Source organism: Halictus rubicundus, chromosome 14 (assembly GCF_050948215.1).
Source record: "Halictus rubicundus isolate RS-2024b chromosome 14, iyHalRubi1_principal, whole genome shotgun sequence".
Classification (NCBI taxonomy): Eukaryota; Metazoa; Arthropoda; class Insecta; order Hymenoptera; family Halictidae; genus Halictus; species Halictus rubicundus.
In genome coordinates this window covers 350,812-494,990 of record NC_135162.1, presented here as the reverse complement: position 1 = coordinate 494,990, position 144,179 = coordinate 350,812, and the positions used below count along the sequence as shown (strand labels likewise).

The 144,179-nt window shown below is 42.8% G+C and overlaps 7 protein-coding genes and 1 long non-coding RNA gene across 11 annotated transcripts in view; 6 read left to right on the top strand and 2 right to left on the bottom strand.

Annotated features, from left to right (window-relative positions):
• Positions 1-1,836, top strand: part of LOC143361013 (uncharacterized) — a 5,836-nt gene extending 4,000 nt beyond the window's left edge. The window contains exons 2-3 of the mRNA XM_076800253.1: positions 1,028-1,250; positions 1,563-1,836. Coding sequence (XP_076656368.1) covers positions 1,028-1,250; positions 1,563-1,809 — 470 coding nt within the window. The 3' untranslated portion in view covers positions 1,810-1,836. The remainder of the gene's footprint in view (positions 1-1,027; positions 1,251-1,562) is intronic.
• Positions 1,837-1,991: 155 nt separating this feature from the next.
• On the top strand, positions 1,992-8,590 carry LOC143361012 (uncharacterized). Its single transcript, XM_076800252.1, has 7 exons — positions 1,992-2,000; positions 2,605-2,675; positions 2,871-3,170; positions 4,878-6,041; positions 6,621-6,834; positions 7,546-8,274; positions 8,558-8,590. Exons 1-7 carry the CDS (start codon positions 1,992-1,994, stop codon positions 8,588-8,590), a joined length of 2,520 nt encoding a protein of 839 aa, XP_076656367.1.
• A 35,598-nt stretch (positions 8,591-44,188) lies between these two features.
• Positions 44,189-99,705, top strand: LOC143360816 (uncharacterized; the record flags this gene model as incomplete). Its single annotated transcript, XM_076799972.1, is given in 44 exon segments — positions 44,189-50,699; positions 52,053-52,825; positions 53,512-53,971; positions 54,126-54,226; positions 54,389-54,483; positions 54,730-54,950; positions 55,985-56,059; positions 58,046-58,150; positions 58,565-58,753; positions 58,862-59,072; positions 59,155-59,224; positions 59,527-59,850; positions 59,853-59,990; positions 60,628-60,694; positions 61,176-61,229; positions 65,027-73,987; positions 74,514-77,741; positions 78,051-78,076; positions 78,166-84,217; positions 84,892-84,939; positions 85,028-85,120; positions 88,943-88,963; positions 89,043-89,195; positions 89,468-89,831; positions 90,335-90,650; positions 90,732-91,020; positions 91,440-91,508; positions 91,617-91,749; positions 92,016-92,452; positions 92,622-92,891; positions 93,118-93,496; positions 93,797-93,951; positions 94,044-94,334; positions 94,425-94,566; positions 94,895-95,164; positions 95,486-95,862; positions 96,303-96,602; positions 97,101-97,255; positions 97,334-97,484; positions 97,748-97,825; positions 97,905-97,997; positions 98,206-98,403; positions 98,487-98,792; positions 98,895-99,705. Coding segments are annotated over 44 exon segments (32,952 nt in total), but the record flags the coding sequence as incomplete, so codon positions are not given.
• On the top strand, positions 85,280-88,925 carry LOC143361001 (52 kDa repressor of the inhibitor of the protein kinase-like). Its single transcript, XM_076800241.1, has 3 exons — positions 85,280-85,322; positions 85,718-87,535; positions 87,727-88,925. The coding sequence occupies exons 1-3, from the start codon at positions 85,280-85,282 to the stop codon at positions 88,521-88,523; spliced, it is 2,658 nt and encodes an 885-aa protein (XP_076656356.1). The 3' UTR covers positions 88,524-88,925.
• A 1,914-nt stretch (positions 99,706-101,619) lies between the features above and the next one.
• On the top strand, positions 101,620-113,631 carry LOC143360805 (uncharacterized). 2 transcript variants are annotated; one of them, XM_076799938.1, is made up of 11 exons: positions 101,620-101,737; positions 108,981-109,151; positions 109,223-109,463; positions 109,558-110,042; positions 110,106-110,781; positions 111,162-111,506; positions 111,572-111,657; positions 111,736-111,882; positions 111,952-112,105; positions 112,191-112,443; positions 113,310-113,631. In XM_076799938.1, the coding sequence occupies exons 1-11, from the start codon at positions 101,733-101,735 to the stop codon at positions 113,627-113,629; spliced, it is 2,883 nt and encodes a 960-aa protein (XP_076656053.1). In that variant the 5' UTR covers positions 101,620-101,732; the 3' UTR covers positions 113,630-113,631. The 2 variants fall into 2 exon arrangements, with proteins under 2 accessions (XP_076656053.1, XP_076656052.1); XM_076799937.1 differs by having other exon boundaries at positions 109,217-109,463.
• A 444-nt stretch (positions 113,632-114,075) lies between these two features.
• On the top strand, positions 114,076-116,875 carry LOC143360819 (uncharacterized). 2 transcript variants are annotated; one of them, XR_013083353.1, is made up of 4 exons: positions 114,076-114,405; positions 114,480-114,635; positions 115,694-115,767; positions 116,220-116,875. It is a non-coding gene; the product is annotated as an uncharacterized LOC143360819 (long non-coding RNA). The 2 variants fall into 2 exon arrangements; XR_013083352.1 differs by having other exon boundaries at positions 114,076-114,635.
• On the bottom strand, positions 116,705-121,080 carry LOC143360813 (inositol monophosphatase 1-like). 2 transcript variants are annotated; one of them, XR_013083350.1, is made up of 7 exons: positions 120,891-121,080; positions 119,148-119,281; positions 118,047-118,306; positions 117,684-117,789; positions 117,348-117,499; positions 117,058-117,249; positions 116,705-116,972 (listed from the first exon to the last, which is right to left on the bottom strand). XR_013083350.1 is itself a non-coding variant. In XM_076799969.1 (6 exons), the coding sequence occupies exons 1-6, from the start codon at positions 120,948-120,950 to the stop codon at positions 117,143-117,145; spliced, it is 819 nt and encodes a 272-aa protein (XP_076656084.1). In that variant the 5' UTR covers positions 120,951-121,080; the 3' UTR covers positions 116,705-117,142. The 2 variants fall into 2 exon arrangements, 1 of the variants encoding a protein (XP_076656084.1); XM_076799969.1 differs by having other exon boundaries at positions 116,705-117,249.
• Positions 121,081-122,163: 1,083 nt separating this feature from the next.
• LOC143360786 (acetyl-coenzyme A synthetase-like) lies at positions 122,164-125,757 on the bottom strand. Its single transcript, XM_076799915.1, has 2 exons — positions 125,484-125,757; positions 122,164-125,213 (listed from the first exon to the last, which is right to left on the bottom strand). Exons 1-2 carry the CDS (start codon positions 125,674-125,676, stop codon positions 125,017-125,019), a joined length of 390 nt encoding a protein of 129 aa, XP_076656030.1. The 5' UTR covers positions 125,677-125,757; the 3' UTR covers positions 122,164-125,016.
• Between the last annotated feature and the right edge of the window lie 18,422 nt (positions 125,758-144,179).

Below are 144,179 nucleotides of genomic sequence, written 5' to 3'. Positions count from 1 at the left end.
ATGGTCTTTGATACAAATGTCGGTTGAATGAACCTCGCGAATGCATTCGCAACGGGCTACTACTTGAAAACTACTTTTCATTTTTCGTTTGTAAACTGTCCCAAAGGTAAAGTCGTTTGGCACGTTTCCTATTGGAAGGACGTTGACACTCGATGAAGCTTGAAAAATCTTTTCGATTTTTCCATGGAAGCTAGGCTTAATTTCAACTAACTCTTTTTTTTATCGAACCTCGGTACTCGGAAGATACGAGACATTGCTACCTGTAGAAAAAAAGAAAATATAAACGAATTTTGGGAAACCATTTGTGTATGTTCAGTTAAGGAACCTGAAATCCAGATCAACAAGCTGTAGTTACTATCCCGAGCAAAGCTTGAGTTTTAGGTTAGGTTTTCGGGGGGGGGGGGGGGGGTAGGTTTGACAAAGACTGCCCCTTTCGTCACACTATACATCATATAATTGTTATACATAATCGATGAACTTAGAATCATATTTTCAAAGTGAGTTTATCTATCTTGTCTTGTACAACCCCTTCCAATTAAATAATATGTTTAGAAAAGTCAAACAAGGCCAATGAGTGGACAAGGTTGCTGAATATTACGATTCTGCAACCTGCGGACGCCATATAACTGCGGAAATGGCGCATTTTTGCTGTTTTGCAATTTAGACGAAATATTTAATGTTCTTCCATTTGCTTTGATGTCAGCGATTTAATAATTACGATTCAAAGTGAAAATATGAATTGTTTGTATTAATTGCAAGATACAGGAGCTACATAGACATTTGTTTCTTTCCTTAATAATCTTACTGACTTAAAAACAATACAACCTTGTTTTTCCTATTCCTCGAATATCTTCACTTCTTTTGTATTTGAGTTGTTACTTGTTATTATAAATAAAAAAATATTACATAGAAGTTTCATTTTATAAGAAATTTTACGATAAACGCATAAAGGTCTGCGCTCTAATTAGGTTTGTGAGTCAGCGAATGTTTGAAGTATTTCTGGATAATTGAATGAAAATATTGACAGATTCTCACGTCAGGCTAATATTAATTTTAGGAGTACCTTCGCCATTTTACGGTACCTACCGCGACCAAAATGTTGGCGAAAGGACGATCGAGAGTCCCCCAAAATACGTGGCACTGAGGGACCTCTTTCTACCTCAAGAGAACGATATGAAGCACCTGACTACCATAAATCGTCAGCAACAGTATGATTCGTCCATGGAAATTAGCATGTCCTCGGATCGCAGGTAATTAACCCGCTCAAAACGAGCGTTTCATACGACTCGACGAATACTGAATCGCAGATCTATTTATTGAGTTGGTGCTGAGGGTAATTAAACAACGTTTTCCTACATCTCTTTTCGGAGACACGCGTCGAGCAATACAAAGCTGAACTCGAAGGTTGCAGAACATTTGAATAATTTGGTATTCGCGTAATTAATTGATAAATAGCGGCAACAATAAACAGCTGTAATCGTAAAATCTGTAACAACTTGAGTTGTATTAATTGAGTCGCAGGAGAGTCACCGGTGAGTGATCGAGGCTGTTGTTTCTTTTAGTTACGCAGGTGGCAGCTATTTGGAGAGACAAAATGTGACGGAAGAATGCGACGAGATAACAAGTCGAAATCCGATATCACGTCGGCTCGAGTATTCCGATTTCGAGGCGAACGGTTTATTTCACGATGCCGGTGATTTTTGCTACGCAAACGAATATTCCGCGTGCACTCCATCGAAAGTGAAGCGACGAGACAACAGCGGTGAGTGGTTTTCTATCATATATTTGCCCAGATTTAGAGAAATTTAGATAACAAACGTTTATCAAGCTGTCCGTAAAGCGACTGTTCGGTCACCAACATCGACACCGTCTGCCAAAACATTGAAATTACTCATTCTCAATAGAATTTTATCGCATTGTGTACCACTACCGCGCAGAAATATTTGTTCAGTACACTCTGGATGTTTATACGAATTTGTATTTTTGTAGACATGTTTCAAGCAAGAGATGTTTAATAAAAGTTACATTCTCAACAGTGAAAATAAGTAGAAGATTTTGCGAGTGAAATGTAACTGAAATTGTGTCGGAATCTACTGGAGTTTGTACCTCAACGATTTTTAAATGTTTATAAGCTATAAATGGACCTATAAAAATCCAGTGTGTTTATTAGTTACTTACAAGAATTTACAAATTTTAGATATACATTGAAAATTTGTTATCTATTGTTCCGTCGTAAAAACCCTCTGCAAAGGGACATCTGCACGACCGTGAAGGTCAACTAGACCAACCACCCGCGGCATAATGACCATGACCGCCATAAAAAACCTACCGTAGTTTGGCGTAGTCAAAAATCCGAACAACCTCAGCTGACGAGCACATGTTGGCCTGCGAACCGTTAGCGTACCAAAATTTATAGTTTTATAACCGTAGCCGCCTGTAACCAAATGTATCTTCCACTCCCACTCTTCCTAATTTTCCACCACTTCCAAACACATCCTTCAACCAATCATAGACAACTTCCTAAGACCACACCCACATCCGAACCTACCTTATTCCAAAATATTGTAACAACAACAGAACTGTCTGATACACCGAACTGACTAGTACACCGAGCTGTCTAGAACTATCGAGAGCCGAATTCCTTCAAGCACCGAGCTGTTTAGAAGTTACCGAAGGCAAGCCGAGTCTTGCATTTTAGAAATAAAGACTAGTTCTCCGGAGTTTGAATTTACACTCATTCGCCGTTAAACCATTACCCAGTCGCGAGCCGATTCTCCCCAATTCCGGGATCGACGCGACACCACATTTTTTGGTCCTTCGTGCCGGATCGCGATCTTTATCGCGAGTTACGATATCGCTTGTGCCTTGAGCATTGTCGCGACTATTATCGCGAGTTACCGAAACAACGAAGAAGAAGTAGCTGAGTGTTCCAAAGGACATCAGCAGCCCGAGGGAGCACCTACATTTGACTGGATCAGCCTGGACAACCCAGCATCCAGAACAACCAGCCTAGCAGAAGGATACATCGCGAGCGACGCAGCTTCTACTTCTGGACCATCGACGTCATCAGAAGGGAACATCGCACCTACCAATTCCTCTTCGGGACCATTGGACGTCCTGAGAAGACAAGGCCGTGAAAGGGGTAGCGGTACTGCACAGTCTCCATACGAGTAAGTTTTTCGACTTACCTAACTTCCTAAATTTCCCTCATTCCCAAAAATTGCTTCAATCCCTCGAACAATGGCGGATGAATTAAAATCGTTTATAAGACAGCGTGCCGCCGTGAAGGCACAACTGACGCGATTAAGCAATCAGGTTCGGGAATCGATTCTCACTTTCGAGGTGACGGACATAGAGATGCGACAAAAGAAATTAGAAGAATACTTCCAAAAGTTTTTTATAATACAAGATCAGGTTGAATCGATAGAAGATAAATCAGACGAGGAGGCAATCAAAGATTTTGAAGCAACATATTTTGAATGCTCCGATTTATTGGCTAGACGATTAAGGGAGCTAACCCACAGGACTCAAATCCAAGCTGTTCCGACTGTTAGTAATGCCTCAACTCCGACTATTACAACGTCACAAGATATATTACCCAAAATTCGCATTAAACAATTCAGCGGAAACTTCTTAGAGTGGCAAGGGTTTTATGATACTTTTCGATCACTAGTTCACGAGGTTGATACAATTCCTACTATCCATAAATTTCACTTGTTAAAATCATATCTAATAGGTAACGCGGCCAACGTTACTAGCGCTCTATCTGCTTCCGAAGAAAATTATTTTGTTGCATGGAACCTACTACGGAAAAGATTCGATCAACCGCGTAAGATCATTCAATGCCACATCCGTGCTTTATTTGAACTACCCGAGGTATCTCGAGACAAACCATCCTCATTGCGCGCTTTAGCAGAAGACGCAGAAATGCATATAAATGCGTTAAAATCATTAGGCCAACCGGTGGAATGGGATGAAATGATTATTTATATCATTTCATCAAAGCTCGACAAATCGACACGTACTTCTTGGGAGCGCACAATCGAGGATGGGGTCCTGCCGACCTATCACGAATTATTAGCCTTTTTGAACAAATATTCACGGGACGAGGAACCCGTAAAATTAGTAGCGCATACACGGGACAATAATTACCCAAAACGCTGGTCTGACAGGAGTGTTAAACCGGTACATAGAACCAATACCTTTGTCGGTACCAAGCCCGCGATTTCGTGCCCGGTATGCAAGCAATCTCATTATATTAACCAATGCACAGAATTCTTAAAACAATCTCCTCGCGACAGAATAACCACAGTAAAAACTCTTAAAGGCTGTCTCAATTGCCTAAATTCCACGCATTTCATTTCACAATGTCGCTCATCTACATGTAGAAAATGTGGCGGAAAACACCACACATTATTGCACATTGACCAGTCAAACGTATCGAATGTTGCGAAAGTTAATACCCTAAACGAAGCTGCATCGCCTACCATAGCGTTAACGGCCTACAGTAAATTAGATCAAGAAGTATTGCTATCCACGGCGCGAGTTAAAATTCTTGACCAAAAGAATCGAGAGCATGAATGCCGCGTTCTTTTAGACCCGGGTTCGCAGCGCAATTTTATGACCGAGAGATTAGCGACTTACCTGCGTTTACCGAAGAAACGTCTCAACGTAACGACGTCAGGTATAGGGCGTCAGGAGAGCCATGTAAAATTTGCCGTAGAGGCTCAAATCGGCTCAAATCATTCCGATTTTAAGTGTAGTGCACTATTTTTAACACTGCCAGAAATTACTGGGCCTTTACCATCGCGCACATTTGAACGAACGATATTACAAATCCCGAATAACGTAGCTTTAGCCGATCGTTCCTTTAACAGGTCTTCGAAGGTCGATCTTTTGCTTGGGGAATATTTATATTACAAGCTTTTAGGAAAGGACAGAATTAGATTACAAAACGAAACGGTCGTTCTTCAAGATACCGAGTTGGGCTGGGTGCTGTCAGGAGAAATAAATGATTCTGTATCGACAAATATAAACTGCCATTTAAATACCCAAGATCTAGACGCGCAGTTAGAAAGATTCTGGCAAGTAGAGCAGTGTTCAGTCACAAATTCATGCTCACCGCAAGAACAATTGTGTGAGGAATTGTTTAAACAAAGCACCTATCGCGATAAAGGGGGTCGCTACATAGTCAGACTTCCATTCAATGACAACAAGCAACAACTCGGCAATTCTTACGATATCGCGCTAAAAAGATTTTATAGTCTAGAAAGAAGGCTACAGTCCAACACCGAATTACGCGATCAATATACCAAATTCCTAACGGAATATGAAGCCTTAGATCACATGACCGAAGTAGAAGACAAGGATTTTAAAGATGCGGGTTGTTATTTACCGCATCATCCCATAATAAAAGCTAGCAGCCTTACAACCAAGGTTAGGGTCGTTTTCGACGCGTCCGCGAAGACCGACACCGGTCTGTCCCTAAATCACGCGCTAATGGTAGGTCCGACAATTCAGGACGACGTCTTTTCATTGATTGCTCGCTTCCGCAAATACCAATACGTGATTACTGCCGATATTGAGAAGATGTTCAGGCAAATATTAGTTCACCCAGAGGACGCGAACTATCAAAAAATCCTATGGCGCAAAGGTCCAAACGAGGCGGTTAAATCATACCGCTTAAACACCGTAACCTACGGTACGGCTTGCGCTCCGTTTCTTGCGGCACGCTGCTTACAACAGCTTGCCGAGGACGAAGCACGGTCGTATCCTTTAGCAGTTGAAGTAATTAAAAATGATTTTTACATGGACGATTTGTTAACTGGCACGAATTCGTCAGATGAAGCCGCGAAGTTAATAGAACAATTGACTGACATTTTTCAAAGAGGAGGGATGAATCTAAGACAATGGTCATCTAACAAACCACAACTGCTAAAGGGATTACAAGAGCGAACTACCGACGACTGCCTGTGTTTAGATCCGCAGGCAGTCAAAAAGACGTTAGGCATCTACTGGCATCCTCGCGAAGATACAATTGGGTATAAGGTTACAATAGATAATTCCACGCAAAACACCAAAAGATTAATTCTTTCCAAGATTGCCCAACTCTTTGACCCATTAGGATTACTGGGTCCGGTCATAGTAAAGGCAAAAATAATAATGCAAGCATTGTGGAAGGCTAAATTAGGATGGGACGATCTAGTACCGTCAGATATACGTGACCTGTGGAAAACCTACAAAGAACAACTAGCTCTTCTAAATGAATTTTCAGTCCCGCGGGAAACACTAATAAAGGAGTATACAGATGTACAATTACACGGGTTCTGCGATGCCAGTGAGACAGCCTACGGCGCATGTATTTATATAAGATCAAGCGACGCCAAAAACCGCGTCAAAATCAATTTAATTGCGGCGAAATCAAGAGTCGCTCCGCTAAAAACTATATCCATACCTAGACTGGAATTATGTGCTGCCTTAGTGCTTGCGGAGTTATACAATATGATTTCTAAATCACTAAAAATTCAATTCAATTCGGTGCAGTTCTGGTCTGATTCAACAATAACGTTGCACTGGATCAGAACAGCCCCACACACCTTGAAAACCTTTGTGGCAAACAGGGTATCGAAAATTCAAGAAGTCACTAATGAATACAATTGGCGGCATATAATCTCCAGTGACAACCCTGCGGATTGTCTCTCGCGTGGCCAACTACCCAGCGAGTTCTTAGCGAACCGTTTATGGCAGAAGGGTCCTACCTGGCTTTCTGAACTACCGACGAATTGGCCTAAGACTACAATTCCCAATATCGACGTGCCTGAACAACGGTCTATTGTGAGTCTAGCAACAAGGATAAGCAATTCAGATTTTTTAAACCGTTTCTCGTCGTGGATAGTTTTACAACGAGCAATAGCCTACTGTGTCCGTTTTTGCAAAAACGCTTCACGTTGTGAAAGGAATACAGGGCCACTTTCGATTTTCGAATTAAAAAGAGCACACAATTGTGTTATTAAAAACGTGCAAGGTCGACATTTTGCAAAGGAATATACCAACCTAACACACAGAACGGCAATCCATAAAGACAGTAAAATCTTGGCCTTAACGCCTTTTATTGATGATGAGGGAATTATACGCGTAGGAGGTCGTTTACAGAATTCCGATCTTCGTTATAGCCAAAGGCACCCCATACTCCTACCGCGATCAGACCACATTACGCGATTAATAATTGAATACGAGCATCAAAGACAATTGCATACCGGTATTTTAGGCACTCTAAACGCAGTGAGACAAAGGTATTGGCCTATTGACGGAAAGAACTTAACGCGTCATATAGTTCGAAAATGTATGCGTTGCTTTAAGGTTAATCCATTGACCGCACCAGATTACCCAATGGGAAATTAACCTCGAGATAGGGTTATGGCCACAAGACCATTCCAAACAACGGGAGTAGATTTTTGCGGGCCATTCTTTATTAAAGAAAAGAAGCATCGTAACACAAAAAAGATTAAGGTCTATGTAGCCGTATTTGTTTGTTTCGTAACCAAGGCAATTCATCTAGAACTAGTCAGCGAATTATCCACTGAGGCCTTTATTGCCACACTGAGAAGATTCTTCTCGAGACGCGGGTATGCTAGTACAATTTATTCGGATAATGGAACAAATTTCGTCGGAGCAAAGAACAAACTAGACGAAATACAAGCATTTCTAAGGTCAGAGCAGCACAAAAAACCAATAAATAGTTATCTAAATAGTAATGGTATTTCATGTCACTTCTCACCGCCAAGAACTCCTCATTTTGGAGGCCTATGGGAGGCAGCTGTAAAAACCTTCAAGCATCATATGTATCGCACGATCGGAGACACGCTGTTTTCATTCGAGGTATTCAATACGTACATAATCGAAATTGAAGCAATTTTAAACTCTCGACCCCTAACACCATTATCCTCGGACCCCAATGACCTCTCAGCCCTCACTCCGGCCCACTTCCTAATAGGTGAGTCGCTAACTAATATTCCGGAACGAGATGTGTCTGATATCGCTACCAATCGACTATCGGTGTGGGAGCATATCCAAAAAATGAAGCAACATTTTTGGACACGATGGTACAAGGAGTACCTAAACGAATTAAACATTCGGAGCAAATGGCGCAACAACCCCACCGCCCATCTTCACATTGGGACATTGATTCTACTGAAGGAGGACAACCTACCACCTCTACAGTGGAAGCTAGGACGCATAACTGAAATTCACCCTGGAGAAGACAATGTCATTCGCGTAGTTACAGTGAAAACCGCGAGTGGTTGTTATAAGCGAGGCGTCCGTTCTATTTTTCCATTGCCATTGGAACAATCCATTTAAGGGACTTTAAAATTACTGTGTCACAAACAAAGAACACCCATATCAACTGTATATAGATATTATCCAAGTCAGCTACCTTGTATATATAGTAAATAATTACGTAATCATAGTAACGTATTCTAACCGTATTGTTAATGTAAGTTAGACTTGTACAAATTGTCATTTAGCCACTAAGTCTAGAGTGTACATATTGTTTTAGCCTTTAGATTTAGATAATCCGAACCGACTTTAGGTTATCACCATCCGACCAGTTTTAGTGAGAATCATTGAACGCGACCGTTCAAGGGGGGCGGCATGTTCCGTCGTAAAAACCCTCTGCAAAGGGACATCTGCACGACCGTGAAGGTCAACTAGACCAACCACCCGCGGCATAATGACCATGACCGCCATAAAAAACCTACCGTAGTTTGGCGTAATCAAAAATCCGAACAACCTCAGCTGACGAGCACATGTTGGCCTGCGAACCGTTAGCGTACCAAAATTTATAGTTTTATAACCGTAGCCGCCTGTAACCAAATGTATCTTCCACTCCCACTCTTCCTAATTTTCCACCACTTCCAAACACATCCTTCAACCAATCATAGACAACTTCCTAAGACCACACCCACATCCGAGCCTACCTTATTCCAAAATATTGTAACAACAACAGAACTGTCTGATACACCGAACTGACTAGTACACCGAGCTGTCTAGAACTATCGAGAACCGAATTCCTTCAAGCACCGAGCTGTTTAGAAGTTACCGAAGGCAAGCCGAGTCTTGCATTTTAGAAATAAAGACTAGTTCTCCGGAGTTTGAATTTACACTCATTCGCCGTTAAACCATTACCCAGTCGCGAGCCGATTCTCCCCAATTCCGGGATCGACGCGACACCACATCTATTTTTCCGTGACTACTGCTTTAGAGTTAAACATCAGCGACTCGGTGAACCAGTGACTGAAAAAATCAGAATATATTTCAGCTATTAGAATGCACACTTGTAGAAGTGTGGGGTCACGGATCCTTCGGATCCTACGCGTGCTAAATCTTTTCGAATTCTGCAGCCCAATTAACCATTCCGCTTCGAAGGACGTACGCAGGGTGTATTCACCAACTGAACCGAATTATAACTCGGTTGTTACTGATCATTAGTATTGGTATTATTAATTAGTAATTAGTAATTAGTAATTAGTAAGAAATTGTATTGGCAGTCTTGAGTTGTTGTAATCCTTTATTGTTTGAAACGACGCCCACCCATTTTTGCTATAAATGCATAAAATCCGCAGTCTATGAATTTGAATATTTCCTGAAAATTGAGAAGATTACATTCGAAATGTTTGTTTCAACCGGACGGTCGAGATTGATCGTTTACGTCATGAAAAACGCGAAGCGTAAAATATGTGTATGTGTCATGATATTTTTATAAATTTTTTATTTTGTTACTGTGGTAACGATGCACACGTACCTCGATGTTTCACGCCGAATGTGCAAGATCTATGATTAAGTGTCAATGATTCACCAAACGTGCTGTAGAAACTCCTCTAAAAATAATAGGGCCCCGGACATTGTTTTGTAGGAGTTTGTTACACAAGCTGTAAAAAATGGGGTTTGGACCACCACTTCGGATATTTCTGCTGATAGAGTAACGTTTTAAAATAATCTTGTTTCCAACAATCGAGCAACAAGAACGAGCGATTTAATCGCAACACCGTTTACATGAGTCACTTTGGCACTTCAAATTTTCAAGAGTTATTTGCAAGTGAAACTTCGCGAGTTTTCTTCCGCCAGTGCAAACATATATGTATTTTCTAGTAGTTTCTCTTGTTTATATGCTAAACAGATTACATCAAAATCTGAAAACGTAACAGACTGTCAGATCCAAATTTAGAATAGCGAACTATATTGAATTGTTTAAATTTGGTTCTATTGTTAGGGCTTCTGTATTGACTTTGAAAACATTAAAACCTGCAGATAAAATAACAAATCTATAAGAATCCTATATCAGAGAATGAAATAAGTGATATTTATTGAGTGTGATTGAAATATTTGTATAAAGAAATACACATTTAGTTTCAGTTATAAAAGTTCAATTATGTAAAAGTCAATACTCCTATCTTATCTATGCATGTCAAAATGACTAAAATATTTTTAAGACTCAACAAACTCCCGTATAAATATATTCCATATGGCAGTAAATTTACAGTGAATGTAAGGAAACATTGTTTGACAAGACTGACCGCTTCCTGCCATAGAAAATGAATGTATCCACACGGGAATCTATCGTGTGACTGTTGTAGTGGTAGAAACTTCCCTTTTCCGCATGAAAGCATACGAGAAGAATAAAAGTTTGTTTTTAATGTAGCTAATAAATTTGAATAACATGTGCTCCGCGGCACCTGTCTGTGACAATGTGGTTAAGTTTTTGGCATGCCATCAGACGCGGTTCGCTTGAACGCAAAGTATACGAATCTGCATGTTCTGAAACTAAAAATAATCCTGGATGGAATGCAGCGGGTCGGGTCGTCCTCGGTTTAGGACCGTGAAGGTTTAAAGGGAACTTGCGGAGAATTCTTTCCTCGGGTCGTTGTAAACTTGGTCTCGCGCAGAAAACGCGATGCGCGCGTAACAAACGAACAGAAGCGGATTCTGGCGTTGCTATTGCGAAAGATCGCGAGCAAACGGCAATCTTTCCGCGCGCGGCCGTATACGCGTGTGCCTCTCTCACCTCGTAACGTGAAACCGAAGCCATTGTACACTGTGTGTATACGATTCACGCCGGGCGTAATGTCTGAATTACACGCTCGCGCACGGCTGGATCTGACCCATAACTTGCGCCTTCTTCCTCTCGGATTCAAACGGAGGCCGCGCACTGGTTCGAACATGGAGACGATCAATTTGTCGAATATTCTAACATATTTCGATTGACCACGCCTAACATCTTTTATTAAATGTATACAAAATTTAATACGAGGTGTTGCACCTACAAATTAAACCCGACTGTTATTGTAATCTATACTTTAGGAAAATGTAGATTTCTATGACTTTTGCAGATATACCTTTAACATCTTATAATGTATCCTAACGTATAACGCGTATAACCGCATACTCCGGTACTGGCCGAGAGAAGGTAATTTTTTCCCCTCGATTCGTGCTCCCTCCCCTCATCTGGCGACACTAATTGAGACGGTTGCAGCTCGATGAAATTTGACAAACTAGGGTAGAGAGAAGTGATCAACAAAGCCATCAATTCTTTCTGATACCATAATTATAACGATAACTATAACTGTATAGGGTTGATCTAATAACTGAATCGGATTATAACTTTGTTCACTGCACCGGTCTACTCCTGTAAAAACTCGTACTACTTGGTGATGAAGGTTATTAAACAATGGAAAATGTTCCTCCACAATTATTATCTATCTGCAAAAGGAACATTGTCTTTCACAGAAAAAAGAAAGTCAATTATTCTTCTACTAAAGCGGTTCAAGCATTATAATATTTTGTCCGTTAGTTTACTTTGTTCAATTGGAAAACCAATGTTCAAGACCATCTATCTTTTTTATCGAAAAAATTTGCATAGATAGCTTACTTATTTCAAGCTTTCAAAGTTCGACGACCCTATACGATAATAGTTGCTAGTTAATATTTATCTGTGGTACATTCTCAAACTTAAGGAGGTTTATTACTATCTATTATTTGTTCGATATTGCTTTTTAAGGTTATGCAATTTTCAGCGGATGATTTTAGAATCTCGCTACGTTTCTATTCACCATTTCGATAGAGATGGATGTTAAATATAATTTGAATTGAATCATTGCATTTTCGAAGTACATTGGGGGTTGAATATCGGTAATTTTTCAACGCAAGCCGAGTTTCGTTTTAATTTTGCTCGGCAGTACCGGGCGATCCAGTGCCACGAAAATGACTCGGTTCTCGGTGAACAAGGTCCAAGCAGATCTTGAAGGTGAAAGTGATCGAAGTTTCTGACAATCGGCACGATCTTTGTTCGGCCACAAATTAGAACGCGACAATGAAACCATTTATCGTCAAACGAGCCACGTACGTGCCAGACACGCCATTAGCTTCTGAACGTTTACAGTCCTACAGAAGCAGAAAATTGACAGCAATAAATCCCGGTCCCATTAAAAGCTCAACCTCTTTCTGTAGCGCCAGAGGTACCAATTTAATCGTAATCGTTGCGTCCAACGTTTTGCGCGGGTTGCGATGGGCGCAAAAATCATGTCCAACCGTTAGCGTTTCGTGTCTCGACGAATCGGAGCGAAACAGCCGGGAGTCGCGCGCTGCGACGTGCGAGCCTCGTTGCACCAAATGCGCGTGAGGTTCCTGCACAATGGCTGTAACACGATGCAATATTAATAACAGTTCACCTATTCGTCATTTTATACCGGCGTCGGAATCGTATCCGATGATCCAAACGTCAGATTACACGGACTGCTTCGTTCGTAGACTGCCGATATCTCTGTGTAAAATGAAAATTGTTTGCGTCGATTGCAAGATACCGGAGCCAAATCAAAATTTAATTACTCCTGTAGTAACTTTAATAAAGCAAATCCGTTTTATTTTTCGACTGTTTCATGTTTTACCTACTAATTTTTATCATAAATGCATAAATCCCGCAGTCTATTCATTCGTGTCGTCAATTATCGTACTGGGTTATGAAAAGCATATACAGTGGTTCCATTATAAAAAGTGTTTGTAGTATAGTAGTAAGTAATTAATATGTAGTAAGTATAGACACGTCTTTTTTTTGAAAAATCGAAAAACACGGATCGAAACGTTTTTAAAAATGTCAGAAAAGCTTTGTCATGACTAAATCTGCAATGGATTTGAAGATCGAAGCTTCCTCTTTACAATGACCTCCTGAAACTCGATTTTGATTTGCTCATTTGCTTAAGTTTTGAATGTAAGGTGCACCATCAGTTTACCAATTTACCAGTTGATATGCGATTTTTTTTTATGAAATTATAAAAGTTTAAATATCGGCAATTGGTTGAAAATCGAAAGTGCTGAAATACTTTATGGAGCCACTGTGTGTTACGATGACCTGTCCGCAGTTGCCTGCCTTGTGCTACTTCCTAAACTGATAACGAATATTCACGATACGTGCTCCGTTGTAGTGTGGCTTGTATGGAAATTTGTATGCGATACTGTAAAGAACTAACGAATCGTATCAACTTTTTATTTTCAGTGAAGTAGTACGTTATCTTTAAAAGTATCGTTGTATTTCTATTTGGAACATCTTGCATTCTTTCAATCTGTCCACTACTTTAAATTGCCCCCACTCATTTTCGTCGTAAGTGCATAAATTCGTGTAACCAAAGTGTAATGTTAATGCAAGTCGATTTCTAATATTGCTAATGTATAAATGACTCGGAATAAAAAAAGAATACTACATTTTTTTCATTTACTTAAGAGAAACCTCAAGTTTCCTGCACCGAAGCTGTTCGAATCGGACAATGTCCCCTGTCAGGAAAAAAAGGAAGAGAAATAGATTTGTATACATTGTAACGTGGACCTCCACTCGCCGCGTAGGAAGGCGGGGGCGGGGTCCACTCCGGGAATTTATGGGCTCAGAGGCCGGGCCGCGTACGGCCGTGAATACGCGGTCCTCCCGGTACTAACCGATTCTCGAAGGTTCTCGGAAATCGGGAAGAGCCTACTGCTCGGGCGCCAGGCACCGGAAGGGTGCCACGCGAAACGAGAACGAAGTCCGCCCTTAGCCGAAGCTGAGGGCGGGAGGTGAACCTTCGGGAACCGCGAGAAGGTCGGGAGGCGCGAGAAGGGTCGGGGGTTCGGGCACGGAAGGGAACGAGGACAGCCCTCACGGCAGGGCGGATCGCGCAGGTGAAAATATCGGTAGTCAGACTGGGCTCTACAATTTTATTGGCGTCGGTTGTTTTACAAAGCCGCGGCCACGTGGCCGCACCCGAGAGCCCGCGCTCTTCGTACAAAGTTTGCGGTAAGGTGGAGGGTTCGCAACGCGCTGTTGTCGATCGGTAAAATACGCCGCGGGGGTACGGTAGATCGGCACGAGAATAGCCCCTCGCCGAAACGAGGGTTTCGCGGCACGCAGGTGGTCGGCGCGATCACGGTATGACTGTCGCGGCGCGGTTCCGGTTCCGACGGACGGCGAACGCTCGGCGAAAACTTCGCGATAGACTATGCGACGGCTCGATAGGAATAACGCGAAATGTAACGTGACAAACAGATGGTTGCAAACGATAACGGCAGCAGCTCCTCCGAGGAAGACTTCCGCGCGATATCTTTCCGGGAACTCGCAGCCGAGACTCAAGATACCGGTGAATTCGGTACTAGCGGAATGTCCGAGGCGAGAAGCGCCTCGGCGCGCGAAAACTCGGGGAACGAGACGCGATATTACGCGTCCGACGGGCGATCCGCGAGCTCGCGTTGCCGCGAGGGCACGGGATCGTCGTCGGCCGACCTCGTCTGTTCCCCGACTTAGCCTGGCGAACCAACTTCGCGAAAAATACACGAAAAGGGTCACTTAGGGGACTCACCGTTCCTGTCGGTACTACTTCCGCTTCTGTCGCGGTTCGGCCCGCCTTGCTCGGGATGGTCTACCGGGTGTTCGGCTCTGGCTTCCTATCGGTATCGAGATCGTGGTCCCGCGGTAGCTCGATATTGGAATTACACGCACTTCGCGTGGACGGTAATCGGGACGAGTTTCGATAGAGCCGGCTACACGGCGGTCCGGGCTGGTTCGGTAATTTTCGAGACACGATTCCGTACGGAAGTCACCGCGACAGTAGTTCGGCCTAGTCCGTTCGCGTTACGGCAGGGTCCTCGCATCCCCACTCTTGGCCGTAGCTCGGCTTTTCCTCTAATAGGGCGCGCGTCTGGCGCGAGATTCGGAACTCGCAGGATCGTGCCTACGTCGGGTCCTTGGGCCCCAGACCTTACGCGAAAATCATTCCGAAATTGAAACGCGGGGCAGATCGGTGACCTACCCCGGTATGGAGAGGGGGGGGCGCCTACACCACCCTCGCCGAGGCCCCTTGCAATTGGCTAGGTGAGGCGACGGCAGGACCGCGAAATAGGTTGTCGGATGGTCGACAGGGGCCTTCGTCCCGCTTCGTCACCTCCGGGTTGTCTGGCCCGTGTGTGGCGTCGCCCATTCCTCGTTATTACCGGTGCACCGGATTTGCGTAATGGCCATGGTTTGGCGTAGGTGGTCCCGCGAAGCGCTGTGCCCTTTCTTCAGGTCGGCTGGATGCCGTTCGCGTACCTGAAACTTGCCGGGCTCGGCGTGCGCGAAAGGGTGAAAGTACGAGTTTCCTGTCGATTCGGGAGTTCCTCGGGGAGCGCTTCCCAACTTATCGAGCCGTGGTTCTATTCGCGACAACTTGTTTTACGGCAGTCCGGTCCCTTCGTTCGGTTGTTAGGGACCCTTAAGGGCGGCGGGGTTTGTGCAACGTCACAACATAAACAGCATGAAAAATAGTGTACGTAATTTCATGCCCGCGGAGCGAGCAGGCAGTTCCGTTAGCGACTGCATTCAGCTGTAAACAGTGGCTGCACCGAGATCGTCAACAGATGCGTACTGTTTTGTCTACTCGCGTGGTGGTTCCATTGCACCTTGGTGCAGCGTTCTGAAGGATCGTGGAACATGCGTACGATTTTAGAAGGCCGCCGAGTGTCGGGGTTCGACGATGCGTGCCTCGAAAGACTGACTGAAAACCGTGGGTCTGCCCGACGCGAGGCGAGGCGAGGCGAGGCGACGACTAAACTTGGCCGAGCCCACGCACGTAGGTGTCGGCTAGGTGATTTGTACGGGCAAACTCGAAAAAACGGGGCGAGAGGGAGGGGGCGAATGAGAATGAGCGCCGGAAAGAGGGAGCCGATTTCCAAGCTGTCGCGAGCTGGAAACAGCCGGACGAAAATTCTCGGAGAGATCGCTCGAGCGAAACAGATGATGTGAGAGTGTACGTGTAGGACGCCGACCGACTGAGATACTCGATGGCGAAGACAGAGAGAGCGCAGAAATATTTAAATGGAGTCTCTCCCATAACTAGACTGAGGAGCTGCCTGCACTTTCCGTGTATTTTTAGGTCACAAAGAAGATACAGCTTTGCCTGATTATCTGTAAATTCTCTTACCATCATCGGGTCATCCTCGGGTCAATACGAGTTTTGTTTCATATTTTCGATAGGTGAAACGCATTAACCCTTTGCACTCGAAGATATTTTTACTCCAAAACGAAACATTTCTTTCGACCTAGAATATTTCCCTTCTATGTATTCTAAACTCAATGCAAAAGGTCCAATAGTTGTTCCAAAAAAATTCTTCAATACTCGTGCAAAGGCGGCCTCCAAAACCAGAATCTTGATCCACTCCAAAGCTACAGAAAAGAGTATGACCGTTCATACTCGAATTGCACCGACATAAATAATACCAATTAAAAACCTTCAAGTAACCAAAAACATAACCGTGCTTATGAAAATGCAATACATGCTGAGAGAAGGAGAAAAAAAAGATGTTCAACGGTTTATGAAATCAAGATTGCCCCAGTTTCGTCGACGAAATTCTCGAGCGACGCGTGTCGCGCTAAAAACTCCTCTCGGCGACGCGAAAGAAGAAGAACGCATTGCTGGAGGGAGACACAAGACGAAAATTAAGCAATCCGGAGAAATGAAACGAAGAAAGAAGGTTGCACCTTTAAGTGCATTGCAAGTGGATTCGAATCTGACTGCATGGTTCCGGACATTTCACGAGCATCTCAGAAAATGAGAACAATACTTACAAGTACAGTGAATTCTCGATGTTTGTCAACAACACGGGTCTTGTCAGCGTTGTGTACCGTCCAGGAGACATACCCGAGTTATGTTTACACTCCTCGGCGTCCGAGGCCCCTCGTGGGGTATACCCAGCGGTAGTGGGGATAATTCCGCGACGTTTATTATCCAGGCCTTGGCGACAAATATAGAGAAGTCATTGTACGTACAGGGTTGCCGAGATAAATCCGGGATTATTTCGAACAGTCCCACAAATAAGATGTAGGCAAGGAAAATATAAGCAAAGCAATTGTTGACAAGATAACTCGCTATATCAATCCATAAACCAAATTTTGTTTACGTCTTATTTTGTTACGATTAGAACTTCTTCGTCGTTGATAACTTCCTTGATGCAAAAGTGTAAGGAGGCTTGACGCGTCAATGTCCTTTGCTCACTCAGAGGAAACTATTTGTTTAACTAAAACTCATGGTAACATCAATTTAACAAAATGCTAACGCAACGCATAAATCAATAAAATTATATATAACAGTATAAATCAATAACAGGTAAACATATGAGTAATACAAACATTCTTACGAAAGGAAATTTATATTTATTACTTAATTATATTTATTAAATTATTTTTGGTCCCTGGTTGCGGGAGACACTACTACATCGAACTTGATCCCATCGTTAGCCACGAGAGAGCAACTCTTCTCGGTAGTGGTCGCTCGGGAGAATGAGCAACGAAGAAGGAGAAAAAGGTGGAGAAAGGGGATGCGAGGGGCGGGAGGCAGGGTGCGAGAAGTGCGTAGATGCGTGGGTGGGTGTCAGTGAGCGCGAGAACACTGCGTGAGCCGCGCGCCGACTTGCGGCTCCGCTCGGGCCACGAGTTCTCCTCCTTTCGCGTAATTCATCGGTCGATTCGAGTAGTCGTTCAGTGGTTCACTTGCCGGACAATAAGAAAACATTTAGTCTTCGGTCGGATGCGAAATTCCCTGGTGACTATAGCCTTCACTATCTAGAATTTGTTAATCACGATTTTATCATGCGACGCGAGTCTAACAAGGGTGTAACCGTATCGATTACATATCGATATGTATCGATCGGGCGGCGTGTCGCATGAGCAACGCGGACCCCCACCACGACGTCCCTGGTCGTCCTGCCATCCTTCTCTTAATGAAGGATCGCAGGATCCCCCACTAATTAGCGTGCGCGCGCATCGATCCCCACGCGATACGGATCGAATGAGGTCGATGCGCGACAGAATTAGGCCACTCTACGTCTGGGCGCGAGCTTGTTCGGGTGGGGAATTTCGGGCTGTCCGGTACGCAGCGAGCGAGTCAAACCGACTCAGGTGCGATACAGTCAAACCGACTGCGTTCCTTCATCTCGTGATAACCTCAAACTGAGGAAGTGTCGTACAAACCGCACGACACGGGTCCATAAAGTCCTACGGGCGGCAATCAACGGCCGTAGCGATTAATCAAATAATAACTACAACGAGACGAAGGAAACTGTATCGGTCTCGAGTCGTATTCTCCAAAAGGGAAGTTAATTTTCTTGCTCGTTTCGGGATATCTCCGTGCGGAGCTTCGCGGTATATTTCGTACCGAGTCAGTGCGGTTAACGTCATTCCACCGACACCGGAACGCCTCCGAATCCACTGACTAGTGACGACGGAGGCGATCCTCAGGGTCGGCTGTCGGACCGACGCCTCGTACGTGTCGTCATTCGGGCACTTTTCCTGCGTGAGCAGCGAGTGCTCGTATGCTACGACGACTCACGTTCGTTCGGGAAATTCGCGATAGGGTAATCAGAGTCAGTACGGTTAACGTCTTTCCACCGACACCGGATAGTCTCCGAACCCACTGACTAGTGACGACGGAGGCGATCCTCAGGGTCGGCTGTCGGACCGACGCCTCGTACGTGTCGTCATTCGGGCACTTTTCCTGCGTGAGCAGCGAGTGCTCGTGTGCTACGACGACTCACGTCCAAACGGGTATTCGCGACGCGATGTTCAGAGTAGTACGGTTAAAGTCTTTCCACCGATACCGGAACGCCTCCGAATCCACTGACTAGTGACGACGGAGGCGATCCTCAGGGTCGGCTGTCGGACCGACGCCTCGTACGTGTCGTCATTCGGGCACTTTTCCTGCGTGAGCAGCGAGTGCTCGTATGCTACGACGACTCACGTTCGTTCGGGAAATTCGCGATAGGGTAATCAGAGTCAGTACGGTTAACGTCTTTCCACCGACACCGGATAGTCTCCGAACCCACTGACTAGTGACGACGGAGGCGATCCTCAGGGTCGGCTGTCGGACCGACGCCTCGTACGTGTCGTCATTCGGGCACTTTTCCTGCGTGAGCAGCGAGTGCTCGTGTGCTACGACGACTCACGTCCAAACGGGTATTCGCGACGCGATGTTCAGAGTAGTACGGTTAAAGTCTTTCCACCGATACCGGAACGCCTCCGAATCCACTGACTAGTGACGACGGAGGCGATCCTCAAGGTCGGCTGTCGGACCGACGCCTCGTACGTGTCGTCATTCGGGCACTTTTCCTGCGTGAGCAGCGAGTGCTCGTGTGCTACGACGACTCACGTCCAAACGGGTATTCGCGACGCGATGTTCAGAGTAGTACGGTTAAAGTCTTTCCACCGATACCGGAACGCCTCCGAATCCACTGACTAGTGACGACGGAGGCGATCCTCAGGGTCGGCTGTCGGACCGACGCCTCGTACGTGTCGTCATTCGGGCACTTTTCCTGCGTGAGCAGCGAGTGCTCGTATGCTACGACGACTCACGTTCGTTCGGGAAATTCGCGATAGGGTAATCAGAGTCAGTACGGTTAACGTCTTTCCACCGACACCGGATAGTCTCCGAACCCACTGACTAGTGACGACGGAGGCGATCCTCAGGGTCGGCTGTCGGACCGACGCCTCGTACGTGTCGTCATTCGGGCACTTTTCCTGCGTGAGCAGCGAGTGCTCGTGTGCTACGACGACTCACGTCCAAACGGGTATTCGCGACGCGATGTTCAGAGTAGTACGGTTAAAGTCTTTCCACCGATACCGGAACGCCTCCGAATCCACTGACTAGTGACGACGGAGGCGATCCTCAGGGTCGGCTGTCGGACCGACGCCTCGTACGTGTCGTCATTCGGGCACTTTTCCTGCGTGAGCAGCGAGTGCTCGTGTGCTACGACGACTCACGTCCAAACGGGTATTCGCGACGCGATGTTCAGAGTAGTACGGTTAAAGTCTTTCCACCGATACCGGAACGCCTCCGAATCCACTGACTAGTGACGACGGAGGCGATCCTCAGGGTCGGCTGTCGGACCGACGCCTCGTACGTGTCGTCATTCGGGCACTTTTCCTGCGTGAGCAGCGAGTGCTCGTATGCTACGACGACTCACGTTCGTTCGGGAAATTCGCGATAGGGTAATCAGAGTCAGTACGGTTAACGTCTTTCCACCGACACCGGATAGTCTCCGAACCCACTGACTAGTGACGACGGAGGCGATCCTCAGGGTCGGCTGTCGGACCGACGCCTCGTACGTGTCGTCATTCGGGCACTTTTCCTGCGTGAGCAGCGAGTGCTCGTGTGCTACGACGACTCACGTCCAAACGGGTATTCGCGACGCGATGTTCAGAGTAGTACGGTTAAAGTCTTTCCACCGATACCGGAACGCCTCCGAATCCACTGACTAGTGACGACGGAGGCGATCCTCAGGGTCGGCTGTCGGACCGACGCCTCGTACGTGTCGTCATTCGGGCACTTTTCCTGCGTGAGCAGCGAGTGCTCGTATGCTACGACGACTCACGTTCGTTCGGGAAATTCGCGATAGGGTAATCAGAGTCAGTACGGTTAACGTCTTTCCACCGACACCGGATAGTCTCCGAACCCACTGACTAGTGACGACGGAGGCGATCCTCAGGGTCGGCTGTCGGACCGACGCCTCGTACGTGTCGTCATTCGGGCACTTTTCCTGCGTGAGCAGCGAGTGCTCGTGTGCTACGACGACTCACGTCCAAACGGGTATTCGCGACGCGATGTTCAGAGTAGTACGGTTAAAGTCTTTCCACCGATACCGGAACGCCTCCGAATCCACTGACTAGTGACGACGGAGGCGATCCTCAGGGTCGGCTGTCGGACCGACGCCTCGTACGTGTCGTCATTCGGGCACTTTTCCTGCGTGAGCAGCGAGTGCTCGTGTGCTACGACGACTCACGTCCAAACGGGTATTCGCGACGCGATGTTCAGAGTAGTACGGTTAAAGTCTTTCCACCGATACCGGAACGCCTCCGAATCCACTGACTAGTGACGACGGAGGCGATCCTCAGGGTCGGCTGTCGGACCGACGCCTCGTACGTGTCGTCATTCGGGCACTTTTCCTGCGTGAGCAGCGAGTGCTCGTATGCTACGACGACTCACGTTCGTTCGGGAAATTCGCGATAGGGTAATCAGAGTCAGTACGGTTAACGTCTTTCCACCGACACCGGATAGTCTCCGAACCCACTGACTAGTGACGACGGAGGCGATCCTCAGGGTCGGCTGTCTGACCGACGCCTCGTACGTGTCGTCATTCGGGCACTTTTCCTGCGTGAGCAGCGAGTGCTCGTGTGCTACGACGACTCACGTCCAAACGGGTATTCGCGACGCGATGTTCAGAGTAGTACGGTTAAAGTCTTTCCACCGATACCGGAACGCCTCCGAATCCACTGACTAGTGACGACGGAGGCGATCCTCAGGGTCGGCTGTCGGACCGACGCCTCGTACGTGTCGTCATTCGGGCACTTTTCCTGCGTGAGCAGCGAGTGCTCGTATGCTACGACGACTCACGTTCGTTCGGGAAATTCGCGATACGGTAATCAGAGTCAGTACGGTTAACGTCTTTCCACCGACACCGGATAGTCTCCGAACCCACTGACTAGTGACGACGGAGGCGATCCTCAGGGTCGGCTGTCTGACCGACGCCTCGTACGTGTCGTCATTCGGGCACTTTTCCTGAGTAATCAGCTAGTGCTCGTATGCTACGACGACTCACGTTCGTTCGGGAGAATCACGACGAGAACGCGTAACCTCCGGTACAGCGTGACGTGAGTAGCGTACGATTAAAGTATAAGAAAGGGACCCAGACGTGGAGCCAGGATAGGGCTCGGGTAACTGCCTACGCGAAGGCACGATTCTACGAAGTCGCGATCGATTAGGCGCGAATTGCGAACAGCATTGATCTAGCAACCGTCGTATTGCGGTTACTGTACATATAAAGAAAACCAGAATATATCTTATTTCTACCTCCAACATCGTCTCCGAATGATTCAAAGTTAGTTTGAACCTCTCCGTCTTCCAGTGCCTGGAGGCACGAACCTTATCTTACTAGGGTTGTAACCGTCCCTATTTCTCTATCGGAAACTCAACATTGATACGTTTTCTCTCACGCGCCTTCTTCGTGTGGAGGCGACAGCGTGCGCGTGGTCTGCGTGCGTCCACGACGTCGCATGGAGGCGCGGCCGGTCGGGGACGGGTTCCGTATTGCCTAGTTCATTCCACCAACACCGGAGTGCACCCGAACCCACTGAATAGTGACGACGGGGCAGTCCTCAGGGTTGGCCGGGTGAGTTAAGGTCTTCTACGAGTCGTCATCCGTGCATACTCCCCGAAACCTCGGCTTGGTGTACGGGTGTTGCGACGGACCTCGATACAGCGGGCAAGATCGCTGGGACGCGTCGGGACGATCGCGTAGAAAGACACGGCAGTAACACAAAGAAGGAGAATAAAACGGTTACAAGGGTAATCGTTGACAGTCGTCACTGGTTTTACAATAAGTTTGAACCTACTCTGTGGTTCTTCCGAAATCATTTTAATCGTACTCACGATTTCTTAAACTATTTAAATGATAAATTTAATACAAAAGAGTTTATATACTGGTTTATAAATACTAATTTCCAGTTTGCAAAATTTGCATCGAAACAGAATTTGATCATATTTAATAACATCAACGTTATTGTTTTGATCAGTAGAATTCATTCGAAATGTTGGAAAATATGTCTATTGAAATATCAATATTTCATATGCACTTTCTTTCCATTTCGTAATCGTTAAATGACGGTGGTTTACCCGATGTCGGTTTGGTTACAAAAGTATCTAAACTTTAGGTATTATTTAACAAGTTTAGCATGTTCAAAATTTTGGACAAAGAGACATTGAGTGTTTTATATTATGTGATAAGTATTGTAAAACTATTGCCAGAATACAAAACAATCGATGTCCCCATACATTCGTATGACCTTGTTCTCGAGCTGCAGCTGTTTTTGTGTTACACCAGTTTCTCACCTGTCTTCACAGAAATTGCGCGATGCGACCACTTCTTGATTACGGTCAGAAATATGTCACCATAAATTGTCCGACTCGTTCACTTTTTCTATCGCGTTTGTTTACCATTGCTTGCAAACTAGTTTGACCTCGTGACCCTGAGTTCTACTAGAAAAACGGCAAACTGATCTACAACTTTCTAAAAATTCCAGATAAACTTCGAACTAATTCAAATTTATAGCATTACATGTCCTCTTTTAATAATTGATGGACTCTGAATTTTCTGCATTTTTTACCAGAACGAGTTGGTATAATTTAAAACAGTAGAAACATAAAAACGATAGAAAGTTCTGTATGGTTAGTATTTCTTTCAATTGATGTCAACAATTTTCATTTTGCATAAAGATCCGCTGCCTAATAATAATAATAATTACTTTTAGATGATGAAAATAAATCCTATTCTATTTATTTTGAAGAATTATTTTTAAAAAATCGAAAATGAAATAAAACAATTCTACAAACTATTTTAATTTATAATTTGTCTATCATTTTTACACGAAATAGATGCAGTTATTAGACTATAAAATAGAGTCATTAGACTATAAAATAAATTGTACGTCATGGAACAATAATTTGCGATCTTGTTGCGACGTAACCTCTTCAAGAATTTCATTCATAACGCGGCAAGTCAACAAGGTAGAAAACTACCTTAGATTTTGTAATATGCACGTGTTGCTTGTTGCCCATGAGAAAGTGTAACTTGACAATTCAATGGACAATTGAAGTAATAAGCGGAGGATTCTCTTGTCGAGTAACAACTACAAATATACCTTGCGTTGTGGAACCAGTTCGTCGTGATTCTCTTGACCTTCCCGAGAGAAAAGGTAGAGAATTTTCGAATCCTGTTCCACTGTGCAAAGTAAATTTCTTAATTCGGATCGGTCACGAGGACAATGTCTCATTGCGTGTCAACACTCTGTATACAGGTTTTGTGATTGAGAGACCGAACAGCATGAAAGTTGTCGCGGCCGGTGAATAAATTTGAAACAGGATTCATTGTACACGCAGATTGTGTATCAATGATCAGGACAGAGACATTTTACGCGTGGGTAGTCGCCTAATTTCGTTTCAGCGGTAATTTTGATGAATCAATTTTCCTTTGTGCGTTCAGCAGGAAATTATCTTGTAGTTATTATCAATTTATAATATAACGTGCTCCTCAGATTTTGTTGAAAACACAAAATAAGTATGTTTCATACGATTATAAAATATATCTAAAAACTTCATAGAAGTCAAAAAGGACAAAAGAAGAAAAAAAATTAATTTCCATCTCACTCCGGTTTGTTGCACTTCAGGTAGAAAAATCGATAATAAACAATGTAAGAATACGTAATCAAAGTATGAGTCGATCACAATGAGATCACTCGAAATTCTCCACGCACGTAACAACCTTGCAATTTCACTTGTTCCAATTTTCAACGTACCACTAATTTTCGTAAAAAGAACTCCATAGCCATTACTCTTCCTTTACTTGCAAGAATGTAAACGAGGATATTAATCATCTCCGATTAAACCCGTCTTTACCTGGTTCATTCCAAATTGGGCCTGTACCACTTTCTAGAAGAACGGAATGAATCGAAAGAGCACGAGGCGCGTAGCAATCATAATACCGGATTAAATAAGTGAACCGCGTCAATTTCACTTCATTAGGTCGCTGAACTAGGTAAACACCAAATTTCTCAGTTGACCACCGAAATTCCAAGAAAACTTTCCAATACCCTTCTTTTCGTTCCTTTCTGTCGACTTTGTGATCGCTTCATCAGCAATCGCACACCGCACAACTCAACAGGGTAATTTTATAATAGTGTGTGCCAGAGGTTTCCAAAGTTTTATCCTAGGTGGGTCAAATTGCAAATTCCAAAATATTTTCCGGATCAAGAAAACAAGGTAAACGGTTAGACATGAAGAAAAGATTTAATTTTATAACACAATCGTTCTTTACTTATGAGAATAATTTTATTACAAATTGTTTATTAGCACATTTCAAAAATATAATTCGCGGGCCGCACTTTGGGAACCTCTGCTCTACACCCTTACACTCGTGGACGTTCGTAAGAAAATATTTTGCAAAATTGTTTATGATATTTTATTTATTGTCACAAAGTCGAACGGTAGTTAATCGCTTTATCCTATAAACAGTTGAGTTATCAATCGTTATTAATCTATTCTTTTCAATAAGAAGAGAAAAGTATAGATTTTTGAAATTTACGTTGATAAGGTCTTCAGGAACGATAGAGATAAAACATTTCACAGTAATCATTAATTTAGAAAATTTCTGTTATAACATCTACGGAAATAGAAATGCGTAGATTCATTTTTGGAACGAGCGACCGTCGCTTAAGTTGCAGCCTGTAGGCGCCGGAAAAAATACACACCGTGGAAAAATATATACACCGCGAGCATTCAGTACCCGAAATAAACGCAGAAAGCGATAGAAAATCCGGGAACCGTAATCCAAACGGCGGCGTGAGTAACAATTCTTGTGGGTGACGCGTTCGAGAAATCTTAATGGTGCTTCTAAATAGGAGGGTGAATAATAAATTGCACCGAGCTGTGATATTTGACATTTCGTTTGAAGATTTCCATTTAGATACTTTTTTAATCCTATGTATCGCCACCAGGATAAATGATACTGTTACGAATCAAACTGATCTTCGCTGAAGCCGGACACTAGAGAAACTCTTTATGCACTGAAAGTATGCAGGAAATTATTAATTCGCAATCGTGCATCGAACCTAATATTCGTCTATATTTTTATGAATAAAATCAGCTTTTATATCAATGAGGAATTAAGTGAAAGTTCTATAAAACACTATAATATCGAAGGATGTTACGTTTGCCTTATGCAAGCCACGTTAAAATTACGTTACAATTATTTTATTTAATGACGATTAAACTCTTGAGATGCGGTGTTAGCCTCTCGCGATCCAGGTGAATAAAAGTCATAGGTACCCGGAACTATGTTAGCTTTACCCCGATCATTATTCGTCTACACATTTACCCGATATATGTCCCAGATATCTAGCCGATAAAAGTCCCAGAACTATCCCCACCGCGCGAGGGCCAAATAGCTAATAGCCGCAACTAGATATCTATTGCCTACTTAAGAAGTTACAAATATTGCGTTGGAACGAAAGTTCGTAGCGTTTTTAAATTAAAATTCAAAGATAAAATTAAGATATTTATTCATAGGTTTATTCAATAACAAATGATCCATTCTCTTCTATTACTTTTTGCCATTTTCGAGACAACCTATCATGTTACTAGATAAACCTATGAATAAATATCTTAATTTTATCTTTGAATTTTAATTTAAAAGTGCTACGAACTTTCGTTCCAACCCAATATATAACATAATTTCTAATATTTTGTAACAGTAAATACGAAATGTTTCATTTTGGAGTTAAAATAGTTTCCAGTGCAAAGGGTTAAACGAAGTTGGAAATTTGATTTTTCTCTACGTTCCGACGATCTTGGATCACCGTGTTGCGGCGTCGAGTGTGTGAAAAATCACAGAACAGCCCCTTGTCTCTGACTCGGTTCGCTCGGCGTCGGCGTCGAGACGCTCGGCGTCCCCACCCTCGATCGAGAACCCCCACCGTTCAGCCAGCACGTCCTCGTGGAAGGCCGTGTTCGTTTTCCGAGGCGGCATCGGCCGGCAATTCGCATTCGACCGACGTCTTGGTTTAAAGAGTCTCGGGGACAAGACTTTTGATGATGACTTGACTTCTGCCGACTGGAGTGAGCCGCGGCCATAAGGCAGCACAGACGAAACTTGAAGAGGATATTAAATAACGAGAAAAAAGAAAAAGAAATATAAAAGCTCGCTACGATCAGCGACCTACGAGAGCAATAGAAATCGAGGAGGATTATACAGTTACAATATTTTTTTTTTGTTTTCTTCATTCTCTTTCGAAACCGGGTAGAGAATCGCGAGTGACGCAAGAGGATACCGATTATATCGTTCGTTTCCTCGGTTTCTCCTTTTGATTTTTGTTGTTGTTGAGTGCCCAGTGAGTGCACCGCATGGGAAGTTTGTACGCCTCAGCAGAAAGAAACAGACGGAAGAAAACGCATTCGAGGGGGCCGGTTCGTGTTCCCCGGAAGAACGTCGACGACGAACATTTTAATCGAGCCAGACGACTTGGATTACTGATCCAAGATGAAGCGACAAATGTCTCAGCCGCAGCAACAACAGCAGCAGCAGCAGCAGCAAACGATCACACAGCAGCAGCAGCAGCAGCAAACGATCACACAACAGCAACAGCAGCAGTACATTCAACAGAGAACCGAACGACAGGTCACTCGGCAGCAAATCACCAGTCAGCAGAGAGGTCAGTTCGGCTTGTTGATGATGACAAATCGGTTTCACGCTTCCCCTAACCGTACCCGAACGTTTCGATCCAAGTTCCATTTTCAGCTCGAACAAATCAGACGCTTCAATTCAAATTCAGAGGCTAGAGACAAAAAAAGCTTCGGACTTGTCCTAAAGGCGATTTCTAAAGCTCCGTAACGCAGTGGTCTATGATTCGGCCGATCGATAGAATTGCTTATCGTGCGATTTCTTGTTTCCGATTTGGTTGAATCGATCGCGGAGCGAAACCCGAAGGCAGAAAATAAACGGTAGAAAATCCCTCCGGATTTCTTAGCGGAGAATATCCCCTTGACGAATATTCTATTTTCGAGCGAGAGCACCGCCCCTGCGTGAGCTCTAAAGATAGAGTTCTCCACGATGTGCGACGCCAACGTTTCGAAAATTCCTGCACGCGCCGTAAACGTTCTCGTAAGGGTCGCCCTCCCCGAAGAGGGCAACTGATGTGTCCTTAATGCCTGAAGACGTCACGGACACGTTATGGCATTCATGTTATGATTGCAAATTCTTGGCACTTGTACCAAAAATTTTTTGATAGCGTTGATACTATCTCCCGGAATCCAAAAAACGTTTAAATATTTGCACCTTTAATTGCTGATACGGAGAGAAGAGAACGCGTAGGTGTCATCAATGACTACTTCTTGATTCGGTTGATACAAACGATGACAAGTGATTACGCAAATTTATTCTTTGATGAATAGTATTCGATGAGTATTTTCCTTCTTGATTTATTAAAATTCTTAACAAGACAAATACGTTTCGTTTTGGGACAATTGACTTAGGAAATCTTTAATTTATAAGAGTTTAATTTAAAATGACTGCAGCCGGATAAAAGTTTCTTTAGAAAATTGAAGAGTTTCGGAGGTTCTGATGTGTCAGTCAGGGGTTATTATAAGTTCGTGTATCAGTTATTTTTCGGCCATCTTTTATCGTGACATTATCTCTTTGGTCACTGTTTCTAGCCGACTCGAAGTTTAACGCGTCCATTGCCAGAGCTCTTAAATGTCAGTGAAAATCAGAGTATCGGCCAGAGAGTAAATGCGGAATACAAATGATGCGTAGGATACAAGAAACAACTGACAACGCAGCTTTCGTCAGCTGTGACAAGCGTCTGCTATTTCACGCGAGGCGACGATGCGGCACGCTACTAAATATCATCATTATTAATAAAGGAAAACCGGCAAGGCGTCTTGCGTTTCGTGGAATTAAAAATATTGCTGGACGTCATCGCCCTGATCATTAATTATACGAGCCCGAGAATGTGTTGACAAATTGGAGAAAGGAGGATGTACCATGGAAAGTGGAATGTATATCTTTCAACTGAGGAATAATTATTTCGATGATTATTTTTATTATTTAGTAGTGCTATTAACATAATAGTTTAATCAAACGCGATCATTGTTATGTGCCTATATGCATTATACTTATTTCTAAAGCATAATGGATGCTAAAAAAGAGATATTCGATTTTTGTCATCAGAATTAGTAAAATCAGTAAAAAGAGATGTATGTTAATTATATGTCAAGGATAATTGATATGGGCACAGTAATTGGGACCTTTACCCTACTCCCGATTTTACTTATATTTCCATTGGCATATTTCGTTTTGAACGAAAAATGAATTTACATTATCTGTAGAATAAATGTAATGTTCAGTTGCTTGCAAAAAATGGCTTCATATTTGCTACCGGTCTGTTTGTGTAATTAATGATAGAATGATTTCCATTCTATCGTTCGGACTGCGCATTGTCATTCTAAATTTAGCAGGTATAACTGTGCTTAATCACCTCCGAAAAACTTATAAATAGAACAAACCTTGAAAGTAATAGCCTATTACCTCACATCCGCAGACGTGCTGTAATCAAAAGAGAGATTCGAACTGCTTCACGAATACTTTTACGTTATCATACGAGTGCCTAAACGCGGAAGTATGTATTTCGATCTCTCAATGAAACTGGTCGATCAGAATGGTCGTGAGTCAGGTTCCCTGAAAAGAAATGGGAGAAACTACTAGATGAATGAACATTTGCGAATAACAAGCCGAGAAGTAAGAACATATAGTGTCGTTGATTGGACCAGCTTTTTGATCATGAAAATCAAATGAATAATACGCAACAATTTTGGGTTTTATGCATTTATATGAAAAATAAAGAGACATATCATTTTCAATATATTCAAATTATAAATGAAAGAAGAAAATGTCTATTTAATATATATGTCTTTCAGTCAAAGCTCCAAATATCTATTTTGTTATTTAAAATTCCAACATACAATATTCGAAGAGTTTCTAATCTTTTTCGTCGTTTACGAAAGGATACCCACTATTTAATAGAATGCTATAGCTACGAAGATTGTTACCGAAATAAACGCGACGGCGACCATGTTGTAAACAAAGGTAACCAAATAATTCTCTACAGAAGCGCACGTTATGAATAAAATCGCAGTTTTGCCTATCTCAGACTGCAAGCACCATGTAATTTCTGAACAAGGGGACCAAAAAATAAGCAATCGAGTTTCCGAACTTTTTCGAAAAGGATAGACTTGTTATGTCTCACGGGCAGGTCCCGTTGACACCTTCGGTCCAACCTATTCTAAGGTAAGCAACGCCGAAGAGGAAAGTGCCCTGTGGTCAAGCTAGTTTTCAAGAACCGTAGCCGAACGAGCCGATTAAAACGCAACGGTGCAATTTATCCGATTTCGCCCACCTTTGGCAGTGGTTTCGGCCTACTTATTTCTTCTGTCGTAGGTACACAGCGATCGGTTAAACGGTCAACGGGTGGCTTTTAATCGCTGTAGATTACGCTTCGACTTCCTAAGTCTGAAAACAGCTGATTGCGACAGAAGCAACCTGTCTGGTCGGCCTGTAAACAATAACCGACGACGGTCTATCGGTCGTGAGACGCAGAAAGAGAGAGAGGCGAACGGGGTGACAGCTAACCACAGCTGGATACATTTCAAATCAAAAGTATCGGAAATAGTAATCGATGTACAGTTATTTCAATAAGAGAATATTCCGAGATTTAGTTTCGTTCTCAGTCTTGCATACAAGAATATTTGAAAATTAATTATACATTAACTTAATGTAAATAATATTTTTAATCCTTCAAGCAACATTCCTCCTTTGAACCATTCCGCCTTGAAACCATTGATATTGTGCCATTAAAATGTTTTATGTCATAAAAAATGAGGGAGATATGTAGATTGGCCTACTTCAGATGGGACACCCTGTACAAAGGCCTCCAGACCTTCTGTGCTGTGACGTTGCAATTTTGGCGACGTCACTTCTTCGTATTTCCGCGAACGGCGAAGGGACCGGGCTGCCGTTGGCGCCAATTACGACTGTTCGAAAGGGCAGGAGGTGCTCCCCGAGGAAGTACAAAATCACCCCGGGATACAAAATAACGAATTTCCGCGCGCCGAGTATGGCACATTCGCAGGAATACTCGACGATGGCGACCCAGGAGGACCAGGAAACCCGGTACCGGTAACTTCTTCGGATGGGACGAGACACCGAGAGGCGAGCTGCAGGACGAGGACCCCCCTCACCGAACATCCAGACATTTTGTCGCGGTCCTGCCGCCGCCTCACCTCAGCCACTTGAAAGGGGTCCCGGCGGGGGTGGTGTAAGCGGACCCATCGGGGCAGATCGCGAATCTGCCTCCTTTCGCGATTCGGGAAAGAATTTCCCAAGAGGGTTCGGGGCCCGCGTATTCCTCGAGTATACGATCCTGTGCTCCCGGAAACTCGCGAGAGGCGCGCCCCATTAGGGAAAAATCGGCACTAGGGCGAGGAGTGGGGATACCTAGTCCTCGCGACCGAACTACGAATTCCGAAGGATCACTGTCGTGGTACCTCCCGCTTGAATACGTCACGTTACGAAGTTCCGAGTCTCGCGTTCCGACGATAAACGCTCGCGCCCCGCGTGTTCCGTGTTCCCAAAACGCCCGTGTTTCCGGCCATCCGATCACGAGATTTCGCCAACGTTCCGGACTAGGAGCTTTTGGACGAGGGGCAATAATCCGGAGAATTAGAGACTTCTGAATTGACCGTCCCAATCCCGAACTACGGAAACGGTAAGTCCGCGCAGTGGTCCTTCTGTCCGACCCTTCTTGGGGCGTTTTATTCTCGCGAGTTGGTTCGAAGATTTCGCGGGGGAGCGAGGCGGGTGTTCCCCGTCGCGTTCTCCAGGTTTCGCGCGCCGAGACGGACCACCGTCTCGAGCGATATCCCTCACGCCGAACCGTCGGCGTTTTGAGACAACCGGTAAAAGGCCCTTCGCGACGTCTTCCTCGGGGGAATCCGTCCCAGTCGTAATTGGAAAAGGGATCGATCGTACCGCGTAATTACATCTGCGCCGTTCAGAACATCGTGTATGCGTTCCGTATGTCCGTGCGAGAAAACCGCGACAGTCCCCTTGTTATCGCGCCGACCACCAGCGTGCCGCGAGATTCCGTTCCGACGGACGGAATACGGTACCGTATTACCGTACTCGTGCGGAGAATCACGTTTTAACGAATGACCACGCGCGGCGAGTCTTCCACCTTCTCGCAATAATTGTACAAAGAGCGCGGGCTCTCGGGTGCGGCCACGTGGCCGGGTGCTTGTAAACGACCCGATTTTATAATAAAAGACCTAATAGAGCCGACGTCATCTCTCGTTATTACAACCTGCGCGATCCGCCCTGCCGTGAGGGCTGCCCCCGTTATCCCGTGTCCGAACCATTGGCCCCTTTCGCGTTTTCCGTCGTTCCGCGCATCTCGGAGATTCCCTCCGCGAATTTCGCGTGGCACCCTTCCGGTGCCTGGCGCCCGAGCAGAAGGCTCATGTAACGTAATTTCGTCGTGCGTTATTTTCCGGGGAAATTTCCGAGATCGCTTTGTACCGGGAGGACCGTGCATCGCCACGGCCGAGCGCGGCCCGGCCTACGAGCCTATAAATTCCCGGAGTCGTCCCCGATTCCCGTCCTAACACGCGGCGAAAAAGGGACGACGTTACAATTTGGCGCCCGAACAGGGACCTCTCTCTCGAAAGGGCTCTTCCCGAGAAAGGAGAGAGGCACGGTAATAGCGACGGACTCGCGCAGGAGATTCCGTGATTCGCGAATTCGGGGAAACTGTCGCGGGACGCTTAGGCTACGGTCGATCCAAATTCCGACGACGAACCAACTCGACAGAACGAAAATTGTGTAAAATCTTAGTGGGTGGCATTTGTGTTAATTTATTATATATCATTTGGTGTACGTGGAGTGTACGTGAGGTGGCTGGGCTAAGAAAGTGCCCCGTGTTTCCCGCTAGCGATTTACGTGTAGTTCCAGTAGGTTGTTTTTTTGTTTTTTTTTTTGTTTTGTTGTTTTTTTTCTTTCATATCGCGTAGCGACCGGAACGCGTAAATAGGGATAATAGGTTCCCCGTTAGGGTCGGTTGGAGCGATACGAAAGCGAGAAGTAAATATCGCGAACAATAATTGTTTACGCGACGCGATTCCGACACCGATTATTGTTGAAAGATAATCGCTTGGGTTTGAATGGCAGGTCGGTTGGGATAGCGAGTTCGGACGGGGTTCAATAGTAACCGTCGTAAACGCGTAAACATTCCGAACGACCGCGCGCCCCTGCCGTCGCGTGTTTACGACTTCGAACGCGGGCATACCACAGAGTTGGGCAGTATCCGATGAAAAATTTATTTGAAGCGCCTTCGGATACAAATTCTCTGTTCTTTTGTTTCTATTCGAAGTCGGATGAATCGCGAGCAGTTATTTGTATCTTTATTCGACGAGCGTCTGGTTTCGAGATTTGTATTCGATGTGCCTCCGGATGATTTTCTGGCTACGTCAGAATTTATTCGGATGGTCGATTGCAACGCCCCCATTTATTCGACGGATTTATTTGTAGATACTCGGCGTCCGCCGACCATCCGAACGATTTTAGGCGTCGAATAAAAATTAATTTCAGAATGTATTCGAAGGCAGATGTCGCGGCGAAATTTATTCGTAACTTTTATTCGATATCCGAAGCTCGATGTGGCCAGACGATTTATTTGAGGATTTATTCGGGACGAGTATTTGGCAGAGATGAAAATGAAATGTATCTTTTATTCGAAATTGTATTCGATGGTCGGATGGACGACTTTTTTATCCGACGTTGCCAAGCCATAATACGTAAATACGTACCACGGTACAGTGACTACCATTAATAATCGAACACTTTTTATCGTTTAAACTTTTAACGCTTGTTTACATAAATAAATTTTGATTATTTAAACAATTGTTTAAACAAATAAATTTTTGTTATTGAAACAAATGTTTACACCAGTACATTTTTACTAGTTAAACGCTAGTTTTCACAATTAAATTTTTATTATTTAAACGATTGTTTAAACAAATAAATTTTTATTATTAAAACAAATGTTTGAACCAGTACATTTGTATTATTGAAACAAATGATTAAACCAGTACATTTTTATTACTTAAAATATTGTTGAAACAAACACATTTTTATTACTTAAACAATTTACGTCACGTTTTGCAGTGAGTAAAACTCTTTATAAGAAAAGGAAATGTCATTGGGTTTCACCATTGGTACTCTGCTGGATGTTAAGTTATTAAGACAATTTTATAAAGAACTCTTTAGATTATGTATTATGTACAGGTACACGTACATATGTAGGCATTGCATGCTATGGCATTTTTCTTTCTACGGTTCTGAATTACCGACTCTGTAGAACATGCTCTGGTACGGCAGCGGACTCTATCGAAATGGAACGGTCAGCTAGTGAAATAAAATTCGTTGATAAACTTCGAAGGAAACGTTTCGATACTGGCACCGTCTAACTTATCAGATTTGTGACGTGTTTAGACTTGTTTTCATCAGCAAACTATTTGCAATCGATTAATAATGTTCCCATGGCAGAATTATGAATTGTAACACACATTTTATTGTTATTAATAAGTGATGGTGAAACGCTTACATTGTTGTCTCCAGGCGGCACATGACGCGACGCTCCATATGGTCGTGATTCAGTATCAGAGGCAACATTGTAACCAGTAGCGTATTGGCGTTTACCAACTATACCTAATATTATTTCTTATTAACGTTACCATAATGATATCATTACCTACCGATTGAAAATGTTTTCCTGAACAAAATAAGCCCAAACACGGTACAAATCGAATAATAATATCATCGGGTTGTGCTGCCTTTTTCTAGCGCCTTCGGCCACGCGGCCGTGTTTGCATGCTGTCCTTTTCTATCTACGTTCGCCGCAGTCGAAGCGGCTACAAATATATGCATATATATGTGCAATCGCAGGCGACGATATACATATGTATATGTGTGCAACGACAGACGTCGATCCCTGCCGAATGATTCCGAGAGTAGAAGAACGAAACATGTGTTACTTTCTTTTTGGCCGAAGGTGTGCGTTGTTTTCAACAAATGCAATCTTTTCATAGAAGGGAACTTTTTAAAAATTTGCAAAAAAATGAGGATATAGCCCCAAGTGTCCTCTTTACAGACCTATTTTTTAAAAAGATGAACATTTTAAAATTAACGAAATTAAAATTATCTGAAGCGAATGCTGCATCGCGATACACAGCCTTGGACGGCCGGACACTGTGCTGGGTCGAGAAATTTCGTGACATTTTACAATAAATGTTGAACCGTAAGAGATATCAGCATGAAATTTGCAGTAAACTTCGTTAAAAAATTATGCCTATCCACTGATAATTGGTTTAAACATTTGTTTCAATAATAAAAATTTATTTGTTTAAACAATTGTTTAAATAATAAAAATGTATTGGTTTAAACATTTGTTTAAATAATAAAATTTTATTTGTTTAAACAATTGTTTAAATAATAAAAATGTATTGGTTTAAACATTTGTTTCAATAATAAAAATTTATTTGTTTAAACAATCGTTTAAGTAATAAAAATGTATCGGTTGAAAGATCTGATTAAATAATAAAAATTCATTTATTAAACAGTCATTTAAATAATAAACATTTACCTATGTAAACATCTGTTTAAATAATACAAATCTATTTGCTTAAACAATCGTTTAAATAATGAACATGTATGTGTTTAAACATTCGTTTAAATAATACAAATTCATTGGTTTAAACAATCGTTTAATTAATAAATAGTGTTTGAATATTAATGGGAGTCACTATACCATAGGACGTACTTGCATATTACAACGTAAGTATTATGATTTGGCAACGTCGCTCGGTCTTTTATCCGAACTTCGAATACAATTTCGAATAAAAGATACATTTGATTTTCATTTATTCCTCATGCTCGTCTCGAATAAAAAATCGAATAAATCATCTTCCCTACATCGACCATCCGAATAAATCTCTGGGTCACGCAAAAATCGTACGTCGAAAATCTAAGATACATTCTGAGTTGCGAGTATCTGACGAAATTGACCGTCGAATACATGGGGGCGCTGCTAAAAACTATCGAATAAAAATCAAAGATACTTTCCAACTCATCAGCTGTATCTTCGGATACATTCTCTCAAATAAAAAATCTCGCCGCTAGAGGCGTCGGATACGCATAGCCGTTGCTCCGCAATTCGGATGACCCACGGACGACAAATGAAAATCGTGAAAAGTATCCGACGGATAGACTGCGGTGAATATGTATCCGAGAGAAACGAGTTCGAATAAAAAATAGATTTCATTTATTTGTATTCGAAATTTTAAAATAAATTTTTGCCCAACTCTGCGGCGCAGTGCCGTGTGCAGACTCGGCTAGGCCCTCTTCTTAGGCTATTTCTGACCACGTGACGTGTATTACATTACCCGGCTATATTTGGTCGCCGCTTCGGAACTCCCCGAAGTCTCGGTAAATTCACGTGGGGTCTCTCCTGTTGGCCACTCCGCGGCGCGCTCCTACGAGAGACCACTTTCACGTTTTATAAGCCGAGCATAAATAAGATACCCGTAAATACGATCCGCGAAAACCGCGGCGTAACCCTGCGAAAACCTTCGCGAAATTCGATGATGAAATATTTATGCCGCGACAAGCTGATGATCGGCTTCATTTCGCACGCTCGCTCTCCGGTTTCTAGAAGACACGGAATTCTTTGTCGAAATTTAACCGCTTGCCGCTCTATCATTTATTTTACGGTTACAGTGATTCGAACTGCTTCCTGTTGTTCATCATTTCTTAGAACAAGAAGAAGAACCGTGGAAATTTTACGTACCATCCTTTCGCGACTATTGGCCGATTAACAACCCGGTTAAATTCGCATTTGGCCAGACACACTTGACGGCAAACAGTATTTTCATGTTGAAAAATTACTCGCCGTTATTCCGTCCAAATATTTCATTTTCGTTTCTTTAGTAACTTAACCCCTGGCACTGCGATTTATTTTACGGTTACAGCGATTGGAACTTCTTTCGGCTTCATAATCTCTTAGAAGAGGAAAAAAATTAATGTCAAAGTTGAAATTTATCGTATGCCTACGTATTGTCCAACGGTAATACAATTTTATTCCGGTTTAAAGCAAAATAATAACTGTGGACCTTCGTGCAAACTAAAAATTGTCCGTGGCAACTGTAAAAGGCTCTTTTACTCTTTTAATTATTTTAACGAGTCGCAAACAACATAACATCGTCATTCGATTCTTTTAATGTCTTTACGGTTTTGTATTTGACCGATCCCATTTTTCTCAGAAATTAATAAAATCCGCATTCTATTAATAACATACATATTTCATAGCTTCTGTTCGAAATCCTCATCGCGAGTTTGGCTGATTATTCAATTATAATATAATATTAAGTATATTATATCGTCAGCTGACTCGATTTTTATTTTACAATTATTGAAATTACAAGGACGTTTCCACGGGAACATGATTGAATTTATTTCATTATTCGTTCATATATTAGAATGGAAACCGTATAAAGTATAAATAAGTTCAAACTTCTCACTTTTCTAACAAAAATTAAGTGAGATTTGTAACAGGAGAAAGATTGAAAGAATTGGAGAATATCGAGGGATTATTATCAATTTGTTAAAATTATTAAAGACGGATAGACATTTCTGTTCTGCTCCTATCTCTTGCAATTGATTTTGTATCAAGAGGAATAGTCGTTAAAAACAAATTTTTATGCTGATATGGTCAAGAAATCAAATTAGAATCTGCAAATATAAGAGGATCGAAAGATTATGTGCAAATGTTTGTGAATTTTTAAGATAAAAATTGCCGAGTCCATTTTTTTAATTTTTTTAAGTATAATACATAACTATGATATGGTATCAATAATGTCATTGGTAGGTCGCATCAATTTCTCGAATATTTGTCAGAATTTTGCAATTTGGAACGCTCTTCACAAGTTGCCTTAGAAGATGCATTATGCAAAATTATGTTAGAGCAGATTTACGTTAAAGGGACACTAAATCATTTATAATTACCAATCTACGGATTTCTATGCAAAATAACAATTTTCTACCTGAATTGCACCAAGATAGATTAAAATAGAAATTTATTTTCTTTCTGAATAGGTTTCATAATATAAAAATATTTTTAAATTCTTCCAACATTTTTGTTCCCTCTGTTCAATTTTGTCAGAAATACATAAAATCCACAGTTAGTGGTTATACTAGCTTCTCTTCGCGAAAGCAAAACTTTCACACGAGCCGTGGTCGTTTTCAGAAAATTTTGAAACGGTCTGTTCTAAAAGAGGATGATTCTTTATAATTAGTCTGCCTACTTCTAGAAATTGGGGTAAAATATTACCTTACCAAAGGTTGTTCTAAAGTTAGACTGCAATTCATTGCTACCCGGACCCCTGATTTCCAACGTTACGGTAAACGATTACTTTATGGCACCCATGCTCTAAACGTTCCGCTTTTAAAAAATAGAATGGAAGTTTACTTTGCAGGTATCTCCGTTATAGATTATTTTTCTCTGTTGCTGCATTGCTTATTTTTCAAATGAAGGATAAACGATGATTTTAGGTTAGATCACTTTGAGGATAAAACTGCTTTTTTAAATTATTAGAGCATTTCACGATCTAGACATTTAATGAAGACATTTTCTGTTCCGATAAAACTAGTTCGCTAATATTTTAGTAGCATCCGGTTACTACGACAAAAAATTCTAAAATTTCAAACGCCAAAAAATCAACGAGTAGAAATTTATCTTTTGATACAGAAAGAAATTTCATGCAGAGACGTCTTAAGTCTACACTACTATATAATTATCCATTCTTCGCCGAGCAACAAGTACGTAGACCTAAAAGTTCATCGTCGCGGAAAGGCTGGCGTGACCGGCACAGAAATTACTATTCTGCGGATATTCATACAAGTATCCTTATAAACCAGAACGCAAACTTTCAAATGAAGATTCGTTCGAATATGTTGCAACAAAAATTAATTTTTAAACCTGGCATTAAGCAGACGAAATTTTTACAGCATCTACGAAGAATAAAAGGGTTACTAAATATATTCGGAGTTCGTGTGACTTTTATGTGAATTCAATCGTATCGTGGAAAACGTTTTTAAAATGACAATAATTGTGAAATAAATATCCGATCGTTGGCCGTGGTAGGTTCATTGCTAAAATGTGAAGTAACGATTCAAATTCGATTCAGAGAATTAATCCTGAAATGGCAGATGTCGGGATCATTTTGGCCTAGAATTATAAAAGTTCTACTGAAACATTATGATATTTTAGAGGACAATCTAAATTATTAGTTGTTTATATTAAATTTAACGAAAGGGTCAATTTTGTGAAAAGGGGGGGAATAAATAAACGGATTTAGCTATGGCTGCCACGACTGCAGATCTGCAGTTCAGTGCCCGGAACGGCGTTTTCTCCAGTTTTTCTGCGTTCTTCGGCAACGTTGTTCATCAACTAGGAGAACCAGAGCGTCTTGTCGGCGACTCGACGCAAAATTAGACCATGAATCCGGCCCGTTAATCTCGGCCATCTGTCTAATTAATTGCGAAGGGGGTAGACGAGTCGGGTCGCCGCGATTTGGAGCGCAGTTTCACGGGCCAACGGGTACGATCAATCCGCGAGGCCTTTCTCACAGTCACCGGTCGCCATAACCGCGAGAGATCATTCTAATTGGATTCTGGCCGATCGCGGGCTCAATTGCGATAGCTCCACGAAAAGCAGCAGCGCCGAAAAAATCCACGAAAACACCTGGCACGCGAGACCCTGCCATAAATAAGGCTTGTCTCTAAGCTGGGCAAAGACCAACGGAATTAATCACCGGTTCCGTTCATCTTCTTACAGGCTTATGAATTTATTTCAAGCATACAATCCCCTGTAGCATCATGAGATCAGAGCTGTTCAACTAAAACTTATGAGCAGGATGTTTGCGCATGACTCACAAGTTCCCGAAAGAACGGCACCAGTTTTGATAGAACAATTTTAGGTTAGGTAGAAACAGTTCTACCCTAAATCAAGTGCCTCTGAACGCGTCGCTTTCTTGAAATTTGTCCATTAAAATGGGAATTTGCACAATCCGTAGTCTGGCTAGGAGACTGAGATCCTGTGCGTAATGAATTCGAGAGATGCCAAAATGATTAAGAAAGATTATGATTGCCAGATGGCCCGGTATTATTTTAACCCCCTGCGTTATGATTTATTTCGACACCGCTTCATTGTTATTTACCAGCGACGAAAGAGATGCCTATGGTTTTATTGTGTGCTTATTATAAAACTGTCACAGTTACTCGTGCAAAATAGGTTGATGCAAACCAGGGAATACGATTTTTATTACTGTTGAATATGCATCGAATTCTTTTTTAATAATCATCTGAAATTCAAAGACGCTCAAAGTCAATCAAAATTTTACATTTCATTTCAAATATATTTTCTAAATGAAACGAGATTATATAGCGAATAGTTAAATCGAATGGTATCAAGGACAATATGGAAGGATAATATTCTTCACCGTCAACAAGAATTCCGTTGCCATTTATTCGAATGAATTTACTAGAACGTAAGTCGTCATTATCCCAAATAAACTCCTTCGAAAATTTGCAAAAATATTAGACTTTGGATATTTATGCGAAATAAAGTAAAAGTCACGAACACGTTCTTTCCTACTTCAATCATTTTAGTAAATCAGGAATATTGACATCCTTAACCTTCTAACTGGGTGACTTCTTGCTGAGGAACTGTCACGAAGACGCAATAAAAAGCGAGTAAAATTAAGATGACAAACCAAGATGACCAACGTGGATGTTATGATACGTTAAAATGAAAGAATTCTTCGTTGTATTGTAAATAAACAGTTTCCGAAGAGTAATAGCGAATTCAAATGACGACTTCGCCATTCCCGATTAAAAGGTGTAATTTCTTGAATGTTCCTGTAAATTTCATAAATGCCTAAATATCCGCAGTCTAATTATAAGGCGCCTGGGGGGGGGGGGGTTAAGTCGTGAAGAAAGCGTCCGAGAAAGAAAGTCCCTGGTCCCGGAGCGGTGCGGTACAGCGACGACCTTGAAGAGCGACCACCTGAAGCATCGAAGACATCTGCCAAGGCGTCGCAGCTTCTGTCCGTCGTTGAAAAAGAACGCGGGTGAATCATTGGGACCTTCTTCTTTCCGTGGTTCACCTTCAGTCTTACGGTCCTCGACCACCCCCACTGTTCGTCGACACCGGTGTTCAGAAGGAGGCAGGCCCAACGAAGCCCGACTATTTCTGCCGTCCCAGCTGCCAGTGATTCAACCGTGCTCGAAATAATACCGTGGAGCGCGTGTCAGCGCACTCTGGAAGGCGGGAAGGAATTATTTCTGGCTTTCGACTAGATGCAGCAAGTGAAATCCCGATCGGCGGATTCTAGGAACGTTCCTCCTGCGAGGACAACACTCGTCGGTTCTCGAGCTTGCGATAAATAAACAGCCTTACGTAACCTTCTGGTCTTTCGATCGCCTCTCACCCGAACCCACGGAAATTAGGATTTTCAATTTAATTCGGATTTACAGGGTTTACAGTATAACCTCGATTGTATAATTTCGAATGTACTTTATTTGAGACCGGAACGTTACAATTTTTGTGGTACGACGACAGTTGACTCCCTGTTGATCGCTGGAAAAGAAAATCACTGGCAGCCGAAGAGGGACCGCGAGGAAAGAAAGGAAGGATCAACGCAGCAAAGGGAAGAAGAAGAAGGTCAGGGACAGCCTCGGCGCGCTAAACGTTCCGATTTTATTTTTATTTCTGTACATGACCACTCCAATCGTCCGTGAATCATCGAATAAAATCTCTGTGTCACCCTCTACAAGCGTGTCTCTGTCTCACTTCCCCATCGAGCGACGAGAATACGGTAAACAAAGCTTCGTCTCGCTCGTGAAATGACTCACTGCCCGCGAAGGAAAAAGAAATCTACTCATCCCGGCCTACGAGGTTGAGTCAATTGTGTCATTCTCGTCGCTCGACGGCGATTAGGGTTATGTTAAAGGAAAAATGATTTTGTTTACGTGAAAACCAGAGAGACCGTGCCACAGTTTATTTTTGATAGAAATCGTATCATCGTCATATTTGTTTGAGGTTATCATTTGCCATCGTTTCCGAAGGCCAATCCTCTGGCGATTTGCCTTGATTTCTCTTTTGCGAGGTTGATTTGGCCCCGCTCCACAAACCTTCTATCCAAAATTGAGCAACAGACATTTTCAAGTGCATTTACACATGCTCCGAAGTGAGAAAGAGAAATTTATAGGGTACCCAGATATTGTTCTGCTCTTGACAAGTTGTATGATGCATCACGTGCTGAGTTTCTCTGCACATTCTCAGTTATCATCTTAACAGTGATATATTGGCTTACCGCACACGTGCACGTTCGAAATCATATTCCAGACAGTGTTTAATATTTGCTCATTTACTTCCTGACTTACTTATTATTAGAACACGAATTTCATATATTTATAGAACTTATTCTCATAGATCTCTATGCTTGAATGTTTGATCAATTTCAATGAAAAATGCTGTTCCATTCGGAGCTCTTATAAAGCATAATTGATTTTTATTGATATTACCAAACACAAATTTACATAATGATCTACAGTTTCTTTGATATTTATATTCTAGAACGGTGAACTTTGCTTTTGTATGACAGTATAAATGTAAACAGGACCGATAACACAACATTGTGTTACAATGGATCAATTTAATCAATTTATTGTTTGCTACTGTGCAAATTAATAGTGGTAATAAAAGATCCTTGGAAGCGTTCGCAGCTGGCATGTCACTCGGACGTCTCATACAATAAACCGTTGTTCTTGAAATTTGGAAACTATCAAAGATCACGTAGTTTCAGCAAATTATTTGTCACTATTTAAACATGTGACTCGTCTTACAATGTCCACTTTATGTATAATTGAAGACCACATCCGAAAATATTGAATATCTACCCACATGTCAAATACTGAATTCATAAGCAATATGTGCTTTTAATCTCTTGGATAATGCTGCTACATAATTTTATTTCCTTCGATACTATTATTATTACAATATATAATTTCAAGTTAAAATAAAAATGTTCCCATAATGGAACATGTAACAGTCATTTGTATTAAATGCTTGTATCAAATATTACAAAATTATAAACTTTGTGTTTCGAACTTTCCTCGTCAAACTTTACTTAACTTATAAGTGGTTCAATTATACAATTCTCTTAATATTGAACTCGCATTAATTTTCCAGAATTTAATGAAGTAATATAAAACCATTACAGTGAATTCTCGATATTTGTCAACAACACGGGTCTTGCCAGCGTCTTGTATCGTGCAGGAGATATACCCGAGCCGTCTTATGTTTACACTCCTCGGCGTCTGATTATTGAAACTACTATTTCAAATAACTGAAACTATTATTCTATACATTTTTATGCATATAAGAAACTTTTATGTTGTTGAGAGTACAAGACAGTTTTAATGAAACGGGAGCATTTATTTTGCTCTGTATTTTCTCTTCTATATTTATCCTGCTTGGAATTCCCGAAATGATACTAACTAAACAAATACTCCTCGCTATTATATTTTACCTTTAAATATTTCATCAAAAGTATATGATGCTCCAGAACTTTTATTAATCGAATAAAATGTAACTGTTAAAACTAAACGAACAAATAAGAAATTTTTGTCATAAACGTATAAAATCCACAGTCTAGTCATGACTAATATTAATCATTTGGTTCGATACGTGTTAAAGCAGAAAAGAAAACATTCCAAATAACTTTTATTTATGAAGATTAACAGTTTCGTTTTATTCTCAATTATAGTTATAACATACCTGTGTACGTATGTCGCATTGTACAGCATGGTTTGAAGCTTTTTCTCCCAGAGTGTCGTTTCAGCGAATAGCTTAAACGAAATAAAACAATAAAATTACTTGGACTCTCGGAATATTGCAGAAAGGAAAGGTGGTTATTACGAAGTTCCTGTGGAAGCAGGGCCCGGAGCGAAAACCGGGGAAAAGCCATACACAGGTTTAGGAACAGGCGAGGGCGTGGTCCTGGAACCATTGCCCTTGGATGAGAACGGATTGCCATTAGAAATACCATTAGCACCCGGCGATGAATCTCTCCCTTGGCGAAAAGGGCGGGTGCATCGTCGACCTCGACCCGCCGGCGTAACGCCATGGCGGAAAGCAAAGCCAAAATCCCATGACACTTCCTTGGACAAGCTGCAAGCAGCTGAGAGCCAAGTGAAACCATGGACGGAGCAGGCAGTAACCCTGAAGAAGACTCCTCACGTGCCTCGAGAACTACCGAAGGAAAAGTTAGAGGAAGTCGAACTGAAACCGGCTAAAATTGAGAAGAAGGAGATCAGGAGACCCAGCTTAGAGCCTGTCGACTTGAAACCCGTCTTGAAAGACGTGACGAAGGAGATCAGGACCGAAGAGAAGGTAACACGTCTCGAAGAGACTACGGACGAAGTTTACACCGAAGAAGAGGACACGAGGTTTCTGAAAACCACTCGAGAAGTGGACGAAGACGTTCAGCGAAAGAAGGACGAACCAAAACCATGGACAGAGGAGAAGGTAACGCTGAAGAGGGCGAAGCTTGATAGGAAAGAGATCCCTAAGGAGACCGTGGAGTCCGTCGAGCTGAAGCCTTCGAAGATCGTGAAGAAGGAGATCAGGAAGTCGAGCTTGGAAAGAGTGGACTTGAAACCGGTTCCGACCACAGCGACAGAAAAGGTCACCGAAGAGATCACTAAAACATCTGAGTACGTTGAAGAGGAGGACACTTCCCTGTTGGATCTATCGAGAACCGAAGAAATAAAGAAGGTGAAGAAAGAGAAGATCGAGGAGAAGCAAGTCGAGCAAGCTAAGCCTTGGACTGAGGAGAAGGTCACGCTGAAGAAAGCAAAGCCTTTGAGAAAGGAAGTCGAGAAGGAAACTCTGGAGACGGTTGAGTTGAAACCATCCAAGATTAGCAAAACACCGGTTCGTAAGCCTAGTCTGGAGCAGGTAGACTTGAAGCCAGTTCCGAAGACAGTGACTGAACAAGTGACTAAAGAGTCAGAGGTGACAACGTCTGAGTACGCTGAAGAGGAGGACACTTCTCTGTTGGATGTATCTCGAACCGAAGAGGTGAAGAAGTTGAGGAAAGAGAAGATCGAAGCGAAGCCTGAGCAGCCTAAGCCTTGGACAGAGGAGAAGGTCACGTTGAAGAGAGCGGCGCATGTGAAGAAAGAAGTTGAAAAGGAGACCATCGAAGCCGTTGAGTTGAAACCGTCGAAAATTACCAAAGCGCCTATCCGGAAGCCGAGTCTTGAAACAGTGGATCTGAAATCAGTGACGAAGAAGACCACAGCAGAGACGATAGAAGAGGTCACCAAGAAGGTGGACTACGTCGAGCAGGAAGACACAACGTTGCTTGACGTCACCAAAGACACGCAGATCAAGAAAACGAGGAAGGAGTCGATACCGACCGAGAAGGTAGAACAGCCTAAGCCCTGGACGGAAGAGATGGTAACCCTGAAGAAGACCAAACCTCAAAAGAAAGAAACTCCTAAAGAGACGATCGAGACGGTGGAGTTGAAACCATCGCGACCGGAGAAACCAGAAATCGAGAAACCGAGTCTCGATCGCGTGGACTTGAAGCCGGTGCCTAAAGAAACCCCGAAGGAAGCGCCGCAGAAACCCGAAGAGAAAGGTGTGTACGTCGAAAAGGACGACACCACTCTTCTCGAAGTAACATCGGAGGAGGTTCTTCAAGTTGACAAGAAGGTGAAGAAGAAACCCGAGGTTGTTGAGAAGAAGCCGGAATCGAAGCCTTGGACCGAGGAGAGGGTTACCTTGAAGAAGACCAAGGTCGAGCAAAAGGAAGTCCAGAAGGAAGTAGTGGAAGAGGTTACTCTGAAACCGACGAGAACGCAGAAGAAAGAAATCACGAAGGAGACTTTGGAGAAGGTGGACCTGCAAAAGGTGGTCGATAAGACTCAATTTGTTGAAGAAGAAGACACGCGGCTGTTAAAGATCGATAAAGACGAGAGGATTGAGGAAGAGAAGGTGGAGAAGGCTGTCAGTTGGAGGAAAGAGAGAAAGCCGAAAGAGAAGGCGCCGTATCACGAGGAGGAGGATCAGACGTTGCTCGACGTGAAGAGAGACGTTGAAGAGAAACAGGAGCAGAAAGAAGTACCGGTACCGTGGGCGAGAGGCAAGAAGAAACCAACGGAGAAGGCGCCGTATCACGAGGAGGAGGATCAAACGTTGCTCGACGTGAAGAGAGACGTTGAAGAGAAGCAAGAGCAGAAAGAAGTACCGGTACCGTGGGCGAGAGGCAAGAAGAAACCAACGGAGAAAGCACCTTACCGAGAGGAGGATGACACGTCTCTTCTCGACATCAAAAAGACTGAAACGACGACTGAGAAACAGGCAACAGAGGAAGTGCCTGTTCCATGGGTACGAGGGAAGAAGAAGAAACCCGAAGTGCCGGAAGAGAAGCCTGAAGAGGAGGAGAAGCCGACGGAAACGACGGTTCCTTGGCTTCGAGGCAAGAAAGTGCCGCAAAAGATACCCGAGAAGAAGGAGGAACCGGTTGAAGACATTAAATCGGTGTCGCTGAAACCAGTCAGACGCGAACGGGCACCTGAAGAGAAAGAGAAGCCAGAGGAGATAGTCCTGAAGCCTGTAAAACGCATTCCACGGGAAGAAGAGGAGAAAGAGGAGGTACAACTGAAACCCATTCCGAAACGCAAACCCGACGAGAAACCACAGGAAGAAATTCAATTGAAACCATTCCAGAAACCGAAACCCGAAGAAGTGGAGAAAGAGAGACCGGAAGAGGAACAGCCGACAGAGGTATCGGAAGTGTCCTGGCGCCGGAAACCGAAACCGAAGAAACCGGAAGAGAAACCTGTCGAAAAGGAGAAACCGGTTGAGAAAGTACCGGAAGAAGTTAAAACTGTCGAAGACAAAGTAGTGAGGAAGAGAGAGGAGGAAACAGTCGAGGACTTCAAATCTCTGGCTTTGAAGCCTGTGAAACGCGGCAAGAGGCCTGAAGAGAAGGAAGAGAAAGAGGAAGTCACCTTGAAACCGGTGAAACATCTCCCGAAAGAAGAGGAATCGAGGGAGGAGATCAAGTTGAAACCGGTGGAGAAACCATTGAAACCGGAAGTGGAGGAAGAAAAGCCAACGGAGGTGTCGGAGTTGCCATGGCGACGAGGCAAGAAGAAGTACGTAGACGTTACGCCAGAGGTTACCGAAGAGAAGAAAGTTGAAGAGGAGCAACAAGAGGTATCTGCAGTCAGTTGGCGTAAACCGAAGAAAGAGAAGGTCGTGAAGGAAATTGAAAAGCAACCTGAGACTGAAGACTTCTCTGCTGTTGTATTGAAGCCTACCAAACGAGGGAAGAAGCCTGATGAAAAGATTGAACAGGAGGAAGTTGTTCTGAAGCCGGTTAAGCAATTACCGAAAGAGGGAGAAACGGCAGAAGAAGTGACTCTTAAACCCGCAAAATTAGAGAAACCAGAAACTGTAGAAAATGGGGAAGCCCCAGAAGAGAAAACTGAACTACCATGGCGCCGTGGTAAGAAAGCAAAGAAAGTACCAGAAGCAGTTCAGATCGAAGAGGTACCAAAACCTGAGGAAGAAGTGCCGACGGTACAAAAATCTGAAGAGGAAATTACGTTGAAACCGGTAAGAAAAGAAAAACCGGAAGAGGAGAAAGCTGATATCAGATTGAAACCTGCGAAACGGTTACCGAAACCAGAAGAAGAGAAACCCGAAGAAGTTACTTTGAAATCTGCTAAACGACTTCCTAAGGCAGAAGAGGAAAAGGAAGAGGTTACTTTGAAACCCATTAAAAAAGAAAAGCCGGAAGAAGAAAAACCGGAAGTGAAATTGAAACCATTCAAACGATTACCAAAACCAGAAGAAGAGAAACCTGAAGAAGTTACTCTGAAACCTATTAAACGACTTCCTAAGGAGGAGGAGGAGAAGGAAGAGGTTACTTTGAAACCCATTAAGAAAGAAAAGCCGGAAGAGGAAAAACCGGAAGTGAAATTGAAACCGTTCAAACGATTACCAAAACCAGAAGAAGAAAAACCTGAAGAGGTTACTTTGAAACCAGCTAAACGACTTCCTAAGGAAGAGGAGGAAAAGCAAGAGGTTACTTTGAAACCCATTAAGAAAGAAAAGCCGGAAGAAGAAAAGCCAGAAATAAAATTGAAACCATTCAAACGGCTTCCGAAGGAAAAGGAAGAGAAACCTGAGGAAGTTGTTTTGAAACCAGCCAAACGGCTTCCAAAGGAGGAAGAAGAGAAAGAAGAGATTACATTGAAACCAATTAAGAAAGAAAAGCCGGAAGAAGAGAAACCAGAAATAAAATTGAAACCTTTCAAACGTCTTCCTAAGGAAGAGGAAGAGAAACCTGAAGAAGTAATCTTGAAGCCGGCGAAACGACTCCCTAAGGAAGAGGAGGAGAAGGAAGAGGTTACATTGAAACCAATTAAGAAAGAAAAACCGGAAGAAGAGAAACCAGAAATAAAATTGAAACCTTTCAAACGTCTACCTAAGGAAGAGGAAGAGAAACCTGAGGAAGTAATCTTGAAGCCAGCGAAACGACTTCCTAAGGAAGAAGAGGAGAAGGAAGAGGTTACATTGAAACCGATTAAGAAAGAAAAGCCAGAAGAAGAAAAACCGGAAATAAAATTGAAACCATTCAAACGGCTTCCAAAGGAAGAGGAAGAGAAACCTGAGGAAGTTGTTTTGAAACCAGCCAAACGGCTTCCTAAGGAGAAAGAAGAGAAAGAAGAGATTACATTGAAACCAATTAAGAAAGAAAAGCCGGAAGAAGAAAAACCGGAAATAAAATTGAAACCATTCAAACGGCTTCCCAAGGAAGAGGAAGAGAAACCTGAGGAAGTTGTTTTGAAACCAGCCAAACGGCTTCCAAAAGAAGAAGAAGAGAAGGAAGAGGTTACTCTAAAACCGATTAAGAAAGAAAAAGCAGAAGAGGAAAAGCCGGAGGTGAAACTCAAACCTGTAAAACGATTGGAGAAACCTGAAGAAGAGAAACCTGAAGAAGTAACCTTGAAACCAGTGAAACTTCTTCCTAAGGAAGAAGAAAAGCCTGAGGAAATAAAACTGAAGCCGGTAAAGAGAGAAAAGCCAGAAGTAGAGAAACCTGAAGAAGTAAAATTGAAGCCTGTGAAACGTTTACCAAAACCGGAGGAAGAAAAACCAGAAGAGGTAGCCTTGAAACCGGTAAAACGAGTACCTAAGGAAGAAGAGAAACCTGAAGAAGTGAAACTGAAACCGATTCCAAAACCAGAGAAGCCAGAAGAAGTTAAGAGAGAGGAGATAGTACCACAGCCAATTGTGCCTGTAGAAGTCGAAGAGAAGCCTGAGGAGGAGGAAGCACCGAAACTCCCATGGCGCCGTGGCAAGAAGGCGAAGAAGGTCGTCGACTTCCGCGAAGAAGTTACCGTTGTGCCAATCGATCAAGAGAAAGTTGTCACTGAAGTTCAGGAAGAGGTAACAGTCGTAGAACAGAGGGCTGAAGAAGTCGTTCGAATGAAGACCGAAGAAATTATTGTAAAGAAACCAGAAGAGGCTCCGACAATGCCTTGGCGAAGACCGAAAGAACCGGTACCCGAGAAGGTTCAAGTGGAAGAAGTAAAGGCTGAAGAGGTCAAGGAAGAAGAGAAAGTGGTCGAAGAGGTCACAGAGGTCTCTTGGCGAACGAAACGAAAGCCGAAGAAGCCGGAAGAAGTCGAGAAACCTGAGGAAGTGGTCCTGAAACCTGTCAAGAAAGAGAAGCCTGAAGAGAAACCCAAAGAGAAAGAGGTGCCAGAACTAGCACCTGTCAAGGTAGAAGAGGTACCTGAGGAGACAGTAGAAAAAGTAGAATCGGTTATCGAGATAACCAGGAGGAGACCAAAGAAACCTGAAGAGTTACCTGCGCCGGTAGAGAAAGTAGAAGAGACCGTGGTCACTGCTGAAAAGACCCAGGTGACCAAGAAGGTTGTCAAGGTCGAAGATGTTGCGCAACAGGTGGTCGAGGTCGAGCAAAGGGTAAAGGAAGAAGTGCAAGCTGAAGATCGCAGAAGAAAACGCAAACAGCGTACCCAGGTCGAGATATCGATCACGGACAAAGACAAAAAGATCGCACCGAGATTCATCCAAAAACTTCAGCCGGTTATTGCTGAACCGGAGACCACCGCAAGGTTCACTTGCACGGTATTTGGCAATCCGTTCCCAGAAATCTCCTGGTACAGAAACGAGCAGGAGCTTCACGACAGCGAGAAGTATATCATGACCATTTTCGAAACAACCGCCGCCTTGGAGATCACGAAGGTGAAGGAGGAGGACGCCGGCATGTATTCTTGCAGGGCGTCGAATCCTGCGGGGGTGGCCACGTCCACCGTCAATCTCGTGATATTCGGTATTCAAACTGTTCATGATGATGTCCGTGTGATTGTTCTGGTTTTAATTACCACTGTACAGCCGCTCTGAATTTTTGCTGTTTTGACATTTAATTTACTTGTAGACTGTCGTGCACTAAATGCGAATTTGACAGCCATGTTTCTGCGTTGCCTTCAATTTTCTTTTTTTAATCTTAAGCAGTCAGTCAAATGATTTAGAAATCATCGATTTAATGTCGAAACACAAAATGTGCGTTGAATAGTGTATTTCAGCAATTTTAGAAACCGCTTCAGTTTTGTTGTACTCTGAATGTATTATTGCCGGCCAAAAGCATAAGACCAGTTTTATGATTTATGAAAGAGTGAAAGATTATTTTACGATTGATTGATGAATATAAAAATTATTTTTATTCACAGGCTTCGTTCTTTTGGCTGGTTGAATTTTGTGTGTTTATGTCATTTGTACAATTTGTTCAACAGGCACTTGCGCTTACTTGAGAAATAATTGGTGAAATACGAATCTTTCAGATGGTTGAAACAGTTTAAACATTTACCGCCTTTTTGTTATACTAATTGAAAAAACATTCCGTTTATTAGCAATTTTTAACATAATCTAGAATGACCTTGACATAATGACCATTTCAATTTACAGAAATAAACGATAAAACAGTAAAACAATTATGTGAGTGCCAGAAAAGCTGTTTATTGTCATACACAATTCGTTTACGAGTCCTTACAATAAATAATTTTTTGCAGTGTTATAATGATCAGTAATTCAACAATACATTTATCTATTTGAAAAATATTAGATATAAGATAATTGCATAATTAAATTTCAGCTTTCAATCATCTTACTGATTCGCTTACAATTTTTCGTACAGCCACTTTTCACAGACTAGTAATTTCAAGTGTTTTCTTGTCTACCGCAATGGCCGCTCTGCATAGTTACACAATAAGCTTGAATATTACTAGATCATTAATCTAGGACAACTGCAACACATCGTTAAATAGAGACAAGCTTCCGCTCTTGAAACGAATACATTAAATCGAAAAAGTATTGGCACACTAAGTTTTTTTTTGTGATAATCTGTATTAGAAAGATAGCATATTGATGCAATTTAATTTTCATAGTAGTTTATTGTACACAGGAATATTATACAAATTTAATGATTTACTATTGAAGAATTTTATAGAAAATCATGTAATCAAGAACTATATCCTACAAAAAATTTCCTAAAAATGTTACACTTAAATAATGCTGTGCCAATACCTTTTTGCCTCACTGTGTGCCGGAAAACGTTTGTGCATGAAGTCTGGCGGTGTTCAGAGAAATTCGTAATGACTATGACGTTAATACCAAATTCTATCGTCAGAAAAAGAAGAGGAGGGCGTGGCACCACACTTTGCGATACCCATAAAACCACTGATGGTCGAGGAGCACAAACCGGCAGTACTCGAGTGCGTTGTCACCGGAACCCCGATGCCGGAAGTAAAATGGTACCGCGGGGAGCGGGAGCTGAAGCCGAAGAGCGGCAGGGAGATCAGTTTCAATCCTGAAACCGGAGAGGCTAAACTGGAGATACTGGAGCCGACGCCAGAGGACGAAACGATTTATCGCGTCCGCGCAGTGAACAAATTCGGTCGCGCCGAATGCAGAGCGAATTTGGTGATCAGCAGCGTGGTTAGGGTCAGCAAACCGGAAGTTCTAAGGGCGCCGAAGATCACCAGACCTCTGCCAGCTTTGGTGGCAGAGCGAGGACAGCCTCTGACCTTGTCAGCCGATTTCGAGAGCAAACCGACTCCCGAGGTGAAATGGTTCAGAAACGGAACGGAGATCGTTCCGTCCGACAAACGTGTGATCAACATCTACGAGAATACGGCTGAACTGTTCATTCCCGATGTCGAGAAGAAAGATGGCGGCAAGTACGAGATTAGGGTACAGAACCCTGTAGGCGAGGCGAGAAGCTCTGGATCTGTCACGGTGAAAGAACGACAGGACAAGACCGACGAGGTGAAAGCTCCGAGATTCATCGAGCCTATACAACCGCAAATCGTTGCTGAAGGAGAGGTGGTCATCATGGAGGCCAAGGTCGAGTCCTATCCCACTGCGTCCTTCCAATGGTTCCACGAAACCCGTCCGTTGGAGGTATTTCAACTTTATCTTTACTTTCTGCGAAAATTATGCCGCGTTTTACGGCATTATCTGATTGTTGATATCAGGAAAACTGCATCCCCCATTGTGCATATACATTTCGTTTATATAATGTAAATATAAAATATTTATTATTTTGTTTTGTACACAATATATTTTCGTAGTTCCATAAATATTGTGTGCCTACCTATACCGAAAAGTTTTTAAACGATTATAAATATCTTTTTATCATTCTTAATGATATCTTGTCCTGTTTTAAATTCAAAAACTGGTATCCCAAAAGTTGTTTCCATTTATAAATTCTATACTGCAACAATGTACTGTGCGCTGATAGTCAAAAAATAGTTTTCGAGAATCGACGTAATTATAATAAAATCTAAGTGATAAGGGGTCGTATGCAGAGAAATAAGTAAATACTCGTGAGTATAATAAAACCTATACATTTTGTGCTAGCAAATACTAGATTTCTTATGTTTAACGTTCCACTAGCTGTAATGTTAGGTAATGAAATTCAGTGAGTACTATTTCGAATAAATACTTCATCATTTAGTTACTTATTTAATCACGAGTAAAACCTTTTACTTGACTGTGTACGCGTAAGGCTCGTAGAAACTAAAAATGCTGAATATATAAACTGGAAACGGGGATTTTTCAACTCGATCTGAAAATTGTGTTTGCAGTCGACATCTCAGGTGAGGATCGTAACGCAAGAGAACCGTTCGATCCTGATGATAAACGAGATAAAAACGGAGTACGCCGGCACTTATACCTGTCGCGCGGAGAACGTTGGCGGGTCGGTCACCTGTACAACCACCATAAATCTATTGGAAGTCCCGTGGGAAGAGACGGTGGAGCTGGTTTCGCCGACATTCGTCAAAAGATTATCCCCGGTCAGGGTCATGGACGGTGAAAGCGCGAATCTGACGTGCGTCGTGCAAGGCAAGCCCACGCCAAGAATCGAATGGTACCACGACAACAAACCGATCAAGGAGGGCAAGGAGATTACCATTTTACAAGATACCGAGGGTGTCTGTAGTCTGGCCATTACCGAGGTATTCCCTGAAGACGCCGGCGAATACACTTGTCGTGCCGTGAATCCTGTCGGCGAAGCTGTTTGCACGTCGTCGCTTGTCGTGGAAGGTAATTGCCCAACTTTCTCAATTATGCTAACCCCTTCATGTGCAAACTCGTCTCAGATACGTCATCACGTAACTGAACTGTGGATACTTGTACACAAATAAAATATTATACATCGATTCTAGGATTTTCATAAATGTGATTCTTAAATTTTCAGCATACGAGTACGTACCAGACTCGGAAATTGCATCCTCGATCGTTGCGACGTCACTTACTACAGGGCAAAGTGGTTCGGAAGAAGACCTCTTATCTCCCAAGGTCCGTTTACGTAAATATAATTGTACAACATTGTCGATTAAATACTTAATAGATTACTCAGACAGATTGTCTATTAGATAATTTCCTCTATTTCACATTCCCTACTGGCATCCCTAATAACTGAATTGTTCTCAACTATTGTTATATGGAAATTGCTTTCAGGAAACTCCCCTGTTCGATACGGATGAAGAATCCGCACCGGAGATAATTAAGAAACTTCCTCAGTTAGTTCCTACAAAAGATGGAGAGCTAACCAGGTACGAACCTATTCGATTGTCTATAACTGTAACGACAAATATTCATTTAAAACGAGATATAATTCAAAATAATAAAATTATTATTTTGAAGAAATATTGAGAAAATATATTTTCAATTTTGAGTACATAAATCAGTTCAGAGAAAGTAAAATTTCGTTCGTGTCTTCGTTTTCTGAAGCCTCGAAAAACCGATGTTTTCATAAAAATATGTATTCCTCCGACTAAAATTTGGAGTGTTCGTTGCAGACTGGAAGTGAAGGTCAAAGGAAAACCGAAGCCAGAAGGAAAATGGTACAAGCAGGGTGCAGAAATCGTGCCGTCTCAAGAATTCCAGATCGAAGAACTCGAGGACGGCACATCGGTGTTGACGATCGCCGAAACGTATCCAGACGACACGGGCGAGATTGTGTTCGAAGCGCACAATCCGCTCGGCGTATCGACCACGACGACATACCTGTCGGTAGAAGGTAACTATGCCTTCGAATTAGCCGTAGACGAATCTTCTAAAAAATGTGGTGGATGCTTCGCTAATTTGCTTGATACGAGTTCTTTTCAGCTGCGCTCTTCGATCGGGAATCATCATCGATGAATCTCCTAATTTATCCCGCCACCTCCCCTTGACGATCATATCAGACTCACACTGAACACTCACATCCTTCACCTACACTTTTTTTATATTCTTTTATCCAGCGTTCTGCTAACTCGTCGGGCCGTTTCAGCTCCATCTACTTCGCCGCTGAATAATCACGCGAAACAACAATTTCCTATCGAACGAAACACAATTTTAGTTCTCGTTCTACTCTTTTTACTTATTTTTTCTTCTTTTAGCTAGAAACTATTGAATTCTACTAAACTTATTGGTTCTGTAAAAATTCATTAATAATTGTAGATCATTATTTATTTTCTACTGAATACTGAAAGACTAGCATTTTATGACCTGTGTTAACAATGTTACTTTTATTCGCAATATAAGTAATGAAGTCGTTACAACAATTCTTTTTATGTACAGTTTTCGAATTTTTACATCATTTTATGATATTTCCCTTTAAAAACAAGATGCTAGTTCGTGTACGGGGTGAACAATTGAAATGGGAACGACTAAATATCTCCGTTATTCGAATGATTTTATGGAGAACATTGTCAGGTTATGTTGTACGATTTTAAAGAGTGCATGCAGCGATAAGGTTATCTTCTTCCAAAGTTATTTTTAAATAGTACAACTTCGCTCGGAGGATTTTTTCCATAAATTCATTGGTAACAGAGATATTTAAGTGTCCTCGTTTAAATGGCCCACTCTGTACAATAAATAGACTTGAACAGTTTTTATTAATCTCGGTCAGGTTTCGAGGGTTTCGCGGAATGATTCATAGGCCGAAGACGAATCGCTCTAATCCGACATAAACGCTTAAGTATACGCCCGCGAGATAGCCTTGAAGATGGAGCTGAAAGGGTCGAAGGTCCACGCGGGTGTCTAATCGTTCTGTCGTGTTCTCGAACGCAGGAATCCTCGGGACGAAGGAATACAGGAAACCGTCATGGGTAGCCGAGATGGAGGAGATGCAGGAAGCTCTCAGAGGTAAGAGTCAGTCCGAGGGACTGGATTGCATGCTGAGTGAACCGGAATGCAGTTTCTCGACCGACAGTCTGGACGATCGTGCGATCCGCGACGAGAGTTCGCATCGGAACAGTTCGACGATGATCAGCGAGTTCTCGTCGACGAGGACGTTGATGAACATCGACGACGAAGGTAAGAGATGCTTCGAGGAAGACGAAGAGACGTCTTCGATGGGTTTCTACCAGTGGCCAGAAGACACTCGGACTCGATGGGAGTCGAACAGGAGATCAACGTTGACGAGTATTCTTGGGAGATGAGCGAATCTAGCGAGCAACGAGTTGAAGACGTTGAATACCAATTGGAGATCAGGGAGGATAAATTGGCGACCGATGCCGAGGAGGTGAACACAGCGACGAGGAGGAAAATTTTCGAGAATCTGGAGAAATCTGGTACGAAGAGGAGTTCGGAAACGAAGCTAGTTTCGTCTACTGCGTCGTTCAAGGTGAAACGAGAGGTGCAGACGAGTGGATCGGGAAAATTGATCGCGCAAAAATCGAAACTGCGAACACCGAAGAGTCCGGTGGAAAAATTCGCTTCGTCTGCTAAGATGACGATGAGTGATCTTGATACGGAGATCGGTGCGAAGGTCAGGTCTCCGTCGCCGGTCAGAGCTAAGTGCGCTAAGCTTTCGGACAATAGAAATACAACAACCAGAAAATCGAGTTCGCCTTCTCCGACGAGGATGGAAAGGTCAAAGCAGCTATCGGCAACTGACAAAGTAGCTGCTAGCAGAGTGACAAGAGGGAGCAAATTGATAGAGGAGTTTGGCAACAACGCTATCGCCTGCAAAATAATAGACGACAGCGTAACAGCTGAAAGCGAATCGATGATGGAGGCATTAAGGGATGAGAAAAGAAAGAGGATCGTTTTGGACTTCGACGAATTTCCGCCGCCGAGGTCAGAGAAAAGGAGTCACGTGCGAATGCATCCCGATTTTCTGAATGTTCCCGAGCCTGGATTTTATCTGTCACCGATCGAAGAAAATAGCGAGGCGTCCATCGGTAGCGAACAGAGCAAGGTAGTCGCGAGGAATTATGCGCAAAAGATCGAGACAACGATAGAGTACGACCATGCGAGGAAGTATCATACTTATCCGAAATCTAGAATCCCGGTAGCCAGATGGTCCAAGGAGCGTCGCATTGGGAATCTGATGATGGACCCGAAAATGTATCCGCTCGAGCCTAGAGAAGTTGATTTGGAAGCGTTCCAGCAATTGCATACGGCGGACAGCCAAGAGGAATTGCAGGAGTTCTTGTTGCTGGAGAGTCAATGCAGCGGGAATCTCGGATTGGCGGGAAATATGTCAACGTCCGAGGTATCTTGTAGCGATCATCACAGCGAGGATGAGAGAGGCACCATGTCAGGTAGATTTTGCGAGTTATTTCGATACTAATCTTCTTAATCGCCTCTTTTTCTTTGGATTGTAGTCTGTGCTCCTGTTTTTATGGATTTAATTTGTCAAAAAGTACGAATCATGGTAGAAAATGATGGAAATTTGAACACTGTCTGGTTTTGCGTTCCAGCATTTAATATCTGATTCTTATACGTATATGTTGAAATGATTATAATTTTATGTTTACTTAAGTATAAATAAGTACGTACAAGTATAAATTAAACATATCAAAGATCAGGAGATGAAATATGCAGCAGTAGAATGATTAAAATGAAAAGAATTCGAAAAACAGTAAAAGTGCATACGACTCAAAAAAAAAAAATCAATTGTTTCGCGTTGTTGGTTTATTTGATTGTAGAGATGTTATTATTTTGGCATGGATTTGTTTGTGTACGTGTGTATATTTGTTTTTCTTGGCTAATCAGATTACTGACATCGGAGTCACGCGAGTCGCATAATCACCAAGCAAGACATCAGGTAACTGATCTATCCGCGTGTTTCCTTTATCGATGATAACATTTGATTGAATATTTGCTGTGCATTGTCTTTTCCAGCCACGCAAACTGTACCACGATTCATTCAAGAAATTACGGATGTTTACGCGAGGGAAGGTGAAACCGCGGTGTTCGAGTGCAGTTATTCCGGCCATCCTACTCCAGGTATAGCAAACTTGCAATTTCTTGTAATATTATCATTTTATTAACATTATCAATTATATTCTTGTAATCGTACTTTGCGAGATAATGCTGGTCATTTGGTTGTGAAAAGCTTGCATGCAAAATGCCATGCCAAATCGAGAGCAAATTGAGACCAAACCTTGGCCCCTTTATAGAGTAAATATTGTGCAAAATTGTGCCAAATTTTCATGGCAAATTCAAAGCAAATCAAGAGCACATTGTTTACTGGGTAATCACTTCTGTAAAAATCGTGTAGTCTTGAAACAGAAGATTATGAATCAACGATCTAAAAAGAGCGATTGGAATTTCCGTTCAAATCAGGAACAAACAGTCTCTACCGTACACTGTCGCCATTTTTCGAAGCAGGATAATATCTGTGCGTTTGTAAATTTTCAGATGTGGTATGGTACAAGAACGACAAGATGGTGATGAACACGCAGAACATAAAGGTGCGTCTCAACGAGGAGGAAAAGAAAACCTCGCTTACAATCAAACACGCGACCGAAGAGGACGACGCCACTTATGTTTGCAAAGCCACCAGCGAAATTGGACTGGCCACCACAAAAGCCAGATTGCACGTTACAGGTAAACAATCTCGCGATTTAACGACATCGCGAAATGAGTCTGCTATTGTACTTTATATCAATCACGAAAAAATATATATTTCTACTTGTAAACGTACATTGTCAACAGAAATAACGGGTGAAAGAAGGGTCTACGAGGATGAAGAAGTCGTCGAGGAGGAAATTAAGGAAGTTAAACCGAAAGAGAAACCGAAGAAGAAGAGAACCGAGCTGAGGAAGGCTAAGGAAACGAAAGAAAAGATCAAAGCCGAACGTGTAAAGATAGAAAAGAAAGAAGTGCGCAAGGAGAAGCTGAGTCCTAAAGAACAACCGGAAGAAAAGTTCGTAGATTTGTTATTATTTGCACACTTGAACGTCATGAATTCTGTTCATAATTCACTCATTTATAAATTACACTTTCAGGAAAATCGCCGACATCGAGGAGACGCAGGTGCTCGAGTCGACAGAGGTCATAGAAGAGAAGCCCGCAGAGGTAAATACCAAAATCTAAACAACCTTAACATAAGTAGAAAGCATAAAAAAAAATCTGACTAGGCGAATCCTATTACTAACTTTCCGTTCCAATAGAGGATGGTCCAAAAGACGCGAAGGTGTTCCAATATTTAATGACTACATCATCTTTTATTCTAAATTTACAGAAAAAGTTCTTAAAACTTCAACCCCTTCGGGCTTTTAGTCCACTCTGTATTACGTCTAGACTTTATTATCTGGAAAATGGGACAGATGTGGTAGTAACGCAACCGTTAATTCAACAATTAATCCTAAAATAAATAGGTATCCCGGGCAAAGAAGGTGGTACCAGTGCAAGAGCCGGTGATGACGGAAGCGACGGCGTCCCTGAAAAAGATCGACGATCAGAAGCCTCGAGATCTGGTCCCGAAACCCGAAGAGCGTGCGAAACGGGTGGTCGAAGAGCGCGAAAGTGTGGTCGTCGTCTCGGAGGTAACCACCGAGGACTTGGCGCCGGACTTCGTGGTCGAATCGGTTGTGGACCGAGCGCAGGTAACATCGGAGACCTTGCAGACAGTCTCGGTGTCCGAGGTGCACACGGAGAGCAGCGTGCAGGAGATCAGGCGAATGGAGGCGAAGCAGAGGAAAGCGTCGTCGCTGCCACCGTTGGCTTCCGTGCTTTCATGAGAATGATCGAGCTGCAACATGTCACCGTCGAGGAGGTCATCACGCACTTCGCGCCGGAGGACTTCCGGCCGCGCGCTTGGGAGGTTACAGAAGCCACGGAAGTAAGATTTTCTTGTCACTTTCAACTCTATAATACAGGGCTGAATGTAAATCAGTTTACCACTCAGGCGTATGCACTCTCCGTTAATTAATTAAACATTAAACAAATTTTCTCGTCACTGAATCTACAGTAGAGACATTTGAACGTCGAAGCTATCTCTTTAAAACTCGATGTACGATTTATTATGTACTACGGTTAAAATATAGACAATTTCTCGAAATTTAATATTAAAACAATTTTTAATTCACTATAGTTTCTTTAGCGGCAATATTTGATAAATGCTTCAGTTTCGAATAGTTTCTAAATCCTGTTACTAACTTTCCCTCATGCTTTCCACAAGTTAAATCTTTTTGCTACATTTCAATTATTTAATAAAACGCTAGTGTCTGGCTTCACACAAGCCGATTTCGATGAAAACAACTTAAAAGGGTGTATGACAATCAATTTTCTTTTATTAAATTGAGGGTTTTCGAATGGGGAGTTTAGTCACACCAGGAACTTTCTATAGATCACAGATTGAAGTTTGCATACAAATGGCTTGAGCAAGGAAAGGAAGACCAACAATTTTTGGACATTATTTGAACGAATGTCTTTTTCGGAAATGTTTCGCATTGTTCTCCAACACGCATTTGTTTTAGGTGGAGACGGAGGAACATGTCGCGGAACGGGTGGATATCGTCCGCAAGACCGAGGTCCATTTCATGGGTAAGTCGAGACTGCGTGACGCGAGGTTTGAAACGAAAAGAAACATTAAAAGAATTAACGAACTTCGGACTTGCAGCATCACAAATCCGTTGCAGTTTTTGTTTCTAGACTATTAAAAACCATAGATTTTGGTGTGTGCTTGCGTGGCTGCCTCATGAATACAATGTTGTACATGATCCTAATTTTTTCTTTTTCTTTTTTTTTTGTAAATATTTCGCCGCTTTACAGCTAGACATAAGCTCCGACTAAGCATGCGTCCTTTTTTTTCTTGTACCTACACATATAACAAAATACACAAAGATAGTTTCGACATCTTTGTACGTTTACACACTGTACATTTGATTTATCGAATAAAATGAATATATTTTTACAACGTGCCATAATCGTTGCGTGTGTGTTGTTGTTTTTTTCTCACTTCTGTGTTCGTTTGATGATCCTAATCCCGAGTCTCCCACGAAATCGAACGATCTTTTGATTGCAAAGAGGAGGGACGAAAGAAAAGCCGTCCGCACGCAGGATATTCGAGACATTAAAGGTTTGAAGCAACGAGTTTCAGTGCATGGGTTATACGTTCGAATAATCGGTCATTCCATTAGTGAATGGAGAGCAGCATTAATCGTTTTTCTTATCATACCTTCGAGAAACGCATCAGTGTCCGGACTGTCGACACCACATCAAGATCTTTTCTCATCTGCATTTACTAGTTCTACTTTGTATTCGCTTTAATCCACTTGCATTTATAGATTCAACATTCCGTGACTTAAGTATCTCATTTCATATTTTCATTATACAGAGCGTACCGTGATAGAAGATACTTAAATTGAATGTGGGATAAAGTTCATTCACGTTTAATTTGATTGAAAAAACACTTTTTCTCAATACAGATTCGAAAATTCGTTATACACACGTCGCATACAATGTGGCTGACAAAAGTGCCTGTGTATCACTTACTCATTCCACTTGAACGAATAACATTAACGATACATTATTTATATTTCAATGATTCCGCATAGGATTTATTTTGAAATTTTGAATTAACGGTACTATCTAGTAATTTTTTAAATTTATAAATCATAATTTATTGAATATTCTATAAAATTTAAATCAGTGTATTTCATTTTCAAGAAACCGAGAACTTTAGTTATTTTCAATTTTAATAGTTTCAGTTATTTTGTTTTAAATTTTCTTCATTTTACTCCATCGTCAGATGTCATAGTTAAATTATTAAAAAAATAGTGATCACTCTTCAGTATAACTAACGTATCAAATTGTAGGGGACATCTAATAATATCGTATCACTGTATCATCACTTAAGAACAGCAGAAGTAGTAACAGTCAGTAATGGTCAGACACAAATGAAGTAATACTCAAACGCGCGCTCGACAAACCAATTTTCAATCTCGACTTTTCCAAAAGAGTTAGTAAATATTGTTTGTAGTAAAAATTTGTATTACATTTACTTTATTCATTCATCAACATTCCAATTTGCAATTATACTCCCGTCCCGACGCGCTTTGTATAATTTTCAGATATATTTAAAAAAGATGTAGAATAGGGTGATCTACAAAAAACGTTTTAGAATTCGTGGATACACATTTAGCAGTTAATAAAATGGATAAAATATTTCAAATTAATGCAAAAACGAATTTCTTCAATCGTTTCTTCTAGATCACACCCCCACAATGTAAAAACCTGGTAATTTTGAACGGATACGAAATTTGTCTATTTTATAAAATTGAGCTTAAAGATCATTCTAATTACTTCATGAAGATTCATCTCATCTCATGCTGATTTATACTGATTTATAGTTCTGGTATAACGTAGAAAAAAGTAATCTAGTCATGAAGTATGTACGTGGTGATCGCACGATACGGTCTCTACGTAATGTTTTTATTTTATTATTCTTTCAGATGCATGAAGCTTAACTTGATCGAATAATAAGCAGTAAAATATGTCTGCCTAAGCCGCTATGCTTTTCCACGCGCCGTATTCCTCCATAGTAACGTTCTCTTACCCTAACGTAATTGTCCTCTTAATCACTATCCGATCCAACACCAAAACTCGACGCTTCGCGATATGAGCTTCGCGCTGCTAATACAGTTTTTAATGTAAGTAAAATACAATCTGTGTCTCTGTTCGTGTATTCCATGGGTTTCATTCTGAATCATAATCAGTTTGGTGTTATTATTATCATCACCGTGCCGTTAGTTGTGTAGTTTTCTAGTGTTTTACAAGTGTAGAGTTTTCGAAGAAACTGTGAAATAATACGCGTGAAAATACACTGTAATTAATCATCATTTTCACGTCTCAATTACTAGATTATGAACTAAATTCTTCTGTTCACAACTAATTTCTGAGAGCGTTCAATTTGATTTTACAACAACATTTGTAGAAACGATCGAAGCTATATATAATTGTCTGGAAGGTATTTTCAGTTTTCGGAAAGATTTAGTTCACGACCTAATGTAATTTTAATTATAATTTGGATAGTTCATATTATTAAAGGCCCGCGTATGTACTATGTTTCATAAGTTACGTATTTTTACAAACACGATATTTCATGGTTTCCAATATTTTCTGGTGATGCGTAGACAGCAACTATTTGACATTTTGTATTACTTGTTACTGTTACACATTCAAATTACACACTCACATGAATTTCTGCATAACAATGTTGTCCTACATACAAAACAATTGAATGAGAGATTGTTATGTTAGTTTTCTTTTTAATTTGTTTCTGTTCGTAGTTAGCACGATGTGTAACAGACAAGCATCTCTTATTTTTGTGTTCATGTTGGTTTGACTTCTGGCCGGCCTCTACTATTTTCTTTCTATTACCACACGAAACTCACACACGCACCACCTGTTAATAAACAAAACGAATGCCCTAGTGCTCTGCTACACTGCTACACTGCTACACTGCACACAACCCTATAACATTCCAGAGACATCGTAATTATACTATGTAAACACTGTTAGACTTTCTTTTACATTCCGAAACTCACAGGGACACTTTTAAACGAATTATTTACAATCGATATTGACCCAGCTCAGACATTTTATGAAAACATCATTCAAACACTATAAACTTACAGTATTTTCACCATTCATTAATCGAGAGTAAATTATCCATTGATAATTATACATTAATATAACCTAGGGAAATTTTTTTAGTAGACTCAGAACGCTTGTACAGGTTTATACATTTGCAGATTGATTATAGTCAACTTAAAACAATTAAATTACTCAGACAGTTTTATTGTAGTCAAATTACAAGTTATTCAACATTTTCGTTACGTTTTAGTTGTTCGTTGCGTCGACTATGTGAATTCATTAATGTCTGGACTGCTGCATTCAATTGTTGAAAACAATGAAACAGTATTTGATCCACTAGTCTTTGTTATATATGCATAAAATCAGTCTAAACATTTACATATCATTAACCATTTACATTTACGAGACTTGTATAAAAATATAAAAACTCGAAAATGGAAATAGGTAATTTTTCCAAAAATTTAATTCCTCTAGCTGACGATTTTTAAGTGTCTTGAAGGGGTTAATTTTTATTATTACCAACAATAAAAACTGATTGTTGAATAAGTTCCATGTAATATCTATTTAATTTCTTGCTCATTTAATATTTCAATATTGATAAACCTACTTAAATAATAATTTATACGATAGCAGTAAACTGAATATTTTGTATACCTTCATTGTACATACAGTGAATTCTCTTCATGGCTTCGTGGCCCCTAACGAGCTATACCCCGCGGTAGTGGGGACAATTCCGCGACGTTTATCATCCAGGCCTTTGCGACATATATAAAGAATCACTGTACTGTAAACAGCTAGCGGTTAAAACGACTGATTCAAGTGAAATTATCGCTTAATTATTTGTCACGAAAAGTAAAGCCGTTACTGGAACAGATTCAACAATGAAAACCATACGATACCTTTGGAAGTCGTGTAGAATAAAACTGGAAACACGCTGTTCGCACTCTGTCTGCTGTACATTTTCCCCACAACCTTTTTCTTTCTATTTTATTTTCCGTTTAATCTTCACACTGGCTCGTTCGGCGTGCACTGTCCGTAGGATTTTGGTTGACTCTTGTTTCGTTGAAAGCACGATTCTTGTCCTTAGCAAGCAGCATCCGCTCGAGAATGGTTCGTCGCATGGAGTCTTTTTCAAAACAGAGAATGGTTTTTTTTTCTTTTGTCAATCTTAAGAGCGAAGTGCGAGCGAGAGAGCGATTGAGAGAGCAAAGAGAGAGAACAATGATTACCGTACACTCGCGATTGATTGACACGAAAATTCTCACATACTTTCCACAGAATACGAGGACACACGGCAGGCACACACAACACTGCGCAAACGCAAAGATACAATACCAACGGAACAGATCGAAGAGAGAAAGGAAGATAGGGAAGAGGGGGTTCAGATTGTAGAGATCGAGAAGATCGAGGAAACGGAACGGGAGAAGAGGAAGCGAAAGGACGTGGAGGAAGTCGAGGAAGAGATAGAAACTGTAATCGTAGAGACAGACACGAAGGGTAGACTGACTCAGAAAGAAAAGAAACTCGATGAGATAGAGAAAAAGATAGAGATAGAAGAAGAAAAAGAAGAAGAAGAAGAAGAAGAAGAAGAAGAAGAGGTAATAGAGAAACGAAAGATACAATTGAAGCCGAAACGGTCACAGATCGGTCGAGATGAGGTCGAATTGGAGGAGATCGAAGAGTTCGAGGTGAAGGGAGACAAGGTGGTGTCCTCCATCATGTTGAACGTTCCTAGCCAACGTCATCAAGTGGTGCCCCTGGATCGAACGATCGATCAGGCACCTGGCAAACCAGAATTAGAGAAAGCAAAGCTAACGATGGACACCATCACACCCCTAACAGAGCAACTGGTCCCCGTTCAGGAGAAAGAGATCGATGACATCAGCCAGATCAAACCAATCGAACGCAAAGCATCCTTATCGATCTCACCGGTGGAACCCTACTCTACCACAGAGACTACCGTACAGGCATCCACCGGTGAGTTTTCGGACACTTTCAAACCAACATCCTACGAAGCTACGCCAGCGATAGTCCCGTCAGAGGGTCTAATCGTCAGCGAGACCCTGGCGAGCGATGCGGGTGTCTCGAGCCTAGCCATCGCCAAACAAGAGCTCACCAGAACAGCTGACGTCAGCATGACTGTTCAAGAGGCTACCACCGTTTACGAGACGATGGTCAGTCAGCAAGAGGTGCCCACGGAGGATTTCGTGACACCGATGACTGCAGAGGCTGAGGACACTATCCTGTCGCAGATAGGACTGTCCGTGTACGAAATCCAAGAAGGTCTGGTCGAGGACAAGTTGGAACCATTGAAAACGGTACCCGCCAAGCCCAGAGTGAACGTTACCGCGGTCGAGCCGCTGATTGTCGAACAGGTTCGTCCGGAGGACAAGCCAGGAAAGTACTATCCAGAGCTGATAGTCCCCACCGAGATTGCTACGCAGACCATCATTTCCCAGCGACAGCGGGTCACCGAAGAGATGCATGCGCCCGAGAAAGAAGGTGAATACGTGCCTGGAAGACTGCCTCCCAGCCAAAAAGCTCAGGTCGGCATTTCCTACGGGAACGAGACAGCCATAATCGAACAGAACGTGATCCAAGAGAGCGAGGGAGTTTACGTGACAGAGAGAAAACTCGACACTTTCGAGGCTGTGCCCAATGTCACCCTGTTGGAAGGAGTCTCGGTGTCCACTGTACAAACGCAAGACAAAGAGACCACTTTGACGATAGAAGAGACGAAGAGGGCCGAGGCTGATCTGAACGTGGTCGAGATACCATCAGCCGTGACACTGGAGACGGTGCCATCCGAGAAAGAGACGGACTATCAACCAGGTGACAAACCAGCTACCAAGACAGCCGAGACTTCTATATCCTCGTTGGAAATCGGCTCCATCTCGAGCACCCTTGTCCAGGAGTCCGAAGGAGTGTACCATCCGGAGCAGAAGACCACTCAGGTGTTGGCTGAGACGTCGATCAGACCGGAAGAACACGTTACGATATCCGAGATCCAAACAGCGGATTATCCCTCGGACTTCAAGGACGAGCTGAAGTACGTACAAGAGAGCGGAACCGTCACGGTGGAGTTAACCGAGGCCAAGATGGTTCAGGAGACCCTGGCTCACGACAGGGAGTCCAAGATGGAGGAAATGGTGAAACCGGAGGAAAGGGTGGTGGAGACAAGCTACGACGCTGTCAGAGGCGTTGAAGTGTTCCAGACCACGTCGATCGAGAAGGAAGCTGACCTTAAGATCTTCGAGATGCCAGAGTCCCACCGTGGTAAAACAGTGCCGACGCATCCGGTCGTGTCGCTGGAGGTCGAGATGACTCAACCGGAGGACAATTTAGGCGAGATCTCGAAAGAGGCTCCGTCTTCTGGGGTAGCGAAGATAGTACCCATCGGTTTGCAGGAGACCGTGGTAGACGAAACCGTAGTGGCCGAGGACCTGGCTTCGGTTCAGAGAGACAAGGTCCCAGACTCCAGGGTCGCGGAGGTGATGATGAACGAGATCGAGAGTCTGCACACGACTATGGTGATCGCCAGCGAGAAGGAGTCCGAGTACACAGAGATATCGGAGGTGAAAGGCGCTTACGCCAGCACAGAGTTTACCACCCAAGTAGCCCCGATGTTCGAAGAGGTGAGAACGCATTCGCCAACCGGAGAATACGTGCCGGAAGAGAAGCCTGCTTCCGGTGTAGCTCAGCCATCTCACGTGCCTCTGGAAAGCGTCACTGTAGCGATGCAGGAGGTAGCCGAGAAAGAGGACCTGTACCGAACGGACGTCAAACCGGATGGAAAGACAGCAGTGGTGGAGCTGACGGAGCCTAGGCCAGGTGCCACGGTACTCGAAGTAATTCCACACGATCGAGAGAACGTGTACAGCCCGGACGCGAAGCCGCAGGACTACAAGGCTCAGCCGTTGATATCCGGCCACTCTGTGGCGTTGAAGTCGGAGACCTTGGTAGCACAAAGCACCACCGACATCACCACGGAACAACCGAAACCAGGAATGGCTACGCTCCAACGCGACACCATGGAGGAGCTGATCGTGACGGAGACCAACATCGCCGAGACGGAGAAGGTCAGAGAAGAAGACGTTCGCCCGGTGACGCAGAGCGCTGACGTGGAGATCTGCTCGAAGACGGAGAAGCTGACGGTGACGGAAGTGATGACGGTCCTCAGCGAGGAGAAACTGCAAGTCGAAGACCTGCCAAAGGAGAGGAGAGTCACAATGGGGATCACGAGCGGTCACGAAGTTGCCGAGATGCAGGAGACTGTGATCGCGAGCAACATCGATGTCCTGAAGGAGGAGAGAGCGAAGGAGGAGCACGCGAGTCAACAGCAGACCGGATTGGAGGTGGTCGAACAGATCGAAGTGTCCGTATCCGAGAAAGAATCTTCCCTGCAGGAGGATGTCAAGCCTGAGACGAAGAACGTGGAAGTAGTGTTCCAAGAAGGAGAGAGTATCGTCGTCGGAATGACCTACCCCGAAGATAAAGAGGGCATATTCACCGGAAAAGAGAAGCCTAAAGGCGTGGAAGCGACTGTGGACATTGTGACTCAAGGAGTGGCGTCTACGTTCGAGGTGATGAGCGACACTGGCCTAACCGAACTTCCCAGTGAATCGATACTCGAGACGAAACCGAAGACTACGATACTGCCGATCGAGGCAGCGATCTCTGAAGAAGTTCAGACCAGAGAAACCGAGGCGCCATTCACCGAGGTCAAACCATCCGACAGGACAGCGAATCTGGAGTTCGTCACCGGTGAGGGCTTGATCGTCTCCGCGGTGACAACCGAGGACAAAGAGAGCTCTCTGCCCGAAGCTGAGAAGCCCGAGACCAAGTCCGCCACGTTCGATATTCCGACTCACATCGTGGCTGAAGTCAGCGAGACGACTACTACCGACAACGTGGACGAGTTCAAGCGCCAGGAGACGACCACCGCGACAGCTACCACCGATCATGTCACCTTCCACAGTATGATCACGACGGAGACCGCCGCTGGTGATCTGGAGAAGCCGATGGAGGACTTTGTGCAGCCTGATCAGAAGGTCGTCGACGTGTCCTTCGAGGAGGGCATAGGAGTCACGGTGATCGAGACGATCGCGTCGGACAAGGAAAAGGAGTACTTCAAGAAGCTGGAGCTTCGAGGCGAGCAGGCTACTCCCACGTTTGACGCGCACAAAGTTGCCCAGTTGATGGAGATCACCCCAGCCGCGACATCCGGAGACCTAACTGTGCCAACGCCAGCCACGTTCGCTGCCACGGAAGAGAGGCTACCGTTCGAGAGTATCGTGCAGACCGAGACCATTGTGTCGGAGACTGAGAAAGAGTTTACAGACAAAGCTGTGGTATCCAATAAGGCTGAAGTGTCGATCAACGAGATCATCAGCGCCACAACCACCACTGAAATCACAGCAGACAAGGAAGATGTCCTTCGTATTCCTGAGAAACCGTCGGAGAAGCAGGCCAGCGTTCAGTTTGCTGGCCACGTGATCGCAGAGAAGACTGAGATCACGGTCGACACTAGCGCTGGAAAGTTAGAAGATCTGAAGCCTGTCTCAGCCTCGGCTGTACCGTCGAACATCCCACTGGAAGCAGTGATCAGCTCGGAAACACAGCCCACGGAGGCAGAAGGTGTCCTAGACAAAGATAGAGCACCGACGCAGGCTCTGGCAGACCTGTCTGTGGTCGAAGATCAAGGAATACAGGTGTCTACGGTAGTGGTGGAGGACAAGGAAGAAGAATACAAGACGAAGGATCTGCCAGAGATGAAGACCGCTGATAAGAGCTTGGTCGGTGGACACGTGGTAGCGCAGACAACGATGCAAGTGGTCGACTTCAGCACTGGCGACTTCGTTGAGGACAAACCGTCCGAAGCCACGGCTCTGCAGGAACACATTCCGTATAATCCGTTGATCGAGTCGCAACCAGACGTTCAGGAAAGCGAAGACAAATTCGTACCAGGTTTGATGCCGGAGAACAAGAGAGCTGTAGTGGACCTTGAAGAGGGTAGGAGTATCGTGACGGTGTCCCAAGTGACGCCAACCGACAAGGAATCTTTGTACGTTTCCGAAGAAGCACCATCGAAACACGCCGCAACAATTGGATTGGACACTACCCGTGCGATCGCTGAAACAACGGCGATCTCTGTTGAAGACTCCGTTGCGGAAGTCACCATGGAGAAACCGGATGCGAAGAAAGCACAGCTCTCGCAAGAAATGTACCAAAGCCTTCTGGTCACTCAGGACATCGTTCAAGACCAGGAGGATACTTTCGAAGGTAAATTCAAGCCAGCGGTACAAAAGGTGGAGATCTCTGTCGAGGAAGGTAAACGCGTGACCACGGTCACGGAGGTCAGCGCAGCTGATCGAGAAGAAGTCCTGAAGACCATCCAGGAGGAGAAGACGCGATCGGCTGTACCGGCCATCGTTTCAGGCCACGAGGTCGCCGAGAGCTCCGAGATCATTCCTCAGCAGAGCACGGGAGAGGTGGACATCGTGAAACCAACGACCGCGATGGCTCAGATAGGTCAGAAGCCTTTCGAAACGGTCGAGACGACGGAACAAGTGCTCGCTGAGAAGGAAGTGGACAAAATCGAGGAGTTCACGTTGCAGAAGACCAGTGCCAGGGTGACGGTTGACGAGAACCGGTTCATCGCCGTCACGGAAGCCACCACGACGCAGGACGTCGAGGCTGATCTGTCGGAGATGAAGAAACCTCGGGAGGAGGTAGCGAAACCAGCGATGGAGGGCAAAGAGGTGGCCGAGCAGATGGAGGTTAACCTTAGAGAGGGTCTGGGAGAAGTGCCTCAACTACCAAAACCAGCCTCCGCGGAAGCACATCCTACACAGACGACGTTGGAAAGCGTCGACATCAGCGAGACGGTTCCTCAGGAACACGGTACCATGTTCGTGGAGAAGATGAAGCTCGACGAGCGCAGCGCTACCGTTACTTTTGTCGAAGGCAAGAGTATCACGGTTGCTCATGTGATCACGCAGGATAAAGAGGACACCATGACGATCGCGAAGCACGAGGAGAACAAGGCGGAAGTGACGCTGACGAAGGTTGGCATGGACGTCGCTCAGAAGGCTCAGGTGTTCGTCGAACAGAGCACAGGCTCGGTTCAGCCGCTGGAGAAGCACGAGGTCAAGGCTCAGCCGACGCAGGACACTCTGCAACCGATCATCGTTGAAGAGACTCCTAGCGCGGAGAGCGAGGGAACGTTTGACAAGTATCCCAAGGCTGTTACATCCACCGCGGTACCAACCTTCGAAGAAGGTCACGGGGTTTCTGTGACCGAGGTAACATCCGCCGAAATGGAGTCGGTGTTGAAGGAGAAGAAAATGGACGTTTCTCAGACAGCTACCAGTACGATCATCGCTGAACGTGGTATCATCGAGACAACCACGATTGAGTCTCAAGTGAATGTTCCCGATAAGGCCGAAGAACTGACTGTGACACCGCAAGTGGCTGTTCCAGGGCAGGACACCTTCGAGAGTATCATCATCGATGAAAATATCGTCGAGGAAAGCGAACAAACGTTCGAGGGCGTGTTCAAGCCCCAGACTCAGAAAGCGGACGTCGATATCGAGAAGGTGAAGTCTCTGCAAGTCTCCGAGACCATCACGGAAGACAAGGAGACCGTGTTCGACGTCGCTCCGAAACGCGAAGGTGTCAAGGCTACTCAGGACATCAGTCTACACGAGACGGTGGTAGGGTCGATGGTAGAGAGCGTTCAATCGATCCAAGAAATTCACGAAGAGAAACAGGCGTCCACTCAAGCGACCATGACTCAAACGGTGATCGAGACCGCGGTGAAGACTGAGACTACCGTTGGCGAACGGGAGGAGACCTTCGAAGGGAAGTTCAAGCCCGAAGAACAAAAAGGCAAGCCTCAGTTCGAGGGCCTAAGCACGGTTACCGTCACCGAGGTGGTCTCGAACGAGGTCGAAGACGTTCTACCAACGGACGTTGCTCCGAAAATGCGGCAAGCACAGCCTAGCCTCACCGGAAGAGAGGCTCCCGAAGTGCTACAGGTGATTACTGCAGCTACGACCGAGACTCTGGAGAAGATGACACGACTGAAGGAGCAGCAAGGTACCGTGGAAGTGGAGGAACTGTCGTCCGTAGCGGTCAGCGAGGTGATCTCGAACGAGGCCGAAGATGTACTCACTCTGAAGGCCACGCCTAAAGATCAGAAAGCGGACTTCAACATACTCGGTAGAGAGGCTGCCGAGACTACTCAAATCACCGCTATGGCTGAAACGGAAGATCTCGCGCTGAAGAGGCCGGAAGAACAGAAAGGAAAGCCAAAGCTGGATGAACTGACACCGTTGACAGTGTCCCACGTTGTGTCTGGTGAACTGGAGGAAGCTATGCCAACTCCCGAGGTCCCCAAGGAGAAGACAGCACAGCCTAGTCTGCTTGGCAGAGACGTTGCCGAGACGATGCAGGTATTGACAGTGGCCAGCGCGGAAGAACTTGTGGCGGCACTAGCCCCGGAAGAACAGAAGGGCAAACCCCAAGTCGAAGAGTTGGCACCTTTGACCGTCTCGCAAGTAGTTTCTCAGGAAGCGGAAGACACTTTGGCTACTCCCGAGGTGCCCGTCGAAAGAGCAGCTCAACCGAATCTGATCGGCAGGGACGTGGCCCAGACAATGGAGGTGCTCACCATGAGTAATGTGGACATTTTGTCCGAGGCGAAGAAACCTGGAGAGCAAAGAGGTGTTCCTGGTTTGGAGGAGTACGTGCCTCTGTCAGTGTCGCAGACAGTGTCCACCGAAATGGAGGACGTGTTGCTAACTCCGGAAGTGCCTACAGAAAAAATGGCGCGACCTAGTCTGACTGGTCGTGACGTGGCAGAGACAATGCAAGTGTTGACCATGATCAGCGCGCAGGAGCTAACGACATCCAAAGCTCCTGAAGAACAGAAAGGAAAACCGAACGTCGAAGAACTAACGTCGCTAACGATCTCCCAGACAGTGTCTCATGAAACTGAAGAGGTACTAGAGAGCAAAGTGACACCGAGCACGGTGACAGCCAAGTCAACGTTCACCGGCAGAGAAGTGGCAGAGACAAGCCAGGTGCTCACGGTAACGAACGTAGAAGAGCTGGAGAAACCTGTCCTACCTGAAGAACAGATAGGAAAACCAAGGTTGGACGAGCTAACGTCGCTCACAGTTTCGCAGGTTGTCTCCAGTGAGCTTGAAGAGACTTTACCGTCACCCGAGAAACCCAGCGAGAAGATCGCACAGCCTCAGATGACTGGCAGAGAGGTAGCCGAGAAGACTGAGGTTCTCACGGTGACGAATGTCGAGGAACTGGAAAAATTGGAGAAACCGGAGGGCCAGAAGGGCAAACCTGACGTAGAGGAGATGAGTTTTATCACCGTTTCCGAAGTGGTTTCCACAGAAAAGGAGAAAGAAATGCCGCAGCCAGAGGCTCCCAAGGAGCGCAAAGCTCTCACGAAATTGGACAGCATAGAGGTAGCAGAAACGTCAGAAGTTCTGACGATGGCTAGCGCCGAGGAACTTCCCAAGCCCAAAGCTCCCGAAGGGCAGAAGGGCAAACCGCAATTGGAAGAACTGCTCTCGCTTTCAGTCTCGGAAGTCTCCTTCGGCGAGGCAGAGACTGGCCTGCCAACTCCGGACGAGCCAACGGCTCAGACTGCCAAACCGAGTCTGCTGGGTATCCAGGTGGCGCAGAAGTCGCAGGTGATACCGTCATCAGCTACGGAAGAACTGGGCGAATCCGAGAAACCGGAAACTAGGAAAATAGTACCGGAACAGATTCCGTTCGAAAGCATTGAACAGACGCAGGCGATGACGCAGGAGAGTGAAGGGACGCTTGTCGTCGAGAAGACGACTAAGTCAGCGACAGCTGAAGTGTCGTTCCGCGTGTCCGAAAGCCTTGAGGTTACTCAAGTGACGGCGACGGAACAGGAAGCCAAAGAGGTAATCAAGGGCGTGGCGAAGGAGGCCTCTGCTCAGCCTAATGTCATCAGACGGGAGGTTGCTCTGAAAACTGAGGTTCAACCTGAGGACGCTGCGTCCGAGTTCGAAGTGACCAAGCCGGAAAGTAAGACGGCTAAGGGAGTGACAGACGTTCAGCAAGGTGTGATAGTCACCGAACACCTAACGACCGACGAGTTAGAGTCAGATCTACCCGAGTCTGTAATTCCTTTCGCGAAGTTAGTGAACGTTTCGATCGTAGCCGAGCATCTGGAAGAAGTTGTGGGTGAGTATTCTTGCTATCAAGGTATGCGATTACCGCGGACGAGACGGACGGTGACGGTAACGGTTAGGGGACAAGACCCGAGGACAAGGTGACGATAGTGATCGAGGTCGGAAGACCTGATGTGAGAGAGTCAAAATGATGTTCGCGCAGCAAGCATAGATTGTGATCCAGGGTCGCGTTGGATGTAGGATCGTGGAGTTGTAGGGTAGGTGTGAAGGTAAACGGTTGCGAAGGTAGGTATGTGAAACACAGGTGTCAAACACGATCGCAGAATATATATACATCACAGGATCATACACACAGGACACACCAACAGAACATACATTACAAACGATACCCAAAAACTGTACCTATTTGATGATTGATGAAAAGGAATTTTCTTAGAGAAAAGGTCCAAGGTTAAGATGATCAAGCGTGATCAGTCCCAGTTAAATCGAGAAGTCAAACCAAGTAAAACGAAAGCAACATACGGACATTACGCACAACACTTGTTAATAATGTCACACTTGTTCTGTATACATTTCAGAAACCACAGAAGTACCAGCGCAACAACATCACATCACAATCACACAACACCCAACAAAACACGATACACCACAGCAACAGACGATTGAATCTGATACAGAGGTGACCGAAGAGTACACGACTAAATTCAGGCGCGGGAGTAGGGACGATGAAACCGCGGCTATTAAGACAAAGAAAACGATCATCAGAAAGAAAAAGACGGGCAAACTGCCGGACGAAGACAATGTCGTCGTCATTGAAGAAGAATTGGAGGATGTCAAACCGCAATTACCAGAGATACCGAAGAAACAATTTATGCCGATAGAGGAAGTTACAACGTCTATAGACATTGAAGAGATTGTGCCTACAATTATCGAAGAGGTCGAAGAACTGACACCAAAGATACAGGAAGAAGAAGTTCAATTAAAAGAATTACGGGTCGAGGATGAAACCAAAAAAGTAACCAAGAAGAAGGTCATTCGAAAGCGGGGAAAAGCAGAAGTGACTGAAGAAACGACTGAGGAAGAGATGGAAGAAATTCCTAAAGTAGAACGAGGGGAGTATAAAGAAGAAGAAATTCCGGACGAATCCACTAAACCAATTGCACCAATTGAGAATGTTACGCCTACTGTGGAACAAGTAGAAGAACAAGTAACCGTTACTGAAGAGGTGACGAGAGAAGGTAAGCCGAAGAAGATCACGAAGAAGAAGGTCATCAAACGCAGAGGTAAAGAGCAGCAGGTGACTGAAGTAGTAACAGTTGAAGAGAAAGGCAAAGCTCCTGTGACTACTGTAACAGAAGGCCCAATTGAAGAAGTTGTAGAAGAATTAATCAAGCAGTTGCCTGCTCCTGAACACGTTAAACCATCAGAGGTTGAAGAAGTGCGCGAGCAAGTAACTGTGACCGAGGAGGTAACCAAAGAAGGTAAGCCGAAGAGAATCACGAAGAAGAAAGTTATCAAACGCAAAGGAAAAGTGCAACAAGTTACTGAAGTTGTCACTGTCGAAGAACAAGGTAAGGCTCCGGAAACTACTGTAACTGAGGGTCCTGTTGAAGAAGTGATTGAAGATGTCGTGAAACCTCTCGAGGCACCTGAACAGGTTGAATCAGTTGAAGTGGAAGAGATACCCGAAGAAGCAGTTGTTCCCGAAGAAATTACAAAGAAGGATAGACCCAAGAAAGTTGTCAAGAAGAAGGTAATTAAGGGTGTTCAAGAGGTCGTGTCTGATGTTGTCACAGTAACTGAAGAAACTCCCGAAGCTCCTGTCGGCGATGCTAAGAAACCTTTGAGACTTCAACGTCTGAAAGTAACTACAGTAGAAACCACGAAACTCGAAGCACAGGAGGTATCTTTGAATAAGCCTCAATTCGCGCAAATTACATTACGCAAGACTCCGAAACCTAAGAAACCGGAAGCAAAGAAAGAAAAGCTCCCCCGCATTTTGCTTCGAAGTCGAATCGTCGCCATTGAATTTCCTCCCAAACCACGCCACTTGAGGGTCACTGAACTCGAACCAAACGAAGTTCAAAATGGTATCTTGTCTCGCAACGTCGAAGAAGCAGAGACCTTGCCAAAGCCGAAGAAGAAGAAGGTAAAACAATTGAAGAAGGAAATCGCTAAATTAGAACAACTAGACAAGGTGTTTGAAGAGCTGAAGAAGGAGTTACCCTTGGAGAAACTCGAAGAACCTCTCCCGGTAGAAAAACCAGAGAAAAAGGTGAAAAAGAAGAAGAAGAAGCCTGATGAGGAAGTGAAGGAGGAGTTGAGACCTCAATTGAGGAGGCTCAGCATCAGAGAACAGAAGCCAATCAAACCCAAAATCGACGAACCGGCAGCTCCTTTGTTTGCTCAAATTAAATTGAAGAAACCCAGGGTAACACCTAAGAAGATCGACAAGGGCGAAGGTAAATTCCCAAAGATACTCTTACGCAGTCGAATAACCCCACAAGAATGGCCGCCGTCTATCCAATATCCAACCATAACCGAATTAGAACCTATCTACGTACAAAGTGGAATACTATCTCGTACAATGGAAGAGGCGTTGAAGATCAAGAAGATAAAGCAGAAGAAAGTGAAGCTCCCTAAAAAGGAGATAACAGAATTAGAGAAACTAGACCAAGAGTTCGAAGAGTTGAAGAAAGTTCCCCTAGAGAAAGCTGAAGAACTAGCTCCGTATGAACGCAAACCGAAACCGAAAGAAGTCGAAGTAGAAAAACCGAAGAAGTTAGTAATCGGCAAAGGAAAGCCTCGACCCGAAGAAGCAGAAGAACAAGAAACCGTAAAACTGAAGAAAATACCAGAAAAGAAACCGGAAGTTCTAGAAGAGCTGGCTCCTGTTCCAAAGAAGAAGGATGAAGTAGATAAACCCGAGAAGAAGAAAGAAGAAGGCGAATACCCAGAGTTGAAGCCATTCGAACCTTACGATATCGACAGGAGCGAAGTCGACCTTGAAGAAAGGGAAGAGCCAGAGTATCCTGAACCAGAGAAACCGAAGGCTAAGAAAACTCCGACGAAAAAGCCAAAGAAAGAACGCAAGGTGCCGGAACAGGAAACCGAAGCTGTTCCTATAGTGCCTGGTGTTCCGAAACCTAAAGAGCCTGAAGAAGAAGAAGAAATTAAACGCAGAATCCCTGAACGACCAGCTCCAGCAGAGGAACCTGAAGAAATCAAACTGAAACCATGGAAGAAACCGGACGAACCGAAAGAAGAAGAAAAGAAGCCGGAAGATTACATAAAGTTCGTTCCCAAGGACGACGACATTGTCGAGACTGTTGAAGTGGTCACAACGGTGGAGGTCGAAGAGACCCCTGAGAAAAAGAAAAGGCAAATTAAAAAGAAAAAGACCACTACGAAACGTGGAGATGAGAAACCGAAGGTCGTCGAAGAGACGACGATAGAAGGAGAAGATGTTGAACCTATCGTTACCGTCAGAGAATTCGAGGTAGAGAAACTCGAAGAGAAACCCGTCGAGATGATCGAAAAGCCCGCGCCTGTTGAAGAGATCAAAGAAGAAATCGTGACGAGCGAGATCGTCGAAGAAGGAATAAAGAAAACGGTCCGCAAAAAGCGCGTAACGAAGAAACACGAAGGTAAAGAGAAGGTCACCGAAGAGGTGATCGTCGAAGAGGAAGGTAAAGCACCATTAACAGCAACAATAGAACTCCCCGAAGACACTACACCAGAAATACACGAAAAACCCAAACACAAAAGACCGATTAAACCAAAAGCCGATGAGAAAGTGCCCGAAGGTAAGCGCATTTCTTACGTATTACTATCACCATTACGTACAATTAGACGATACAACGTACATCTGCCATTCTACCAAATCCTATTATGCTTAACAAGAACAGGACACAAAGACAATACTCGACAAACATACTATACTATATCTTATACCGTCTATACAACTGTTGATGCCAATTATTGACCAGCTAATTGATCCGCTTTAGAGCGATTATCTCTATAAGCTATTTAAGAAGTGCCTAGGAAAGCTGAGTATCCATTTCAATTAGTCTCTGGTTTATATATAGATTTAAAGCATTCTCTTGTTATTCCAGATGTCGCGGAGAAGACGATTCAACAGGTGAGCTGGTTAACCGTTTATTTTATAATGCTGACGTTTGTGAAATGTCATTGTATTTACGCTTATAACTCGTTAATTGATGCAATTAGGAGGAAGTCATCGAGGAAGTCAAGGAAGTTACCAAGAAGGTCCCGAAGAAGAAGAAGCCAGTCACAGGAAAGGATGAGGTGACGGAGGAGATCGTTGAAGAAATAACGATCGAAGAACCGGAGAAGCAAAAGGCTAAGCCAATTGTGGAAGAAGAGGAGACTGTAACGATAACAGAGCTCGATAATAAGAAGAAGAAAGAGGTCGTTATCAAAGAAGAGGAAGAGATCTTCGAAACGATCGAGACGCCCACGCAGAAGATCATAAGGAAGAAGAGGAGACCGATGAAGAAAGGCGAAGAGGAAGTCGTGGTCGAAGAGATCATACTGAAACCAAGAGAAGAGACCATTGAAATGGAAGAGCAACAGATCGTCGAAGTCGTTGAGACACCGACGACGAAGATTGTCAAGAAGAAGAAGGCCGTAACGAAAGAGGACGGTGTTCCTGAAGAGGTCATAGAAGAAATTCACATCAAGAAGCCACAGAAAGAGAAGGCGAAGCCTCTCGTTGAAGAAGAAAAGGAATCGGTCACGGTAACGAAGGTAGAATTGAGGAAAGCTCCAGAGAAGCCGGAAGAAGTGATCGAGGAAGAAGAAATAATTGAAACCATAGAAACACCGACGAAGAAGATTATTCGAAAGAAACCCAAGGAGAAGAAGGACAAAGTGGTGGAAGAAGTAATCGAGAAAACAATAGAGGAAGCCAAGGCTATGGAAGAACAAGAAATCGTGGAGGTAATTGAAACACCCACAAAGAAAATCATTAAAAAGAAGAGGGCCACAGTGAAGGAAGGTAAAGTTACCGAAGAAGTCGAAGAACTTGTCATCGAGAAGCCAGTCAAAGAGAAGCCTAAGGCAGAGATCATTCCTAAAGAAGGTGTGGAAATTACGGAGATCATTACGGAAACACCTGTCGAAGAGCTTAAGGAAGAGAAGCCCAAACCGAAAGAAGCCAAGCCCTCGGAAGTAGAAGAAGAGAAGGCAAAGGTGTCGGAAGTAGTAGTGAAGAAAGCACCTAAGAAGAAGAAGACAGTGACCGCGGTTGAAGCGGAAGAAACGGAAGAAGTCGTGGAAGAAATAAAACCCGAGAAACCTAAAGAAGAAAAGGTGAAGCCAACTGTTACAGAAAAGGAGGGTGTTGAAATCACGGAAGTGGTTTCCGAGGTGACCACGGAGGAGATTCCTGAGAAAGTGAAACCGAAGAAGAAGAAAGCAACAGAAGTTGAAGAGAAGGAAGAGAAAGTGGTTACCAAGAAAGTGCCGGTAAAGAAAGCACACAAGGAGGCTGTTCCGGAAACAGAAGAACAGCCAGAGGAAGAGGTGCAAGAGCTCGTTCCGGAGAAGCCGAAGAAGACCAAAGCGAAGAAGGAAGTGACTCCATCGGAGGGTATCATAACAACAGAAGTGATCACCACAACTGCGGAAGAAGAGTTAGAAGTTGAAAAGCCGGAAAAAGATAAAGCTATAGTTACCGAAGAAGAGCAAGAAATTTCAAAGGTGGAAGAGAAGAAGGTCACTGTTAAGAAAGCCCCGAAGAAGAAGTTGAAACCGACGACGGCTGAAGAGGAACAAGCGGAAGAGGTTGTTGAAGAAATAACACCGGAAGAGCCGAAGAAGAGAAAAGCGAAAAAGACAGTTATACCGAAAGAAGAGATAGTAACAACTGAAGTGGTCACTGAGGTTAAGACAGAAGAAATAGAAGAGGAGAAACCGGAGGAAGAGAAAGCTGTTCCTAAAGAGGAAGAGAAGGTACAAGATGAAGCTAAGGTCACTGAGGTCACTGTCAAAAAAGTGCCGAAGAAGAAAAAGAAGGAGGAAGCAATCACGAACGGCGAGGTAGTCGAAGAAAAACCGAAGGAAAAGGAAATCCCTGTGGAAAAACCAGAGGAGAAAGAAGTTCCAGAAGAGAAGCTGGAAGTGAAAGAGAAGCCGAAGGAAGAAATTCCAGAGGAGAAACCAAAAGTGAAGAAGAAGCCGAAGGAAAAGATTCCAGAAGCGCCAAAAGAGGAAGAGGTTCCTAAGGAGAAGCCGAAGGAAGAAATTCCAGAGGAGAAACCAGAAGTGAAGAAGAAGCCGAAGGAAGAGATTCCAGAAGTGCCGAAAGAGGAAGAGGTTCCTATGGAAAAGCCGAAGGAAGAAAAACCGAAGAAGAAGAAAATACCAGAAAAGAAACCTACTGTGACAGAAGAGGAGAAAGTTGAAGAGAAAGTGGAGGAAATAGTTGAAGAGAAGCCGAAGAAGGTGAAGGCCAAAAAAGAGATTGTCCCGAAGGACGCCGTGGAAACCACTGAAGTCGTCCCTGAAGCGATACCGGAAGAACTGCCAACAAAGAAACCCGAGGAGCGCAAAGCTGTGCCCGTTGAAGAAGTAGAAGAAAAGGTAGAGGTAAAGGAAGTACCGGTCGAGAAGGTTCCAGAACAGGAGGAAAAGAAACCCGAAGAGAAACCTGTTGAAGCTGAGAAACCGAAGAAGAAGAAGAAGAAGAAGCCCGCCAAGAAAGATGAGATCGAGGAGTGGGTGGAGCCTGAGTACGAACGACCTGTACTAGAACCGATGCCTGAGAAGATCCAATGGGAGCCAACAAAGAAGAAGAAGGAGAAGAAAGAATTACCAGCGGCTCTTCAGAAACTGGTTCCTCAGAAGATCGAGAGGACAGAGATCAAGCCTACGAAGCTCAAGTACTCGGAGCCTTCAGAGACCGTTCAATTCGCTGCTATCAAATTAAAGAAAGTGACCCCCACGAAGAAGAAGGAAGTCAGTGAGCCGAAGTTCCCGAAGATCATGTTACGTAGTAGAATTACATTCGTCGGCGATTACCTGCCAGAAATGCAAAAACCGAAAATAACAGAGTTGGAAGAAAATCCAGTACAGACCGGAATTCTTTCTAGAAACACGGAAGAAGCCCTGAAGTTACTCAAGAGGAAGGTGAAGAGGGTCAAACTTTCGGAGAAGGAAGTTGCAGAATTGGAAAAACTAGATCTCGAGTTCGAAGAGTTCAAGAAGGTTCCTCCGGAAAGGATCGAGTATAAATCGATCTATGAAAGAGCACCGAAGAAACCAGCAGAAAAACCGGAAGAACCTCAGAAACTGGTTGTTGGAAAGGGCAAAGTGCCAGAGGAAGAGAAGGTCGAACCTGAGAAAGTCAAACTGAAGAAAATACCAGAAACAAAACCGGAAGAAGTTCCAGAACCTCTCAAGAAACCAGTCAAACCGGAACCAGAGGAGGAGGTCAAACCGGAGAAGAAGAAGAAACCGAAGGTAAAATTGGAACATGATGAACTGAAACCTTTGGACTTTGACAGGCCAGAACTCGAGAAGTATGAACCTGAAGAGTACGAGAAGCCAGAGGAACCAGCACCTGAACCAGTACCAAAACCGTACGAAAGGGAACCCAGGAAGAAGCCAGATCAAGAAGTTGAACAGATACCTCTGATCAAAGGTGAACCGAAACCACCTGAGCCGACTGAAGAACCAGAAGTCAAGTTTAGAATTCCGCAGAAAGATAAACCAGAGGAGGACGTGGAAAAGATAACGCTGAAGGGCTGGAAGAAAGACAAACCTGAAGATGTTGGCGAGAAAGAATTCCCAGCAAAGGACGAAGAAGAAGCTCCGAAGGTTCCAAAAGAAGAGACCGAAGATGTTACGGTCAAACGTAAACCGAAACCAAAGAAACCTAAGGAGAAGGCTCCTAAAGAAGAAGAAGTAACGTTGAAGAAACCAGAACCCGAGGAACCTGAGAAGGTGCCGGAGGTAACGGAAGAAATCACGTTGAAGAAAGAACCTGAGAAGCCGATCGAGGAAGCTCCAGCTGAAGTAACGATCAAGAAGCCAGTTGTAGAAGAAAAGGTGGTAGAGGAGGAAGAAACAATAACTGAAGTGACTATGAAAAAGAAGCCAAAGAAACCAGAAGAAGTTGTAGAAGAAGCCGTCGTAAAGAAACCAAAGAAGAAGCCTGTCAAGGAGGAAGAAGTTGCAGAAGTTACGGTTACGAAACCAGTTGTTGAAGAAAAGGTAGTCGAAGAAGAAGAAGTTAAGGAAGAAGTCGTGATAAAGAAGAAACCGAAAGAGAAGCCTGTTCCCGAAGAAGTGGTGGAAGAAGTAGTGGTAAGGAAACCGGAAGAAAAGGTACCGGAGGAAGTAACCGAGGAAATAAAGAAACCGAAGAAAAAGAAACCTGTAAAAGAAGAAGCTGCTGATGAAGTTACTATTAAGAAGCCCGTTGTGGAAGAGAAGAAAGAAGAAGAAGCTCCGGAACAGGTCACCTTGAAAAAGAAGAAACCAAAGGAGAAACCGGTTCCCGAAGAAGTGACGGAAGAAATTACGTTGAAGAAACCAGAACCGGAAGAGGAGGTGAAGCTGCCAGAAGAAGTGAGCGAACAGGTTGAGTTGAAGAAACCGAAGAAGAAGAAGCCGGTAGTGGAGGAAGCTGCCGAAGAGGTCACAATCAAAAAGGTCGTGGTAGAAGAGAAGAAAGAGGAGGAAGTTCCAGAGGAGATTACTCTGAAGAAGAAGCAACCAAAGGAGAAACCGGTTCCCGAAGAAGTGTCGGAAGAAGTTACACTGAAGAAACCAGTGCCGAAGAAGGAAGAGGAGGCTCCAGAGGAAGTCTCCGAAAAAGTGGAGCTGAAGAAGCCAAAGAAGAAGAAGTCGATAGTGGAGGAAGCTGCCGACGAAGTTACGATTAAGAAGGTCGTGGTAGAAGAAAAGGAGGAGGAGGAAGTTCCAGCTGAGGTTACCTTGAAGAAAAAGAAACCGAAGGAGAAGCCAGCTCCAGAAGAAGTAGAAGAAGAGGTTACTCTGAAAAAACCAGTGAAGAAGGAAGAGGAGAAGGCACCGGAAGAAGTTTCTGAGAAGGTGGAGCTGAAGAAACCAAAGAAGAAGAAGCCGGTGGTTGAAGAAGCTGCTGACGAAGTTACGATTAAGAAGGTGGTGGTAGAAGAAAAGGAGGAGGAAGAAGCTCCAGCTGAGGTTACCTTGAAGAAGAAGAAACCGAAGGAGAAGCCGGCTCCAGAGGAAGTAGAAGAAGAGGTTACTCTGAAGAAACCGGTGAAGAAGGAAGAGGAGAAGGCACCGGAAGAAGTTTCTGAGAAGGTGGAGCTGAAGAAACCAAAGAAGAAGAAGCCGGTGGTGGAGGAAGCTGCGGACGAAGTAACCATAAAGAAGCTGGTGCCCACAGAAGCTGAGGAAGCTCCTGAAGAGATCACCATTAAAAAGAAGAAGAAACCAGAGAAACGACCATCCGTCACAGAGGAGATTGAGGAAACGGCGGTGACCCTGAAGAAAACTCGCGCTCCGGAAAAGCCCGTCGAGGAAGAAGAAGTGTCAACCGATGTGCAAATAAAGAAAAAGAAAGCGCCGAAGAAGGTTGAAGAAGCGGCTGCCGACGAGCTTACCATCAAAAAGATCGAGGAGGTCGAGCAACCCGAGGAAGAAGAGGAAGAAGAAGAGGTACATGAATTCACCTTCAAGCGTAAACCACCGAAGCTTCCTCCGAAGCCGATCGAGGAGATTTACGAAGATGTTACTCTTCGCAAGCTGCGGCCGAAGAAGAAGCCCAGACCAGACATCAAAGAGGTGACTGATGTAGAAAATGTGACGTTCCGGCCACGCAGCACGAAGACGAAGGAGGATGTGGAGCAGGAGTTCAAGATCTCTTTGAACACTTATGAAGAGGAAGACATTTCGATGTCCGGAAAGGTCCGATTGAAGCCGAAGAAACGGCCAATGACGTACTCGGAGGAAACCGGCGAGGAGACGATCAGGATCATGCAAGAGATAGAGGACGATTCCGGTCCGATCATCGAAGAGATCATAGACGAATCGGACGAGGAAGCCAAGGACGAGTACAGCATCGAGGAATTGGAGACCGACGAAATGAACTTGCCACTCAGACGAAAGAAGAAGAAGGTGCCCAGGCCGTACAAGGTCGAGGACGTCGAAGAAGGCGATGTCAAGCTCAAGTTGAAACGCGAAAGGAAGTACTCGGTTGAAGAGACTGACGAGTCCCTGGCGCTGAAGCTGAAGAGCAAGAGACGCGTGTCCACGTTCGACGAAGGTTCGACGGAATTTTACGATTCACGCTTTCGCAGATTACGATTTAATCCGATTGTAACATGCTTTCAGCTAAAGTAGACATTAACGTTATGCATCAGCGATATCGAGCTTTAGTGAGTATACTCGCCCCTAATCTTCCCGTACCTCTAGACGAGAAATTTCACCTTCTCCCATGCTTCATAATCCGCTGCGAACGAAAGCATATCGGTACTCCGTATACTTTAATCAAATAGCTCCGTTACTTTAATCAAATAGCAACGAAACGCTTAATTGATTCGCTTTCATCTTACGCGAACAAGATGTTCTCCTGCGATTGTAGTAGGATTCGGAAAGAGGTCATTCATCACAGAAAAATAAGTTGAAAGTCTGAAATAGAATTTTTGCATGTAAAATTATATTTTCGACGATAACGAGTTTGAAAATATTCTCGAATTCAAACTCGTTTTTGCGAAGCAAATGCAAAAATTTGATTTTGGTCTTTCTATTTATGTTTTCACGAGAAATCGTTCTTTTTACGGATATACCACGGTTGCAGAGACATCCTGTATAATAAATGCAAAATTGGTCGCTGAAAAATATCAATTTATAATTGTACAGTGTTTTGTGATTTGTACTATATATTTTAACTAATTCGTTGATACTAAATTATTCACTTAAATGTCTATAACATTGTAGAAGAGGCAACGCTAAGTATCACCAGAGAGGAGGAGATTTCGGAGGAAGGTATGTTTAGATTATTTTGTTATATTTTCGATTGTGTTTCGATATTGAATATTTTGTAAATTCTATAATCTTTTGCGGAATTTTCCAGATGAAATCGAGTACGTTGTCCGCGATGGCGATACAATGTTCTCGATATGCTCGTACGTGGCAGAAACTGACGAAGCCATCAACCTCGTGGAAGGCAACGGCGGATCCAGGGGGGTGGTCATGGGGGTCATGACCACCCCCTGAGCTGGTTCCAGGACTTTGGTGGACCACTAATTGAACATAATGATTTTATTTATATATTTTGTCACCATACAGATTTTATGTAATTACATAAAAAAAAAAAAAAAAAAATATGAAACCCGGTCGCCTAGGACCGCACCACGGCCGGCGGACCGGTGAGATAAAAAGACGATCGGAGTTTGTAATAAACAAAAGAAGGTGGCCCTGTGCCGGCGACCCGCGACGGTCAACGGGCGACAGTCAGTCTTTATAGCGTGGCTGAAAGCGAAAGACGTGTTCGGTTAATTTTTAGTTATTCCTACACCTTTATAAGTATTCTTAAAAATTGTAGCTGCAAATTCATTAATTTCAAGAAATGGTAAGTAATCAGTTTCTGTAAAACTACCTATATTATTATGTTTTTATGTACTTATAACTCATATGTTTACAAAAGTTTGTTGTCTGATGTGGGGTGTGAAATTTGCATGGTTTTGCTTTGTTTGTGAGGTAATGCGCCTGCGCCACCAGCCTGTACTATAGCGAATATATATTTAATATGTATTTGCAACAGTCTGTTGTCTGTTGTGGGGTGTGAAATTTGCATGGATTTGCTTGCAGGGTGATTCTAAGGGAAAAGGAGATGGTAGTGGTGGATTGAAACATTCATTAAAAAAAATAGATTCATTTTTCCCAAAGAAACCAAGGCTTGAGATTGCTTACTCGAAAAATTCACCTACAACAACTACAGATGAAAATAATTGTATTGCCGATGCTTCTGCTTCTACAGCTACATTGCCTACATTAACCATAGATGAAGAAAAAACATGCTCTCCTGTTACTAACGATATTCAGCCTACAATATGTACATCGACTTCTGATTCTGATCAGATAAAGACTTCACTTTCTCAACCAAAGTTTGCTTCAGATATTGCTTGTTATATAGGGGAAAATATAAATGATTCAACTAAAGCTATGTTGCTTGAAAAGCATTGGCAGCCTCCCCCTAATTATACTTTTCCGCATTGTGTTGTTAATAAAAAAGGAAAACAAACAAAAAAATATGCTCAGAAGTCTCACCTTGACAAGTTTCACTGGCTTGTTTTGTCGCATAAAGACCAGGGTCTTTACTGCAAGTACTGTGCTTTGTTTGTCGTAGCTCCTGGAGGTGGTGTACAGACAAAAACACCTTTATGTCGACTCGTAAAAGAACCATTAAAAGCTTTCGGTAATTTGCTAGGTGAAAATGGTCTTCTGCTAACACACCAGCGAAACAAATACCACGAATTAGCTGTCCAAGCAGGGAAGAACTTTTTATTGAGTTTTCATAAACCGGAAATTAACATAATGAACCAAGTAAATAGTCAAAGACTGAAACAAATAAATGAAAATAGAGAACGTTTGCGACCAATCGTAAAAACTATAATATTTTGTGGCCATCAAAATATATCGTTACGTGGCCATCGCGACGATGGTAAATTGCTGAACTATGACAGCGTAGTAGCCGATGAAGGGAATTTTAGAGCCCTTTTAAAATTCCGTATTGATTCTGGCGATATTGCATTGCAGCAACATTTAGAATCTTCAAAATCCAACGCCACGTACATCAGCAAGACTGTACAAAATGAGTTGATAGATGTTTGCGCAGAAATCATCCAGGAAAACATTTTACAGAATGTGCGGGAAGCTAAATATTTTTCAATTTTGTTCGATGAAACAACAGATATATCACATATCTCACAGCTGAGCCTATCATTCCGATATTTGCATGATGGCGTTATTAAGGAACATTTTGTGACTTTTTGTGATACCTACGATGTTCTTAGACGTGAAGACAACAATTCAGGTGACATAGAGCCTCGATTGACAGGTGTAGCTTTGGCGAAAATCGTTGAAAATCTGTGTACCAAATTTAACTTAGATTTATCTTGGTGTGTGGGTATTGGAACTGACAGCTGCTCGGTTATGGCATCAGATACAAAAGGTGCAGTGCAAGAATTGATGAAAATAGCCATTCATGCTAAACGTTGCCCGTGCAACAACCATGTGCTCAATAACTCATTGGCAAGATCATCCAAAGTAGTTTCCTGTCGCAATACATCTGGCACAATGAGAAAAGTTGTGGCATTTGCCAATGCATCCGCTAAGAGGCATGAAATTTTTAAAATAGAACTCGGAGCTGCCATGCAAGGTATTTGTGAGACACGTTGGGTAGAGAGGCATGATGGGCATCTTCAATTTCAAGGAGACAACTTAGTCAAAATTTGTAGCGCTTTGGAGAAGATTTCTGCTTGGCAAGACAATAAAACTGCCAATGATGCGCATTGCTTGCTGCAAACATTGCGCAGTTCTGACTTTATTATATCCTCCATCTGTTTAAGTGATGTATTAGGTGGGTACTTCCCTAAATTATTTTATTTCTTATTGTTTGGCAAATGAACTTATACGAGTATACTAAACCTACTTTAAAATTATGTTGTTGTTTTGTTAATATTTTATGCTACGAGTACATACCGTTTATATTAAGTTATAAATTCTTAGTTTATGCACTACAGTCACAGTCACTTACTTTTTATTTTTCAGGTACTACTGTATCTTTAAGCAGAATACTGCAATCGAACTCAATTGATTTAAAAAAAGCTACGGACGCTATTAATGATACTTTAAGTGTTTTACAAAATAAAAGAGAAAATGTGGACGTAATCTACCGACAGCTTTTTGAAGAGGCTAAAGAAGTAGCTGAGCAGCTAGATGTAGAAATTAAATGCCCCAGAATAGTATCAAAACAAATACATAGGGCCAATAACCAACCTGCTCAATCTGCTGAAGAGTATTTCCGCAGAGCTATATACATCCCTCTTCTAGATTCAATAATAAGTGATCTCCAGGACCGCCTGTCTCCTGATGTACTTAATTTGTTTCAGCTAAGCGTTTTCATGCCAAAAAGCGAATGTAGTAATGAAGACATTGAAACTGTGAAACAACTAGCTACCGACTATACATTATTACTAGATAACACTCCATTTTCTGTCATTGTAAATGAATATCGGCTGTGGATGGTGAAGTGGCAGGCGTGGCAGCGGAGCCAGGACATACCGCAGTCGATTTCTGATCTTATTTTAAATTGTGACATCGATATGTATCCTAATATAAGAAAATTTTTATGTATTATGGCTACACTACCTGTCAGTGTAGCGACAGCAGAAAGGTCTTTCTCTACGTTGCGCAGAATTAAATCGTGGCTAAGATCTTCAATGGTTGAAGATCGCCTAACCGGACTGGCACTTCTCCACATTCATAAAAACGTACCCATTGACGTAAATGACGTAATAACGCGTTTCGGGAGAAGACGTAAAAGAAAAATTGATTTTGTTATTTAAATATATGTATTTTGTCTGTTTCTATTTTGTTTGTTGGAAACCCTTGTCGTACCACCTCTTCACTTTTGCGGAGTTTTGCGTCATACCCCTCGACATACCTCTAGCTGTTATGACAAATCATTCACCACGGTTATGGAATATAAATAGGCTGCCTCATTCCGTGCGTGATAGTGCTTCTCTGAATGTCTTCAAGAGAAGATGGCAATATGTACGTGTATATGTACAAGTTATTATGTGTTAAGTTTTTCAAGTGTACAATAAAGAATAAATATTTTTAAGTACAGTACTTACGTACATTAATAAAATACCTACTTTTTACTTGTATCTATTGTTATCAAAATTAAATTATAAGTTCTTGACTTGACCACGACTATGTGACCCCCCCCTGGCGCCAAAGCTGGATCCGCCCTTGGTGGAAGGTGAAAGGGTTTACGTTATTGGTACGTTTATGACTTTTTCGTCTTTCGATAAATTACGCAATGATCTGCGAAAATAATTGCTTGTCTTCTGTTTCCACAGATCATACCAACCAGGACTGGTGGTTCGTGAAGAAACATCTCACAGAAGAGAAAGGATGGGTCCCAGCGCAGTATCTTCTCAACGAAGCGCATTATACTCTCTATTTACAACGCAAATTACACGAGAAGATCGACAAATTACCAGTATTTGAAAGTAAGTTAATGTTTATCTATACATAGCCCTTAGACTTTCAAGAAGGACTAAAAAAGTGCAACAAATCAATTGATCTATCTAACAGTAATTTTTACCGAATTCGTAAATAGAAATCAATGTTGCTTTGCATTATAAGTACAGCATGCTCAGAGTACTCGGTATGCTCGGAATACTTATTTTTATTAGTTTTCATTCTCAGAAACTTACATTGATTGGTTGTTGAATAACTTGTCGCGTGCTCGTCACGAATAAATATTTTTTTTTATTAACAGAGCCTGCGCCTGGCGAAAAGGCGTCAGCGCCAAGGTTCATTGAGAAACTGCAACCAATTCACACACCGGACGGCTATACCGTTCAATTCGAGTGTCAAGTGGAAGGTGTACCGAGACCGCAGATCACTTGGTTCCGACAGACTGCAATCATCAAACCGTCTCCCGATTTCCAAATGTATTACGACGATGACAATGTGGCCACTCTGATCATCCGAGAAGTGTTCCCTGAAGATGCCGGTACCTTCACCTGCGTTGCCAAAAACGCTGCTGGATTTGCGTCTAGTACCACAGAGTTGACCGTGGAAGCACCTCTTTCAGATCATGGATCGGATCTGACTGGACCATCCAGAAAGAGTCTATCGAGGTACGTTTCTTTATCATTCAAAAATATAATATAATATTTCCATTATTAACCCTTTGCCCTCAGCGCTATTTTAATTCTGAAACTAAACTTTTCTTCCGTCTTAGAATATTCCTAATATTCTATTGAAATAAAAATTTACGAAGTAAACTAAACTAAAATCAATGAAGGAATGCTCATCAATAGACTGCGGATGTTCACTTTTCAAGTTTTGTAAATTTTCAAAAAGTGGAATCAAATAGCACCCCATTTTCAATGGAAGTCTTTGTAAATGAAACAATTCTGTCGAACTTCATATTTTAATATTTTTTTTGAAAATTATCGTAAATGCATAAATATCCACAGTCCACTCACCAGGAATAGACTTTAATTTACGTTTCATTTGCAAATCCGCACAGTTCAGCGCGAAATTCATTTAGTGCCTACGGTAGTCGAATACTTTTGGGGCTGTTTGAAACTGTGCGTCAACATAAATAAATAAAATTTGTATAAATGCGTGTCCACAGAGAATCATCCCTGGCCGACATCTTGGAGGGAATACCACCCACGTTCTCCCGAAAACCAAAGGCGAAGTATGTGAACGAAGGCGATGATGTGATCCTGGAATGCCGCCTGGTCGCCGTACCTGAACCCGAAATAACGTGGTACTATAAGGACAAGCAAATCACGACTAAGCATAACATCATAGTCGCGACAGAAAGCGACATGCACATGTACTGCAGTGTAATTAAGATCGTCAAGGTGCAAAAGAAGCAAGAAGGAAAGTACACTATCGTTGCTAAGAACAGGGAAGGTGAAGCTACCATTGAGATTCCTATGAAGGTTTGTAGATCTTCAACATTATTCTCCTTTATTATTAATATATATATATAATTTATATTGCTAATATAATAATTTCCGTAGGTGAAGACCGGCAAGCCAGAACCACCGGAGATTCTTGAACCCCTGCAATCATTTGTAGTCAGAGAAGGCGAGACTGTAGTATTGTCGACTCAAATAGTCGGAAATCCGGCGCCCACGGTCAGTTGGTACAAGAATGGCAAACCACTGAAGGGCCTAACACCGAAACAAGATGGCCATGTGAACACACTGACACTGATTCAACCCCAAGTGTCGGACACTGGAGATTATTCGGTGGTGGCTACCAATGATCTAGGCACGGTAGAGACGAAAGCAACATTAACAGTTGAAAGTAAGAATTTTATGAAATTCGGTTTACAAACAGTTTCAACTATTTGCTACAAACGCTAATCGCGCATTCACAATATCTATTAATTATTCGCTGTCGCAAAACGAGAGACTCTGGACCTATAATTAAACTGTGGACATTTATACAAATTTTTACATTTAGGGATATCAGTCTTTAGATGGAGCTATATTAATGTTTAACAAAAGCTTTTAATACTTTGCTTATTTACTATAAATGGTTCATGGTCTCTCGCGGGGCCGTGGGGATAGTTCTGGGACTTTTATCGGGTAATTGCTAACTAAAAATTTGTGTATGATATTACACGGTAATATTAAATCTCCACATTTTTGTAGTGTATTAATTAATTTTACATTACCGCTTATATTAATGCCGCAATATGCTTCGCTAATATTTTTTTCCAGTATACACGAAGCCTTCTCTGATCATTAACATGCAACAGCACTTGTACGAACACTACACTGTCATCAAGGGTAGGATATGCTTTTGCTTTTGCTTGCTGCAATTTATATTCCATTTTGAACATATCGATGACCGAAACGGATGAGTTGTAAGTAAAATGTGGAATTATTTTTTTTTAGAAATACCAAGCGGTGCTCCAGAACCTCCACTCTTCACGGAACGGTTCCAAGAACTTACCGTTCCAGAAAAGGGTACCTTCAAACTTGTGGCCAAGGTCACCGGAAATCCTGTGCCGGAAGTCACGTGGTTGAGGTACAGTGTTATGTAGAATACGTTTACTATACTGTAAATCTTTATACAAATTTTCAATTTCCAAGAGAAGCAAGGTCCAAGATGAAAAATTATTTTACCGATTAAAAAAGTCTTTTATGATAAATTTAAAGTACGAACGCTCGTAATGTTCGTCAAGCTAAACTTCTTCTCGTATTTTACAAAATTTCATGATACATTTCGTGATACAAACGGAAAAATCATAAAGTAATAATAAGCAATAATATCTTCAAATGTGTTATCTTCAGGAATAACCAGCCTCTGGAGAAATCTCCGAACATCACAGAGACATACGACGGCGAGAACATTATCCTCGAGATTCGAAACGCTAATTCGGAGATAGACGCCGGAGATTACAAATGCATCGCTAGCAATCCCGTTGGAAAAACTTCGCACGGTGCAAAGGTCGCGGTAGACGTCGACACAGTAACATTCACGAAGATGCTGGAGGAAGAAGTCATCGTCGATGAGTACAAGACGCTAGAATTAACCTGCGAGACATCTCACACAGTCTCCACGAAATGGTGGCACAATAACAAAGAAGTCAGTGGCATGGATCATCGCGAGATCATTCAAGAAGGACATGTACACAAATTGGTGATTAAGAAGGTCAGTCCTACGGACGAGGGTGTTTACGAGTGCACCGTTAAGAATCAATCTACGTCCAGCAATGTCACTGTTAAAGGTAAACATTTATTAATTATTTCCTATAAACTCATCCTATCAATCTTGATTTATATATTCAACACTTTGCATTCCTCAGTCCAGTGTCATTCGACATTTTCAAATTTAGTGAAAATTTATTGTATAGGTTATTACCGAACTATAATGTAAATTTCAACTCATTTTTACAGCCACTATACCAGAATTCGTGAAGAAGTTGGAAGACTTCGAAGTGAAGGAACGTGAGATCGCCATTTTGGAAGTTGAAATTACATCGCAGACCGCCGATGTCAAATGGTTCAAGGACGGAGAACCGTTAGGACCCAGCAAAGAAAAATTAGAGTTTGTCAAAGATGGCAATGTAAGAAAGTTGCTAATTAGGAGTGCATCGGTACACGATGAGGGAGAATATACTTGTACCCTGTTGGACCAAGAATGCTCAGCGGAAGTCACTGTTGTCGGTGAGTACTGTCCTTTATCGTAAACATAACTCATAGAATAGAATAATCCTCTCAAATAATACAGATTTTGTCAATACAACGTTCGAAAATACAATCTCTCATTCTCTTAATGTTTATAACGTTTTGACAATTTTTGGATCCACCGTATTTTTAGAAGAATTCGGAAACGAGTAACTTTGAGTAGTCATTACATTTACGTTACATTGTATTTCTCCTATAATTCCAGAATTACCACCAGAGATTATTACAAAGATGCAAGACGTGACCATAGCAAGAGGCGAAAGAGCAACTTTCGAGATCGAATTAACCAAAGGAGACGCGCTGGTACGATGGTTCAAGGACGGCCAGGAACTACAGTTCTCTGAACACGTGCAATTATCCATCGACGGCAAGAGACAGAGGCTGAAGATTTACGATACAGAACCGGAAGACGCGGCTGTGTATTCTTGCGAAGTTGGTAAACAGTCTTCGTCGGCGAGACTGACTGTCGAGGAACCTGGAGTCGACTTCATCACGAAATTACCGGATGTGACTTTGGTACCGTTGAACGCTGACGCAGTCTTCACGATAGAACTATCTCAGAATGTACCAGTCACTTGGCTCAGGTAAGAAAGTAAAACTATACAACGCAGACTAAACGTAACACAACATTACTGCAATCTGTTTTTCATAATAACGACGAATATCAAGAATAATTCTATTATTTCTTATGTTCCTAATGTACTCGCGTGTACAGTGTATGGCCAAATTATTAGAACCACTTATATAAACTAAGGAGTTTACATTAGTACGATTAACATCAGAACGATTAGTATGTTTAACAGCACTAGAGGCAACATTACCTATCGCACCTGTAATAAATATATCTTTCGTACTATGGCTCTAATAATTATACCATTTCACAGAAAAACGGAAGTCATCAAGGAGTCACCGAAATACACCATCATCGACGAAGGCACTGTCAAAAAATTGATCGTCAGGAAATGCACGGTGGAAGACGTCTCGGAATACATAGCAATAGTCACGAACGTGAAGACGTCGTCGAAATTAAGAGTCGAAGGTATTTGAATTAAGCGCATATCACTTCTGTTCTCGCGCCGAGGAAACTTTTGTTAACGAACGCTTAATAATCATAATTCGACATATTTTCAGTGGTTGAAACGCCACCGAAGATTCATCCAGACACGCCGAAGAAATACAAAGTGAAAAAGGGCGAGGATGTCGATATTGTCGTGAATTATACCGGCACTCCGAAACCGAGCGACGAATGGACAGTAAATGGCACCGTGGTCACAAAATCGAAACGAGTGGTGCCGTCACTTGACGAAGAATGCGCAAGCTTGACCATCAAGAAAATCCAAGAGGAAGACGTCGGTGACTACACTTTGAAACTGGTGAATCACCTTGGCGAGACCAGTATCGATATTAACGTCGTCATAGTGCGTGAGTATCCTACTTAAACAAATTGAATTTTCTTGATACTTGAATGCGCAGTAAGACTCTTGTATCACGCAACCGTATTAACGTTTCTAGATGTACCGAGTGCACCGGGAGCACCAGAACCATTGGAAATCGCCCAAGACAGCGTCACACTTCACTGGAAGAAACCAGATTCCGATGGAAACTCACCTATTGTCGAATACATCCTTGAACACCAAGAGAAGACTGAAACTTCGTGAGTATTTCGTCTTTTTATTTCGTAAGGGCCCGGTCTTCGTAGATAAGGTAGAGTGACTACATTACCGACAAAAAATTCTCTGCGAAATAAAGCCGAAAAACTTGAAGCACATTTCTGGCGTCGGAATTCATAATATCGATAATCTTAAGTCTGTATCCGAAGGCTGTGAATGGAAATTATTAATTAAAAAGTCACGTGACTATCCTGGGCCCTTAAAAGCATTTCTTTCTAGTTCTCTGTAGACCCTTTTTTCAATTTTATATTCTAATGCTAACCGTTCAGATAGAGTGGAGCTCACGCAATTGCAATCAATTTTAACTTGTAGGTGGACCAAGATTACGGAAACGATAACAGAGACGACGCATAAAGTCAGAAAATTAACCACCAATAAAGAGTACACCTTCCGCGTGATAGCCGTAAACGAAGAAGGTCCAGGTGACACATCGCCGACATCTCCTTACATAAAGATATCGAAACCATCGGCAGAAGAACCACCAGCTGTCCTGGAACCTCTGAAGAGTGTCATCGCAGGCTTAGGAGAAACTGTTACCCTTTCGTGCATCATTGGTGGAACACCGACACCGGACATTACTTGGTACATACTTTTCTTAAAAACTATATTGAACGTGTACGTGAACAAAAGAAAACTTATTACACTGTCCTCTGTAAAAGTTAAACTAGCAGGCTGACTGCCGCGAACATTTTGTGTGTTTCCTACAAGTCTTGCCTATTTCATTTGTATAAACGGACAGAGTTATTAATAATGATTAATTTAGTTAATTTCAAAACGAATAAATTGATACTCGATGCCACTAGTTTTCACCAAATTAATAGTGGCGGTCACCGATGACCACTCTACAGATCAACGCGTTAACAGCAAGAAACTGTTGTGGCATCAAAAAATAATTGTTTTCAGGTTGAGGAATGGTGAAACGTTCGCAGACAGCAGCATCACGTATGAGAATCGTCGTGTCGGAACGGCGGAAACAACTTGCGAGCTGAAGATACAGGAAGCACCGAAGATCAGTTACGATGAAACCTTGGCAAGCCAAAATCTCCCTGTGAACAACCAATGGACGGTCGAGATTCGAACCAGCGGTTTCCCGAAACCGGAAGTGACATGGTCGAAGAACAGCAAGAAGATCGTCGACAAACGAGTCTCCATTCAGTCCGAGGAAAAATCTTCTACTATCTCGATCTCTTCTCTTGTCAGGGAGGACACTGCTACTTACACAGCGAAGGCGAGCAATCAGGCCGGCAGTTCCTCGGTTGATCTGCGTCTAAGAGTGATCGGTAAGTGTGTCAGAAATCTGATAATGTTCCAACTGGTTCAGTGGGTGTCTCTTGGGCTCCATGAATTTTTTTTTATTAACCCTCTAATCGACGGACCATTTTTGACGGACCAAATTGAAGAAGAATTTAACACTCTGTCTACTGGAAACTTGTTAATAGTACTTTAATTAATTTTGCTGTACCAGAGAAATAGTGCATAAAAATATTATTTTGCACAGTAATCCGAAACGAAATTATTAGATTGCGTTACTGGGACCGACTTACTGGTCCACGCTTGAAATTGCTGTTGCTGTGGGAAGATCTGTTGAAAAAACCCTTAGCCGTAAGACTTGTCATTGGGCTTTCAGAAATTGTGAAACAATCGCCGGTAGATCGTATATATGTTAATTTTTGAATTTGTATTTCTCATAATTCTCAAGTTTGTTCCCCGAACTGTTCAGACAAACCAAGCAAACCGCAAGGGCCGGTTATCTTCAAAGAAGTCAGACAAGATCGAGTTACTCTTGAATGGCGACCACCGGCTGACGATGGTGGTATTGAGCTTGAGAAATACACCATTGAGAAGTGTGAACCTGGAAAGGCCTGGGTGAAAGTAGTCGACATCGACAAGGAGGTGGAAAGCTTCTGCGTGCATAAACTGCAGCAGAACGCAGAGTACAAATTCAGGATCATAGCCACGAACATTGCTGGAGCATCGGAACCATTGGAATCGGACACGGTCAAGATGAGGACTTCCTTCGGTACGACAAAAATGACATTTTTTTTTTGTTTATTTCATTAGTGGACTGCGGATCTTTATGATTTAAGAGTTTCTTCCTTTCTTCTAAATTTTTGAATTTATGCTATATTTAAAATTACATCCACCTATTTCTGTCATAAACGCATAAAATCCACTATCCATTGTTAGATATTTTCTTTGTTTCCATTCGAGCTGCATTAATCTCGTTGCAGAATGTTTTTATTTCTTATCTTCTCTTATCCTCGCATCTGACATTCTCTAATCTACACACTGATCTTTTATTAGATATTTTCTTTATTTTCATTAACTGCCTAGATGTAGTACTTTTTTTAATCCTTATCTTCTCTCACCTTCGCACTCGCCATTCTCTAATCGGCGCAAAAATGACTCCGCTCGCCATTTCTTGAGCCTCTTTCATTTCGTTTGTGTAATTTAATCTTTAAATTTGTATTCTTATCAAATACAACTTTATTTAACAACTTCATCAACGTATTCACAGAACCACCAGGAACACCAAGAGGACCGCTAGAAGTATCAGGAATGACGAAGACATCCTTCACGATAAAATGGCAGCCCCCTGAGAACGATGGCGGAACGCCAATCACGGAATACATCATTGAAACGAAAGAGGAATCGAAGAAGACCTGGCAGAAGGTTATTAAATTAGATAGAAATTATTCGAACGAAAAAATTCGAAGCATATAGGTACTTACGTCGACCTATTGTTTATAGATCGGCACCACCAAATACGAAGTGACTCACTTCGCCGTAGCAGATTTGAAAACAGATGTACCATACAACTTCAGGATAACAGCGAAGAACAGTGTCGGAACTGGACCTCCTTATGTAGCTGAAGAAGCAATCGCACCGGGCAAACGACTCAGTAAGAATTATATCGTATTATTCATATTATTAAACAATGTTAGTGAATCTTTAAAGCTAATCGCATATGGTAAGTGGTGTCATTCGTGAAATTAAAAAGAATTAATTTCATATGTGTCAGGGATCATTAATAAAATTGAACTTTTGCAATCATCTAATAACACTTTTATCAGCTTAACCGTTTGTAATTTAGCCTTCTCATAAGCTTCTAATCAACATCGCGAGCGACGCTTATTTAATGCTTATGCTTGAACTATCGCTTAGAAATAACAGCACTCACCGAGAGCAACATGTACGCTTTGCTAGGCATATTCCCGCCATCGAAAATAGTTATCAGCAGAAGTAAGTTGAAATTGTGACGTACGTTTTTCTTTTGGTAGCATGTATTTTGACTCTGGTTACACAATTGGATAATTTTCAGCACCACCATCGAGCCCGAAGAATGTACAAGTGACAAATGTTACGAGCAAGAGTGTAACTTATGTAACTAAAAATTATGAAACGCGTATATACAGTGGGTGCAAAAAGTATTTAAACAGTAATTGTCGATATTTAAATTGTGATAATTTCTTACAAACAAAGAATAAAACCAAAAACCTGGACTCATTTTAAAGCTTGAAGCAAACCAGTATACATTTTTGTTTGATATATTTTAAGATTTTTCTGTATGAATATGAATTGTTACAATCGAAACACGATGCTAATATCTATCCTCTAAATAGGATACGTTATCGAGAAGAGGCCGCTAATTGGTAAAGGCGCGAGATGGACGAAGATTGTTACTTTGGACGCCACGACACTTCAATATTGCGTTGAGAATTTGAAGGAAAGCGAATTCCTCTTCAGAATCTTTGCAGAGAATAACCAAGGGCTCAGCTTACCAACGAATTCGGAACCGGTTACCTTGAAGACACATGCGAGTAAGTATTTTCACTCAACAGAGAAATTGAAGGATTTTTTGGATGTTTGATAACCAAAAATCGAAATTAAATCATTTTCATAGCTGTGCCATCACCACCAACGGCGCCATTGGAGATCAGGCAGATTGCAGCGAACACAGTGGTGATTTCGTGGGGCAGACCGGAAACCGATGGCGGTGCGCCATTGGAGGGTTACAAAATCGCTATCAGGGACGCAAAGAAGACAATGTGGATGGAGGTCGCCAGGGTGAACGCAGATGTGCAGAAGCTGAACATTAGGGACCTCCAGGAGAATCACATGTACCTGATCAGGATCTACGCGAGGAACGAGATCGGCCTCAGCGAAGCTTTGGAATCTGACGAACCTTTCAACATTGTACCTGTTTCCGGTATGATATCTCAGTACAATTTTTTCCTTACCTAAACAAACCATTTGCTCGACGAAATACTTTTCTAAAGATGGTTAATCGTTATCTTTTTGATTTTCTCAGAATTGGCAGTGGTCGAGCCAATCGCAGAAGCCACTGAGAAGGGTGAAACCGCATCGATGAGCTTCAGCACAGAGAACACAAGTTCTTGGCTTCGAGAACACAACATGGACGCCGACATTCATTCTTACGCGAGGGCGAGGCTTCTCCGAAAAGATGAATACTTCTTCCGCATTTGGCATTACGCTAAAAAGCTCTTCGAATAAAAGCATTTCTATGGATTAACGGCGAAGACAGTGGGAAATGATCCCGATTGTTCTTCTTCTTAACGAGGACCACGAAAATTTAAAGCATAAGCGATTACAACGAAAAAGAAACAGGCAACAAAACTCGGCTTCGTTATCAGAAATCTATCAAGAAGTTTCTTCCGATAATCGACGATCATTACCTTTCTTCTTTTACAAATTTTTTACGGCTTCTAACACTTTTGATTTTTGATCTCTCACGTGAACACCGTCATAGAATAATAACCGCGAAAACGTAATGATAAACGATATCGAACCGTTTCTCTTTAGAGTCGAACGTGTAGCGACTAGATTTAATCTAAGAGTCGATACTGGATGGGTGTAGAATCTAGTCAGCGTAGATTATACTTTTTTTCTTCTTCTTCTTTTTTTTTTCTTTTTTGTTTCTCTCAACGGACCAAGACTTCCTCGTGCACAAACATACACGGAATCGAAACGAAGAAATCGAAGTACATAGTACTTTTGCTTCTCCAGATAATCAATCACTATTCTTACTTACTAAAATCGTACTTTTGGAAACTCAAATGCGAATCGAAAGAACACTTCGAAACGATTGTCCCCAGGAGAAACCAAGAAACCGTATCCGATTTTTTTTCACGGTGGTTTCTTTCAGAGTATGCAAATCTCTACTTAACCAATGAAAATCTAAAATAACTGGTAAACAACATTTCTTTGTAGAAAATATTACGCCATCGTGAAACTTCGGTATACTGTTTCTTCGTTTCTGTAGTCTTTCTTTTTTCGATGAAGCTATCGTTATTAAGCAAATTATTAAGCTCAATTATTAAGTAACGATGAACCCAAGTGTTCTGTCGATCGCACGAATTTCCAAAATGTTAGAAGGAAACGTCCTAACTTCCTCGAGATTCCTTCGTATAGAGAAAATGCAAACCAAGAATCGTCGACTGCGAGTCTATTAAATCCCCGAGACACCAATGATCGAATAATGTGATAATCGATCACTCGTGAAAGAGTATCTTTGTGTAAAGTAATTTAGGAATGATTAAGAATACTTGAACCACCTACCCGTATCGTCCAACACACCCACGTATCCCGAATCCTTTGTATATGAATTTATATATCGCGAGCGGAAAGCGGCGAGCGTTTATGTAACGTCCTAAAAATCCCCGAGCTATACCAGATCATATTCCATTCGACACCACAGCATTTCCCGAGTCATTTGCACAAGTCAGCATTCCCCGAGCATTCACCTCGACACCACAGCATTTCTCGATACACGCGTACGCAACAGCATTAGTCAAATCACATCCGCCTGATTTCGAAAGCCCCCAAAAAAATGCATTACTAATCAATAAGGTCAAGCTATAAGTATGGGAACATTCCCAGGGCAGTCAATCTTGGCTGAACCTCCGTTTTGTAACTTTGTCTTAAATAAACTTATACTTTTTGTCAGTAAAGAACGGGATAAAGAGCTGGGTAACTCCCACTCTCCTTCTTTCAAGTATTTTCACCCAGTTTACGTCACAAAAGCATCGTTCAGTTATTCACCCGAGTTTGCGAGGATTACTTTTAGTATTTATTCGTAATGTATAATGTATATTTAATTGTTACTCGTTACCATTACCGTTGTAATAATTATTTATTAAGCGTCGCTGGTGTTTAATGCCGGCGGCTACGCGACTGGTCAATAAGACTAGATATTATACAAACGAAGCAATGCCACGCGTGGTTGGTGTCGCGAGACGTAACAAAATATAGGTGCATGAACAACAGCAACAATTCACCAACGACGTGTCGCATACTTCGCGTTATATATTGTAAGACATTTTTGCGAATTAAATTATTGCAAATTCAAAGCTCCAGTGATTATTCGTTTAATACCAACGACCTCTCGACTACATCCTTCCTTTTTCAATCCCCTATGGTCCGAATTGTTGTGAATGTAACAAAATTTATGTTACTTGAAAACAGCAAATAATATATTCATCAGATGCAAATTAACAATGAATATACAGTTTTAGAAAATTGAATTCACTCTGATGTGGAATAGATGGATGTGGAATTCATAATCATAAATGAAATAAATTAATTCGAGAATACATAACATTTATCGGATAGATGAGCCATGATTTGTGAAAAAAATGTCGTATTATAAGACAGTTAGATTTCATTAACTAAAATAAAAACGGCGTAGATACGCCATTAAAAATTGAATTGAATTTGAAGTTTTACATTTTTGTGAATTATGTATAAAAATATAGATTGTTTTTAAGTTTTTGCATTTACAACTCAAGCACTATGTAAATTAATAAGATAATAATATTTAAAGGTTAAATTTTGTTTATTTTAAATTAGTAATAAATCTATTTATAATTTAAATAGACAATTAAGAAGTAACATTTACCAGAAATCTACATTTCGTAAAAAGGATTCAAATTGAAATATGAGAAGATACAGCCGGAAGTAACCCTTTCGTATCGATATATATCGCGTGCGATACCACATCGAGATATCTCGAAATAACACGATCGAACATACAAGATGGCAGCCCATTAAAGAGTTCATATATGCGTGTAGTTGTTTTGTGCAGTGCTTGTGTAGTTTTATTCTTAACAATAATTTAACAACTTTAATCATGGGGTAAGTCGTACATTTCGATAAACATTATTGCATTGATTTAAAGATTCTTATTTCTGGCGAGCAAAAAAATGTGCGAGATAGTATGTTTACATCGCATATACTTACGTGATCCTCTGTTTATTTTCGGAGTAAATCTCGTACGTTATTAGAAAAAGTCTTCTTTTTCAGCATTATTGTTCGCGAGAGGAAATGGGTTTTAATAATTGGAATGGTTTCTTTATCACACACTGTTTTATTCTGTACATCCGATCTCTACAAGAACTCACGCAAGACTGACGCAGGAGACTGTGTGCCTCGCGTGGCTGCGAGGCAAACCTCGCGTCGATCGGCAAACCTCGATCGCGACCCTTTTTTTTTGCCTGATTACCGACTTATTTGTCCCCAGGTCGTAGCGGCTTTTCACGCCGACCGGCAAACCTCGGTCCCGACCATGGGGCACAATGCTTCGGTGTTTTATTTTATAATCCGTCCCCGAGCACAATGGGGGACCCGGAATCCAAGAACCAATGTATAACCATAACAGAATGATAGAACGATAACTAACTATAGAACGATATAATTACATCACTAAAATGAGGCTACGGTCTAGCCGCGGCGGGAACATCCTCCCCCCCCCCCGTACAAGGTGGAAACGCCTTGTACTTCGCTTGTACTTGTTAATTTTATTAACCGTATTGCCGGTCTTAGCATACTGCCACCTGCCGTCTGGATCCTGACCACGCGCACTTGGTTATCGGACCCAGGCAGTAATTCTTTTATCACTCCTTTTATCCATTGATTCCTTGGAGATTGATAGTCCGCAATTAAGACGACATCGCCGACTTTCAGGCCGTCCGTTTTCTTAAGCCACTTCTTCCGTGGCAGCAAGGTGGGCAAATATTCCCGTAGCCAACGTTTCCAGAAACAGTCGGCTAAATGTTGGGCAATTTGCCATTGTTTTCTTGGGCAAGTACTTTGCTCATGGAACCTTTCGAAGGCTATGCGACCAGAAGAGCAGCCTATTAAAAAATGGTTTGGGGTTAACGCTTCCTGATCGCGAGGGTCGAGTGACACGTGGGTGAGTGGTCGTGAGTTGATGGTGTGCTCGACCTCTGCAAGAAGCGTCAACAACGTTTCTTCTTTAGGCGCCTGTTCTCTCAAAACTACGTTCAACGCCGTTTTCACAGATCGCACTAAGCGTTCCCAGGCTCCGCCCATATGGGGAGCCGCTGGCGGGTTGAAACGCCACTCGGTTCCATTCTGACGGACGTACTCTTGTTGCGCTTTGACATCCAGCTTTCGTATCGCCTCTCGCATTTCGTTACAAGCTCCTCGAAAATTTGTGCCATTGTCTGAGTATATGACTCGCGGTTGGCCCCTTCGCGCTGCTAGTCGGCGCAACGCCATTATAGCCGAGCTCGTGTCTAAGCTGTGTGCTAGTTCGATGTGGATCCCCCGCGTGGTGAGACACGTAAACAGAGCGCCCCAGCGCTTTTCTCGACGTCGGCCTACGGTGACCAACATAGGCCCGAAATAATCCAATCCGCAATGACTGAACGGACGTTCACGATAAGCCAATCTTGAGTCAGGCAAGCCTGCCATGAGGGGAGGTCTGGGTTGGCTTCGATTCAACCGACAAAGCTGGCATTTCGACACCACTGAGCGAAGAGCGCTTCGTAAATTAGTCACCCAGAATTTTTGCCGGACTTCGTTTAACACAGTGTTTTCACTGCCATGTTTAGCATCGGTGTGATAATTATGTAACAACAGCCTTGTGACCGAGTGTGTACCGTCCAGGATAACGGGTTTACCCTGAAAATCCGTATTTGCCAGCGCTTCAACCCGGCCCTGCACTCGTAATAAGCCGTAGTTGTCCATCATCGGCAATAATTGCACAATACGGCTGTTAACTGTAATGGTGCGACCGCTAGTTAGGGCTGCGATCTCGTCCGGAAAGCTTTGTCGTTGGATCTCTTTAATCCATGCCCTCTCTGCTTTCGCTAGATGTTCCACGGTCAGAGTTATGCCCGACCTGTCAGGCGTTTCTCGTTTTCGTCGCAACCGTTTCCATCTTTCCGCCGTCACAAAAACTCGGGCCGTGCTAGATAATAAGCGCTTCCAAGAGGAAAATCGTGATGAGTCCGGAAGAAACAAGGCCCCTTGCACCAATGCTGCGTAAATGAAAGCTTTCTTTTTCTCCGCACTCGCCATGCCTGACGATTCTTTCGTTGCAAGGGGCACCTGCTCCGGCCATTCGGACTCGTGCAATCGTAGAAAGTCGGGTCCACGAAACCAGCGATGACTTTCGTCGAGGCCTTTTTTTGCTCGCTTCGTGGCATCATCCGCTGGGTTAATATCAGAAGGAAGCCATTTCCAGTCCGTCAGATTCGTCAAATCGTTGATCTCAGTCACTCTGTGCGCTACAAAGGTTTGAAGCGACCTCGGATTGTCTCGAATCCATAAAAGCGCTGTGCGTGAATCGGACCATAACACGCGTCTTGAGATATCAAAATCGTGTTCTTCACTGATGGTCTTAGCGAGTCTGCTAGCTAGAACTGCCGCTTGAAGCTCCAGCCGAGGGACTGAAAGAGGCTTTAGGGGAGCTACGCGGCTCTTCGCAGCCACTAGGCTTGTCTGAATCGACCCGGAGCTGTACTGGAATCGCCAGTAACCGACCGCTGCGTATGCTTTGACGCTCGCGTCGCAGAACACATGCAACTCAATCCGGGTTACCTTGCTCTGCAAGGCCACATAGTGCCTGGGAATGGAGAGCGTAGCGACCTTTTGCAAATCGTTTACCCATATCTTCCACTCTGCAAATTCATGGTCTCCTAAGGGTTCATCCCAGCCGATGCCACTTATCCACACGCATTGCATGTTAATTTTAGATAACATTGTCAGCGGTGTCAATAGCCCTAATGGATCAAATACCGCCATAATTACACGCAGGAACTCTCGTTTCGTCGGTCTTCTTAGGAACTGAAGAAGCTCGTCGGGAACTCTACTCAAGCCTACATTGAACTTAAGTAAGTCCATGCGAGTATCCCATCGTAGGCCGAGAACTTTTTCCGGTTTGCCTTCGTCTTCGGCTAATTCAAGGTCGACCAAGTCTGAGGCTCGTTCGGATGGTGGCACACCTGCTAAGGCACATTGACTATTACTGGCCCAACCTCGCATTCGAAATCCTCCCTGTCGGTTGATCTTGATAATCTGGGCGATTACGTCAGATGCTTCTTTGTCCGTAGCGGAGCAGTGTATGAGATCGTCCATATAGCAATTTTTCGTTAATGCCGTCACCGCTAGGTGCATATTTTTCTCATACTGTTTCGCGTTCATGCTTTTCACATATATCGCGCTACATGGGGACGACTTTGCCCCAGGTATTAAAGAGGTTACGATATATTCGTCAGGTTCCGTCTCGCGGCTAGCGCCTCTATATAAGAAGCGTTGAGCGTTCTGGTCTTCCCGCCGTATCTTAATTTTGAAGTACATATCCTCAATATCCGCCTTATATGCTACTTTGCGCTGTCTGAAGCGCATCAGCACTCCTAATAGAGGCTGCAGTAGATCTGGCCCCGCCAATAGACAATCATTGAGACTTAGCCCCTTTGTCTTCGCAGCCGCATCAAACACCAGCCTCAGTTTCTTAGGTTTGTTCTTGTTTCGGACACCAAAGTGAGGTAAGTACCAAATCAATTCACCAGCGTCTTGTTTCTTAGTCTTCTTTACATATCCGTTTTTGATGAGCCGCTCCATTTCCTGGTAATAAAGCACCGCATAAGCCGGATCGCGATCTAATCTGGCCTCTAATTGTTTTAATCGGCTCAGAGCAGTAGCCCTGCTATTCGGTAGATGTGTCCTGTCCGTCCGCCAAAGCAAACCAGTTTCCCATGCCGCCCCAACGCAGCGCGTTGTTTTTTCCAGAATCTCGATAGCTCTTTTCTCGTGCAGCGAACTGCCAACACACGCAGTAGTTCCTTGCAGATCTATCTTGAAATAATTTCTCACTAGTTCTTGTAAATCATCATCGACGCGTTCCGATATTTGATCCATGTTCGTTGCGTCAAGCAGTAATGCATGCCGGTTTATAGCCTTAAGACTTGTCTGTAGACCATGGATCACCCAGCCTAATCGCGTGAGAGATGCCACTGGTGCCTGTTTTCTTCCGCTGCGAATCTCACGAGTGACTATCAGCTCCCAATTATCTTGTCCGATAAGTATCTTCGGAACTGCTCGCGAGTAAGACTCTATGCGTAAGTCGCAGAGATGTGGAGTGCTCGTCAAAAGACCTGGTTCGATCGTCTGTGCCGGTAGGGAGAGGTTGCGGACTGTTTGAACATTTTGAACGGAATGGGTCTCGAACTTCCCTTTGACTTTGATCGAGACTTTTTCACTCTCTGTTTCTAACATCCCTGTGTTACCGATACCCTGTATGGCTAATGTTACGCACGGACCTCTCGCGCCAACTTTTCTCGCTATATCTTGGTCGACCAGGGTGGAAGTCGAACCCTCGTCCAGTAACGCAAACGTCTTTATGTCCGCCGCGGGTCCCTCAATTGTTACGGGCAGTATCTTCAGTAAGGCCCGCGGCCATTCCAGTCAAGCTTGAGCGTCGCGATCGCCCCCACTACTTCCACTACCAACTCGTTCTTGCTCTCCTACGTTAGTGCGACCGACATTTTGAGTCTCCTCTCGCGGTCCATGAAGCAATCGATGGTGATTTTTTCCACAACCACGCCAGGAGCATCCTGCAGCTACACATTGGCCGCATCCATGGTCAGGCGCGAGACATTTAAAGCAAAGCTTTTTCTTCCTGACCCACCTCCATCGTCGAATAAGAGGTTCGCGTGTAAATTCGCGGCACACGGCTATCGAATGCCCACTGCATCCGCAGTAGGCACATTTTCTCCCGCTGCTCGGTCCGGCCACCGGTGAATTGTTATCACGGACCATGTCCGATCGCGATGCTCGCGATACAGTACATATTTTTGGCGATTCGAATGCAAACTTATTTCGTCTATCGTTTTCCTTTTTATAACCACCTCTGATTGAACGTCGTTCTCCTATGGTCTTGGCTAATCCTTCGCCCGAGCGAGATGTCGAAGCTGTCCCAGCGGCGCACGCCATTTCAGCTTCTTTGTAGAGGAAATTAGATAGGGCCACTAAACGAGGTACTTCAGTAGCGTAGGAGGCTAGGTCTCTGTTGTAGCTGTAGACTAACGCCGAGGGCATTTTCGAAATGACGTCTCGAATTAAATCCGGGCTATGTAGATATCCGACATGTTTCAAAGTTTGCATGGCTGCCACACTATTGCGAAGCTTAGTCGCGAAAGTTATCAAATCCATCTTCCCCGTATTTATTTTCGGCAGGTTTTTTACGTCCTGAACGATCCTATTTATAATTTTATAGGGGTTTCCAAACCGCAATTGCAGTGTTTGCATTATAACATTTGCACTACTAGCTGTAACCATTAGGGCATCGACAGCCTCCCTCGCTTCCCCTCTTAGTGCTTCATACAGGCGCGCCACATTTTCTCGTTCGGAATAACCACCTAGCTGAGATGACAGCTCAAAACTTTGCTTGAATCTTAACCATTCCAGACAATCGCCGGCAAATATCGGAAGGCTCTTTACCGACGTAAGCCTATTTACTAACTGACTCGACACTGAGCTTGTCGAATGCGTGTCTCTTACAGCATCCAAAGCTCGCGATAGTAGTTGAAGTACATCCGCACCGGCCGCAGTTCGATTAGTGGGATCTGTCTGGTTGCGCGATGAGCGGTTCGTATCTTCAGTTTCAGTGGGGCGTGGGGACGCTCCCTCATGCGCCACGTCATGACAGTCTACCCCAAGCGGTTCCGAGCTGCCTTGCTCCGTCACTGCTCTCTGTTGCCTAGTGGGGCTCGACGTACGTGGGTTTAATTCGTTCCACTCTTCCGTATCGCTCGTGCATTCAAGAACGGCGGCCAAACGTTCGTTTATTAGCTCCACCTCAACTTGTTCTCTTTCCGCGAGCATGCTTCTTTTGACGCGAGCCCGCTCTTCAGCCGCGGCAAGTAACAATCGACGTTTCCGCGAACCGGATACTAAAGATGAGCAAGAGAACCTCTGTGGTGGACGCGGCGTATGGGGAGAGTCGGAAGGACGCAGCTGTGGCTCCTGGTTGGGCTCCCGTTCCTGGCGAATCACGGGCTCTACGGCCGTATCCTCCTCTATCGCAGATACGACCATGTTGTTTTCGGCCGGATCCGGCGGCAAATTAGCGTCCCTGTTCGTGACATAGGATGAGCGCCGGTTGCCTATCTCCAGACGATCTGATGAAGCTCGTCTTCCTCTCTTCCCTCGTCCTCGCGCCATGTTTGCGTAGCACTCACACTAACACTACACACTACACGCTAGACACTACACACTGTCCGTGAGACGTCATCCACTTCCTCTCGATCCCGAAGAGTCCCGGGTTTCGGCACCAATTTGTTCGCGAGAGGAAATGGGTTTTAATAATTGGAATGGTTTCTTTATCACACACTGTTTTATTCTGTACATCCGATCTCTACAAGAACTCACGCAAGACTGACGCAGGAGACTGTGTGCCTCGCGTGGCTGCGCGGCAAACCTCGCGTCGATCGGCAAACCTCGATCGCGACCCTTTTTTTGGCCTGATTACCGACTTATTTGTCCCCAGGTCGTAGCGGCTTTTCACGCCGACCGGCAAACCTCGGTCCCGACCATGGGGCACAATGCTTCGGTGTTTTATTTTATAATCCGTCCCCGAGCACAATGGGGGACCCGGAATCCAAGAACCAATGTATAACCATAACAGAATGATAGAACGATAACTAACTATAGAACGATATAATTACATCACTAAAATGAGGCTACGGTCTAGCCGCGGCGGGAACAATTATGTAAGACTGATGAATAAATTTAGAATGAAAATATCTGCTTTTCGTGCGGTGCCCTTTACTATCTGTTCGCTGGAAAAAATAACCTAGTTTTTGTGTTTTAGTAACTTGCGAGTCTTGCATAGATACCGCTTAACAGTTATTGGATGAATTGATATAAATACCAAATTATTTGTTTCAAGTTTAAACGAATCGTTATGAATGAAAGAAATACAAATATTAATTTAATATTTGAGACATTTTGTGATTCAGATTAATACGATTTACACTGTTTATATAAATGAAATTTCATATTTGCTTGAAATATGATGACTAATTTAATGGATAGCTATATAATATGTAATTATGAAAATGTATTTCAGTTCGTCAGATCTAGAATGTTTAGATGGTAAAAGAGACATTGTTAGCATAGATTCTGAGTCCGATATGTTGAATGACCAAAGAAAAAAGAAAAAGAGAAAACATAAGCACCACAAACATAAGAAAGACAAATTAATTGAAAGAGACGATGGGAAGATTGACAGACAGGACAGGTATGTGTAATATATAATGTATTATTTAATGCGAAGCCACAAGACTATTGAGTGCAACATTTCAGGAAAAGGCACAAGAAACATAAACGACCTAAAAAGGAAAGGGAAGTTGAAAATGGCTCGTTGGATGAAAAATCATCGCGTATAATTCAAAAGGATGTTGGTATAAATGGCAAAGTGAAAAGCTCGTTATTAGAAGTTGTTTCTACCGAAGAAAGCGAAGATGAAAAATTAATAGATTTAGATTCAGATGAGGTGGATTGTACAATTATCGAAGATGATATTGATCTTGAGGAATTAATGAAACAAAAGGTATGATTGTTTGCATTTGGTTTTGATCCTGTATATTTATATATAAATGTAACTATAGAAATCGCTTGCTAACAATAGTCTGTTATTCGTGCAGGAACGGTTGCAAGCATGCCTAGTACAATATCTCTCGGACGAATCTGAAAAGGAGGATAAAGAAGCAGATCAAGAGGAAGTAAAAGCTACTGAAACGCCGGATGTTATACTTGTGGAAGATGACAGTGAAAATGATAATGTACCCCCTAAAAAACGGGCTAGGAGTAAATCTGGTAGCAGAGAACGGAAAAAGATAACAAAACCTGAAAGACGTGTTGTTGTAGATAGGAGCAGGGATCGTAGAAGTCGAGAGGAGCATAAAGACAAACGGCGAGACTCTGACAGAAGAAGAGACGAAAAGGTACGTACAAAAGAAGAATTAAGAAGAGATGATAGCAGAAGGGATGATAGACAAACACGAAAAATAAGTGACAGACATAGGGATGAGTCGTCCCGCAAAGAAGACAGCAACAGAGGGTCAGAAGATAATAAGCGTAAAGAATCTATTAAAAAGGACGAGTCGCGTAAAAGAGAACAAGATAGACGGTACGTTTAATATTAAACTAATTTTCATATTATTCAACAATCTATAATCAGGTGCAATTACAGGGAAGAAGAACGACGACGGGATGCTGCAGATCATCACAATTCCAGATCACGTAACGATTACAAATCACTGGAAAACCGTGAACGACAAAGCAGTCGAGATCGGCACGTGAGTAAGGATAGACACGTTAGCCGTGATCGTCATGTAAGTCGTGATCGACATGTTAGCAGAGATCGTCCGAGCAGCCGTGATCGTCGCAGTCGAGAGAGGCCTTCCAGCAGAGACAGACATAGTCGTGACAAAAGAGATAGCAGAGAGCGTCATGCAAGTCGAGACCGACATAGGGAAGGTCGAAATAGTCGCGACCGAAATGATGTGCGAGATAATCGAAACCGTGAGAGAATCAGAGAACGGTCAAGAAGTACTAGAAGGTCTCGCAGCCCCGGAATTAGGGGTAGATTAGATAGAGATCGAAACGATCGGTACAAGACCTCTAGATCAGTGTCTAGAAGTAGAAGGGACAGAGAAAAGCACCCCAGAGATCATGAAAGAGACAGAGAGAAGAACGGTAAAAGAGAACGTAATGATAAGTACAAAGACTCTTTGTCAGAGGGACTGAAAGTGGAACATTCAGATAGCTCTAGCGAAGAGGATATAAAAGATATTGATATTGAAGAAGAAGAAGACGAGGAGGCAATTATAGAACGTAGGCGGAAACAGAGGGAAGAACTTCTTAAAGTATGTGTATATTTTATACCTTGGGAATCTACCAAAATTAAAAAAATCCTGTATTTTTTGGTTGTACTAGTATGATACCGCTATATGTATAAAAATACCAGTATATGTACTGGTATTTATCAGTAATTTTTTCTGCTTCCCTATGATTATAATCAAATTTATTATAAATTTCAAAGTATTTTTGAACATGGATTTAAAACCAATATAATTGTATTATTGACATTATGTTAGCAAATGCCAAAACTGATATGCACTGCCACTTATTACACTTATTAGTGTAATATTGGTATCAAAATCATTCCGGTTTTAAGTGCCCGTTTATAACTATATTCCTTTAAGTGTTATTGAACACTACGTAACTCTATGTTATTTCTATACAGAGATTAGGCGGACCAAATGAAGACTCCAATATGTCTGCCGATATAAACACTGTACCAGCCACCCCACCATCAGAGAGTCAATCAAACGTTTCACAAAAGTCGTTAGAGGTCCCATCTAACAATAATGAATCCACTTCAGAAAGTCACACTCCACCACTGCCCGAAAAGCCAAAGTCGCCACAAATGGTTAAAAAAAGAAAATCTAGATTCGACGACACACCATCGGAGGATATTGAGAAAAATGATGACACAAAATCCATCGATAAACTCAAGCCAGAGGAGAACGCGAAGAAACCAAACGAATGGGATATGTTCGCCGAAGCAGATAATATTGGTGACTTTAGTGTAAGTATCTATAACAAAGTTTGTAAATGTTTTCACTTGTATCTAAATATCATTACGTTTTACAGAGTCCTACAGTCGAAGGAAAGCGACAAGGTGGCCCAGATAACCCAAGTTTAACAGACAACTGGGATGATGCAGAAGGATATTACCGGTAACATATTTTTTTTTTTGTTTTGTTTTTTATATTTCTGTAACAGGGAATGTAGTACATAATTAATTTTGTTTTTAGAGTGCGAGTAGGCGAAACATTAGATTCCCGATACGTTGTCTATGGATATACAGGTCAAGGTGTATTTAGTAATGTTGTAAGGGCTAGAGACAGTGCTAGAGGCAATCTGGACGTGGCTGTAAAAATAATAAGGAATAATGTATTAATGTAAGCACAATATTGCATTGTTATGCAACATTATCGATTTACACATTTACATTTTACTTATTGTTTCAGGCATAAAACTGGCCTTAAGGAATTAGAAATTCTTAGAAAACTTAATGACGCGGATCCAGAAGACAGATTCCATTGTTTACGACTTTTTAGGCACTTTTTTCACAAAAATCATTTATGTATGGTTTTTGAACCTTTAGCCATAAATCTAAGAGAAGTACGTTTTCCGTCTATATTTCTACAAAATGAAACATTAGTATACGTAATATAACTGAATTGTGTACGTTTGTGTCTGTAATTAGGTTTTGAAAAAGTATGGTAAAGACGTTGGTTTACACGTTAAAGCGGTAAGATCGTATATGCAGCAACTTTTCCTTGCTCTGAAGCTATTAAAACGTGCAAACATTCTTCATGCTGACATCAAACCGGATAACATTCTAGTCAGTGAAAGCAAACTAGTATTGAAACTCTGCGATTTCGGCTCTGCATCCCATGCACATGAGAACGACATGACCCCGTATTTAGTATCCAGATTTTATCGTGCGCCTGAAATCAGTAAGTATTGCTCGTCTATAATGCCAAATTAATACGTATATACTCGCTCAATAGACACAAAAACCTCCTTGTTCGCGTCGGGTCTGTTAATCGTAGATTATCCCGAGAATCCCGAAATTTTCTTGCACACCTCTATCAGAGGAACAGGTATTTTGAGAATTACCGCCAGCTATTTATTCTTGAGACTCCAAGATTTGATAGGAATAATTTCGTGGCTATTAAGCGGAGAAAAATCTGTCGAATAAGCGACGACACCTGTATATACAATATTCATTAGACAACTGTTTCAGTCTTTTGACTTCATCTAAAAAATTTTCTTATTTGCTAAAACCCCCTAATATGTTACACCTTCATGCAATTCACAAAATCAAGTGCCAAAACTCAAGAGATTAATTCTTATTTACTTACTACTCGGCATTGAACCAGTTACTAATGGTAATGCAGTAGTGCACATCATACAAAGTGATTGCAAAGAGAGCTGTATTTGATCAAAACAGATAATTTTATGGCGACTAGATTTCGGAGTCGTGCATATAAATAACTATACTGGCTGTTCGACCGTGAGTAAAGGATATTTTGGAGACTGATTCTGCAAGACGAAATAAAGCGACAATCGAAATAATGCGACACTTCAGAATGCAACTTGAACTAGAATTTTGTCATTTTTAATTTTCACCTTATTTTGGGTTGTAGATTCACCTCCTAAAATATCTAGTCAAACACCCTGTATACATTTTTTAAATTGATAGAAGCTGTGTATTTTAGTTTGGGTACACTGATCGAACCCATATTAGGAAGATCTTCGTTTTCTATAGAAATTTCATAACCGTTGCCATGTATTAGACGTTAACAGTACCATTTTCTAGTTCTTGGTATACCATATGATTTCGGCATTGACATGTGGTCTGTGGGATGCACCATATATGAATTGTACACGGGAAAAATAATGTTTTCGGGTAAAACAAACAACCAAATGTTGAAATTCTTCATGGACCTGAAAGGAAAAATGCCTAATAAACTAATTAGGAAGGGTACGTTCAAGAACCAACATTTTGACTCTAACTGCAATTTCCTGTATCATGAAGTTGATAAGGTTACGGAGCGGGTAAGTTGTCTTTCTACTTTTCTTTCCATCCTTGTCCTTTGTAGTGTGGTAAGTGGCTTTTTACAATTATGTAGAGATTAACCGTTGACATTGTAAACCGCGCATGATATATAAAACCGTGAACATTTCTGCGAAAAAGTTGCAGTAATGTCAACATTGCCTGCTACGCGTGACCTTGGTGCCGAGTTAGGTGGGAATTCTTTGCCACCGGAGCAAAGTAGAAAAGTTGGACAACTGAAGGACCTGCTGGAGCGAACATTGATGCTGGATGCCGGAAAGAGAATTACTGTGAACCACGCTCTGGCGCATCCCTTTATACAAGAAAAGATCTAGGTAACCCTGTCCAGGGTCCATCCACATCGGAGAATTCATTAACGTAACTTTACAAAACCTGTTTGAAACGATACCGCTTACGATTCGTTGTATATTATAAAACAAATTAACATAAGGCGGTGTCCCTTTATATAGAATGTGTCTTGTATTCGTTTTAGCAGAAAGAGGCGGTGCAAAATTTCACGATTCACTCTAACTCTCGTCTAAGTGATGCAAAGAGAAACATTTGGAGAATAAACAATATATATATTACAAATACATATATATAAGGGAAAGAAATATTATTTGAAATCAAACGTACATATGATGTTGTACTCTATCAATCTGAACTGTATTATTTAATTAATGATAACTATTGCAGGTCAATAGAGTGCAATATTTTTATATTAAAATTAGAACCACTACAAAATGACGATAAAAATGTTGGAGAGTTCGCTGCTGTATCAAACAACGCATAAAACGAGATACGTTTATACGGATCGGAACAATATAGTATATCAGGCTGTAAAAATCCTCTTTGCCGTGTAAATTCTTCTTTTTCTTTAAAATTCGAGTTTGTTCGCTTAGATATGGTTTATTTCTTTTTCTCTGTGCACAGCACCGATAAAGTATATAGATCAACGATGCTACGCTAAGAAGAAGAGGCATGCAGAATTTCATACGTGGTAATCGTATTCTCTTCTGTGGACGATATGAACTGGGAAAAAGTGACCGCCTCTTTCAGCACTGGCCATCGATACTTAGCATAATGGTGGTACATAGTATTTTTCTTTTTCTCAATCTTTCAATTGAAACAAAAAAAAAAAACAATAAGAAAAGGTAAAGGGAAAAGAAAACGTGCGCGATTTTACAGTTAAACAATATCTCGTATAAATTATTATATTCACAAATCGTTATCGATAATGCGTTTACGTTCACAATGAGATGATTCCGTGTTTGTGAAATTGTAAGACTTTATAAATTTGGTAATCACAACCGATTCACGAATGATTCGTTCTTTTTTTTTTTGTTGGCCTTTAAAATGTGCGCGTGCATGGCATTTTGAAGTCTCTCAGTAAATCAAAGAGACTTGTACTAACAGACAAAAAAAAATACAAATTGTATAGTAAATAGGTTATTTGAAATAAATCGACACATGCTTAACTGAATGAGAAACGAGCCCTGTATTTTATACTTTCAGTCATATTATGACTAATATGAATAATCGCGCGCAGCTCCGTGCATTTAAAGGCACGTGCCGTAGCTATAATATATTTAAAAAAAAAAATACACAAACAAACTGTACTCCGTTTCGTACCTAGTAACGAGATATAAAATAGGTAGATGACATATGTTTCAGGAAGTGTTGTAAAATAAGTCGCTATATGTTAACACTCAGCTACTAATTGACCGTTAGTATCACGGATATTCATTTTCACATCTGACGTTGCATTTATTTAGGTGACAATGTAAAGAAAAATATATGAAAATAATAATGTATATATTTGCACTGAAAAATAGAGGTCTGGAATATTTACCAAACGGATAGTTTTAACACAGCAACGAAAATTATTTAACGCACAATAGTAACAAATAGCGGTCTTATATTTTTGTCATGAAAACTAATGTTTTCGTTTTAACGAACATGCCCAAGGCATACATTTCCGCACCCTAGCTTCGTAAATTTTTTCCTTTTTTTTCTTTTACTTAATCGTTGCGTTATTCATTTCTTTTTTTTTTTAAGTACGATACGGCAGAACGTCAATGCTGTTTGAATGGTTCGTGGTATATATTTTTACATGACAATATTGTACGAGGCTGCTTATGTTTCAGATGAGTCTTCGATTCAAAGCATCGTTAAGTGCGGGCCGACCTATGCGGGCTTTTAACGCCGATCCCGTTGCAAGGTATTCTTGGGGGACTGCCTTATGGGATATTTAGTGTATCCGTTTTTCATTAAAAACGTTGACTGCCTCCGTTACGAGTCAAAGCCTGCATAAATTTGTATTCTATCTCCTTGAAGGCAGAGCAAATTTGTCTCATGCATATGCTAACAGTCGTCGTACATAATACCACTAGAGAGTCGCAAAGTGATGTCTTGAAAGGATATATATATATATATAAAAGAATACGTAGTGGAGTTTCATTATTTGATTATTACACTTTACAAAGCATGAGTATCTAGTCTGTTTTTCTAATGTTTGTAAGAGAAAAGGATTTGTGCAATAGAACGTATAAACAAGAACAATTAGATATTAAGGGGGAAATTTCAATATACTAAAATAAAAATTGAATACACCGAAACTTAGATTAGTTTTATAGTTTTCTAATTGGCAATTTGGTAATGTTTCACTTGTAGCCCTCCCCGTAAGGAGGGGAGGCAATGGAAGAGGTGATGAAATCAGTTGATGGAAAGCACTGATGATGACAAAGGAAATGGGGTAGGATCCTCGCAGCAGCTGCTTCACTTATATGTAAAATGAACGACTATCGCAACAGGGATCAGCAAGTGTTTAATTAAATTTGTAACAGCAGGAAGGTTTGTCTTAATATTTCATTGAGATTAATAAAACCGTAAGTATGTGAACAGGTAAGGTACATGTGTGTGAGAATTTTAAACAATTTTAAGCAATTTTAGAAATACCTAAATGCCGCGTATGTACATACATATGTATATACTCAACTATAGGTAACATTGAAGAAAACGTAATACTAATATTTTTGGCCTTCAGTTTTCAGATGACTATAAACAAAATCTTTGAAAACATAGTTTTAATGCGAACAATCAAGTTTTACACGTGAAAAAGTACTATAACGATCGTCACAATAAATTACACGTATGCGTAATGGGATAAATAAATTTATTTCACATTGCGCTTTGATACAGTATTTTATATCTATTAATAAACAAATTACATTTCGGAAGGCTAAATAATCCCTGCCGTCAATGTTAAGCACTTTTATCATCATATACATAATAATTTGTATTAAATTTAGATTTGTTTATATATATATCTCTTGAAGATATTACCTCTGTTTCAAACGTTTATGTAAGAAATTAAATATAAGTACACTCTTTAAATATTTATATTTATTGTTTTAATTCAGAAACCTGCAACAATAAACAAACCTTGCGTATTACAATTAAAACGACACGTTACAGAAAGGAAAATTGATGAGATACAAAATGTACATACGTTAGACATGTACATGGTGTGGCGCATATAGTGTCAACAACATTTGAAATGCTTGCGTTGCTTTGATATGTCATCAGTACAATTTTCAGTCACGTTCGGGATAATATTGAACTAATATTTCGGCTAGTGATTGTGCTAATTCCATTGTCGATGCACACAGAGCCCTTCTGCTCATTAAATCAAACGGACCGCCTAAAATCAAAATTGAAGGGGTTGAGAGAAAAAGTAAATTAATTTATATCTTAACGATCATTTTACTTTAAACATTGAATCGTAATAAGGGCAATTACCAGCCGGATCTATGCATACACCACCGGCTTCTCTGACAATGATATCACCAGCTGCAATGTCCCAAGCATGAATGCCAAATTCAAATGATACGTCAGCTCCGCCCATAGCAACCATACACATATTTAAAGCAGCAGAGCCCAAAGCACGTATTCTAGAAATTAAAATATTTTTGAAACTAATAGCTCCTTGTGAATTGTAATTGAATGCATTTTATATAAAATATAATTTAATACATCTTTCATCTAGAAAAATACATTAACGTTATATAAGAAAGGTACAAGAATAAAAAAAGTTGAAAAATATTTTACAGAGTATAAGATGTGAACATGCTTTACCCATGAACTTGTGCAGGAATGTTATTCGCATTTGCCAAAACAACTTTCATTTTCTCAGGATCTCTGCTGGTTCCCATTTCCATCATTACAAGAGCTTTGCGTAATTCTGAAAAATAAAACATAAATAATGATCTACCGTACGAATTAAATAAATGAAAATTTTGTTGTCAGATTTTGAGGGGACTTTTTTTAATTTTTTTTTTATACATACAAGATTAAATTAATTTACTTAACAATGCCCAACAAAAATTTGTTAAAAATTGTAGTAATTGTAACATAAAAAATCTGGAACGGGCCACTTTGACTGGTAATTCTAACGTTATTAATTTTGTATAAAACAAAGTTGTTACATATATTAATTACCTTTTTCTCCAGATACCCGAATGGGAGCTCCATTCAAAAATGCACCCTGCCCTTTACGAGCTGTGAAAAACTGTTCTAAAATCGGATTGTAAACAACTCGAATTTCTGTAACCTTGTTAATAACTAACGCAATCGATATACAAGTGTGCGGTAAGCTGTGTACGAAGTTCATCGTTCCATCGATCGGATCGATGATCCATGTTGGGGCGTCCGTGAATTCGATTTTCCCACCGAGTGAGCTTTCTTCCTCTCCTATAAATCTAGAAAAATATATTTTGTTGATATTATTAATATTATCATTACAATAAATCCATATTGTAAAGAATATGTAAATAATAATTATCCTACGAAGTTACATTAACCGTCGAATGACGAAATGTTTAAAACTAAAACGAAAAATGAAGTTTACCTTATTTAAATATTTTTATTAATGAAAGTAATGTAAATATAATAATATTGGACTTAAATGCAACACTTTTACAGCCAATATCACCTACACACGACGTCTGCTGATTACCAGCCTGTATCACAAACAAATTTTGTCTCAACATACCAAATTTTTATTTTTAATATCTCAATATTGTTTATTAACCAAAGTAAATAAATATTATATTTTACAGTTGACAGATGATTCTGATAATCTTTAAGTAACACGCATGTTTTTAAATTTACGAGTCAGTTCAATGTTTCTAGAACTGCTTGGGGCTGGAATATTCCACTGAAACATATTGTTCGACCCCACAACGAACTCATAACGAGTGTAAATGTTTCGATGGGCAAGACGAAATTATAGTCTATTTAGATGCTTCAAACATTTTTTGATAAAGTCAATAAATAATTAGATATTTTAAGTGGTAATTTTTATTAACTCACCCTGTATATAAAAACAAACTTTTTTACATACATTGTAAATATTTTTAATGTATATTACGATCGACAAATTTTTCAAGAGTTTTAATAATTGTTAAATACAGTTTTCGCTAGTTTTATATTCAATTTATAAATTAGTACTTTCAGAGAAAATATTTAATGTATGATGTTTTACTGTTTGTAATTTGTAAAACGTGCTCTAAACTAAAAAATGTAAAATGAGTAACATACTTGTGGTCGGGAAATTTTGAAGATATGCCCTCCACTAACAATTTCTCGACCTTTTGATCCCATTCAGTAACAAGATCAACTTCGCATGACTTTATCATCGGATCTTGAGGTTGATTGATCTTTTCCCTGACGATCTGCAAATATTTAAATTTAATTCGAACGACTGCATAAACTTAAAGATTTGAAATCTCTATAACATAATTCTTAATGTTTATTACAAATTATCGTACATTTATACAAGTAAAATATAATAAATTGTTTAAAAAATGATTGATTCTTATATCAAATCGGTCACTACGAGTAAGATTATATTTTAGAACGGTTGGAATTAAAAATGATTAATCTATATATTAAATTGATCTCTAAAAATAAGGTTATTCTTAGTAAAATATTCATAAAAATCAAATAATGATTCTATGATCAATCTTTTTACTCTATTACATTATATCTTGATGATGATTGAGTGGTAAATTTTCTTTTTGAAGATTTTAATTTATTTATGGAAAGACAATATAAAACTTCAAATAATACTTAAGCATAATTATACAAGCAAAACAGTATCAAAAAACGAATGCTAATTTTATAACAGATTCTTTCACTCTGTTTCATCATAGTTTAATAATGATTCAATAGGACCTTCAATTTTTAATTGAAAGATTTTGGTTTATTTTGTCAGGTAGGGAAAACGATAGAAAAATTAGTATAAGTATGTTAGCGCCAATATGTTTCGGGCCCAATCAGGGACGGCTGCCGATGCTTTGAGCGGCGACCTCTGAGAGTCGGCCGATGCTTTGTCCGGCGACCTCTGAGAGTCGGCCGATGCTTTGACCGGCGACCTCTGAGAGTCGGCTGATGCCTTGAGCGGCGACCTCTGAGAGTCGGCCGACGCTTTGAAATAGGTGACAGAGACACCGATCCCTAATTGCCGATTGCCGACGCTACCGTTGACGCGACGTCATCGGTGACGTGTCGGATGAAGAAACAATCGAGATGATTTCGGGGCGGATCTGGCCACGGAGTGGGGAAGGCAAGCATGCCTTCCGGTAAGAGGACTGTGGGAGACCGCTCAGCACTTACCCCAGAACCGCTGGACGATACGGGTTTCGATAGACCTCTCTGACAAGTATAATATATATTACAGCATGAGATACACATTTGAACATAAGAATGAATAAAACACATTTCACAATTTTTATTTATTTTATTAAATGTTTATTATGATCAAGATTATAGGTTATAGATATGCCGCTTCGTTTCAGCCTAAAACGCAACGGAGCTGTCATTTCACCTAACTATCTTAGAAGTCGAGGAAGTGCATGTTCACGTGTACACACTAATATCATTATCTATTCTACCACTAAAAAACTAGTCACGTAATAAAAGAAGAGTGACTAATTGCACACCTAACAATTCAAGGTACAAACAATCGTACACATCGATCAATTTAAAATGAACATTGTTACCACGTTGTGTGAAATAATTGTCAAAACAAACGTTCGAATTCATCTCTAGTGTCTAACAATTTTGCACTACAAAGTGGCCAGAATAAAAGAACGTAAAACGACCCTGTCGATGGAAACTACAAGGGAACGTGTCCTTTACGTTTGGCACCTTGATTGAAATCCGAAGCAGTAAAATCGATAGACGTGACTCGCTGTTATCCAAGAATAACTCGATGCTTTCCATGCGAGATTATCTTATCCGTTTCTCATTGTTGATTTTGTCACAGAAATTTTTACTTACTGAGCCAGCCTCTTTCACCAGCCGAAGTACGGTCATGTAACATTCGTCGATGTTTACCATGATTCGGCGACGCGTTTGAACGGCGGAAAAGGAAATACGATTTCACAGTTTCTCGATGTAATCGTCGCTGACAACAATAACGTGCATCCAATGGTAACGGGTACCGACCAACTGACGTAACATCTCGTCAGCTGGTTTTAAAAAGGCGGTTTCTTCCACCACCAAAATCGCGAATGAAAGCGACAGTGGCGACGCGATTCACTGAGCCACAAAGTGTACCACAGGTCAAACTGTCGCCATTTTGCCGAAATATAACCTGCATGAGGTGTCCTGACAAACTACATTTTATGTGGTTCAAGCATACGCGGTTGTATAAATAGAGTCCAGTGTGGTTAAAAAAGCTCTCAATTTTAATAAATTATTATCTTCGGAGTTCGATAGACCCTTACAGTTTTATACATACTTGGAAACAATAAAAGTAAGGTTATGTTTGAACGTTTCTTAGCGTACGATAATGTTATTATATTCAGTATTATATTCAGAGAGGAAATGAGAGTGCCCGCGCTCGGGGTTTTAGTGTCCACACTTTTCCTGCATCATCTTTTTAGTCTGGAACAGAACCTGCATCATCTTTTTAGCCCGTATTAGAACCTGCATCATCTTTTAGGCGGGATCAGAGCCTACATAGAAGAGCCTCTTTTAATATAGAAGTAGCATCCCCTCTGGCATTATTTGGAATCCGCTGCTAACTATACCAGGGACACTAAAATCCTGGACGTGAGAACTCTCATTTCCTCTCTGTTATTATATTCTTTACCATTGTCATTAGATAGTATGTATGTAACAGTAATTTCTGAAAATATAATTGGGAATTTATAAAAAATAACTCTGTCAATTTTTATGTGTAGTGGAAATACATACTCGAAAAGTAATTTTAAATATAATCTGTGTGCACTTTTTATTATATATTGTACTGATGTAATAATAATAATATATTATTACATTAATATACAATATCAATATATAATATTCTATATGTTATGTTATATATAATATGTACATATTTATATAATTAGATATATGAACAAATATATGATTATAAATATTATACATATCTATATAATATATAGATATATTTATATAGTATAATATAATAATATTATAATATTGTGTTATTTCCTTTTCCATGACACAATATTTTAATTCTTTGATGAACCCATATTTTAAAGTTTCTAAGAAATGGAAGAAACAAGATTGTAAAAAGCAATTTGCATTATATGTGGAATCTGACATCGTTTATTTTGAAGCTGTATGACATTTTCGAGATCAAAAGAACATATGAAATCGACTTGATCGTTAAAAATTTTTCGGAAGCTTTATGGAAATGAATTATTTCGAAAGAGGGATGAACGAATAAATGAATACCACGATTTCATTTAACAGGCCAGTAACAATTATGTTCTTTAACGTAGGTATATTTACATATATATGCATGCTTCTGCATTTTTCATATAATATACATATACTTTCTTCTATATATTATATATATATATATATATATACTTTTTATATATCATTATCACACCTATAGTTGATTTGTTCCGCGAGGAATGATATGTATGTGACACTGCATAACGCAGCGCGATTCGTTTAAATCCAGCATTCTAAAAATTTACAGGAAACGCTGACTTTCATGTAAAGTGCGTTGGTAATCGTGCGTATACTTAGGTCTGTCGCGCGCGATTAGGCGCGGAGCGATCGCTGTAAAAAATATAATTTGCTAAAAATTAAATAACTCACAGCTAGACACCCTTTCGGCATGTTGTCGCAAGAAACTTACTCTTAATAGCTCTTCGAGAACGCGAAGAAACACGCAATTAATTAACGGAGGATCGCGCGTTATTGCTAATCCACTTGTAATTAGAATCGGGTCGAGGAAAATATCGCGCGTAGAACACCGAGTGCGTAGTATTAAAGATATACAAATCTTGGCCCGTCGAATAACTCGAAATTACTTTGTATCACACGAATTTCAATTTGAAACAGTCAAATTTTGGATGACCGTGATGTGGACGCACTCGTGATACGCTTTTTGCCATCACTAGTAGTTGTTGCTTAACTTAATGGCCGGGGGTTGCAAAACGATTCTTACTGTGGTTCGATGACTATACCCTCCTGTACGGCCTACGGTGTCGTTTAACTTAACATAAACCGTATAGTTGATGGATAGGAAACGACAAAGTGTACAACATCTCTTAGCATGACGATTTGAAAACATTTCAGTTGTATGGTAAATTTAAAGTTAGCATCAAGAGATTCACATAGTGTAATTATTTGTTTTCTTCGTAAATTGGCTAATAGAAGTTACGGTAACGAAAGCAATCGTGATATGTAATCTGAGAATCGGACGGGAATATTTAGCTACCTCAATTACAGATCAATTAATTTTCCACTGCAATGTGCGTATACAAACACTCGGCGACTACTTAAGTACAAAAATAGTAGTTAGATTTAGGTATATATTAGTAACAAAAAGATATTTTTTATTCATTCATTTTCGCTTGAGATGAGTAACTTCCTTATTGGCTGACCCACGGGATTACCCTTAATAATTAGACCGCGGGTTTTTATGCAAAATAACAATTCTCTGCATTAATTACAAGAAGCTGGAGGTATGTAAAAATGTATTTCCTCTCTTAACAATTCGAATCAATTGAAAATAACAGAGTTTCGTGTTTCAGGTACTCCTTTCTCTCATAAAAGTATAAAAGTAAACCTTGTCTTCACTCTATGTAAATTTTCATTAAATATGTGTTGTCATTATACAGCCCTATATCGGCTGATGCAGAGAACTTATGCTCCTTTTTTTCTACGTTTCCCGTCATCGAGGGGTTAAGAGGCTGACGTTACGTTGTGCCCCTATCCATCAACTATAGTACTTCCGCAAACTACATAGTTTGTACGTTAAATCGTCAACGAGCCGCTGCAACATTGATGTCACGAGCGGCTCCTGTCGAGCCACCTGGCACCAGTACAAAACGCCATCGATTATCGAAAATCGTTAAAAACTGAACGAGCTAGCGAACAAGCCAAACGAGAATGTAAACGTCATCGCGAATTGGGATCACTAAACGATCGATGACTACGCGAAGAAACGGAAACGAATTTACTTTCGTGCACGACGGCGCTTTCGTTTCGCGCCACGCATTCTAAAAAATGTCGAGAACGTGTAACTAATCGGAACGTCTTTGTAAACTGTTCAAAAGTTTTCAAGATACTTTCATATTGATGTCGATCGATTATTCTTCGACACATGCATCGAGCGTGCATTATTATAAAACTTGTCGTTTCCCAGCAATATCGTACACAACGGTCGTACGTCCCCTCAACTTTTTGATATCCCCCTGTGCGCGACGATTAGTACGTATACGTCATGAATACATTCAAAGTTTGTTTTTTCCTTTGTTTTTTGTAAAATTGTAAATACATTTCGTGTGTTTTCTCGGATCGTTGGCACGCGCTCGTGGTTTTCTGAACTTTGCTGGGTTGCTTTTTCGAAATGACTACAGTAGTGCACATTTAAGCGTCCGCCGTTATCCCCTCCGATTCCAAAGAAAAAAAATATACAATATGGACCTTAATCGTGCACTACTGTAACTCGTTCGCGGTGTCGCGTTATTTGCGTTTACGCGACTCATGTTCCTATCATTGTCATTGTGCCGAGTTGGCGAAACTAACGAGGCCAATGCGGCTCTCTCGTCGCAGAGTCTGTTAAACGAACAGCAAACTGTGAAACGAACAGTAACGATTACACCGCGGAATACATACTAGCTTACAAAGTAATCCATAAATAGTACTGTTGTAAGTACTAGGCTATCGAACGCAGGAGAAACGACTTTAACATAAAAGGGAATTTCGTTTCTGAGACACAGCTTCTCGTATCCGAATAATTTTTCTCGCTAGATTGCTCACAGTTTTGGCAAGTTTCTCAAATTTGAAAAACTCGAAGCGGAACCTCGCCGGAAGCGTGTCGGCCCTACTTTCTTTCTTTTTTTCTTGCCTAAATTACTACGTTTCACGAAGTTTCCTCCGAAGATGGCTATGCGACGCGTCGACGGCAATATCTTTACACCTGCGGCCTCAGCTGGAAAAGAAGATCGACGATACTCTCGTCGACTAATGTCGACACGTCCCCAACGTTTCTATCTCCTGTAGCGATCTTCCTCAGGATTCGTCTCATGATCTTGCCGGATCGTGTCTTTGGCAGTCCTGGCGCGTGTTGGATGATGTCCGGTTGGGCAAACGGTCCGATTTTCTCACGCACTGTACGCAAATAATAAGGCTGTATTTTGGAATCAGAGTGACCAAACACAAATATAGGCTAAAGCGGAGCTAAAAGTCCGGCAGACATAAAGTACCGATTTCAAGATTCGTAAATAATAGATACAGCGTCTTCTCTATATATGTCGCCAAGGCCTGGATAATAAACGTCGCGGAACTATACCTACTACCGCGGGGCAGAAGCTCGAGATACCTCGGTTTTTGAATTCACTATATGTATACATCACATATGCCATATACTATAGCTCTTACCTTTCCTCTTTAGTTCGTCTTGGAGTTTCTTATCGAACATTTCGCCCTCATTCGGTGTAATGAAACAGTAAAGGCATTGCCCTTTAACAGGGTGAGGTTTACTGACAACTGCCGCCTCTGCTACCGCAGAATGATCTGTTAACACACTTTCCACTTCCGCAGTGGACATCAGATGACCGGAAACGTTCAACATGTCGTCGATACGGCCAGTTATCCACAGATAACCGTCCTCATCTCGTCTAGCACCTGGAAACAAATATGTTTATATGTCTATTTAGTCGATAATAACGGACTCGGTTTTACAATATAATAAAACCTTGATCGCTATTAAATTATTTACATGCAGTAGTAGTGTAAACTATTTACAGTATAGAAGTCTCAGAAAGTCTTAATAAAGCTTAATGCTCGTTCGTTGTGTAATTTTTCATGATGATATCACAGGCAAGATCACAATATTTTAAACAGTCGTACATAGAAAATAAAGAGCATGAAATTTTCAAGTTATTATGATTCGGAAACGATGGATTTAGTAACGAGATAAACAAATTCGATAATAATTTGTTATCATACACGGACGACATTAACTCGAGTAAATTGTATAATACTAGTCAGCAGTTTATAATTAAATAAAAAATGCCGTGTTTACCAGCACACATGAGAGTTCATAAAAAGAATGTGCGTGCGTGTGTGTGTGCATACGTCGAGCTTCAATTATCTTCGTACATAAATAGTTGCAAAACCATGGCTTGAACTCGTAAGAAATTTATAGAAAATTTTCAGTAATTTCCATTGCCATGCACCTCGGGTCAACAATATTAAAATTCACATAATCCGCCAGTCTACCGAGCAACGATACATCTATAATAAATTACGAACGATTAGTTCAGCAGTTCTACAGATACAAATCAAACAAGAAACATGCCAATTCAAAAGGTTAAAGCGCGACAGATCTTTGATTCCAGAGGAGAACCAACGTTGGAAATTGACATAATCACCGATGTCGGATTACTGAGATCATCGGTACCATCTGTTCTAATACCAAACCCTAACCAGGCCCAGGAAATACGGGATGGAAATGAAGCCATGTATAACGGACGTTCCGTGTTCAGAGCTGTCGACGTAATTAACAATATAATTGCGCCACAGCTCTTGAAATCGAGACTGGAAGCTTGTCAACAAATGGAGATAGACAGTTTGCTGAACAGACTCGACGGCACTGAAAATAAATCGAAACTCGGTGCTAATGCCATACTCGGCGTATCCATTGCCTGTTGCAAAGCTGGTGCTGCAAAGAAGGGACTTCCGGTTTACAGGTAATTATGATTTGGTAGTCGTACATTTCAGACAGCATATGCATATGCATTTATGACAAAGTTAAGTAGATGAAATGTTAAATATTGGAAAGATTAAAGAAATTGAAGCTATTTTTTCTTTTATAAACTTCTAAAAATGTTTTCATGAGAAATTTTTTACAATAAATAATTCGCAGATTTTCAGATAACTTCTTCAAGTAAATTGAGATGAATGAAGTAATTTAAGAGTTACATAAATAAAAGTTATCTGCTTTTCTTTGTTTAGGTACATCGCGGAATTAGCTGAAAATGCAGAACTTTATATCCCGGTTCCCTGTTTCAACATGATTAGCGGAGGAAGGCACGCGGGTAACACGATACCTTGTCAAGAATTTATGATCTTGCCCATAGGTACCAGCAGCATTTTTATTATCGCCTTCTACTTTTTTTTTACGTATATTTATGATATTACAACATAAAAGTTTCGCTTGACTTTTTGATCTTCTGCAATTATGAATTTACAAAAATGTCTACAGTCCATTTGTAAATTTATTACCATTTTCTATTTTTTTTTCTACGTATATACTTGACATTACAACATGAAAGTTCCATTTGATTCCTTTATTCGATACAAAATGAAAATAGTAAATGCCCAATTTTCGTTCGTGCGATAGAATTTCTGCAAATATGAATTTACAACAATGCCTACAGTCCATTCGTTCTCTTATCCCACGTATCATTTTGTACATCTATTAGGAGCTGAAAGTTTCGCCGACGCGATGAAAATGGGATCGGAAGTGTACAAAGTTTTGGAGGAAAAAATCGCCGCGACTCAGGAAATAAATCTACCACTTCCGGTTAGCGATGAGGGTGCCTTCGCACCCGAATTCGAGGAGGATCGAGAGGCACTTTTACTCCTAGATGAATCTATCAAAGACGCAGGATACGACGGAAGAATAATGATAGCATTAGACATGGCGGCCAGTGCCAACAACAAAACAACTTTGAACAACAAAATTCCTCTCCTCAAAGACACTACGCTTCACCGTGCTAAAGTTTTAAATTACAATTCGAAGAAATTAATCTTACTCCCAGTTAAACAATCCGCTCTCTACTCAGCTTCTTACGAGGACGTAATCGAATGCATCCGATCATTACTCGACGTCATAACGGAGCTTCAATTATCAACATTTAGCATATCTAAATCAGCAGTAGAAGACGTGTCTTGGCCCTCTCTCAAAAATTTATTGTTAGAATTCTTTTCGACGACCAATGTACAAATTTTCGGCTGTTCTCACGAAGTTACAATCCCCGCGACAGACAGACGCGAAGACATTGTAACAGAAAATCACGTATCAGCTTTTGCCGGACATAAAGGCATTACGAAAACCTATAGACGTATCCGCGAAAATTATTATTGGCCCACGTTGAAGCGAGAAGTTCAGAACTTTGTTAACAGCTGCATATCATGCCAAAGGAAGAAATTGGACAGAGTCAAAACACGACAACCCATGACATTAACAGACACCCCCGGCAAGGCCTTCGACAAGGTTTCCATGGATATTGTCGGCCCCCTTCCCACATCCCTTAACGGGTTCAACAATATACTCACTATCCAAGACCTCCTCACAAAATACTCCCTCGCAATCCCAATCGAGTCCGCCACTGCGATAGACACCACCGACGCATTCATAAAACATTTTATCTGTCGATTCGGCGCACCTAAGGCAATCCTCACCGATCGAGGAACCAATTTTCTAAGTTCACTGATGAGAAGTATTGCCAAGAAATTCAAAATCACGCAGTTTAAAACAACGGCATATCATCCGCAAAGTAACGGTTCCATCGAACGCTCCCACCACGTACTAGCCGAGTACCTAAAGCAATTCATTAATAAAAGAAACTGGGATGAATGGTTGCCTTACGCGACCTTCAGTTACAACACCAGTGTTCACGAAGGAACGCTGTTCACACCTCACGAGCTAGTTTTCGGCTCGCTGGCAAGAACCCCTTCGGCTGACGCCCAGAAGTACAATTCCTCGGATGAATCCTACGCGAACTATCTGTCAAACCTCCAAGATAAATTATTAGGAACCATTGGCCAAGCCCGCGAGAACCTGAAAGCTGCGAAAATCCGTTCTAAATGATACTACGACAGGAAACTCAGTACCAGAACCTTTTCCGTGGGAGATAGCGTTTTCCTTCTGAAAGAACCGCGTAAAGGGAAATTTGACGACGAGTATATCGGTCCGTTCAAGATACTGGAATGTTTAGGCGATAACAACGTCCGCTTAGACTTTAAGAGAGGAACCCGAGTCGTTCATACGAATAAAATTAAGCACGCGAAGAAAGCGAATCCGATTACACCAGAAGCGATAATCAAAGAACCCGATTCGGTTACGTTAGACGCGACATCCGCTAGATCTGATAATCTTAATATAAATTCAACGCTGGTGGGACCGGATACGCCTGTGGGCCAAACAAGAAACAAGAACCATGGAATATTCTTGGTAAGGGTGATGACGCGCCAACCCCCTCCCGTGCCCTGCCAAAAATTTACCGATAAGGTTGGATATAAAACGGCACCCGAAAAACTGACGGGCCATTCCAGCAACGACAACCGTCGAAATGTGTCGCTCAGCCAAACCCAGAAGAACATCGGGCCAGAAGCGCCTGGCCTATCTGAACAGGTTCCTGTTCATAAGGTGCTATCGGGGCACCCTATACACGACGAGCGAGGGAGACGAGCTCTGCGAGCGGTGCAGCAGGGCGTACCAAATCCTGGAGGTGTTCCAAGTCCACACGATACAAGAGACGATGAGGAACAAATGCCACGAATGTGGGAAAGAAATATGCCGCGTCACTTCAGTATTGGACTGCCGCGACTGCTCGTTAAAACTCGCCACCATCCCCACCCCCCACACGAACTAATCCAGGTGAAACAACACCCCTTCGTCGCCCCCACCAATAACACCTCCGGTGGGTATAAGACGACGAACAAATTGCGACAGCGTCAGTCAATTCCGACATCGCCAACCATGAAGGGACACACCGTACTTCTCTCCATGCTCACCGTCCTCCAGACGACGTCTGCCCTCATCGGCTACGACTGTGGTGGGCCCACACTCAACACCACATCTTCTTCTACCGTCGATAAACCTAACTGCGACGCTGCCGACGCCACCCCAGTAAACGAAGACACCAAGATCCAGCTCCTGCAACTGAGCGATTTTGAGGATACAGCCACAATCCAATGCCGGGTCGAGATAGACCGCACAATTTACCATTGTGGCATGCACTCCCACGTATCTATAGTGCAGAACGGGAGACAGCAATATATTATGAATACTCCCAGAGAAACCTGTCAACAAATGCAACGAGCGGATACCTCCGGCATACAAACTACACGGAACCTGGTTCAAACTGATGCCAAACCCTGTCGAAAGTATGCCGTTTCCGCCTGTCCAACCGTTAACAAAATCAGCATGGAAGTACGTCGACCCTCAGAACCTGGCTAACGGAGGAATATATTCCTCCGACGACATCAGCAAATTAAACGAACACATAATGTTTCCAATTGAGAAGACCGCAGTGATTGACTCACTTGCTCAGGGTGCCTCCGGAAGAAGCTATGCCGAAGGCTCCGCATCGCTGTTTAACCTAATGGATAAAGCAACATTAGAGAAAATAGCAGAATCGACCGGACAACGAATCTGGGAAAGATTCACCGAATTCGGATCCGTGGTCGCAGGGCTGATTGGAATCTACATGGTGGTCCGCCTCATCAAGGTCACCGTCAACGTCATCCTCAACGGAATCGCACTGCATGCTGCTTATGGATGGAGCATCCAGCTCCTTGCTGCATCATGGAGTGCCCTCACCCACTTCTGTCTGTTCTTGAAACAGAAAAACGAAGAGACAATTAGTGAGAGTTCCCCCCAAAAGAGGTTAGAGTGTATCCCCAGTGAAGTGTCCACAAACTCTACGAGTGACGAACTTCCTACAATAGTTATAAGACCCCCGAGTGACGAGAACACTACGCCCCCAAATTTAAATAGACCAAACCGCCCCGATAAACCAGTGCGAAGGACATTTAATTACCATTCAGATGAGGAAGAATAATTTTTCCCGTAGTAAAAATTATTTTCCCAGGGGGGGGGGGATGTCACGTCTGCCGACGTGTTGCTGCGCTAGGTTATAACTAGATGTCACGCCTATCGACATGTTGCGTTAGCTTCTGAATAGATGTCGCGCCGTCGGGATGTTGTGTTTGGTTATAACTAGATGTCGCGTTAGGTCATAAGTTGTATAATATATAGATAGCCACTACATTACATCACATAGAATTCTAAGTCCCGTATTCCCCATCTCCGAGGCGCGCCAAGATGCGCGACATTACGTCACCGCGCTCTAGCGAGCCCCACTACGACGCGTAATACGTCACGCGCCCCTCCACGCGATCTCCGAGCGAAAGAGGTCTGGACAATTCCCGAGGAAGTCGGTTCTCATCCGCGACCTGGTCGCGTCAACATCTCGCGTTTCCATTTCAAACGTTACTACCTCTTATTATATCTAGCTGTTCCAATACTTAGTATTAAGAGTCTTGTATTCCAACTACTTCTTTGAATATATATATTTAGTGTTAACCATTCAAATCCTGCCATTTATTACCCGCCAATCCCGCGCAAGAGAGTGCCGCGTCGCGCCGGTTGTAACCACTAATTACGCCAGTTGTTTCACCCTTTCGTGTCTAACAATCCAATCCATTCGGCGAACGTCTGCACCATCTCGCGGCCGCGCAGCATCAGGACCAACATCTTCAGAGAGAGAGAGCCATCGACCTAAGAGGGACAAGGACACCGACCTATTCTCCGTAGCCAACCCGAGGGAGCACGGCTGCCCCATCTGTCTCTGTTTCTTGCAATCTGTCCAGGACTGTTGGTGAGTAGCATATCTACATATTTACGTGGAACCGTGGACCCGGCTAGACTTCGAACGTACGAGTCGAGTGTGCCAAATGGTTGTAATTTTGAAGCGTCTCTCCGCGGTAAAATCGCGAAGCGTCTTTACCATCGCGTAACCAACCGCGGGACGTAACAATAATAACTTCAACTCTGTCCCACTCGACTGGCTATGTTTACGTCTACTGCCTCGTCTCATTTGACAAGATATCACTTTGACAACACAGCATTCCGGCCAGGGAACCTTCCACCTAACCATTTTTAGATCATTATGGACAAGAATTCAGAAGTTTTCCATTGTGACGTGGCAGTTTGCCTACGTCCCTCGGAATAGGAATTAAGAGACTGGGTCGCCCTTTGGCAGCGCCGCCACGACTATGGCTGTTCCGATCGCTCTCCCTGGGACCGTCCGAGCACCCCAAATTTGGAGAGTAACGCGTTTTGAACGCCGCGCCACTTGGCGCGACGCGAGGTTACAGGACCGTAGCCGGGTCCCAGGGGGACCCGGAACCCTTTCCCGTCTCCCAGGAACGCGGGAAATTTCGCGAAGGAGCGCTCGGGGGACCGCTGCCAGGGATCTCCGGCAGCAGGCGTTCGACGGAGGAGTCCAGCTCGGGTTAACCAGCCTGGAGGCGCCGCCGAGGCGCTCCTTCCGCCGCCCGCCGGGGGTGGAACTCACGCTCGAGGAGGAGGAGGAGCTCGAGGGCCAGAATCGCCAGGCCCGGACGGAAGCTTTTTCGGAGTGGAGGGCGACGTTGGCGCCCTCCACACGTCCGATTGTCCGGGTCCTCCTGCCCATATTTTACATATGGTGCGGGAGGCGGGGAAGGTTGACCTTCCGCCTCACGCAGGTGCTCTCCGGCCATGGCTGTTTTGGAGAGTACCTGCACAGAATGGGGCGGGAGCCGACGGCGCAGTGCCACCACTGCGGCGAAGATGTCGACACGGCGCGGCACACTCTGGAGGAGTGCCCTGCTTGGGCCGGGCCGCGCCGTGTCCTGCGAGCCGCAGTGGGCGGGTGGGACCTCGCGCTGTCGACCGTGGTCGACCACATGGTCGACAGCGTGGGGTCGTGGAATGCGGTGGCCTCCTTCTGTCAGGTAGTAATGACCCAGAAGGAGGCCGCCGAGCGGGCCCGGGAACGGGACCCGGGCTCCGCGAGGAGGGTGTGGGCGCGGGGACGACCCCCGCGCCGACGTGTGCCCCCCAGGAGGGGGGCGGAGAGGGTAGGGAGGGCGCGGGGGTCTCCCCCGCGCCAACGTGTGCCTCCGGTGGTGGGGGGCGGAGTGGGTCTGGCGCGGGGAGTTTCCCCGCGCCCTGTTATGCCCCCACAACTGGGGGCGGTGAACTTGGGGGCTCGGGGTGTGAGCTGACCCGGGCCCCCGGGGGGGAGCATAGCTCCCCCCGTGATAGGCCGACACCCCCGGGTTATTTTCCCGATGTAGGGGGGTGTCGGTCCGTCCCTCCCCGATTGGGGAGGGGGATACGTGGCGGGTGTGGGGAAAGGAAGGGTCGGGGCGTGCCGGATCGCGCCTCCGACGGCCCTTCCTTCCGGTGGCGGCGTCTTCCTGCCTCGGCCGGGGCTGGTTCCTTCGGGATACCGGCCCCGAGCGGGGCATGAAGACTCCGGGAGCTGTGGGTGGACCGAGCTGGGGCTCGGGAAGCTCAATCCGAAGGCTCCAGGGATGGGGACACCGGGCGGGTCCCTCCGCCCGGGGTCTTATAGCGTAGGCAGTGGGGGAGGTTAACCCCTCCCCCGGGGTATGATGATAGCTGGGGGGTGTCCTGTTGAGTACTCGCGTGATCCAGGCACCTCCCGTGTAGCTTAGGTGGGCGTGAGGTTTTAGTGGGTAGTCTCCGGGGGCTCGCCCCCGGGGAGAATCCCACATAACCCCGGCTTCCCCCAGGGAGTCGGGGTATGTATAAAACATTTCCTCACGATAAAAAAAAAAAAAAAAAAAAAAGGCGCCGCCGAGGCCATACGGACCGGAGAGAATGAACATCTCAGCCCCGACGCCGCCTCACCCCGAGAAGCAGCGAGAGTCCGACGCGGGAGCAGCTCGACATCTTCCGCCGAGGGATGCCGCCAATCACCGAGGAGCACCGACGGAAAAGTAGTCATTAAGTCGGAAGCCGAGGGCCCCGGACCGCCGGGGACGGCCCTGCCGCGCGAGCGGTAGTGATAGGCTGAGCGTCGCGCGGGAGCCGGGGAAATTAGGAAAGTGGGGGACGGCTCGCTTCCGCGTTAGCGAGCTTTCGCGAACTAGGGCACTGTGTCAACGGCCGTAGTAGAGACTAGTCACTTAACCACTGCTTAAATTTCAAAGTAAGATTTTGCGTCGTTGCCGGCAAAGACTGCTGAGGAAGCTGCCGTAATACGATCTGGGTAGCAGGGATACCGCGTGGTAAGTGCCGATCAGGCTTACCTACTCGTATTATTTTCGCGTTGGCTCGGCTAGCGTTTTTCGCGTATCGGTCATATTTCGCGTCGCGATAAGACATTCCCTCGTAACGCCGAAAATCGTGATAGGATCGCGTAGGGTTCGAGGCCGTCGGTCGGTCGACGTGCGGCTTGATAGAACGCGGGTCCGGCTGGACAGCGGGGGGCCGCGTGACCGTCTTGTTACGGTTGTACGTCGCCGGGTTTGTAACGCGGAGTCGCGGATCCGCGGAGGACCCGTATCGTCGCCGATTTTGGGATAAATTGGGCAAACCTCGAGACGTCCTACGGTGGGACGACGCGACGGATGCCGTATCGTCGTTTCCGACTGTTTCCGACGGCCACAGTCACGTAGAATTGAGAATCGCGTATCCCATCGGAACCCGGTCGCTTCTCGCCCGGCTAATTGTCGACAGAAGGTGCCGTCCACTGCACCCGCGACCGAGTTCGACGCGTAGTAAAGTAAATCCGGGTGTAATAAGCGCGAACGACCGTCCTACCGTCGTTCATTGTTGAAAAACCGCGCGGGCTTCGTCTCCATCGCTGCCGGGCGTCCTCGGCAGCCTCCTGTAACAGCCGTATTATATAAATGTTAATACGAAGCCCACACCCGTATACGCTTCTTTGTGAGAAACCTTTCCACCGCGGGAAACGTCCCGTATTCCCTCCGCGAAGAATCCTGACCCAGGCTGCCGCTATTCAGGCCCTCGCGCGGTTCTCGTAGGTTCGGTATCATAATTCGCGTCTCGCGTTCGTTACGAATTGTTCGTGTGACACTTGCGAGTGTCTGGCGCCCGTTTCAAGTCCCGAACCTTATAAGATCCGTCGGGAAAATCGAGCCTACGAGATACCGTTTGTCACGGGTGGACCACGTATCGCGCGGCCAAGCGTGGCCTGGCCTCACGGTCTATAAAAACCCGCCGTTGCCCAGGTTTTCTCCCGTCGGACGGGCCCGAAAATCATGGCAACGTGACACCATATACATACATTTTTTCGCTAGCGACCCTTACTTCAGAATGTCTAAAGAATATCCAGCAATTTTATGAACTTGAAATAATGAATAGCACAATAAATAGTTTTGCGGCTCCGCGAATTACGAAACAAAATTTCAAAGAGAAAGATGAAGAAACGTAAAATACAGCCATATTTATTCAAATTTTTTCACACTTGAACCAGTGGTAAAATTTGAAGAACAAAGATATTTCTAATATTTTTTAATTAAGAAATGACATTCACCACGGAAAAAATAAATTATTTGAGAACAGCAGTCTTTTGTGATAACCCGGCACAACCCCCGCCTCCCATTTTCTCTTGGACCACAACATACTTCAATGTCATAAAAATTCGAAAGACCCCAAAAAATGATCGAATTCACATGGAATGACCCCCTTCCTAATGTGGATATTTCCTTAAAAAAAAATAACAACTATTCTCGTTTTTACAATATATGTATGTATAATTTACATACAATACAAGGATGTATGATGTTTCACCAAGAGGCAGGAAGGTTTCCTATTTCCATGATATTGTAAAGTGGAGATACCGATAGTTTACCTAAGGAACCGTAAAGGCCCTAAAAACATTTTTTTTTGTGCCACGCACAGCAGGGAGCTGTCAACGCGCTCCCGAAAGGCCATCTGGAAATGGTCAAACGCTCGAGATGATGACCCAACCGGGGCGAGCAGAAATATAGTTGAGAACACTGAAGCTCCGTCGACTCAAACCCTACACCCTGGTTTCGAATCTAGCGGCCAAACGTGCCCGGTCTCTTCTCGGTCTTGTTTTGGTCGACCTTTATAGAGAAATGGGTTGCGGAATTCCAGACCCTTCCAACCCTCGTAGGCACACGTACACGCCGACCAGGCGGTGTGTAAGTGTGCCGCCATGTCAGTTTCCATAGCCGCTCTAACAAACGACATGCTGCCGAATATTGTTAACCATTTCCCAATGATGCAAAAGTAGGACTGCTGAAGAATTTTCCCACCTAGATTGAACTTTTATCTAGCTCTTTTCACTACGGAAAAGTCCCGTCTCTGCATTATTGGGAAATTTTTCGAGGCATCCCGGACCCTTGCGATCGGCGTAGGCACACGTATACGCCATCCACGCTGTCGCGCCGATCATGCTCCTAAGACGACGAGAGAGATCGGGAACAGAGTACAGCGCTCGTAGAGAAAAATGCCGGAACTATATTTTGATGAAATACTCAATGATCCAATTTGTTGATAATCAAGAGTCAATGGCCGTCGGGCTCCCGCGGTGTTAATGCGAGCCTAAAAGGGGAGATGTCGCGGCGTGCGATTCACTGGTCGAAAGGATCAGGAAAATCTATTGCGATCTGTATGCATTTTCTTTTCTTTGGCTTTGTACACGCGCTCTCTTTTCGAGAAGCAGCAAAAGTATCAGTTGTGTATTTCACCTTACATGTAATATTGTGGGAATAAAGCATAATTAATAGTGCAATTTAAAGCTGACTAAAGGAGTGTTAAAACACACTCGCTCACCTAACCACCCAGATCCAACAGGTTATGGGCCCAGGTATGTATACCAATAAAGTATAACAATAAGAAAAGGTGACTTAACCTCAAAAACGCCACGTGTTAAAAATATTAAAGGAGACGGGAAGACCGTTTAGACCTCGAAATTATAATCAAAATAAAATGGCGAGTACCTCGATCAAATTCGAAAAATTAAACAAAGAGAATTACGATACCTGGGAACTACAGATGAGGGCCACGTTAATAAAATGCGATTTGGAGTTCCGTTTCCGGTTAGAAAGAGATAAGGTGTGAAATTTAGAGCAGCTGAGAAAGTGGTGAGAGAGCGAGTGAAAATAAAGTGGAGGTGGAGTGAGTGAGATCAGGGGTAGAGGGAGATCGGAGGAGAAGTTAGAGGAAGAAAAGAGTGCAAGAAAGGGTAAAAGGACAATAGAGAAAGTGATAAGTCAAGAAAGTGAGGTTAGGCGCACAGTAGAAAGAGAGCAGGAGAAGCGAAAGCAGAAGGGAGAGCGCCACGTGCGGGAAAAGAAAGAAGCGCAAAGGCAGACAACTGCAACGTAGGTAAAGAAGGAAGACGAGAGGATAAGAAAGGAAATGAATAAACAAGAAGAGAAAGAACAGGAAAGAGAGACGGCAAGAAAGTTAATGAAGATAAGAAATAGAGAAAGAGCAAGGTGCAACAGTCTATCCAAAGTGGAGGGATTAGGGAAGTGGTTAGACAAGAAAAGAAAAGAGAGAGAGAATGAGGAAAGAGAAGAAAAGGAAAAAGACCCTTTCAGAAAAAGCAGAAAAACAGACAGATCGCCGGAGGGTGCAAAAGGAGAGGGGAGCAAGAAAGGAGAGGGGAGCAAGGAGACATCAGGGAGATAATAAGAGAGGAAATAAAGGGGGCATTAATGGGAACAATAAAACAGATGAGCGAAATAGCAGAGGGATGGAAAGAGATGACGGAAGTAATGAGGAAGATGAAAGATATGAAAGAAGAGTGGGAGAAGGAAAGGAAGAGAGACAGAAAATCAGTGCAAGAGTTAGAAGCGAGAGTGAAAAAGATAGAGTTAGAAGGGAAAATAGAGGACAAGATAGACAAAAAGTTGGAAGAAATAGAAAGGAAAAGAGGAAGTGATCAAGGAGAAAGGGAAAGAGGAGAGATCGAAAGAAGACTGAAAGAAATAGAAATGAATTGGGAAAGAAAGGAAAGAGAGACAAGGAGAAAGAACATAGTAATTAAAGGGTTGGAGATAAAAGATGGAGGAGACGGACAGGAGGAAGTGCGAAAGTTATTAGAAGTAATAGGAGAAAAATTCGAGGTTGAAGAAGTTAAGAAAAGAGGCAAAAAGGGAATAGGAAAAGGAGAATGGGCAGTGGTAAAGATGGCGACAATGGAACAGAAAAGAAGAGTAATGATAGAAAAGAAAAAATTAGCAGGAAGACGGGAAAGGATAGAGGATGATCTCACATGGGAAGAAAGAAACATACAATGGAGGCTAAGGCAGATAATGGAGAAAGAGAGAGGGAAAGGGAAAAGGGTCAGAATGGGGTATATGAAGATATGGATAGAAGGAAAGATGTGGAGATGGGATGAGAAGGAGAAAACATTGAAGGACAGCGAGGGAAACGAGTGGGGAGCGAGAGAGAAGGGGAGAGAGAAGTAAAGAAAAGGGATAAAGAGGAGTTGAAGACGGAGGGAGGGAAGAAGGGGAAGGGAAGGGAAAGTAAAAAACTGAAAATCGGCTTCTGGAACATAGCAGGAATGAAAGGGAAAGATGAAGGATTCTGGAAGGACCTAGAGAGATGGGATGTAATGGTGCTGCTGGAGACATGGGTGGAAGAAAAGATGTGGGAAAAAGTGGAAAGAAGATTACCACAGGGGTATGTCTGGAAAAAGCAATGGGCAGTTAGGGATAGTAAAATAGGGAGAGCAAAAGGGGGAATGGTGTTAGGAATGAGAAAAGAAATTACATGCGAAAAGAAGAGCGAGGGAGAGTCAAAGGATATAGAAGGAATAATAGAAGGAAGTATAAGGATAGGAGAGGAAGAATGGAAGATACTAGGGGTATATGTAAACAAAGACATTGAACGGAAGATGAAAGTACTGAGGGACTGGTGGGATACAGGAAGGGACGAAAAACTAATTGTAGGAGGAGATTTTAACGCGAGGACAGGCAGGGAAGGAGGAGAAGTAAGGCAGGAAGAAGATGAGGGGGAAGGCTGCAGGGAGTCAAAAGACGAGAAAGTAAATGGAGAAGGGAGGAAGCTAATCAGAACGCTAGGAGAATTAGGATTAGAAATAATGAATGGAGGGATAGAAGGAGACGAGAGAGGAGAGTACACATATATAGGACAGAGAGGAAGGACGGTAATAGATTACGTGATAGGAGACAAAAGAACAAGAGAAGGGATAGAGAGCATGGTGATAGAGGAAAGGGTAGAATCAGATCACCTACCGGTAGTGTTAACAATGAAGAAAGGACAAAAGGAAAAGGAAAGGGAGATAAGAAAGAAGGATAAGAAAGGAGCGCAAAGAGTAGAATGGGGAAGAGAGGGAAAAGAAAAATTTAGAAGGTTAACAGAGGAAATAGAAGTAACAGGGGAAGAGATAGGGGAAAGACTAGGAGAACTAGAAAGAAAGATCAAGAGTGTAATAGAAGAAATAAGGAGTACTGAGGGCATGAAAGAGTCGAAAAGGAGAGGATGGTGGGATAAGGAATGCATAGAAAGAAAGAAGGAACTAAGAAGGGCATTAAGGAAATGGAAAGAAGGGAAAGAAGAAGAAGAGGGATATAGAAGAATGAAAAACAAATACAAAAAACTGTGTGAAGAGAAAAAAGAGCAGGAGAGAGAAAAGATACTAACGGAAGCAGGGAAAGCGAGGACAGAAGGAAAGGTATGGGATTTTCTAAGAAAGATGGGAGGTGGAAAAGGAAAAGCACAAACGAAAGAGATAGAAATGGAAAAATGGAAGGAGTATTTTATGGGGCTACTAGGAGGAGTAGAAAACAAGATAGAGGGGGGAGGCAGGAGGAAAAGAAGCGAGAAAAGCAATGAAGGGATAGGAAGAGATGAGATAGAAAGAGCAATAAAAGGATTGAAAGATGGGAAAGCAGCAGGGGAGGATGAGATGGGAAATGAGATTTGGAAATATGGAGGAGAAAATATAAGGAATGAAGTGTGGAAAATATGCAATAGGGTATGGAATGGAGAAGGATGGCCTGAAGAGTGGAAAGTAGGTGTCGTGGTGCCGATAAAAAAGAAGGGGGATGGAAAGTCAGTCGAATGCTATAGAGGGGTAACGCTACTGAATACGTTGTACAAGATCTATACAATTATATTAGAGGAGAGGCTGGAGAGAGAAGTAAAAGAGAAGAGGATGGTGCCATAGAACCAGACAGGATTTAGAAAGGAGAAAGGGACGATAGACAATATATATGTAGTGAATTATATAGTAAACAGGGAACTGGCGAAGAAAAAGGGAAGGTTAATAGGATGCTTTGTAGACCTGAAGGCAGCATTTGACAGCGTGAATAGGAGAATATTGTGGAAAGCATTAGAGGAGAGAGGTGTGAGTGAAGGAATTAGGGAAAGAATAGAAGAAGTGTATAGAGAGACAACATCTAAGGTGAAAGTAGGAGGCGAAATGGGAGACAAGTTCTGGGTAGGAAGAGGGGTAAGGCAAGGATGTCCGCTAAGCGCGAAGCTTTTTATACTGCTTATGGCCGATCTAGAGGAAAGAATGAGGAAGAGGGGGAAAGGTGGGGTGGAGATTAGGGGAAGAATGCTATACACCTTGCAATATGCGGATGACCTCGTGCTGCTGGCGAAAGAGGAGAGCGGGATGAAATTAATGATAGAGGAATTCAGAAGCTATATAAAGGAGAAGGGACTAGAAGTAAACAGAGAAAAAACGAAGATAATAAGATTCGAAAGAAGAAGGCAAGAGAAAAAGACGTGGAGATGGGGGGATGGAACGGTAGAAGAAGTAGACGAGATAAAATATCTCGGGTACGTATTCAAGAAAAATGGGGGACAAGAAAGACAGATAGAGGACAGAACAAGGAAGGGTGGAGGAGTGATGAAAAGTGTGTGGGGGATAGGGAAAAGATATTTTAAAAATAAGTACAAGAGAAGAGAATGGTTTTTCGACGCACTGATATGGCCAGTGATGGCATACGGTGTGGAGATCTGGGGATGGGAGGAAAGAATGGAGATGGAGAGGATGCAGGAAAGATATATAAGATGGGTGCTAGGGGTAGAGTGGACAAAACCAGGGTATATGGTAAGGGAAGAGACGAAAAGAGAGAAAATGAGAGTGAGGGGCGCGAAGAGGGCATGGAAGTTTGAAGAAAGGTTGAGAGCTGGAAAAGGAAGCGAATGGGCCAGACAATGTCTAAAGGAGATAGAAGAGAGAGCTACGGGAGGAAAGAAGATGTCAAAATGGGAGATAGGGAGGAAGAAATATATAGAGGAAAGGGGGAATAGAAGAATGTTAGAGGAGGGAGATAAGGAAGAGAGGGAAGAAGAGTGGGGAAGGATAGAGAAAAGAGAGAAAGAGAAAGAGGAAGAGGAAAACTGGAAGAGGGTAATGGAGTCTAGGTATAATAGATGGTATAAAGAGATAAGGACAAAGGAAAGACCCGAATATCTAGAAAAAGGATCAAAAGAAGAAAAATGGACGAGGATAGCAAGGTACAGGCTGGGGAATGAAATGAGGGGAGGAAGGTACTGGGAGGAAGAGGAGGTGAGACGGTGCAGAAGGTGCGGGTACGAAGAAGAGACGTGGGAGCACGTGTTGGAAAGGTGCTCGAGAGATCAAGGGTTGGAAGTAGGAATGCAAGAGAAGGTGAAGGAAATACTGGCCGAGGACGGGAGAGGAGAAGAGTGGATGAAAAAATTAGACCGGGAGAGAAAAGAAATACAGGACGGAAAGTATCAAGGAGAGGGTGAGAAAGGAGGAGGCAGGAGTGAAAGGAAGAATGAGTGAGTGAGTGAAAGCGAAAAGAAAGAAAATGTAAAGGGAACGGGATCCCTATGTAACCCGTAAGGGAACATTAAATATATACATACATACATACAATAAAATGCGATTTATGGGAATATACGAATGGCTCGAAACAAAGGCCAAGCGGCGATAGACAAGCGATTGCTTTATGGAAAAAGCAAGATGAGAAAGCACTCTCTGAATTAATCTTAAGTATTGGAAAGTCGGAACTAAAACATATTAAGAGATGCACAAGCTCAAGAGAAGCTTGGTTGGCTCTAAAAAAGCATTTTCAATCCAAGGGTCCAGCTCGTAAAATAATGCTATTGAAAAAGATTGTCACACATAAAATGAAGGAGGGAGAAGATCTCGCCGAACATTTGGATCAATTCATGGACACTGTCGATAAACTCGAGGAAATTGACATAAAAATAAATAATGAATTGTTATCAATACTAATGCTATGTAGTCTTCCATTGTCGTTTGATGCGTTCCAACGAGCGATGACGGCTAGGGACGACGTCCCCAAGCCAGAAGATATGAAGATCAAAATACTTGAAGACTCAGATTCTCGAAAGAGTTCAACCATCCAAGAGGACGACCACAATGTGATGTTTGCCAAAGGAGGTCGTTCTTACCCCCAAAAGGGAACATCAAATAACTACCAAATGGGGCCTCAGAATTACAGAAGAGGAGAAACACAACGCCATCAATATATTGGAGAAAAATCAGGTGCATCCAATCCGATTAAATGTTTTAGATGTGGTAAGCTAGGTCACTTGACACGTAACTGTTATTCCAGGTTCCCGAGGTCGCATCCAGGACAGCCACACAGTAGGGCAGCGGCTAGATTAGCAAATGGAACAAACAAATCCGAATCAGCAAGCCAAGTCGACTTAGTCGAAGAAATTGCCTTTTTTCAAACAGATCACCTCACCCAAAAAACAAAATTGTGGTGTCTCGACAGTGGGTGCTCCTCACATATGATCCCCACCAAGGAAACCTTGTATAATTACTCGGAAGTTCAAAAACCCCTAAATTTGGCTAACAACGACACCACGATGATATGCGGAGTAGGGGAAGCGAAATTAACAATTAATAACGGGATTGAGGATCGAGAACTAAAATTAAATAAAGTGTACCACGTCGAAGATATACGAACCAATTTAATGTCCGTATCGAAAATTACCGATCAAGGTCATGACGTCATATTCAAAAAGAATTGTGCTATGGTAAAAGATAGATTTGGAAATATTTTAATGGCTGCTGATCGAAAAGGAGATCTATATTACGTAAAGGAGAAAACCCAAGAAGGTTATGTGGCTGATGCGACTTCAAGAGGGGAACCGAAGAATTCGATCGGGATTTGGCACAGTAGACTTGGCCATATAAACGCCCATGACATGAAGAAAATGCTGCAAGAGGAGAAAGTCTATGGGCTCAACTTCAATATAAATGAGGTTATGAAGAGCTGCGAGATATGCGCTCAAGAGAAATTAACACAGAAGCCATTCCGACCGGTAGATAACGATCGAACCAAAGAAATTTTGGAAATCGTCCACGCTGACGTGTGCGGACCCATGAGAGTTCCATCTCATTCAGGAGAATTTATTAAACAAAAGTCAGAAGTGCTCGAGAGTTTTAAAAAGTACAAGACTCGAGTAGAAACCGAAACAGGAAAGAAATTAAAATCTTCCAGACGGATAATGGAAGAGAATTCTACAATAACGAATTTAATGAGTATTTAATTCAACATGGCATTCAGCGGCGATTATCCGCCCCATACACACCACAGCAGAATGGCGTAGCTGAACGAATGAATAGGATCCTAGTAGAAATGGGCCGTTGTCTTTTAAGACAAGCGCAAATGCCACCGATTTTTTTGGCAGAAGCCATCAATACTGCATGCTACATACGAAATACATGTATCAGCAAAGCCCTCAACGGAGAAACACCACATATGATGTGGAGACAGAAGAAACCAACACTGGTCCATTTCGAAATATTTGGATGCAAAGTATTCGCCCTCAACAAGATGGCGAAGGGAAAACTAACGTCACGAGGAAAACCATGTGTTTTCGTCGGCTATTCAGAGACTTCAAAAGCATATAGACTTTGGGACCCAGAGGCGAAGAAATTAATAATAAGCCGAGACGTCAGATTTATGGATTCCATGGATTACGATGAGAACTTCGAAAATTTCAAACCCGAAGTGGGGATTGGACCTGAAGAGTTCGTAAACAAGCATCTAGATCAATCGAACGTAGAGATCATTACCGATATTACCACGGAAAACGCACCTCCACACGATGCCAGGACGGAACAAATTGATAGTAATCGCCGCGGCAGAGGCAGGCCAAGGATAGTACGCACAGAAAACAGGGGAAGACCCCGGAAAAGTTACAATACGGTGTCGACTAGCTCCGAGGTAAATGAATTACCTACCGAAGACGAGACAGAAATGGAGGACGATGTCTTCGCGAACTACCTAGCCCCGCCAGATTTAGAAACATGGGAGAGTGCGATGGAT

What these genes read in the sequence shown, in the direction of transcription:
- LOC143360805 (XM_076799937.1), top strand. An exon ending in ATAATATTGGTGACTTTAGT is followed by an intron (nt 111,507 to 111,571) that starts GTAAGTATCTAT and finishes TACGTTTTACAG; the next exon opens with AGTCCTACAGTCGAAGGAAA. An exon ending in ATAAGGAATAATGTATTAAT is followed by an intron (nt 111,883 to 111,951) that starts GTAAGCACAATA and finishes TTATTGTTTCAG; the next exon opens with GCATAAAACTGGCCTTAAGG.
- LOC143361012 (XM_076800252.1), top strand. An exon ending in CTGTTTAGAAGTTACCGAAG is followed by an intron (nt 2,676 to 2,870) that starts GCAAGCCGAGTC and finishes TTGTGCCTTGAG; the next exon opens with CATTGTCGCGACTATTATCG. An exon ending in TGCCTGAACAACGGTCTATT is followed by an intron (nt 6,835 to 7,545) that starts GTGAGTCTAGCA and finishes TTCGTAACCAAG; the next exon opens with GCAATTCATCTAGAACTAGT.
- LOC143360786 (XM_076799915.1), bottom strand. Translation starts at nt 125,676, where the DNA reads ATGTTGAACGTTTCCGGTCATCTGATGTCCACTGCGGAAGTGGAAAGT. An exon ending in AGACGAACTAAAGAGGAAAG is followed by an intron (nt 125,214 to 125,483) that starts GTAAGAGCTATA and finishes ATTTGCGTACAG; the next exon opens with TGCGTGAGAAAATCGGACCG.
- LOC143360813 (XM_076799969.1), bottom strand. Translation starts at nt 120,950, where the DNA reads ATGGTAAACATCGACGAATGTTACATGACCGTACTTCGGCTGGTGAAA. An exon ending in TGGTGAAAGAGGCTGGCTCA is followed by an intron (nt 119,282 to 120,890) that starts GTAAGTAAAAAT and finishes AAATATTTGCAG; the next exon opens with ATCGTCAGGGAAAAGATCAA. An exon ending in ATTCCTGCACAAGTTCATGG is followed by an intron (nt 117,500 to 117,683) that starts GTAAAGCATGTT and finishes TTTAATTTCTAG; the next exon opens with AATACGTGCTTTGGGCTCTG.
- LOC143361001 (XM_076800241.1), top strand. Translation starts at nt 85,280, where the DNA reads ATGAAACCCGGTCGCCTAGGACCGCACCACGGCCGGCGGACCG. An exon ending in GCACCACGGCCGGCGGACCG is followed by an intron (nt 85,323 to 85,717) that starts GTGAGATAAAAA and finishes TATTTGCAACAG; the next exon opens with TCTGTTGTCTGTTGTGGGGT. An exon ending in CTGTTTAAGTGATGTATTAG is followed by an intron (nt 87,536 to 87,726) that starts GTGGGTACTTCC and finishes TTTATTTTTCAG; the next exon opens with GTACTACTGTATCTTTAAGC.